This window comes from Cololabis saira, chromosome 23 (assembly GCF_033807715.1).
Source record: "Cololabis saira isolate AMF1-May2022 chromosome 23, fColSai1.1, whole genome shotgun sequence".
NCBI lineage: Eukaryota > Metazoa > Chordata > Actinopteri > Beloniformes > Belonidae > Cololabis > Cololabis saira.
The window spans coordinates 30,674,267-30,814,662 of record NC_084609.1 but is presented as its reverse complement, the minus strand read 5'-3'; the positions used below and the strand labels follow the sequence as shown (position 1 = coordinate 30,814,662).

General features: G+C 42.9%; 1 protein-coding gene and 57 non-coding genes across 58 annotated transcripts; 25 read left to right on the top strand and 33 right to left on the bottom strand.

The window, feature by feature from the left end:
- Positions 1–5,019: 5,019 nt before the first annotated feature.
- Positions 5,020–5,092, bottom strand: trnal-cag (transfer RNA leucine (anticodon CAG)). The gene has a single exon. It is a non-coding gene; the product is annotated as a tRNA-Leu (tRNA).
- A 148-nt stretch (positions 5,093–5,240) lies between these two features.
- trnal-caa (transfer RNA leucine (anticodon CAA)) lies at positions 5,241–5,355 on the bottom strand. The gene is made up of 2 exons: positions 5,318–5,355; positions 5,241–5,286 (listed from the first exon to the last, which is right to left on the bottom strand). It is a non-coding gene; the product is annotated as a tRNA-Leu (tRNA).
- Positions 5,356–5,812: 457 nt separating this feature from the next.
- Positions 5,813–5,895, bottom strand: trnal-cag (transfer RNA leucine (anticodon CAG)). Its single transcript has one exon. It is a non-coding gene; the product is annotated as a tRNA-Leu (tRNA).
- Positions 5,896–6,043: 148 nt separating this feature from the next.
- Positions 6,044–6,158, bottom strand: trnal-caa (transfer RNA leucine (anticodon CAA)). The gene is made up of 2 exons: positions 6,121–6,158; positions 6,044–6,089 (listed from the first exon to the last, which is right to left on the bottom strand). It is a non-coding gene; the product is annotated as a tRNA-Leu (tRNA).
- Positions 6,159–14,351: 8,193 nt separating this feature from the next.
- Positions 14,352–14,434, bottom strand: trnal-cag (transfer RNA leucine (anticodon CAG)). The gene has a single exon. It is a non-coding gene; the product is annotated as a tRNA-Leu (tRNA).
- A 148-nt stretch (positions 14,435–14,582) lies between these two features.
- On the bottom strand, positions 14,583–14,697 carry trnal-caa (transfer RNA leucine (anticodon CAA)). Its single transcript has 2 exons — positions 14,660–14,697; positions 14,583–14,628 (listed from the first exon to the last, which is right to left on the bottom strand). It is a non-coding gene; the product is annotated as a tRNA-Leu (tRNA).
- Positions 14,698–15,024: 327 nt separating this feature from the next.
- On the bottom strand, positions 15,025–15,107 carry trnal-cag (transfer RNA leucine (anticodon CAG)). Its single transcript has one exon. It is a non-coding gene; the product is annotated as a tRNA-Leu (tRNA).
- A 639-nt stretch (positions 15,108–15,746) lies between these two features.
- On the bottom strand, positions 15,747–15,829 carry trnal-cag (transfer RNA leucine (anticodon CAG)). The gene has a single exon. It is a non-coding gene; the product is annotated as a tRNA-Leu (tRNA).
- A 148-nt stretch (positions 15,830–15,977) lies between these two features.
- Positions 15,978–16,092, bottom strand: trnal-caa (transfer RNA leucine (anticodon CAA)). The gene is made up of 2 exons: positions 16,055–16,092; positions 15,978–16,023 (listed from the first exon to the last, which is right to left on the bottom strand). It is a non-coding gene; the product is annotated as a tRNA-Leu (tRNA).
- Positions 16,093–16,424: 332 nt separating this feature from the next.
- Positions 16,425–16,507, bottom strand: trnal-cag (transfer RNA leucine (anticodon CAG)). Its single transcript has one exon. It is a non-coding gene; the product is annotated as a tRNA-Leu (tRNA).
- Positions 16,508–39,481: 22,974 nt separating this feature from the next.
- Positions 39,482–41,179, top strand: LOC133424176 (E3 ubiquitin/ISG15 ligase TRIM25-like). The gene has a single exon (XM_061714623.1). It carries the CDS (start codon positions 39,482–39,484, stop codon positions 41,177–41,179), a length of 1,698 nt encoding a protein of 565 aa, XP_061570607.1.
- Positions 41,180–88,010: 46,831 nt separating this feature from the next.
- trnal-caa (transfer RNA leucine (anticodon CAA)) lies at positions 88,011–88,125 on the top strand. The gene is made up of 2 exons: positions 88,011–88,048; positions 88,080–88,125. It is a non-coding gene; the product is annotated as a tRNA-Leu (tRNA).
- A 148-nt stretch (positions 88,126–88,273) lies between these two features.
- On the top strand, positions 88,274–88,356 carry trnal-cag (transfer RNA leucine (anticodon CAG)). The gene has a single exon. It is a non-coding gene; the product is annotated as a tRNA-Leu (tRNA).
- A 312-nt stretch (positions 88,357–88,668) lies between these two features.
- On the top strand, positions 88,669–88,783 carry trnal-caa (transfer RNA leucine (anticodon CAA)). Its single transcript has 2 exons — positions 88,669–88,706; positions 88,738–88,783. It is a non-coding gene; the product is annotated as a tRNA-Leu (tRNA).
- Positions 88,784–88,931: 148 nt separating this feature from the next.
- On the top strand, positions 88,932–89,014 carry trnal-cag (transfer RNA leucine (anticodon CAG)). The gene has a single exon. It is a non-coding gene; the product is annotated as a tRNA-Leu (tRNA).
- A 378-nt stretch (positions 89,015–89,392) lies between these two features.
- Positions 89,393–89,507, top strand: trnal-caa (transfer RNA leucine (anticodon CAA)). Its single transcript has 2 exons — positions 89,393–89,430; positions 89,462–89,507. It is a non-coding gene; the product is annotated as a tRNA-Leu (tRNA).
- A 148-nt stretch (positions 89,508–89,655) lies between these two features.
- Positions 89,656–89,738, top strand: trnal-cag (transfer RNA leucine (anticodon CAG)). Its single transcript has one exon. It is a non-coding gene; the product is annotated as a tRNA-Leu (tRNA).
- An 863-nt stretch (positions 89,739–90,601) lies between these two features.
- Positions 90,602–90,716, top strand: trnal-caa (transfer RNA leucine (anticodon CAA)). The gene is made up of 2 exons: positions 90,602–90,639; positions 90,682–90,716. It is a non-coding gene; the product is annotated as a tRNA-Leu (tRNA).
- Positions 90,717–90,864: 148 nt separating this feature from the next.
- On the top strand, positions 90,865–90,947 carry trnal-cag (transfer RNA leucine (anticodon CAG)). Its single transcript has one exon. It is a non-coding gene; the product is annotated as a tRNA-Leu (tRNA).
- Positions 90,948–91,450: 503 nt separating this feature from the next.
- Positions 91,451–91,565, top strand: trnal-caa (transfer RNA leucine (anticodon CAA)). The gene is made up of 2 exons: positions 91,451–91,488; positions 91,520–91,565. It is a non-coding gene; the product is annotated as a tRNA-Leu (tRNA).
- Positions 91,566–91,713: 148 nt separating this feature from the next.
- Positions 91,714–91,796, top strand: trnal-cag (transfer RNA leucine (anticodon CAG)). Its single transcript has one exon. It is a non-coding gene; the product is annotated as a tRNA-Leu (tRNA).
- Positions 91,797–92,657: 861 nt separating this feature from the next.
- trnal-caa (transfer RNA leucine (anticodon CAA)) lies at positions 92,658–92,772 on the top strand. Its single transcript has 2 exons — positions 92,658–92,695; positions 92,727–92,772. It is a non-coding gene; the product is annotated as a tRNA-Leu (tRNA).
- Positions 92,773–92,920: 148 nt separating this feature from the next.
- trnal-cag (transfer RNA leucine (anticodon CAG)) lies at positions 92,921–93,003 on the top strand. The gene has a single exon. It is a non-coding gene; the product is annotated as a tRNA-Leu (tRNA).
- Positions 93,004–93,863: 860 nt separating this feature from the next.
- On the top strand, positions 93,864–93,978 carry trnal-caa (transfer RNA leucine (anticodon CAA)). The gene is made up of 2 exons: positions 93,864–93,901; positions 93,933–93,978. It is a non-coding gene; the product is annotated as a tRNA-Leu (tRNA).
- Positions 93,979–94,126: 148 nt separating this feature from the next.
- Positions 94,127–94,209, top strand: trnal-cag (transfer RNA leucine (anticodon CAG)). The gene has a single exon. It is a non-coding gene; the product is annotated as a tRNA-Leu (tRNA).
- Positions 94,210–95,329: 1,120 nt separating this feature from the next.
- On the top strand, positions 95,330–95,444 carry trnal-caa (transfer RNA leucine (anticodon CAA)). The gene is made up of 2 exons: positions 95,330–95,367; positions 95,399–95,444. It is a non-coding gene; the product is annotated as a tRNA-Leu (tRNA).
- Positions 95,445–97,032: 1,588 nt separating this feature from the next.
- On the top strand, positions 97,033–97,115 carry trnal-cag (transfer RNA leucine (anticodon CAG)). The gene has a single exon. It is a non-coding gene; the product is annotated as a tRNA-Leu (tRNA).
- Positions 97,116–97,824: 709 nt separating this feature from the next.
- Positions 97,825–97,939, top strand: trnal-caa (transfer RNA leucine (anticodon CAA)). Its single transcript has 2 exons — positions 97,825–97,862; positions 97,894–97,939. It is a non-coding gene; the product is annotated as a tRNA-Leu (tRNA).
- A 148-nt stretch (positions 97,940–98,087) lies between these two features.
- On the top strand, positions 98,088–98,170 carry trnal-cag (transfer RNA leucine (anticodon CAG)). The gene has a single exon. It is a non-coding gene; the product is annotated as a tRNA-Leu (tRNA).
- Positions 98,171–99,263: 1,093 nt separating this feature from the next.
- trnal-caa (transfer RNA leucine (anticodon CAA)) lies at positions 99,264–99,378 on the top strand. Its single transcript has 2 exons — positions 99,264–99,301; positions 99,333–99,378. It is a non-coding gene; the product is annotated as a tRNA-Leu (tRNA).
- A 148-nt stretch (positions 99,379–99,526) lies between these two features.
- trnal-cag (transfer RNA leucine (anticodon CAG)) lies at positions 99,527–99,609 on the top strand. The gene has a single exon. It is a non-coding gene; the product is annotated as a tRNA-Leu (tRNA).
- Positions 99,610–100,560: 951 nt separating this feature from the next.
- trnal-caa (transfer RNA leucine (anticodon CAA)) lies at positions 100,561–100,675 on the top strand. The gene is made up of 2 exons: positions 100,561–100,598; positions 100,630–100,675. It is a non-coding gene; the product is annotated as a tRNA-Leu (tRNA).
- A 10,351-nt stretch (positions 100,676–111,026) lies between these two features.
- trnal-cag (transfer RNA leucine (anticodon CAG)) lies at positions 111,027–111,109 on the top strand. Its single transcript has one exon. It is a non-coding gene; the product is annotated as a tRNA-Leu (tRNA).
- A 1,730-nt stretch (positions 111,110–112,839) lies between these two features.
- Positions 112,840–112,954, top strand: trnal-caa (transfer RNA leucine (anticodon CAA)). Its single transcript has 2 exons — positions 112,840–112,877; positions 112,909–112,954. It is a non-coding gene; the product is annotated as a tRNA-Leu (tRNA).
- A 148-nt stretch (positions 112,955–113,102) lies between these two features.
- trnal-cag (transfer RNA leucine (anticodon CAG)) lies at positions 113,103–113,185 on the top strand. The gene has a single exon. It is a non-coding gene; the product is annotated as a tRNA-Leu (tRNA).
- A 1,183-nt stretch (positions 113,186–114,368) lies between these two features.
- On the bottom strand, positions 114,369–114,450 carry trnas-gcu (transfer RNA serine (anticodon GCU)). The gene has a single exon. It is a non-coding gene; the product is annotated as a tRNA-Ser (tRNA).
- A 756-nt stretch (positions 114,451–115,206) lies between these two features.
- Positions 115,207–115,288, bottom strand: trnas-gcu (transfer RNA serine (anticodon GCU)). Its single transcript has one exon. It is a non-coding gene; the product is annotated as a tRNA-Ser (tRNA).
- Positions 115,289–116,044: 756 nt separating this feature from the next.
- Positions 116,045–116,126, bottom strand: trnas-gcu (transfer RNA serine (anticodon GCU)). Its single transcript has one exon. It is a non-coding gene; the product is annotated as a tRNA-Ser (tRNA).
- Positions 116,127–116,882: 756 nt separating this feature from the next.
- Positions 116,883–116,964, bottom strand: trnas-gcu (transfer RNA serine (anticodon GCU)). The gene has a single exon. It is a non-coding gene; the product is annotated as a tRNA-Ser (tRNA).
- Positions 116,965–117,720: 756 nt separating this feature from the next.
- trnas-gcu (transfer RNA serine (anticodon GCU)) lies at positions 117,721–117,802 on the bottom strand. Its single transcript has one exon. It is a non-coding gene; the product is annotated as a tRNA-Ser (tRNA).
- A 755-nt stretch (positions 117,803–118,557) lies between these two features.
- Positions 118,558–118,639, bottom strand: trnas-gcu (transfer RNA serine (anticodon GCU)). Its single transcript has one exon. It is a non-coding gene; the product is annotated as a tRNA-Ser (tRNA).
- Positions 118,640–119,627: 988 nt separating this feature from the next.
- On the bottom strand, positions 119,628–119,709 carry trnas-gcu (transfer RNA serine (anticodon GCU)). The gene has a single exon. It is a non-coding gene; the product is annotated as a tRNA-Ser (tRNA).
- A 756-nt stretch (positions 119,710–120,465) lies between these two features.
- On the bottom strand, positions 120,466–120,547 carry trnas-gcu (transfer RNA serine (anticodon GCU)). The gene has a single exon. It is a non-coding gene; the product is annotated as a tRNA-Ser (tRNA).
- Positions 120,548–121,303: 756 nt separating this feature from the next.
- On the bottom strand, positions 121,304–121,385 carry trnas-gcu (transfer RNA serine (anticodon GCU)). Its single transcript has one exon. It is a non-coding gene; the product is annotated as a tRNA-Ser (tRNA).
- A 755-nt stretch (positions 121,386–122,140) lies between these two features.
- trnas-gcu (transfer RNA serine (anticodon GCU)) lies at positions 122,141–122,222 on the bottom strand. The gene has a single exon. It is a non-coding gene; the product is annotated as a tRNA-Ser (tRNA).
- Positions 122,223–123,210: 988 nt separating this feature from the next.
- On the bottom strand, positions 123,211–123,292 carry trnas-gcu (transfer RNA serine (anticodon GCU)). The gene has a single exon. It is a non-coding gene; the product is annotated as a tRNA-Ser (tRNA).
- Positions 123,293–124,048: 756 nt separating this feature from the next.
- trnas-gcu (transfer RNA serine (anticodon GCU)) lies at positions 124,049–124,130 on the bottom strand. The gene has a single exon. It is a non-coding gene; the product is annotated as a tRNA-Ser (tRNA).
- Positions 124,131–124,886: 756 nt separating this feature from the next.
- Positions 124,887–124,968, bottom strand: trnas-gcu (transfer RNA serine (anticodon GCU)). The gene has a single exon. It is a non-coding gene; the product is annotated as a tRNA-Ser (tRNA).
- Positions 124,969–125,723: 755 nt separating this feature from the next.
- Positions 125,724–125,805, bottom strand: trnas-gcu (transfer RNA serine (anticodon GCU)). The gene has a single exon. It is a non-coding gene; the product is annotated as a tRNA-Ser (tRNA).
- A 988-nt stretch (positions 125,806–126,793) lies between these two features.
- On the bottom strand, positions 126,794–126,875 carry trnas-gcu (transfer RNA serine (anticodon GCU)). Its single transcript has one exon. It is a non-coding gene; the product is annotated as a tRNA-Ser (tRNA).
- A 756-nt stretch (positions 126,876–127,631) lies between these two features.
- Positions 127,632–127,713, bottom strand: trnas-gcu (transfer RNA serine (anticodon GCU)). The gene has a single exon. It is a non-coding gene; the product is annotated as a tRNA-Ser (tRNA).
- Positions 127,714–128,469: 756 nt separating this feature from the next.
- trnas-gcu (transfer RNA serine (anticodon GCU)) lies at positions 128,470–128,551 on the bottom strand. The gene has a single exon. It is a non-coding gene; the product is annotated as a tRNA-Ser (tRNA).
- A 988-nt stretch (positions 128,552–129,539) lies between these two features.
- On the bottom strand, positions 129,540–129,621 carry trnas-gcu (transfer RNA serine (anticodon GCU)). Its single transcript has one exon. It is a non-coding gene; the product is annotated as a tRNA-Ser (tRNA).
- A 988-nt stretch (positions 129,622–130,609) lies between these two features.
- trnas-gcu (transfer RNA serine (anticodon GCU)) lies at positions 130,610–130,691 on the bottom strand. The gene has a single exon. It is a non-coding gene; the product is annotated as a tRNA-Ser (tRNA).
- A 756-nt stretch (positions 130,692–131,447) lies between these two features.
- On the bottom strand, positions 131,448–131,529 carry trnas-gcu (transfer RNA serine (anticodon GCU)). Its single transcript has one exon. It is a non-coding gene; the product is annotated as a tRNA-Ser (tRNA).
- Positions 131,530–132,285: 756 nt separating this feature from the next.
- trnas-gcu (transfer RNA serine (anticodon GCU)) lies at positions 132,286–132,367 on the bottom strand. Its single transcript has one exon. It is a non-coding gene; the product is annotated as a tRNA-Ser (tRNA).
- Positions 132,368–133,123: 756 nt separating this feature from the next.
- trnas-gcu (transfer RNA serine (anticodon GCU)) lies at positions 133,124–133,205 on the bottom strand. The gene has a single exon. It is a non-coding gene; the product is annotated as a tRNA-Ser (tRNA).
- Positions 133,206–133,961: 756 nt separating this feature from the next.
- On the bottom strand, positions 133,962–134,043 carry trnas-gcu (transfer RNA serine (anticodon GCU)). Its single transcript has one exon. It is a non-coding gene; the product is annotated as a tRNA-Ser (tRNA).
- Positions 134,044–140,396: the final 6,353 nt, after the last annotated feature.

Below are 140,396 nucleotides of genomic sequence, written 5' to 3'. Positions count from 1 at the left end.
TGTATGTGTGTGTGTGTGTGTGTGTGTGTGTGTGTGTGTGTGTATATGCATGTGACTAAGTGACTATGTGTGTGTGTGTGTGTGTGTGTGTGTGTGTGTGTGTGTGTGTGTGTGTGTGTGTGTGTGTAAGTGTGTGTGTGTGTGTGTGTGTGTGTGTGTGTGTGTGTGTGTGTGTGTGTGTGTGTGTGTGTAATAAACCAAACAAAGCTCCACCTGAAGTGTATCTATAGTGGGGGAGGGGGGGGAGCAACCCCGCCACCCGCGAGACCAGAGGCCGACACAGAAGAGCCCGGAACCCAGGCCACCGGCAACCCCACAGAGGGGAGAAGTAGGAGGGAGGCAACCCACCGCCTGCGAGGCCCCCCCCCCCCGGCGGCGGCCGAGGGGGCCCGCGGGCGGGGCCCCCACGGCGCGGGAAGAAGCAGCCAGGGATCCCGCGGCGGCGGACCGCGACCCAGGCAATCCCCGGCCACCCGGTCCGGGCCGGACACGCGGCCAGGAGGCCCTCACCCTTCAGGCCAACGACCCCCACCCGGCAGGGGGCCAGCCTGCCCGGAGAGACAGAGCCGCCCCGGCCGCCGACGCGGGCAGGCGCACCCGTCCCCCACGAAAGTGGCCCTCCAAGACCAGAGGGGCGCCCCGCCGTAGAGGCAGCGGCGGGGACCGGAGCCGGGCCCGGAGAGAGGGAACCCCCCAACAAGGCGACACCCGTGCAGGCCCGACAACGGAGGGCCCCAGACCACCTGCTGAACACCTGCTTATTGGCTACCAATACAGGTACTGCTTCCTGTTCCAGGGAAAATGGCCTTACACCCAAGATCAGTGTTGTGCAAGTTCATACTTCTCATGAACTAGTTCAAATTCAGTTAATTTCAATATTTTAAGGTGAGAAGTACAGATGAAACGCCCCCCTATCCTAAAACTGTTCACTGTACAATCATGTTTTGTTCTAGTGGCTTTTCAACTTTACTCAGAGGCTGTAAATCTCCAACAATGTAGTCCATTATCAGTTTGTCCATGTTGCAGGTAAATCCTCCCCCTGAAGGAGCAGCAGTGACTGGGGTCGTTTGGGGCTGTTGGGTCTTCTGGGTCTTTCTGGGAACTTTGTTTGATTGTCAAGGACTTGCAAATATTTTCTCACACTGGACGGATGCTTTAACTCCACATGACGTTTACAATGTGAAGTTGACGAGGCAGACGCTCAGACTTGTTTTCTCAGAGCAGGTGGACATAATTTGCACAGAAAGGTTAGATTTTTACCGTCCGACTCTTGTGTAAAATGTGTAAAATTCCTGCAGATAATCATAAGTGGATCGTCATCTGATGCTGCGTCTGCAACGTCTCTCTCTTCACTGGTCATGTAAAGATGCACCGGGCTCGGGCCGCCGTTGCCATGGAGATGGTGCTCGTTGCTATGCTAGTGTGTGCACTGCATTGTGGGTAATGTAGTGTGAAGTCGTCGTCTCGTCGAGTATTTTAACTGGTGAAATGAGAAGGAGAATTATTCGGTAATAATTGGACCTAAACAGTGAAGCTGAAACTTACATAATGTGAACAGTTAAAATTCCAGTTCATGATCTGCAGAATGAACAAGTTCATGTTCAAGTTCTTTATTTGTAAATATATTGCGTTCAGTTCAATGTTCTCACAGAAATGAACGAGTTCAATGAACACGTTCATTGAACTCGTTCATGCACAACACTGTCCGAGATCCTTGCAGGATTAGCAGAATTTGCCAAGGCTAACCAGAGATTATGTCCATCAGATAAAACAGCTCCCAAAAGTACGAGGAGAAAAGAGCTGAAACTGGATGCCTCCTCCAAAATTAGCGATGATGGAGGGAGGTCCCGGGGTCATGTGACTAGCTGACAGTCAAATATTCCCATTGTTGGCGGCCGATGATGAGGATCAGCTGAGGCCTACAGTGATGGAGGGCATCGGCGGGCGGTGGCCTACAACAGTGTCAGTATCATCTGCTCCCATCCCTGCAAATGACACTGAAAAGATGGCTACGTTAGTCGCTGATAAGTGAAGCTACATCCGGACCGTTAGAGACGCAGACCGCGACTGAGCTTCTTATGTTGAGCAACATAAGGGAAACGACCACCAACTTTATCTCTTGGTGAAACGTAACGACACACGTCATCTCCCTCTCTAATGCTGGATTCACACTGAAAGCGTCAAAAATCACCTGTGGAGGCTCAGGACGCATGCATCGCTGCTTGCTATGAAGCTGCGCTGCAGAACTGGAGGAACAAAGTGCATATAGTCTACATATATATATATATATATATATATATATATATATATATATATATATATATATATATATATATATATATATATATATATAGCTGCACATCTTCAGTTTCCTCTTTTACCATGGATCACACTTTGGGAAGCCTTCTTTATATTTCTGCATTATTTCAGCGTAGATAAGAGTGAGTTTGATGCTTAACCAGGTTGGTCCTGGATCAACAGCAACCATCATCGTTGGTCCCGGTGAAGCTGCAGTCTGTCTGTGGTGAACTCTGACACACCGGGTCGGAGCGGATTTAGTCATATTGTTTAAAGTGTGTTTTGTGATTAATAAGCACGGGTTTTAATTATTTTGTGTTGGATCGATGCAGTAAATAAAATAGTTCAGACCATCCAGCTCCTCAACCATCTGTTATTGTTTCACATGAGCAGTTCAGGTAAAAACGGCAGTCAAATCAGCAAAAATGTCAGTTTGCTGGATGAAATATATTAATTCCTTATTAGTTACTGATTAGTTTGTTAGTACAGCTATGTTCATGTGTGCACGTGAATGAGTGTACATTTGTGTGAACATGAAAATACAATCTGCATTGAGGCTTCTTGCTTCAGGAATCCCGGTCTGTGATTGGACGCTGCCTCGGCGTCAACGCTGCTCATTTGCATAAAGTTGAGATTTTTCAACATCAAATGGATGCTCTGGACGCCTCCAACGCCTCCATGGCCTCCGACTCCTCTCGCAGCGCTTTCATAGACAATGAATGGCAACCGGACGCCTATGACGTCGTTGCCATGTTGTGTGCTGCTGACGCCCCCCCCCCCCTCTGGTCATCCCGCTGCTGCTTCCACATGACTGTTGTGTGCTGCTGACGCCCCCCCCCCCACCTCTGGTCATCCCGTTGCTGCTTCCACCTGCCTGCTGTGTGCTGTCGACGTCCCTGACCCCCCAGTCTGGCCCTCGGCAGGAGGGTCCCCCCTTATGAGCCAGGTCCTGCTCAAGGTTTCTTCCCTCCTAAAGGGGAGTTTTTCCTTGTCACTGTTTGGCTTAAGGCTTTTCTCCCACTAAGGGAGTTTTTACCTGCCATTGTTTATATAATAATTGCTCGGGGGTTTATGTTTATGTTTATGTTTATGTTTATGTTTATGTTTATGTTCATGTTCTGGATCTCTGGAAAGCGTCTAGAGACAACATCTGTTGTATTAGACGCTATATAAATAAAATTGAATTGAATTGAATTGAATGACGCCTGTGGCACTTTCAGTGTGAATCCAGCATGAGTCAGTAAGTCTGTGATTGACCTCATGGTCTGTTTCTGACTTTTAAGTGTTTGTTTCAGGTCTTGTGAATATAAAACATGCTTTTATTATTGGGACACAATACAGAAGCTAACCCCTGTACTGTTGCCATGGATGTGAAATAAAGGCCGGCACTGCTGGGAGACCTCCCATGATGCACTGGGCTCTTGCCTCTCTCTTTGCTCCTCTTGCACATATTCATGTCATTACTGTCCTTTGGATAAAAGGCGCTGCTGCTCCTCCACGCTGAGATGATCCAGATGAGATGATTCCACATCTGCTGCCTCAGCGAGTAACGAGCCACCACCCGCCTAAAACCAACATTTCTAGTCGTCTCACGTCCCTGCGGGCTCAGAGATGGGTCTGTGACTACGTTTACATGCAGTCAAAATTCGGGTTAAGGCCAATATTCCGGTTACTGAAACATTGGGAATAATCTGTTTCCATGCGTGAGCAAACAGGGTTATCTTCGCGCAACTTTTCTCTCACCTTCTTATAAATCTCACTATCCCGGTACTTTCTACCGTCTACAAATGCAGAAATGTTCATATCCTTCATTACATTTATGAAGTGATTAGTCTCCTCCTGGTCTTGTGTTTCTCCGTGTTTAGAAGAACTTCCTGGACTCAAAAGACCAGGATTCCTTGTGAACAGAGCATGTGCAGAAAACAAATTCCTGTTCCGTTTGATGGGGATATTCTGTTTGGCGTTTACATGACCCAATATTCGGGTTAGAAAAGGAGTAACCCAGGGCTCATATTCAGGTTTTTAAAAACCAGAATATGAGCAAATTCCGGTTATTCAAAGGGGTTTTTGGTGTTTACATGGCCGTGCGCAACCGGGTTATTGCCAATATTCCGGTTAGAAAAGGGTTATTGATGCATGGAAACGTAGTCTGTGTTTCCAGGTAGTTTTGATATCTCCAGCTAGGATCTCAGATGAGATAAAAGCTTAGAAAATGAGCACCGTGGTGAGGTTGTCTTGTCTTGGGTTTGTTTTGTCCTGTCATTTCCTGTTTTTGATACGTTTTTTTATCCTGATTTTTTCCCCCCTATTATATCCCCCAGTGCTCCTACCTAAGTGACAGCCCTGGGCATTGCTCCCTTTACCAACCCCGGGAGGGCCGGTCTGGGGGTGAAGCTGCTGGTGGTGAAGCTGCTGGTGCCTGGTGGTGGGAGCTGTTTCACCAGGATAGTTTTCCTATTATGAAATAGAGGAAATTTTGGTTTAAAGTTAACAAGTTTAGATGGATGGATGGATAGATAGATAGATAGATAGATAGATAGATAGATAGATAGATAGATAGATAGATAGATGTGGAAGCTGCTGGGGCCTGGTGGTGAAGCTGCTGGTGGTGAAGCTGCTGTGGTCTGGTGGTGAAGCTGCTGTGGTCTGGGGTAGGATTAACTTGTTGTCATAAATTGTTTCTGAATGCCTGTATAAAATGTCAGCAGGTCACATTAACAATGTCAGGAGTGGGATTTGAACCCACGAGACTGCGACCTGAACGCAGCGCCTTCGACCGCTCGGCCATCCTGACAGTTTTTCAGGTATTGTAACAATGTGGAAACGACATTCATTTGCATGAATACAAAATGAAGTTAAACTATACCATTTATAAATTGATGCCCCAACATCCACCAAGAATAATTTTACACTTCATTTGGCTGCATGTGTGTTGAAAGTTTTGTCAGAAGTGGGATTTGAACCCACGCCTCCACAGGGAGACCAGAAACCTCATTGACGATGAAGGAAATAGTCAGTCCTTGAGTCTGGCGCCTTAGACCACTCGGCCATCCCGACGGTGCTTATGGTAGTTCACAAAGTTATCAAGGAAATAAGATGACAATCTTGGATTCTGAAGACAATTTTAAATGTTGTTTCACCAGGATAGTTTTCCTATTATTAAATAGAGGAAATATAGATAGATAGATAGATAGATAGATAGATAGATAGATAGATAGATAGATAGATAGATAGATAGATAGATAGATAGATAGATAGATAGATAGATAGATAGATAGATAGATAGATAGATAGATAGATAGATAGATAGATGTGGATAAGTGTTGGAAGTTGCTGGGGTCTGGTGGTGAAGCTGCTTGTGGTGAAGCTGCTTGTGGTGAAGCTGCTGGTGGGGCCTGGTGGGGAAGCTGCTGTGGTCTGGTGGTGAAGCTGCTGTGGTCTGGGGTAGGATTAACTTGTTTTCATAAATTGTTTCTGAATGCCTGTATAAAATGTCAGCAGGTCACATTAACAATGTCAGGAGTGGGATTTGAACCCACGCCTCCAACGGAGACTGCGACCTGAACGCAGCGCCTTCGACCGCTCGGCCATCCTGACAGTTTTTCAGATATTGTAACAATGTGGAAATGACATTCATTTGCATGAATACAAAATGAAGTTAAATTATACCAATTATAAATTGATGCTCCAACATCCACCAAGAATAATTTTACACTTCATTTGGCTGCCTGTGTGTTGAAAATATTGTCAGAAGTGGGATTTGAACCCACGCCTCCACAGGGAGACCAGAAACCTCATTGAAGATGAAGGAAATAGTCAGTCCTTGAGTCTGGCGCCTTAGACCACTCGGCCATCCTGACGGTGCTTCTAGTAGTTCACAAAGTTATCAAGGAAATAAGATACAATCTTGGTTTCTGAAGACTATTTTAAATGTTGTTTCACCAGGATAGTTTTCCTATTATGAAATAGAGGAAATTTCGGTTTAAAGTAAACAAGTTTAGATGGATGGATGGATGGATGGATGGATGGATAGATGGATAGATGGATAGATAGATAGATAGATAGATTGTGCTGCCCTTAGAGCTGTATCATTGGCAGCCAGCTAAACTCCTCTCCTCCATCAAGACTCTGAAGACAGGCTTTAGTCAACAGGTTTATTGTTGAAAGATAGGTGTGAAACTGTGAACAAATAACACAATTGTGCATTAAAAGTTTGCCTACTATGGTTACATTATATTGTACTAATTTAACATTATCTCACACAATAAATATATTTTAACAATCACTAGGCAAGGACATATATTTTTAACACATCTATCATTATTTATATATTCCACATAATTACTATTTATACTATTATTTATTACAGAGTGTAGCTATGCCATGAAATAAACCAACAAACATATCTCAGTAAATTATACTAAACCATCATGAAATAATATTGTCCACTTGTTCAAAAGATCGTACAAAATACAAATAAGATGACCAAATTCTTACAAAACTGTAGATAAAATACTGCTACACATTTACGTACCAACAATGCACCATAAGGCATAGGATGTTTGCAGATCAGAGCTGGATACAAAGCAGACAACAGGAGCATGGATTCTTCTTCAAAGCATGGTTGTTCAATGCACCTGGCTTCCTTATTAAGAGGCTCATGGGAAGTCACATGACTTTACGATTACTGTGTAGTACAAAAACCACTAGATGGAGCCAAAAAACAGAAATAATCCAATTTGGTTGAACTAAATAATAATGAACAAAAATACTTAAATGACACATTTACAGATCAGTACACTCCCCGCCTGGCGTGATTAAATGCCACTCACAACATGTCAACATTCCCAAAGCTACACCTCTGGTGGAAGGAGGAGGACTATCTCTGCAATGGGCCTAAGATAATGTTTAGTCCCATCTGGTCTTGTGACTTTTATCTCAACCTTTCGGATCTTCCCATCTTTACTCGGAAAGACTTGGGTTACCATTCCGAGAGGCCATTCATTTCTTTGTGCTTGACTGTTCTTGAGGAGAACAACACTCCCCAGCTTGATGTCTGGCTGACTTGTCTGCCACTTACGACGTGCTTGTAGAGTTGGGAGGAACTGCTTTCTCCACCTGTCCCAGAAAGTGTTGGACAAGTGCTGGACCTGTCGCCACTGTTGCTTGAAGAGGTCGTAAACGCCATACTCCCCAGCAGGAGCAGGAAGAATGTCCATCTTCTGTGTAAGAAGAGCAGCTGGAGTGAGTACGAAAGGGTCATTGGGGTCCGTCGACACAGGAACAAGTGGCCTGGCATTGATGATGGCTGCTACTTCTGACATAAATGTCACAAGCACTTCGTGAGTGAGTTTCCTGTTTTTGAGTTGGAGGAACATAGAATCTAGAATTCTCCTGGCCAGACCGATCATTCGTTCCCACGATCCACCAAAGTGGGACGCGTGTGGGGGATTAAAAGTCCACCTGCAACCTTGGTCTGCCAGATATGTCTTCACGTCTGTGTCATCGATGTTTGAAGGTATCTTTAAGGCATGGCAGGCGCCAACAAAGTTGGTACCTCGGTCAGAACGTATGTGTTTTACAGGACCTCGGACAGCAAGAAAGCGCCTCAGCGCGTTGATGAAGCTGGAGGTGTCGAGATGTTCAATTACTTCGATATGAACTGCCCTTACGCTCATACAGGTGAAGATCACCGCCCACCGTTTACTTTCAGTTGAGCGTCCTCTTGTCTGACGTGACACGACACTCCATGGGCCGAACACATCAAGCCCGACACTGGTGAATGGAGGTTCTGCTGATAGACGGTCTGGAGGAAGGTCAGACATTTTCTGGATGGTAAGAGGAGCTCGGAGCCTTCTGCAGATGACACACTGGTGGCTGAAGCACAGTCTCTCCTTTGGATTTGTGCAGAAATCTTGGACCAGTGAACCAGTTGGTCTGCATCAGACGGCTGGCCGCGACAGATCGTGTGGCATGGTCTGCAGGGTTTTGATCTGTGGACACAAAGCTCCACTGGTCTGGATGGGAGGATCTTCTGATGCGCTGGACTCTGTTACTTACATAAACGTAAAAACGTCTGGTCTCATTGCATATGTATCCTAGGACCACCTTGCTGTCCGTGTAGAATGTTGTTGCGTCAATCTGAAGGTCTAACTCTGTTTTGATGAGGTCTGCTAACTCTACTGCCAGCACAGCCGCGCAGAGTTCCAGTCTCGGTATGGTGTGTTCCGGACATGGAGTCAGTTTTGCCTTGGCCATGACAAAGCCTACTTGGTTGCATCCGTCACTGTCAGTAACCTTTAGATAAGCCACTGCAGCAATGGCTTTACATGAAGCATCCGCAAAGACACACAATTCTCTCCGTGCTGCTTGTGAAGATGAAAGTCTTGTGTACTGTCTAGGGATGGAAAGGTGAGACAAATCTTGCAATGACGATCTCCAAGATGTCCAAACTCCTCCATTTCTTGGGGCAATGGAGAGTCCCAGTCACTGTTCTCTGCAGTGAGTTCTCTGAGGATAGATTTTCCTTCTATCGTCACAGGAGCAACAAAGCTTAAAGGGTCATAAAGGCTGTTGGTGGTTGACAAGACACCTCGTCGCGTGAAGGGTTTTACCTCCTCTGAGGCCTTGAAGTGGAAACTGTCCGTTTGTAGGTCCCAGATGAGGCCAAGACTCCGTTGAGCAGGTAGGCTGTTTGCGTCGAAGTTTAGGTCTTTGAAGTCTGATGAATGATCTTCGGGAGGGAAGGCCTCCATGACCTCCCTGTCGTTGGCTGCTATTTTGTGCAACCGTAGATTCGACTTGGCAAGTGTCTCTTGCGTGTTTTTTAATAGAGTGATGGCAGCTTCGGCTGTTGGAAGGGATGTTAGAGCATCGTCTACGTAGAAGTTGCGCATCACAAAGTGTCTGACGTCAGAGTCTGTACATAACTCTCTGTCCAGTACAGACTGATGCAGCCCGTATATAGCCACAGAGGGGGAGGGGCTATTGCCAAAGACATGAACTTTCATCCTATACTCCACGATGTCTTTGGAGGAGTCGTTATCTTGGAACCAGAGAAAGCGTAAGAAGTCTCGATCCTCTTCTCTGACCAGAAACGAGAAGAACATCTGCTCGATGTCTGCAGAAAAGGCGACTGCTTCCTTTCTGTAGCGCATCAGCACACCGAGCAGTGTGTTGTTCAGATCAGGACCCGTCAACAGCACGTCATTGAGGGACACACCGTTGTGGGTTGCGCTGGAGTCGAAGACGATTCTTATTTTCTTTGGCTTCTTGGGGTGGTACACACCAAACGTTGGTAAGTACCACCTCTCCTTTTCCTCACCGATGGGAGGGGCTAGTTCAGCATGACCGTTTTCCAAGATTTTCCCCATGAAGGTATGGAAGTGGTCTTTCATTTCAGGTTTCTTCTCAAAGTTGCGTTTGAGTGACATGAGGCGACTTAAAGCCTGAGACCTGTTGTTTGGGAGCCTCTGACGTGGACTCTTGAACGGTAGAGGTGCTACCCAACTGTTGTTTCCATCTTTCTTCAGACCTTCCCCCATTCTCTGTAGGAAAGAAGCGTCTTGGATCGAAGGAGCAACCTGATTGTCTTCCTTTGTCTGTCTGAACACAGTGCAGCCTATGTGGTCTGGATCACATGTGTGTTTCTCTTCAGGATCAGTAGCTAGGCAATTGGGAACCAGGATGTCGCTGTATTTCTCTTTCACTTGGAACACATTAGGGCATGGTTCAAACAAGGTAGGTCGCTGTTTCTCTCCAATGCTGGTGTAGAATGCATTTACTGTGAAGGGTGTATGAACGTTGCCTAGACAGACGTTGCCTATGACGACCCACCCCAAGTCCAGCTTCTGTGCGTAAGGCAGATGATGTGGGCCATTGACTTGCTTGCGAACCTTGTGGACTCTGATGATGTCGCGTCCTAGCAGAAGTAGAATCGGGGCGTCTGGGTCAAGTTCTGGGATGAGGTGAGCGATCGACCTTAGATGAGCATGGTGAAGAGCAACATTAGGGGTTGGGACCTCAGCTCTATTATTTGGGATCTCATTGCATTCAATAAGAGTTGGTAATGGAATGCTAGTCTTTCCATCCAAAGATTCTACTTTGTATCCATTGGCTCTGCGTCCGATTGTTCGCTTTACTCCAGCACATGTTTTCAAAGAGTAAGGAGCGCTTTGACTTTGATCGTTGAACATGTCGAAGAACTGTGAGCGTGCTAGGGATCTGTTACTTTGCTCATCCAGTATCGCATATACATTCACTGCTTGGGTTCTGTGGCCAGTTGGATATACTCTCACAAGACATATTTTAGAGCAGGAACGCTCAGTTTGCTCTCCGCCACAGACTTCTGTGCATTGGCTTGTGACATCAGGTGTTGGAGGGGGAGGGGTATCCCCATCCTCCCCGCCATGCTCTGGACCAGGATCCCTTCCTTTGGCCCAGGGAGCAGGGCCTGGGTGCAGAGCTGTGTGATGCCTTTCACTTCTACATTCATTGCATGCAGCCTTGAATCTACAGTTCTTTGCGATATGTGAAGATGATGCACAACACCTAAAACACACATTGTTTTCCCTCAAGAAGGCATTGCGCTCTTCAAGCGGTTTCTCTCTGAAGACGCGGCATTTCCATAGAGGGTGTGGCTTTTTATGGATGGGGCAGAGCCTTTCTCCATCATTAGGCTTCTTTGACCATTCTGCGTCTGAGCTGGTGTCAGGATACACCTCGGTTTTCTGCACCGAGACTTCTCGTTGTCTATTTGGCTTCCACACCTTCTTCTCTGCTTTGTCTGCATAACAGGCAAAGTTGAAGCTAGGATCATTCTTTACATTATCCTGCTGGCGAACGAAGTCGACGAAGAAGCTGAATGGTGGAAAAGTAACTCTGTGTGTTCGCTTGTAAGAAGCTCCAACTGAGGCCCATTTGTCCTGCAAGTTGAACGGGAGCTTCTGTACTATAGGGTTGACCCCTCTTGATGTGTCAAGGTAAGAGAGACCCGGAAGTTCTCCGTCATCCTTTGCTGACTGGAGCTCCATTAGCAGGTCGCTGAGTTTTGTCAGCTTGTGATAATCTTTGTTGGATAGTTTTGGGAAGCTGTCGAGTCGTTTGAGCAGAGCGTCTTCTATCGCCTCTGCGGAGCCGTAACGTTGCTCAAGCCTGTCCCATATCCTCTCCAAGCCTACTTCTGGACGATTCATATGTACAGCTCGGATCTGCTCTACATGCTCTGCAGACTCTTTCCCGAGCCACTTCAGGAGAAGATCCATCTCTTCACTTGGTGACAAATCTAGACCTACAGTGGCATTTTGAAAAGAGCGTTTCCAGGCTCGGTAGTTCTGTGGTTTGCCATCAAATTGAAGTAACCCTGTAGCCACAAGCTCACGACGAGCAATGTATTTGACAAAGTCTGTTGTACAAGAATCACCATGGTGTCTTGGCTGTGTGAAATTAGGTGCATGTCTAGACGGAGGATGTCTGATGCCGTGATGTGGCCTGGAGTTTTCTGCGGGAGGTGGGAGACCCCGGGCAGGCAGCGGTAAATAGCTGTAGTCATCAGCGCTTGCCTTGAGTGACCTATTAAACACAGGATCATTTCTATATGTCTGAGGATGTTCGTCATATTGAGGGTCAGGGTATTGGTCTGGATGGAATGAGCCAGCATCTGGGTCTAATTTGTAAGACGGGTTGTTGAAGATATGATCTTGATAGCCTTTTAGCAATTCTCTGTCACATGTCTCATCTTTTTGCGATAATTCTGGGCCCTGGGATTTTGCTTGCTCGATAACATACTGTGCAGTGCGTTGTAAGGTTTCCACATGAGTGGGAATTGGACCCCGTGCCTGGCTCTGTTTGTTGTTATCCAAGTCCATTGCATTTTCTAAGGCTTCTGCCTCTGCAACAGCTGCAGCTGCCTCCTTTTTACACGTAAGTAAGTCCATAGATGCTTCTAGCTTTGCTTTTTCTAGCTTTAGCTCCATTTCTTTTTCAGCAAATGAAAGGCGAGCCTTTGCTGCTGCCGCCTTCGCCTTTGCTTTAGATACAGCAGAGCTAGTAGCACTTGAACAAGATGCAACAGACCGTGTCACTCGTGAAGATTCATTATCAGCCATGGCGTTGTTGTGTGAAGAATGCCTAATCAGATGTAATGGTCGTCCACTGGTGGCGTGTGACGATGTTGCCAGTCCTCTGTCGTCCACTGGTGGCGTGTGACGATGTTGCCAGTCATCTGTTGTACAGCTGAGTAGCGTTATCTTGCCAGTTTGGAGGCTGTTGTTTCACTGTGCTGCCCTTAGAGCTGTATCATTGGCAGCCAGCTAAACTCCTCTCCTCCATCAAGACTCTGAAGACAGGCTTTAGTCAACAGGTTTATTGTTGAAAGATAGGTGTGAAACTGTGAACAAATAACACAATTGTGCATTAAAAGTTTGCCTACTATGGTTACATTATATTGTACTAATTTAACATTATCTCACACAATAAATATATTTTAACAATCACTAGGCAAGGACATATATTTTTAACACATCTATCATTATTTATATATTCCACATAATTACTATTTATACTATTATTTATTACAGAGTGTAGCTATGCCATGAAATAAACCAACAAACATATCTCAGTAAATTATACTAAACCATCATGAAATAATATTGTCCACTTGTTCAAAAGATCGTACAAAATACAAATAAGATGACCAAATTCTTACAAAACTGTAGATAAAATACTGCTACACATTTACGTACCAACAATGCACCATAAGGCATAGGATGTTTGCAGATCAGAGCTGGATACAAAGCAGACAACAGGAGCATGGATTCTTCTTCAAAGCATGGTTGTTCAATGCACCTGGCTTCCTTATTAAGAGGCTCATGGGAAGTCACATGACTTTACGATTACTGTGTAGTACAAAAACCACTAGATGGAGCCAAAAAACAGAAATAATCCAATTTGGTTGAACTAAATAATAATGAACAAAAATACTTAAATGACACATTTACAGATCAGTACATAGATAGATAGATAGATAGATAGATAGATAGATAGATAGATAGATAGATAGATAGATAGATAGATAGATACCGTAGATAGATAGATGTGGATAAGTGTTGGAAGTTGCTGGGGTCTGGTGGTGAAGCTGCTGGTGGTGAAGCTGCTGGTGGTGAAGCCATTGGGGACTGGTGGTGAAGCTGCTGGTGGTGAAGCTATTGGGGACTGGTGGTGAAGCTGCTGGTGGTGAAGCCATTGGGGACTGGTGGTGAAGCTGCTGGTGGTGAAGCTATTGGGGACTGGTTGTGAAGCTGCTGGTGGTGAAGCTATTGGGGTCTGGTGGTGAAGCTGCTGGTGGTGAAGCTGGTGGTGGTGAAGCTATTGGGGTCTGGTGGTGAAGCTGCTTGTGGTGAAGCTGCTGGGGTCTGGTGGTGAAGCTATTGGGGTCTGGTGGTGAAGCTGCTTGTGGTGAAGCTGCTGGTGGTGAAGCTATTGGGGACTGGTTGTGAAGCTGCTGGTGGTGAAGCTGCTGGTGGTGATGCTGCTGGTGGTGAAGCCATTGGGGACTGGTGGTGAAGCTGCTGGTGGTGAAGCCCTTGGGGACTGGTGGTGAAGCTGCTGGTGGTGAAGCTATTGGGGACTGGTTGTGAAGCTGCTGGTGGTGAAGCTATTGGGGTCTGGTGGTGAAGCTGCTGGTGGTGAAGCTGCTGGTGGTGAAGCTATTGGGGTCTGGTGGTGAAGCTGCTTGTGGTGAAGCTGCTGGTGGTGAAGCTATTGGGGACTGGTTGTGAAGCTGCTGGTGGTGAAGCTGCTGGTGGTGATGCTGGTGGGGCCTGGTGGTGGAAGCTTCTGGGGTCTGGTGGTGAAGCTGCTTGTGGTGAAGCTGCTGGGGTCTGGTTGTGAAGCTGCTGGTGGTGAAGCTGCTAGTGGTGAAGCTATTGCGGTCTGGTGGTGAAGCTGCTGGTGGGGCCTGGTGGGGAAGCTGCTGTGGTCTGGGGTAGGATTAACTTGTTTTCATAAATTGTTTCTGAATGCCTGTATAAAATGTCAGCAGGTCACATTAACAATGTCAGGAGTGGGATTTGAACCCACGCCTCCAACGGAGACTGCGACCTGAACGCAGCGCCTTCGACCGCTCGGCCATCCTGACCGTTTTTCAGGTATTCTAACAATGTGGAAACAAAATTCATTTGCATGAATACAAAATGAAGTTAAATTATACAAATTATAAATTGATGCTCCAACATCCACCAAGAATAATTTTACACTTAATTTTGCTGCCTGTGTGTTGAAAATTTTGTTAGAAGTGGGATTTGAACCCACGCCTCCACAGGGAGACCAGAAACCTCATTGAAGATGAAGGAAATAGTCAGTCCTTGAGTCTGGCGCCTTAGACCACTCGGCCATCCTGACGGTGCTTCTGGTAGTTCACAAAGTTATCAAGGAAATAAGATGACAATCTTGGATCTGAAGACAATTTTAAATGTTGTTTCACCAGGATAGTTTTCCAATAATGAAATAGAGGAAATTTTGGTTTAAAGTTAACAAGTTTAGATGGATGGATGGATAGATAGATAGATAGATAGATAGATGTGGATAAGTGGTGGAAGCTGCTTGGGCCTGGTGGTGGGAGCTCCTGGGGTCTGATGGTGGAAGCTGCTGTGGTCTGGGGTAGGATTAACTTGTTTTCATAAATTGTTTCTGAATGCCTGTATAAATGTCAGCAGGTCACATTAACAATGTCAGGAGTGGGATTTGAACCCACGCCTCCAACGGAGACTGCGACCTGAACGCAGCGCCTTCGACCGCTCGGCCATCCTGACAGTTTTTCAGGGATTGTAACAATGTGGAAACGACATTCATTTGCATGAATACAAAATGAAGTTAAATTCTACCAATTATAAATTGATGCTCCAACATCCACCAAGAATAATTTTACACTTCATTTGGCTGCATGTGTGTTGAAAATATTGTCAGAAGTGGGATTTGAACCGACGCATCCACAGGGAGACCAGAAACCTCATTGAAGATGAAGGAAATAGTCAGTCCTTGAGTCTGGCGCCTTAGACCACTCGGCCATCCTGACGGTGCTTCTGGTAGTTCACAAAGTTATCAAGGAAACAAGATGACAATCTTGGTTTCTGAAGACTATTTTAAATGTTGTTTCACCAGGATAGTTTTCCTATTATGAAATAGAGGAAATTTTGGTTTAAAGTTAACAAGTTTAGATGGATGGATGGATGGATGGATGGATGGATTAATGGATGGATGGATGGATAGATAGATAGATAGATAGATAGATAGATAGATAGATAGATAGATGTGGATAGGTGTGGAAGCTATTGGGGTCTGGTGGTGAAGCTGCTGGTTGTGGGAGCTGCTGTGGTCTGGGGTAGGATTAACTTGTTTTCATAAATTGTTTCTGAATGCCTGTATAAAATGTCAGCATGTCACATTAACAATGTCAGGAGTGGGATTTGAACCCACGCCTCCAACGGAGACTGCGACCTGAACGCAGCGCCTTCGACCGCTCGGCCATCCTGACAGTTTTTCAGGTATTTTAACAATGTGGAAACGACATTTATTTGCATGAATACAAAATGAAGTTAAACTATACCATTTATAAATTGATGCTCCAACATCCACCAAGAATAATTTTACACTTCATTTGGCTGCATGTGTGTTGAAAATATTGTCAGAAGTGGGATTTGAACCCACGCCTCCACAGGGAGACCAGAAACCTCATTGAAGATGAAGGAAATAGTCAATCCTTGAGTCTGGCGCCTTAGACCACTCGGCCATCCTGACGGTGCTGATGGTAGTTCACAAAGTTATCAAGGAAATAAGATGACAATCTTGGTTTCTGAAGACCATTTTAATTGTTGTTTCACCAGGATAGTTTTCCAATTATGAAATAGAGGAAATTTTGGTTTAAAGTTAACAAGTTTGTATGGATGGATGGATGGATGGATGGATAGATAGATAGATAGATAGATAGATAGATAGATAGATAGATGTGGATAGGTGTGGAAGCTGCTGGGGTCTGGTGGTGAAGCTGCTGTGGTCTGGGGTAGGATTAACTTGTTGTCATAAATTGTTTCTGAATGCCTGTATAAAATGTCAGCATGTCACATTAACAATGTCAGGAGTGGGATTTGAACCCACGCCTCCAACGGAGACTGCGACCTGAACGCAGCGCCTTCGACCGCTCGGCCATCCTGACAGTTTTTCAGGTATTGTAACAATGTGGAAACAAAATTCATTTGCATGAATACAAAATGAAGTTAAATTCTACAAATTATAAATTGATGCTCCAACATCCACCAAGAATAATTTTACACTTCATTTGGCTGCCTGTGTGTTGAAAATTTTGTCAGAAGTGGGATTTGAACCCACGCCTCCACAGGGAGACCAGAAACCTCATTGATAGATAGATAGATAGATAGATAGATAGATAGAATTGGATAGGTGTTGGAAGCTGCTTGGGTCTGGTTGTGAAGCTGCTGGCGGTGAAGCTTCTGGGGCCCTGCACTGAGCTCAGGTCTCCTTAACCTGAGGAGTGAGCAGGCAGCATCTTTTTACCAGACAGGATGGGGTTTCTCCGGCCGGATGTCTATGGGCTGACCAATGGGGAAGCATCCGCCCACTGTTTGTGTCAAAACGATTCAATCAAAAAAAAAAGACTTTAAAACTTTTTTCACTTCAATTAAAAAAAAAATCATTTCAAATCAAAAAAATATTTTAAATCCAAAGAAAAGTGTTCAAATGCAATTTTTTGGGTCTCAAATATTTTTTTGCATTCAAACACTTTTTTTCTTTGATTGAACTTTTTTTTGGATTGAAGTAATCTTTTTTTGATTGAATAATTACGACACAAATCTACCTCCATAGTTATCTAATATCTCTGCATCTGAGTCCTGCTTTGAACTTTGAACTGCTGCTGAACCTGCTAAAGACATCCAAAACTCCACTGCAAACAAATCCACCAAAGTTATCCCTCTCTCTTCCTCTCAGAGACCGAGCGCTTGTTCTGAGATGTCTTTATTGTGACGTGTCTTCGCACGCCTAATGAACTTCCCTGCTGTGCTGTTTGAGGTGGTATTGATCCTAAAACAGCTGCTGTTCTGCAGAGCTCACCACCCAGTTTGGACAGATTTGCAGATCAAGTGTCTTGGCTTGGGTTTTTGTGGACTGAGTTGTCCCGTCTTAGCTCTCCGTCCGCCGTCTCCTGCTGACAGCTGCTGAGGAGAGGTTAATAGGAGAACCTCAGTGAATCTTTATTCAATTACAGTCAGAGAGCTGTCGGGAAAGGCGGGAGAGTTTCTGGAGATCTGTCAGCTGGTAGAAGTGAGTAATGAGCATGAGGTCAGCAGTCAGCGAGTCACGGCTAAATTCACCGCAGGAACAGAGATGAAACGAGTCCTCAAAGCCACTCGGAGGCATCGGCTCGGCTTCCTCGTGTCGAGTGGAGGCTTGGGAGTATGTTTTGACTTTTATAAAATGACTTGAGAGGACACAGGGATAAGATTTTTGAATCATTTTCTAAATTTATCAGGAAACCAGAGAAAAATAATGCTTGCTTTTTCTGCGTTATTCTGATACAATTTTAATAAGTTTTACTTCTTCTGCCCCTTTTCAGAGATGTTAAACAGGATTTGTGTGTTATATGTATTGTTATGTATGTTATGTTAGGTATGTAGATAGGTGGGCGCATGTGTATAGGTATGTATATCAAATCATATCAATCTTTATTTATATAGCACTTTTCATGCATATACAAAAATGCAACACAAAGTGCTTTAAAATAGCATTTTTCCATTTCCGTAATATTGCAAAGATTAGGAAAATCCTCTTGCAGAGTGATGCAGAAAAACTAGTCCATGCGCTTGTATCTTCTAGACTAGATTACTGTAATGTGTTGTTAGCAGGATGTCCAAGTAATTTGCTGAATAGGCTCCAGCTGATCCAAAATGCAGCAGCACGAGTACTGACAGGAATCAGCAGGAGAGACCACGTCTCTCCAGTGTTAGCTAAAACTTTTCTGTTTAGTAAAGCCTATAGGTGGTGTTAGTAAACCTATAGTTAGTGTTCAGTAAACCTCTAGCTGGTGTTGGTAAATCTCTAGGTAGTGTAAACTCTAGTATGTTAGAGTCAGTAGTCATAGTTGCAGCTATAGAACAAGACTATAATAGTTAGTCTCAAATATAGCTTGGTGGTAGAAATGCTGTTATAGGCCTATGCTGACATGATCCACTGGGCGGTGCCCCTCAACCTTCTTCTCTTCTCCTCTTCCCTTCTTCTCTTCTCCTTTTCCATTTTTATTTATTATAAGTATCTCATAGCCTCATTCTTGTATTTTCTTGTGCTGGCCCCCTTTTTTCTCTTTTGTGTATGTTTGCAGCCCGGAGCTTCAGGAGCTGCGTGCTGACCTGCAGTCCCCCCCTCTGATCATCCCACTGCTGCTTCCACCTGTCTGTGTGGATGTCTGCTGTGTGCTTACTGACATTCTGACCTGCACCCCCCTCCATGCATGGATGGATGGATGGATGGATGGATGGATGGATGGATGGATGTTCTCAAAGGGGGGTGAGTTCTAATCTCTGCAGTAACTCACTCAGGGTTCTGACGCTGCTGCAGCTGGACCTGTTCCACGAGTCAATCCAAAGCTCATCTCTTGACCACATTTAGTCAAAGCAAACTGTCCAAAACACAGTTCACTTACAGTATAACGAAGGAATGACAGATGAGATAAATACCATGTTTAATCAGAAGCACAGCGGTCCAGCTGCCTGTCTGCACATCAGACACACTTCCCTGTTTACTAGGGCTTAGTTCAGCTTCCAGATGTTCCTTTTTCCAGCTTGACACGCGATTATGCATCCAGTTGGTGGTATTTAGTGCTCAGTCTTGCATGCTGTACAAGCTTGTGTAAATAAATGTAAATGTCAAACTGGCCTCTGCTGCCTTGTAATCCTTAATCGCTTCTCAAAGACCCAATTAGTACAGTTTCTTTCCAATCAGTGCTAAACAATCAGAGATTAGTGTTGTCCTCCAACACTTCCAGTTTGGAGTTTAAGAAGACCTGATGTTTCTGCCGATATTAACTGTGGATATGTTTAAAGTCTGAAACACTTCAGAGTTTTCAGTCATTTCCATTTACAGCCAGTGTCGACATACAAAAATTGGAAACTGGTCAGGGGTGTCCAGATTATGTTCACATCACATCCAACTCAGTGTCAGGTTCAGTCGTCTTTTTCTTGAAGCTTCACTATTTGTCCAGATCCGAGACTGTAGAAGACCAGCCAGCGTACTTCGCTAACCGTCTACGGTGCTGCAGTGGAGAGGGTGAGCAACAAGTTCCTGGGTGTGCACATCTGAAGACCTGTCCTGGAGCCACAACACCACATCCCTGGCCAAAACAGCCCAACAGCAGCTGTACTTCCTCCGTAAGAGAAGAGCAGGACCCCCCCCCCCCATCATGCACTCCTTCTACAGAGGCACCATTGATCTACCACTGTGTGGTACGGCGCCTGCACCGTGTCCTGCCGCAAAACTCTGCAGCGCATAGTGAGAGCAGCTAGGAAGATCATTGGTGTCTCTCTCCGCCCCTTTCTGGACATTTGTAACTCCAGCAAATCCATCAGGATTGCAATATTGGCATTGTGTTATCAAACACTTCAACACTTTAGAGCAGCAAAGTGCCCAAACATCTGCCTTTATAAACATCAGCACACCTGCTGATGATCAGTTCAGAATGATGCTTGTTTTGCATTTTCTCAGTTTAGGTTTGCAGTGAGCTGAACCGGCTGACATAAATCCCAGTGACATAAAACCCAGCGGACAGCTGATTGGATAGAGACCTGTCCCAGGACATGAGCCCCCTTCATCCCTGGATCCTCCCAGGAAATCCTGGACCAGTCCCGACAGTCTGTTAGCAGAATGCAAAGTACTACATGACATGTAGCACACACTTTAATTCAAAGCTACTTACAACAGAGGAATACAATCAAGCCACATTATCATCGATCAGGAAGGAGGTGCAGCTGAAACAGCATCTAAATAAGTGCAGCGAAGGGCCACGAAGATGGCATTCAAGTGCTTGGGAAGTTATACGAGGTGTTCTTGGAGTTTTCACAAGGTCCTATAAATACACACATTTATAGTTTCATATTATCTAACTTGACGTAGAGCAAAAGAGGTTCCCTCGTGAGGTTAAAGAGATAAAATATAAGTGAACTGACAGAAAACTGTTATAGAAAAAGAGTGGACCGGGTGCTCATTAGGGTGTGATCACTGTAAAATGGTGCTCTTGGATCGGACCCGGGAGACAATGTGGAAAAATAAAAGCAAGAGATCCAGGCACTCGAGACGAGGTAGATTAAAAAGATAAAAAGACTTTATTAAAAGACAGCTGCCAACATGTTTCGGCCTATCTGGCCTTCATCAGGGCAAAAGCAATACAGAGAAAGGAACCTGTATAAATAACCACAGGTGTGTTAATGAGCACAGGTGAAAGTAATCACTCATCATGGCCAAAACACAAGTGAACCATATAGCAACATTTTAAGGTGGTATGGGGAGTTAAACTCATCACAACAAATAATCATTGGAATAAAACTTCCATATAGCACAAAAAAAGCGCTGCACGTATGAGCAAAAATGTCTAGAACCTGTGTGCAGAAAGGTCTGAAAAAGAAAAAAGAAACACTACACAATATGAAACCAAAATCAAAAGGAAAGAACATAACACAAGCCGACAAGGGACGGCATATAAGAAAACTTTTTTTGGTCCAGACTGTAAATGTGTTTATTTCTGCTGTAAAGTCGGACATTTAAGATGAAGGTCAATGGATCCAGATCCTAATGGTCAGTAGAGGAACTACAGTTCTGGATCCAGATCCTGGACCTGCAGTTCTTTGTAACTCAACACTGAGCTTGACTCAAAAAGTAGATTTTACGTTTGGTGGGTGAAGTGATGCGTCTTTGTCATGTGAACCGATTAACTTAAAGATTTGAACTGAGTTTAGTCTGCAGATGGTAACGATGACAGAACAATGACAGATTGGTGATTGAGTTGATGAAACTGAAGAATGGTTGAAGGAGTCTGAATCTAAGATACTTTTAATCCAGATTTATTAGAGACTGGGAGCTCCGCGGATGACTAGAAAGCAGCACCTTCAGCTGCATGGTCAGCTGATGACACATCCCAAAATTTGTGACGATCAGAAGTCTCAGAAGAGTTTGTCTTACTTTGACGTTTTTGAACTGGGAAAATCGATGGGAATGGGTGACTTTATTTAATTTAAAAGAATCAAGAAGAAACATTTCTGTTCTCTCCAAATATTTGAGTCAAGATATAAATGTTCTTGTTACAGTGCCACCCGGAGGCTGTCCAGGGCCATTAAAGCTTTCAGAGCTCTTTCGAGGGGTCCTGAAACCATGCACCTGCTGAGCTGTGGTCTGTGTCGATGTCTGCGGTCATCTCAACAGCAAACACGGTTTAGTTCTCTGAAGCTGGATCCTTTGCTGGTGTCCCGGTCATCAAGCTTCAGCTATGGCCGTGGCTCCATCAGCTGCTGGACATTTGCGAACAGCATAAAATGCTCATTACCGCCACCTGGTAGCCGGCTGTTATTTGTTCAGTCGGTGGTTCTTGTCTTCTTGTTCACGGTGCTGCGGAGTGGACGGCCCTGTTAGAGGTTCCTGTCTGGCAGTGCTTCTGTCAAAGTTGGGTAAGTGTCACCTTTGAAGCATTGAGATGAGCAGATGGGAGTAGAACTGTACAAGCAGGAGGAAATCTGATTAGTTGATGAATACGCATCAGAAATGCCCATCCTCGAAGGATGTGTAGTGTAAAGAGCCAAAACCCACTGAATAAGTTTTCAGTTTCTTTTCCCCAGGTTCTCCAGAAAGCCCTTTTGATCCGTTAGAGCAGCCTCCCCCTTTTAGTTTCATCCTTCATTTCAACCAAAACCTCTGTACATCAAACAGATTTCAATATGAAAAGCTGCTGGATGTCTTTGGTTCTCCAAAGTCGTCTCGCTGGAAGTCAGGGGTTTCAGCTGGACATTAACCCAAACCTCCCCAAACCTCCCCATAACCTCCCAAAACCTCCCCAAACCTCCACAAACTTCCACAAACCTCCCCAAACCTCCCCAAACCTCCACAAACCTCCCCAAACCTCCCCATAACCTCCCAAAACCTCCCCAAACCTCCACAAACTTCCACAAACCTCCCCAAACCTCCCCAAACCTCCACAAACCTCCCCAAACCTCCACAAACCTCCACAAACCTCCACAAACCTTGGCAAACCTCCCCAAACCTCCACAAACCTCCCCAAACCTCCACAAACCTCTACAAACTTCCACAAACGTCAAATGTTTGTTTTTGCTTTGACAGCTTGTGTATGACTTATTTCATTTGTTTCTATTTACTTAAGTTTATGCTTTGTACAAAACCTGTGTTTCTGACCACATTTATGCAGGAATGTGGACTCTTTAAAAGAATGATGTTAACACCCCTCCACACACGAGCAGCGTCTCTTAATGAGGCTTGAACTGCAGAGGGAGGACGACGACTCAAACCAGAGCTCCAGGTAAAACCTGTCTCATCCAAAACCAGCCTTGGTGTGACCGCTGGGAAAGTATGAGCTCATTAGTAATCAATACAGCTGGTCCAGCACCCTCCGGGTGTCCCGCCGGATTGATTATCCTGCTCGGCTACTGGTTTCCAATTACTGTGGTGGTTCTAGATTGTGTTTGCTGCATAAAGAACACGCAGAGATTCTCAATGAGGAGTAACGCTGTGATAATCTAGCTGCTGGTTTCTGTTTCTCCACGCTTGGTCTTCAGCTCAACCTGCGCTGCTCGGTCCCGCTCAAAAGGTTCAGCTTGTTTGTATCATTTGTAAATGGAATACAATCAATTTCTGTGAAAGGTTTGATAACGCTGAAGCAGATACACAGCTTGTTTGGTGTTGCACTCTCTGATTGATGTCTGTAAAGGTGGTTGATCATAATTTAGGCTAAATATACTTGGCTGACACATTGTCTCACCTCCACGACAGTCCAGGATCGTACCCTCTTCCTCATCAGTCACGTCTTTGTAAAGTGTCCAGAATGTGGTTTACTTTGCCTTGTTGATAAATTCATGGACGTCCTGGAAAAGATGTGGCCCTGAAGACAGCAGATGTTGCGTCAATACTGCCGTCACAGAAGTGGAAACGAACGTTGGACTCTGATATCCATCCATCAATCCATCCATTCTCCACTGCTTATCCGGAACCGGGTTGGGGGCAGCAGCCTCAACAGAGATGCCCAGACTTCCTTTACCCCAGACACTTCCTCCAGCTCTTCCCAGGGGAGTCGGAGACGTTCCCAGGCCAGCCGAGAGACATATGGCACTTTTCCACTAGTGGCTACTAAGTCCGACTCACCTTGCCCTCGTTTATTTTCAATACCCAGATCAGAAGTAGGAGGGTTAAAACTGGACTCGACTCTCAACGCAAATGCACTCTACAGGAAAGGTCGGAGCAGACTATTGGCGCTTTTCCACTAGCACCTACTCGGCTCTACTCATCTCAGCTCAGCTCGACTCAACTTGGTCTGGTTTCTTTTCCATAACGATCCAGCACCTGGATCAGAAGTAGGAGGTTGGAGTGAAGCTGCTGTGACGTATTTGATTGTGTATCTAAACGAAGAAGACAACAACACTAAAGATGTAGAACCTGGAGGAGATGATAAATGTGCTGCTGGGCCTGTGACTCAGTGTCCGATATCAAGTTAAAAAATGAGAGTGAGAGAAGCTTCAAGCGGCAACGGTTTTTTTTTTGTTTGTTTGTCTCGGCGCTGCTGAAAAGTCAGCTGGAGCCGTGAGCAGCTATGAAGAGACAGAGCTCCTGGTAGATCTGGTTGTTCCTTATCCCCCGTCTAGATCCCTTTTTAATTCTCTCCTCAGCACCAGGTTTATGAACATCTGACCCTCAGAGTTGGATCATGAAACAGACTTTTGCTGCCGTTGCTGGTTGAATAAAATGAACAAGAATCCGTCAGAGTCTCTTTCTCTGATTTCCTCCTCCTGATTCAGACGTCTGACTCCAACCCCCCGACCAATCGGTGGCCTGTAGTGTGATGATGTCAGATACAGCCGACTCAGCAGCTTAGAACCTCGGCAGAGTAGGTACAGAAAAGTGTCTACTCGGCACGTTAGACCCCTAGTGGAAAAGCGCTATACCCAGGCGAGTCGAGTCGGGCTGAGTAGGTACTAGTGGAAAAGTGCCAATTGTCTCTCCAGAGTCTCCTGGGTCTTCCCCGGGGTCTCCTCCCGGTGGGACATGCCTGGAACACCTCCCTAGGGAGGATCCAGGAGGATCAGATACAGATGCCCAAGCCACCTCAGCTGACTCCTCTCAATGTGAAGGAGCAGCGGCTCTGATTTTAAATTTTTATTACAACTTCATTCATAACATGGAAAATCATAACAATGTCCTTGCAGGAAACAGCACAGTTCAGATTTTCTTAAAGGGATTGTGACATGAAAAACACATTTTTCTTGATTTTTTGTGTTTTGTTGGGTGTCTTGACATCAATTACACCCAAAAAACAACGAATTTTTAACATTCAGTGTATTGTGTGCTTTCTGGGATTTTCCGCATAACTATGCAAAAACGGCGCATGTGGTTTGGTGGCGGATCGTTACGTAACGATCCGCTAAATCACCGCCCCCTCCACCCAGCTCCCTGCCTCCTCTCCTCTCCAGCGCGCCATAAAGGCTGATTTATGGTTCCGCGTAACACCGACGCAGAGCCTACGGCGTAGGGTTACGCGGCGACGCGCACCATACGCTGAACCCTACGGCGTAGGCTCTGCGTCGATTTAACGCGGAACCATAAATCAGGCTTAACACAGAGCTGTTTAGAGCCTCTTTTGTTCTAATCACCGGAGGAAAACTGCTAAGAAGACCCGCGGCCACTGACTGGACTTAAGATAAGGGGACAGTGCTGCTTGCATGCCTTTATTTTTATGATTGTTTGCTGTGGTTCGCCCTCCTGCTTTTCCGTGCATGCTTCGCCTGTCGCTCCTTCTCCGACGCCGCTGGGATGGTATAGCTGGAGGAGGAGGAGGTTTGGAGGAGGAGCGGAGCAATGATTGACAGGAAAGGGGGGAAAGGAAGCATTTTTCACGGCGCAAAAAAACACTAATAAAAAGCCAGGAAAAGAGTACTAGATTGAAGTTTTTCTTGTTACACTCTTTTAGACACATTTGAGGGATGTTGGCCAAGACTTTTAATAGTGTTAAAAGCATGTTAAAAATGATGTCACAATACCTTTAAGTAGTCCTGTTAATACAAAGCCAATTAAAAAAAAGCAGTTATTGCTTCACCAAGTAAACCAACAGGTTGCGTCATAACTGATACAACTTCAGTCCACCACAGAGTCTGGATTCTGGTCTGGTTGATGATGACAGTCTGTATCAGGAGTAGGCAGTCCAGGTCCTCAACGGCTGTAGTCCTGCATGGTTTATGTTCCCTGCACCAACACACCTGATTCAGACTATTGGTCATCATCAACTGCAGTGTTGTGCATGAATAAGTTCAAATGAACAAGTTCATTTAACACGTTCATTTCTGTGAGAACGTTGAACTGAATGCAGCATATTTGCAAATAAAGAACTTGAACGTGAACTTGTTCATTCTGCAGATCATGAACTGGAACTTGAACTGTTCAAATGATGTGAGTTTCAGCTTCACTGTTTAGGTCCAATTATTACGGAATAATCCTCCTTCTCGTTTCACCATTTAAAATACTTGACGAGACGACGACTTCACACTACATTACCCACAATGCAGTGCACACACTAGCATAACAACAGACACCATCTCCATGGCAACGGCGGCCCGAGCCCGATGCAGACTTTACATGACCAGTGAAGAGAGAGACGTAACAGACGCAGACGCAGTGAGCCGTCAGATGATGCCTCCGTTTATCATCATCTGCGGAAAATCATGCAAATCATGTCCACCTGCGCTGAGAAAACAAGTCAGAGAGTCTGCCTCGTCAACTTCAAATTGTAAACGTCATGTGGAGTTAAAGCATCCGTCCAGTGTGAGAAAATATCTGCAAGTCCTTAACAATCAAAAAAAGTGATCAGGAAAGAGCAAGAAGACCCAACAGCCCCAAACAACCCCAGTCACTGCTGCTCCTTCAGGGGGAGGATTTACCTGCAACAGGGAGACAAACTGATAATGGACAAGATTGTTGGAGATTTACAGCCTCTGAGTAAAGTTGAAAAGCCACTAGAACAATACATGATAGTATAGTGAAAAGTTTTAGGATAGGGTGGTGTTTCATTCGTACTTCTCACCTAAAAATATTGAAATGAAATTAATTTGAACTAGTTAAAAGTGAAAATGGTGAACTATGAATGTGAACTGTTCATTTTTAATTATGTGAACTGAACTTTGAATTAGTTCATGAGAAGTATGAACTTGCACAACACTGATCAACCGTCTGCACGAGTCTTCTAGTGACGCTGTCATTGTATCAGGGTGCTGAGGCAGGGTAGCATCTAAAACATGCAGGACACAGGACTCGAGGACCAGGGTTGCCCATCCCTGGTCTGTGATCCTTGTACTCTGGTCCTGGAGTACATGGACCACAGAGACCGTGTGTTAGCACAAATACTGATAAACTGATTTTTGTATCAGTTAACACTAGATAATGTAGTAAAGTTTTAAGTGTCAGAGGTGAGTGTATCTCTGTATTGTAGGGTTGACAAAGGTTTCCTGGCAACCCTTGTCCATGTGGTTGTATCAGCTCTTGATGATTTATGGTTCTTGATTCTGAGGGATCAGAGAGCTCATCCAGTTCAGTGCTTTCATCCTGTTTCTAGCACTAAACAGCCTTTGGATCTCCTGTAATCCTAAAATACCAAACTGAAACAGTGACATATCAAGGGTCCAAGATGTACACATCAAATTAAATTGAGCCACATACAATGTTCAACATAAATGTAACCTGATGATTCATTCTACCAGAGTTGTCCTTGGATTAACTGACGTGGGGAGTCACCTGACAGGATGAGCAGCTGAAGCCTTTTCTAGCTGGTACAACCTCTGGTGCATCATTTGATTTAATTCAATTAAGTTCAGTTCCAGTAACTAATGAATTTAGTTTCAGCAAAATTGATAGCTGTTATTATACCTTATTTTACAGACCATTAGGCATTATAAGATACAATATCAATGAAAGGGTCACTTTTCATACATGAGGCACATGAAAAAACATATAAAGCCAAACAAAACAGTCAGGTAAGTCAAACTTTATTCAACTCATTCACAATAACTCATAATATTATTCAGTTGTAACTAATGCAGAAAAATACACCCACATTTTAAATCATTCGTCCTTCCACAAATCTGCAAATAAAAAGTGGAGGAGGTAAGCGTAACTACATACTGTTCTCTGATTGGTTCATCGATGGCAGCGATAGCAGACACCTGAAGTTAGTGTGAGGTTGGAACAACGTTGTATTCCAACATTTGATTATAACTGGATTATGATATAGATTTGAAAAATGGGTTCACACTAAAAACATAACGTTGGCTTGACGTCTAATAAGTAAGGTAACATGGACTAGACGTTGGATGATTGCTGGCCAGCACAACATAATTAGTTATCAAACTTTGTCTGACGTTACAACCCGTATCCAACCAAGGACCAACTTTAATGTGTCAGCCGAACGGTCCAACCATCAGTCAAGCGGAACGGCTTTGTCAGTAAGCACAACATAATTCATACAAAAAAAACTTGTCTAAAACCAAGTTTTAGACACCAAGTCCAGTCTACACATAGAAGAGAGGTATTAATTAAATTTCCCCAGCTATATCACTACAGTGAAAGGTTTGTTTCGGTGATTGCTGGAGGTCAGTGACCTCCATTACCATCCGACAGTCTACTGTCATCACTCTCCATTGGCTGCTGAGAAAGACTCAGGCAGAGACAGATAGAGAGAGAGAGAGGGGTACTCTCTGAGAGAGAATAGAGCTGCTGCACTCTCTACAGTTATCATCCATCATCCAGCAACACGCCAAGGTTGAATGTTAGATGAGGACATTTCCATTCAAAGCTCTGTGGCCTGCATAGCTCTCTGGAAACACTCCCGCTGACCTTTGACTGATGGCTGGTGCTCGACTTCCTCACTGAGTTCAAGTCAGCAAACACAAGCAGGCTGCGACTGAGCTAAAATTGGATTATATTCTTATACAAGTCATCTGGAACCTGTTTATACAGTTACCAAACAAGGTTGAAATGATTTGAATTATCAAGATGTGGAAGCTACACAGATTAAATGAGAAAAAATATCTGGTTCTGTCACATCACAGGGAGCTGGTGTACTACCAACCCAGGTCCAACTCAGGTGAGGGAACTGGTGCATTACCAACCCAGGTCCAACTCAGGTGAGGGAACTGGTGCATTACCAACCCAGGTCCAACTCAGGTGAGGGAACTGGTGCATTACCAACCCAGGTCCAGCTCAAGTCAGGGAACTGGTGCACTACCAACCCAGGTCCAGCTCAGGTGAGGGAGCTGGTGCTCTACCAACCCAGGTCCAACTCAAGTCAGGGAACTGGTGTACTACCAACCCAGGTCCAGCTCAGGTGAGGGAACTGGTGCATTACCAACCCAGGTCCAGCTCAAGTCAGGGAACTGGTGCATTACCAACCCAGGTCCAACTCAAGTCAGGGAACTGGTCCACTACCAACCCAGTTCCCTGACTCAAGTCAGGGAACTGGTGCATTACCAACCCAGGTCCAGCTCAGGTGAGGGAACTGGTGCACTACCAACCCAGGTCCAACTCAAGTCAGGGAACTGGTGTACTACCAACCCAGGTCCAGCTCAGGTGAGGGAACTGGTGCATTACCAACCCAGGTCCAGCTCAAGTCAGGGAACTGGTGTACTACCAACCCAGGTCCAGCTCAGGTGAGGGAGCTGGTGCACTACCAACCCAGGTCCAACTCAAGTCAGGGAGCTGGTGCACTACCAACCCAGGTCCAACTCAAGTCAGGGAACTGGTGTACTACCAACCCAGGTCCAGCTCAAGTCTGGGAGCTGGTGCACTACCAACCCAGTTCCCTGACTCAAGTCAGGGAGCTGGTGCACTACCAAACCAGGTCCAGCTCAAGTCAGGGAACTGGTGCACTACCAACCCAGGTCCAGCTCAAGTCTGGGAGCTGGTGCACTACCAACCCAGTTCCCTGACTCAAGTCAGGGAGCTGGTGTACTACCAACCCAGGTCCAGCTCAAGTCAGGGAACTGGTGCACTACCAACCCAGGTCCAGCTCAGGTGAGGGAACTGGTACATTACCAACCCAGGTCCAGCTCAAGTCAGGGAACTGGTGTACTACCAACCCAGGTCCAGCTCAGGTGAGGGAACTGGTGCATTACCAACCCAGGTCCAGCTCAAGTCAGGGAACTGGTGCACTACCAACCCAGGTCCAGCTCAAGTCAGGGAACTGGTGCACTACCAACCCAGGTCCAGCTCAAGTCAGGGAGCTGGGGCACTACCAACCCAGTTCCAACTCAAGTCAGGGAACTGGTGTACTACCAACCTAGGTCCAACTCAAGTCAGGGAACTGGTGTACTACCAACCCAGGTCCAGCTCAAGTCAGGGAGCTGGTGTACTACCAACCCAGGTCCAGCTCAAGTCAGGGAACTGGTGTACTACCAACCCAGGTCCAGCTCAAGTCAGGGAACTGGTGTACTACCAACCCAGGTCCAGCTCAGGTGAGGGAACTGGTGCATTACCAACCCAGGTCCAGCTCAAGTCAGGGAACTGGTGCATTACCAACCCAGGTCCAACTCAAGTCAGGGAACTGGTCCACTACCAACCCAGTTCCCTGACTCAAGTCAGGGAACTGGTGCATTACCAACCCAGGTCCAGCTCAGGTGAGGGAACTGGTGCACTACCAACCCAGGTCCAACTCAAGTCAGGGAACTGGTGTACTACCAACCCAGGTCCAGCTCAGGTGAGGGAACTGGTGCATTACCAACCCAGGTCCAGCTCAAGTCAGGGAACTGGTGTACTACCAACCCAGGTCCAGCTCAGGTGAGGGAGCTGGTGCACTACCAACCCAGGTCCAACTCAAGTCAGGGAGCTGGTGCACTACCAACCCAGGTCCAACTCAAGTCAGGGAACTGGTGTACTACCAACCCAGGTCCAGCTCAAGTCTGGGAGCTGGTGCACTACCAACCCAGTTCCCTGACTCAAGTCAGGGAGCTGGTGCACTACCAAACCAGGTCCAGCTCAAGTCAGGGAACTGGTGCACTACCAACCCAGGTCCAGCTCAAGTCTGGGAGCTGGTGCACTACCAACCCAGTTCCCTGACTCAAGTCAGGGAGCTGGTGTACTACCAACCCAGGTCCAGCTCAAGTCAGGGAACTGGTGCACTACCAACCCAGGTCCAGCTCAGGTGAGGGAACTGGTGCATTACCAACCCAGGTCCAGCTCAAGTCAGGGAACTGGTGTACTACCAACCCAGGTCCAGCTCAGGTGAGGGAACTGGTGCATTACCAACCCAGGTCCAGCTCAAGTCAGGGAACTGGTGTACTACCAACCCAGGTCCAGCTCAAGTCAGGGGACTGGTGCACTACCAACCCAGGTCCAGCTCAAGTCAGGGAGCTGGGGCACTACCAACCCAGTTCCAACTCAAGTCAGGGAACTGGTGTACTACCAACCTAGGTCCAACTCAAGTCAGGGAACTGGTGTACTACCAACCCAGGTCCAGCTCAAGTCAGGGAGCTGGTGTACTACCAACCCAGGTCCAGCTCAAGTCAGGGAACTGGTGTACTACCAACCCAGGTCCAGCTCAAGTCAGGGAACTGGTGTACTACCAACCCAGGTCCAGCTCAAGTCAGGGAACTGGTGCACTACCAACCCAGGTCCAGCTCAGGTGAGGGAGCTGGTGCACTACCAACCCAGGTCCAACTCAAGTCAGGGAACTGGTGTACTACCAACCCAGGTCCAGCTCAAGTCAGGGAGCTGGTGCACTACCAACCCAGGTCCAACTCAAGTCAGGGCTTTTATACGACTGAGAAAGTTGGAGACTTGAACGGAATGACATGAGGAAGCTGGATGACTACAACGCATGTTCTAGCCGAAGATGATCTCCAACCAGGAGCTAAACAGGCGTGGTAGAGGAGATCAAATGACTTGGGCATGTGTCGCGGCTGACGGCGATTGAACTATGATTTTAACGTTTTTATTGGAAACATTGTGGACAGTGAACTGTGGTCGTTTCCGAATTCGGACACTACCGCACTTCATGCTACATACTGCAAAGTATGCACTGAATACTGCCTACTAAATGAAGGATTCAGTACGCTGCTCCAGCAGACCGTTCACACAGCAGTGTGCTACAGTGTATCCCAGAATGCATCTCGCACCAAAACGTCAGCGAAAGATGAGATTTAGAAGCTGTTGTAATTCCAGCTGTAGCGCTGTTAATATGCCACTTTATTACGTTTTAACATCTTTTCAGGCGTAAAAGTAACCGTTTAGTTTAGTAGCAAGTTTCTCCAAATAACGCCTGTTAAGAAATTTGATCCAATGTTACGGGGATCAAAAGAGCCGCCGGTCCGGCCGCATCAGCAGCAGCTGTTACCATGGTACAGTGTTGCCAACTTAGCGACTTTGTCGCTAGATTTAGATTTTTTTTCTGGTGTTATTGGAGACTTATCTGGTGGGCAGAGCAGAGCAGAGAGGAGACCCTCACCACTCCACGTCCAGACTGCAAATGAAATGCACTTGCGCAAAGCCGCCGCTGGCTTGCAGAGCGGGATGTAAATGTAAACGTTTCTTTTTTCTTTTGGGTCACTTTGCCGGTCCCGAGCCCGGATAAAGGAGGAGGGTTGGTTGTAGAGCTAGCAATTTCACCCTACATAACAATCTTTTGATTAAATTTGCTGTTATAACATTTAACAATACAGGACAAAACTGATGTGTGTAATGTGGATCTAGACAAAGCATTGAAATCATTAAATGTTGTTAATGTTGAAATTATTTTTGTACATTTGTAGTTCTAAACATATTTAGGGTGTTTTTTACTCACTTTTGTCTCTCCCACAACGTTATTCCTCTCTCCTACAGCGTCCATTACAGTTATGTGCAAATTGCCAATTATGCAAATTAGGCGATGACGTCATTTAGCGACTTCTAGCGACTTTTGGGACAGCCAATAGCTACTTTCCTTACTGAGGAGTTGGCAACACTGCCATGGTAACAGCAGCAGCTCACGGCCGGAGAACAGACGCGATCGCCGGGTCAAACTACGGCGTCGTCCCGGGGAGAAACTGCAGCCCTGTGGAGAATTGTCGCCGGCTGAAATAAATAATTTAGGAAAATAAATGTTGGTTTAATAGATGAAATCTAACAGTCGTTGCTCTCACGTTAGTTTGTCTGAATATAAAGTGAACCTTCATGTTTTTACATACAGAACAGAGCTGAATAGCTTATAGCTCAACGGGTTGAGTTAGCGACTTACAAACAGCGAACGTGGGTTCGATTCCAGTTGGGCCATATTTAGCAAATTTCCCCGATGTGGGACTAATAAAGGATTATTTTATCTTAAATGTTGAAATAGCAGTAAAACCACATTCATTGATGAAATGACATAAGGGATGGAAATGGATTTTAATAAATGTATTGAAATGAACATATCAGTCTATTGAATTTCATTTTATTTTATTACAAAAAGTTCTTCTCCTCTCTGTCGAGTCGCTCTCTCTGCATCTATTTATTTCAGCTGATATATAACGTTGTCATAACACTTAGTTCACTTTTATTTACGTAGCAAGCACGCTAAGATAACTAACAAAAACCTAACATACTATCCTTTTCCCTCTCCGCGGTGCAATTAGTCCTTTCTGCCTTCACATCACATCACTGTCCGATTGCAGCTGTTTTCTCAATAAAGCTTTGAGGAAAAAAAGAAAAAAGCGTTGCCCGGCCGAGGCCGCATTGCATTCTGGGATAAAGTAAGCGAGGTAGCTGGTCTGAAGCATGCTGAGGATTTTTTTCCAAATCAGTACAACATCCGGGTATTTTTCGCACACTGCAGATTTCCTTCTGTTCACATACAGAATACTACTTACTACACTTTGGCCAAATCAGTGTATACTTGTAGTACAGTATGCGAATTCGGAAACGGCCTGTGACTTGGCTGCCAATTGCGCAGGGGTGGGTGTGTCTTCCCTTGTTGTGCTCTCTTCACAGGTGAGGCGAATCCTGCAATCAAGGCTCTCAGGTGGAGACAGCGGTGATAAAAAGGGGAAACAGATGCGGCACGGGGGAACGATGCACGGCAGAGAGGCCAAGGTGCTGGAGGCTGAACGCAGACGGAGATTCCTGCTCGCCTTCCCGGACGTAGAGGACCCCCCGCTTGATCACCTCATCTGTTTGGGAACATTGCTCTCTATTTTCCCACATAGAGGGACGGTCTACCATAGAGCTTGAGAACGTGTGAGTAGAACTTCTCATGATCCAGTCCACTGATCGCACTCTTTTCCTGCCTCACAGCCTGGTTTGACTGGCCGACGCTGCTTCTCTCCTGACGGCGAGAGTCTGCCGGACCCCGCCCCCTCACCTGTCGGGCTGATCCCACGGCTGTTTTCCTGGTGCAGTACGCCAGAGCTCCCCCAGCGCACGCAGCCTTTGAGGCAGATGCATAGATACTGTAGGCCCTGGGCGGGCCAGTACAGAATGAGTGAGACTGTTGCCTTATTGTATGGCCACTGGTTTTTACCACTGACTTTTATTACTGAGTTTTATTAATAGTCCTTTTTTTTTACTATATTGCCTCGGCTGAGCATTTTAATTCATATCCTTATTTTTAGGGGCCACTGGCTGTCATCATTGTCTTCTGGGGGATATGTAATTTGATTGTAGGGACCCGCTTAAAATGGTGTTGCATGTGTTGGTTTTGTGAACTTATTTAAATTACATTTGTTGAGGTTTTAATTTTTGCTGTGATCCTTATTTGGTTTGGAACTTATTTTCTTGCAGTGCAGTAGTATATCTACCTCGACCTCGGTCTAATTCAGGTGGCCAAACTATTTAATTGGAGCCCCCCCCCTCCCGTTCTTAATTTACCAGTATTATTGGTTGCAGACCTTAAGCCCCGGATTTATTTTATTCCAGTGAGCCAAAATCTACGACTTGTTTATTTACCATTGGTACAATAAAGTGTTGTAGCTTTTCACCTGCCTCTGTGGTCTATTGGGGATTGAAAAGAACCTACCTATTGTGACACATGTTCTTAGGACGAACCGGCAGTGCTGAAGCTCCCTGAAGGTAGGCAAAGAGAACAGGGGCGTCAATTGGGTATGGCAAGGTATGGCAGCCGCCACACCTTTGCTTCAAGGGTTAAATGTTTGTTTTTTTAAATACATTTATGGAATAACTACAAATTGCAAATAAGAACAACATGATCGATTTCACTAGTTATTATACACTGCAAAAACTCAAAATCCTAACAAGAATATTTGTCTTATTTCTAGTTAAAATGTCTCATTTTTAGTCTAATTTTTTTTTTAATCTCATTACATTTAAGACAAGACTCAAAAACAACCATTTTCACCTGTTTCAAGTAGATTTTTACTTGAAATAAGTAGAAAAATCTGCCAATGGAGCAAGATTGTTTTGCTTGTAATGAGAAGATAAATCTTGTCCCACTGGCAGATTTTTCTACTTATTTCAAGTGAAAATTTACTTGAAACAGGTGAAAATGGTCAAATAAGTTATTTTTCTGGTAATGACTCTTGTTTTAAGTGTAATGAGATTTTTTGACTAAAAATGAGACATTTTAACTAGAAATAAAACCAATATTCCTGGTAAGATTTTGAGTTTTTGCAGTGAGCGAGACTGAATTTTTAAAAAGTTCCAATTTTCTTGACCACACAGATAAGCTACATAGCAGACTTCTGTGATGAGTATTTGCTGGACGTGTTGATTGATACTCTAGTTAAGTTCTGTGACTCGTAACCTTGCCATACCTTAGCTTCCACTGAATTGACGCCACTGAAAGAGAAGCCTGGGAGGCCAGAAGCTACCTGGATAATTATCCCTTACTAATAATGTGAGCTGCATCTCACACCAGGAGAGCCTCAACACCTTGCACAAGACCAGCGACGGGGAAAACGGTTTGTTATATCCTTATACACATGTGTAGCTGTATCTCTTATAAGTACTTTAAAACCCCTTTCATGTGGTTTTTTTAGTTTCTCAAAGCCTCACTTCTGCCCTATTGGAGAGGGAAGCTAGATGTCGCTATACTGTCTCCCAGAACAATGCGCCATCTTCTGGCATGAGGGTGTAACTACAACTGAAATAGAGTCATCCCCAAAAATCTTTTTTTTTCTCTCTCAGAAAGCAAAAAACAAATTTAATGTGATTACACACACACACACACACACACACACACACACACACACACACACACACACACACACACACACACACATACAAACACGTGTACCTTGCTATCAGTGGACCTGCCATTGCACTTCAACCAACAGTGGACCTCTGTTTCTGGTCATTTAAAAAAAAAAAAAAATATATATATTTTTTAAAGAAATTGCCAAGAGGGGACTTCAATCCTTGAGCGATGTCTACTTATCAAAGAGTGGACCTCCATATACTGCAGAGGAACTGTCTGTACTCATTCTGTCACCTAATGACTGACTGCAAAGACTTTATTTGATTCTTTCAAAAATGGATAATTTCACTTTAATGTTATCAACATTTAAAGCAGCACAACGTAACTTTCAGGTTTTGTTGAGTTTGGCATCTTTTGGACAAAAGCGGTAGTGCTTTACCAGAAAGAACACTACGTTTCCCATGAGCACCAGCGCGTACTGCCGGAAAACTCCTGTCCCGTCGCTTGCAGTTGTGTTGATAGCGAATGAAGATGGGACAGACTTTCAAAACTACTTTTCTGTTTCACCAAGTGAACAGATGGAACGCAAAAAAAGATGTTAAACTGCTGTAAAGGAACTGGAATTTACCGGGATACCTTAAACAAGGAAGCCAGGGAGCGGTATATGGAGAAAATGATTATTAATTGGGTCCATATGAAATCCCCTATCAAAGAATGGAGCTCCTCGTCGGAGCTCCACTCTTTAGTAAGGATTTACTGCCGCAGTTCTCCACAACCCACGTCTCCGGCTACCTTGTTTAGGAGTGTTTGGCAGCTGCTTTGGTAAATGTTTGACTCGCCATGTGTTTCAATAAATTAGTATAATAGTACAACATAGAGTACGTGTTTTGTATCACTCTTACTTCTCTTTTCTTTTTCTTTTTTTTGACTGCTATATTATACGGAAGAGGCTCCGAGGCGTGAGCAATATTTTTGTTTTCCTCGTGAGATTATTTTTTTCCTCTGCAGCTAAAAATAATGGTAAATTTTTCCTCAACAAACTAGTTTTATCTGAAGATTGGGGTTAATCGCACCGCAGAGAGCTGGCCAGAAACTGCGTTTAGCTGGAGAAGTGGGAATAAAACCCGTATGAATGATCCGACCCCGGTCTGTGTGTTGTGTTTGTTTGTGGTTTAATAAACCCGTGTTTTGATCCGACCCATCTGTGTGTTTGTTTGTGGTTTAATAAACCCGTGTTTTGATCCGACCCGTCTGTGTGAGGGTTTGTTTGTGATACTGTGTGGAAGGTTGTTTGGTCATTACAGCCGCTATCCTAGCGAGCCGACGACTCTTTCACTCTTTTACTCTGTTATATCAGATACTCGGTCTCCGTGGTTCTGCCTCCAAGCAGGAAAGCGGTGAAAAGTTAAACCATTAGCGATGTTTTCCCCGCGTCTGTTACGTGGAGCTGCTGCAGCCACAACACAGCAACGGAGGAGCTTTGCGCTCCACGCCCCGCCCATTTTCGTCTCGACTACGAATCGGGAAGGAGGGGGATGTGACGTAAAGCAGTCAAAGCCGTAAAAATGTGTAGTTTTTTAGTGTGGCAGGGTTCCTACCATGCTCCTCAAAGTTACATAGTGCCAGTGAAGGCGATACAGACCCCTCAGACCATGACAGAGGTGTCATTAAACCTGTTGGAAGTTGATGTACCATTACAATGACTCTGGAAATATTACATTAAGGTGGAAGAATTACATAGTGCTGGTTTAAGCTTTAATTATATAAAATATAGTTATTTTAAGTTATATTTTAAAGATTGATTACACCTGTGCACTAATTTTAATTTTCTCTTAGGGGAATTCACATTCTTCTGTATTGTTGTTTTGTATTTGCTGTTAATTTAATTGGAGTCAAGAGACATTTCCCAATCTGACAGGTTTTTAATCATGTGTCAACAATTTGTGATTTTTGGACATCTTCAGGACATTTATTTTAAAGTCATTCATGAATATGGCGAGGTCAGATAACATATACTTGTTCTTTTTTCAATAAGTATAATTTGCTGTTTTTGACACTCCCCCATAATGTGAATGGCTGGAGAGCCAAACAGTAGAGGGGCTATCATGTCTTCAGTTTTAAGTATTATATAATCTACAAGGGGAAGAAAAATAGAAAAACCAGGATAAAATTGTTATTCAAATGGTTAGCAGTACGATTCTTTCTTTTCAGTTTCAATAAATCACCTGCCACAGACCTTAAAAAAAACTAAAATTGTTCAGTCCCAAAATACTCTGACCAGTTCTAACAAGCACTGGAGGGGCTTGATTAATTGTAGTAGTTTGTTGACTTACATTATAGAAAAAAGGTCCCCACTTTAACTGTATAAAACGACCTGAGTCCACTGTTCACTGGTACATATTGACACAAGTTCCCTCTTAGATAGTATGAAGTGACAATCACACTCCAGCATGGATTAATTTAAAAAAGAAATAAGCAAAATGGATAATTCTTTAGAGAATACACTAAATACAGTCTAATCTACAGTATTATTCTTTTTAGTAAAGTGACACCAGCAATGTTGTCATTGCAGCTTTTTGAAATGTGGGGTGTATTGTGAAGACACAATGACAACCTATCATGATATATGTAAGTTAAGCAAACAAACCAAACAATTCAGGACATAGACTATTATTGATACTAACATTAAGGTATTGCCAAGGAACAGCAATTAAACATGGTATGCATTAAGTTCTCAGCAGGTATTGCTGACCTAATATCGTCTGATTCACAGTATTTAGTGTGAACAGGATTAAGAATTAATAAACTATTTCTGTTCAGAAGAGGGCACAAGATATTACTTAACTTCATTTGAAGATGATTAGCAGTATAGCAACCTGATTTAATAACTGATTTGTTTTACAGTGTGGTTGTTTCCTGATGATGATTTTTTATGTTTTGGTATATGACTATACACAATACATCTAAGCATGTAAGATTCAACATTCAAGAGTATTTGCAAACACAGAAGGAAACAAAATACAATTTCCCACCAGCTACTTACAGTGCTATAAAAAGACAAGCAATGTGACTTTATTACATCCACATAGCTTTTTAGGAAGTGTTACACATTTTAATGGTCCTTCAATTCATGATCTGAACATACAAAATCTTCTCAGACAGGGATATACAGTACCTGTGTTTCAGTCAGTTTGAATTGGATAATACAACTTGGCTTAAAGGCCAAACGACCATCGTCAGCCACAGAAAGCCCCCACTGCTGACCAAACACTGACACAGTCACATTTTGACTGGCACAGATTCACACCCCTCCCCCACTATCAGTGTGGAAGTAGCATAGGTGGATTTATTCACGTAAGAACATTAGACACTAGACACTTTAACCTATCTATGTTATCGTTGTTGAGAAACTGCTACTGGAAACAGTCTGGAAACCTGGAACGTGACAGTAGTTTTTAAAGTTTTCTGATCTAAAAAGGGTTAAAGAAAGTTTATGTCTCTTAGAGAACTTCCCTTCCTGAAATCTGATCCCGATGAACCTCCCTCTTCTTCCTGCTCTCAAACCAGCTGATCCAGTATGACCAGTGTTTGCTGGTTCCCTCCCCTGCAGATATGCAGCTATAAGACGGGTCTGAACAACACAAGCTGAACACTAAGAGCTGACAGCCTTCGTTCTCTGCACAGACACGTGATTTGTAGATCAGAGCTCAGACGAGTTTCATGTTTGAGGAAGTGAAACTGTCTCAGTCTCAGTTATCGAGAGGAGAAATGGCGCAGAAAGGAGATCACCAGGAAGCCTTTTCTTGTTCCATCTGTTTGGAGGTTTTAAAGGATCCAGTGACTATTCCCTGTGGACACAGTTACTGTATGAACTGTATTAAAACCTACTGGGATGAAGAGGAGAAGAATCTCCCCAGCTGTCCTCAGTGTAGACAGACGTTCACCCCGAGACCTGAGCTGGTGAAAAGCACCATGTTTGCTGCTTTATTGGAGCAGCTGAAGAAGATTGGACTCCAAGCTGCTCCTGCTGATCACTGCTATGCAGTACCTGAAGATGTGGCGTGTGATGTCTGCTCTGAGAGAAAACTGAAAGCTGTCAAGTCCTGTTTGGTCTGTCTGGCCTCTTACTGCCAGAAACACCTTCAACCTCACTGTGATGCGGCTCCATTAAAGAAACACCAGCTGGTGGATCCCTCCAAGAACCTGCAGGACAACATCTGCCCCCGTCACGCTGAGGTGAGGAAGATGTTCTGTCGTACTGATCAGAAGTGTATCTGTTATCTCTGCTCTGTGGAGGAACATAAAGGCCACGACATAGTCTCAGCTGCAGCAGAAAGGACCGAGAGGCAGAGAGAGATGGAGGTGAGTCAACAACAAATCCAGCAGCAGATCCAGGACAGAGAGAAAGATGTGAAGCTGCTTCAGCAGGAGGTGGATGCCATCAATCAGTCTGCTGATAAAACAGTGGAGGACAGTGAGGAGATGTTCACTGAACTGATCTCTCTCCTCCAGAAGAAAAGCTCTGAGGTGAAGCAGCATATCAGATCCCAGCAGGAAACTGAAGTAAGGAGAGTCAGAGAGTTGGAGGAGAAGTTGCAGCAGGAGATCACTGACCTGAAGAGGAGATACGCTGAGATGAAGCAGCTCTCAGACACCGAGGACCACAACCAGTTTCTGCACAGCTGCCTCTCACTGTCACCACTCAATGAGTCCACACACTCCTCCGGCATCAGCATCCATCCTTTCAGGTACTTTGAGGATGTGACTGCAGCTGTGTCAGAGGTCAGAGGTCGACTACAGTACATCCTGAGAGACATATGGACAAACGTCTCACTGGCCGTCACTGATGTGGATGTTTTACTGTCACAACCAAAACCAGAACCACAACCAGAACCAGAACCACAACCAGAACCAGAGAGCAGAGCTGGATTCTTGAAGTATTCATGTGAAATAACTCTGGATCCAAACACAGTAAACGAACGGCTGTTTCTGTCAGAGGAGAACAGAAAGGTAACGGTTATGGACGAAGATCAGTCTTATTCTGATCATCCAGACAGATTCACTTATGTTCATCAGGTCCTGAGTAGAGAGAGTCTGACTGGACGTCGTTACTGGGAGGTGAAGATGACAGTAGATGGAGTTTGTGTAGCAGTTTCATACAAGAATATCAGCAGATCAGGGGAGGAAAGTGGATTTGGATGTAATGACAAATCTTGGTCACTAGATTGTGAACCAGACGGTTATAGATTCTGGTACAACGACATCCACACCCTCATCTCAGGTCCTTGGACCTCCAGAATAGGAATTTACCTGGATCACAGAGCAGGTGTTCTGTCCTTCTACAGTGTCTCTGGAACCATGACCCTCCTCCATAGAGTCCAGACCACCTTCACTCAGCCGCTCCACGCTGGAGTTTGGGTTAACTACCCTCCGGGAAACTCAGCTGAGTTCTGTAAACTCAAATAGACTTATTTACTCTTCATGTCTTTATTGATTTTCTTTTCTTCTCAGAGACGATCATCTCAAACTCTGATGGATGGATGTTTTTTGTTCTATAAGTTGATGTTTTGTTGTTATTTCCTCTTTTGGAGGTGGAAGTTGTTCTTTTGTAGTTTCACCTGGGAAATATGAATAGTATTAACATTTTGTATTTCATTATAAAAACCTAGAAATAAGCCTGTGTTGTAATTGTTAACTGTTAGTTTTGATGTGTTTTTTATGTTGTATTTCTCTTTTCTTCCACTTCTTTAATATTATTTGCTATTTTGTTTTGCACCAATCACCACAACAAATTCCTTTAGTGTGTTAAACTACTTGGAAATTAACTTATTTCTGATTCTGATTGTGATAGTGATTGTGATTAACTCCACCAGACCTTCTTCATCTCTGATATTATGTCTGCATTCAGACTTGTTTCCTCATTCATTAGCGAACCAAATGTTCTTGTTTTCTAAAGATAAAACTATTTTCCAGACATGAGAACAAAGTAAATGATTCCAGAATTGTTAGTGAGCAGCAGCAACGCAGCAAACAGTTCAGTAAAGCCTGTAGTTGGTGTAACTGGTGTGTTGGGGCTGGTAGTCATAGCTGCAGCTGCCGGACCAGACTAGATCTGCAGATCACATGTTGTTGATGTCCAAATCTGTTAAGGATGTTCCATGTTTAACAATCTGGATATTTAGTGAGAAATAAAACTTCTGATGTAAAAAAAACATTGAGATCTTCTTTTTGGTTGTTTTGTAGATAAGTCTTGCAGGAGAGTTATGAGATATGAGGAGTTACGGAGAATTACAAGAATTCCTCTTATTCAAAACACACATTTCAAGGCCGACCCCCGGCAGCACCACTGTCAGGTCCAAACCGACACCCTCAGCAACTTGGCCAAGTCTGCTGGATATTAACAAGAGACATCAGTTCAGGTTAAATACTGGCGAGGAGAGAAGTCAGATGAAGTGCAGTCCCAATCCTCCAAACGTCTCCTCTTTTTATTACTTTGGGAACATCCTGGTTACACGAGCACGAGCAGCATAAGGTGGGGGTTAAGGCTGCTCATGCACAGGGGCAAATTATTAGCTCACAATAGTAGAAGAATACTAGCAGTCAGTTAATATCTCCGATTCTGTATCTGGCATTAAATTGCCACGGGGACGAATGGTGGAAATTAGCCTCTGGCTACAACCATGCGTATTTACACTCGTGTTTATTAATATGTACAGTCCCTGTTCAAATAAAGTAATTGAATTGAATTGAATTGAATCTCCAGCCAAGGTGCAGTCAGGCCTCGCCCTCCGTTGGCATCCGACCGTTGCCTTCCTGCTTGAAAGAACACGTTCACACACTAATGGTTGGTAAGAGGATGTGCGCTACCCCCACATTCCTCTGCGGTGGTGTGAAACTGCTGCTTCTGTTTCTCTGCAGCTTCCGTTGACACATACAAAACAACAAGCACAAGATTCATATTCAAAGTTATGGCATAGTCATGACAAATGATAACATTTATCTACATTTATATACAGAATGATTCCAACAACCGTGTTTACCACAAACGCGGTTTTGATGTCCTTTTGCATAAAGGTGTCATTCAAATGGGATTTATGAAAAAAGACTGCAGACGGACGTTACTGCTGTTTCACTCACAGCTGTGCACGTACCACCACATGCACATGCTACGCTAGCCCTGGAAGAGCCGTCTCCACCAGACTGAGCAGGAGAAGGACACTTTAACCACCAGACAGACCATAATGCCACCAAGATGGATCACTGGATCCTGATTGGGTAACGCATTGCATCACTTCCTGTTGTTTGCAGTTGTTGCACGGCGTTGCAGGCTCTGATTTCTCCAGACTTTTTTGACTTTGGGGAAGAGGAAGCCATGTTAAGAGGCTAACAGAGGCTAACAGACAGAAAATGTACCGGTGATTGGAGACAATGAAAGTTACGGAAGAGAAAAATGTGCGAGTGTTGAATTAAAGACAGAAGTTTGCCAGATATAGTATCAGGGCCGGACTGGGAAACGTTTTCAGGCCAGGAGTCAGTCATGTAACCAGGCCACCTTGGCCTTGACCACACGCACACAATAGTATGTTTTTGACTGATTTAAAACAAAATGCACTCCAATAATATCCACTAAAACACTCACCCTAATGTTTACAAGAATGTGCATGGAAGAAAGCACAACAAATGACTCTTCAACTAGCTAACCACCTAGGGCCAAACCTAACAATTAATCTACAGAGGGACAGCCTTATTACACATGGCAGCACAGACAAACACACACACACACACACACATACTTGTTTTCATGGTTGATGGGGACCAAGTTTGCGATCATCACTTTTGGGGACCACCCTTTCTAGAGGTTCTACAAGTGTGAAAAAAATTAGGTAAAGTAGCCATTGGTTGTTGAGCCTAAACACACCTTTAAATCTTTGAAAAGTTGATGTTTTGTTTTTGATGTGTTGTATTCATGATATATGGGGACTTCCTGTCAAACGAGTTAACCTGTTTACTGGGGACAACATTTGCATACATTTGCATATATTTGCATACTTCACACAGATTTATATTTGACTAGTGGGGACCTTATATTATATTTAAATGGCAAATAATAGTAAATTCTCCAACATGTTGCACTTGGGATGAGATGAAACCCTATTACAAAATTGGAGTTAAACCCCAACACATAATGTCGAGTTTCACATCTACTGTAGCAGCACCTAGAATCATGCAGGATCCTGATACCATGATTACTTTGCTACTACTCAGTCAGCACATAATACCACCCCACCCAACTTTTTTAAAAGGTAACAAGGTCAAAGTGAAATTTTGAAGAGAAGACCATTAACAGAACATATAACAAAAAAAAGCTCCCACAATGCTATTTAGAGTGCATTGTCCTTTTTAATGCTGTGATTCTATTGTACACATAGAATTTCAAATTCTGACAGTTTCGGTTACAGAGACTTTCAGCTTCAGCTCTTAAACATTTCTCACAATCTGCCTTTGTTGGTACTGTAGCAGACCGAATGAACTTAATCATTTGTCTATCTACTGCCCTGATTTCTGCTGACTGCCAGGGTCTTGGTTTCTGTGGCTCTCTACCTGTAAGTAGGGAGACAAAAATAAAGGTTTTAGTAACAGTATAAGGGAGAAGCTACAGTTCCAAGTCCTGCATCAGCACAAGTGAAATTATGAGGCTGATCAAAGGCATCTGTTCTCAGTGATTTGATCACAGTTTTCAGCACTCAGTCCATCGGTTTACAGCTGCCATAAACCTACAAAGTCACAACTGGTGATCAGATGTCATTCTAGGCCAGAGGGAAGACCCTCAAAAGTGCTTTGGTTTTTGAAATAATGTACTTTATTTGAAAGACCTCATAATTTCCTACTGTCCTACCAGAGAACTCTGCTCCCAGAATGCTGGTCTGTTAGTGGATTCAGTGGTTCAGAGGAAAACAAATCACCAAATTGTACTGTAATATTTCAGACTAATAAGTCAACCTGTGTTTGCTTTCACACATCTTCAATACAACAGGCTTAATGGGGACATCTTTACACATCATGTTATCATCCTTTATGGGGACAAAGCATGTCTGGATCATATTTAACACTAATAGTAACATAAAAAGTGCACTGTGGGGACATCGTAAGTGTGCCAGATTACAGTGATCATTGGGCCAATGGAAAATATCCAGACAGGTTCACATCCATCTTAAACATCCCCTTATCTTCTGCTTCATTGAGGCATTAGACTTAACTGTTAGTAGACCTGATTGACAATACATTACGCCTACAATTAGCTTATTTGCTTTATTTAGTTGATAAAACCAAACGTAAACAGGCTGTAAAAGTAAACATCAAGTGATGAAGGTGAATGCACCTGGTGTGTCCTGTGGACATGAAGCTTCTTCCATCTGTTTCTCAGACATGACAGCAAGATGGGAGCTCTTTGCAGGATGAGTATCCGTGGCACACAATGTCATCTGCAATGATTTTTTAGGTAAAGACAATGTCAGGATGAAGATAGATCAAGTAGATAAAAATACATGTTTAAGGATCTTTAAACTTTAGTACATGCCAAAACACCAGACTTCACAGGAAAGAAAACACCAAATTGTAATATTTCAGACTAATGAGTAAACCTGTGTTTGCTTTAACACATCTTCAATACAACAAGCTTCATGGGGACTTTAATACACACCATGTTATCATCCGTCACGGGGACTAAGCATCTCTGGATGTTATTTAACACTAATAGTATCATAAGTACATTGTGGGGACATCGTAAATGTGTTGGATTACACTGATATTTAGGCCAAAAGAAAATGCCCAGACAGGTTCAGATCCATCTTAAAAGTGCTTTTATCTTTTGCCTCATTGAGGCATTAGATTTAACTGTTAGTAGATCTGATCGACAATAGATTACCCTCACAATGACCCCATTTGCTTTATTTAGTGCGCCTGTGGTCTGGAGGTAGAGCAGTCGTCCACCAATAGGAAGATCAGTGGTTTGATTCTTGGCTTCTCCATGTCGATGTGTCCTTGGGCAAGACACTTAACCCAAAATTACTCCCAAAGGCTGTGCCATTGGTGTGTGAATGTGAATGTATAACTCTAAAATGTACGTTGCTTTGGATAAAAGCGTCTGCTAAATGACATTGTGACATTGTAGCATTAGATTTAACTGTTAGTAGATCTGATCGACAATAAATTAACTGCACAATGACCCCATTTGCTTTATTTAGTTACTTAAAACTAACTTAGGAGAGGCTGTTGCAGTAAACAACAAGTGATAAAGGTGAATGTACCTGTTGAGGACTGTCCTGTGGACACGAAGCTGCTTCCATCTGTTTCTCAGACACGGCAAGAGGATGGGACGTCTTTATAGGATGAATATCCAGGGCACACAATGTCATCTGCAATGATATATAAAGAAAACAATGGAAAAATTAAGACCTTAATGTGCCCACCATATAAAACTCAAGTAGATAAAAATACATGTTCAAGGATCTTTAAACTTTAATACATGCCAAACACCAGACTTCACAGGAAAGAAAACACCAAATTGTAATATTTCAGACTAATGAGTAAACCTGTGTTTGCTTTAACACATCTTCAATACAACAAGCTTCATGGGGACTTTAATACACACCATGTTATCATCCTTCACGGGGACTAAGCATCTCTGGATGTTATTTAACACTAATAGTATCATAAGTACATTGTGGGGACATCGTAAATGTGTTGGATTACACTGATATTTAGGCCAAAAGAAAATGCCCAGACAGGTTCAGATCCATCTTAAAAGTGCTTTTATCTTTTGCCTCATTGAGGCATTAGATTTAACTGTTAGTAGATCTGATCGACAATAGATTACCCTCACAATGACCCCATTTGCTTTATTTAGTGCGACTGTGGTCTGGAGGTAGAGCAGTCGTCCACCAATAGGAAGATCAGTGGTTTGATTCTTGGCTTCTCCATGTCGATGTGTCCTTGGGCAAGACACTTAACCCAAAATTACTCCCAAAGGCTGTGCCATTGGTGTGTGAATGTGAATGTATAACTCTAAAATGTACGTCGCTTTGGACTAAAGCGTCTGCTTAATGACACTGTAACATTGTAGCATTAGATTTAACTGTTAGTAGATCTGATCGACAATAAATTAACTGCACAATGACCCCATTTGCTTTATTTAGTTACTTAAAACTAACTTAGGAGAGGCTGTTGCAGTAAACAACAAGTGATAAAGGTGAATGTACCTGTTGAGGACTGTCCTGTGGACACGAAGCTGCTTCCATCTGTTTCTCAGACACGGCAAGAGGATGGGACGTCTTTATAGGATGAATATCCAGGGCACACAATGTCATCTGCAATGATATATAAAGAAAACAATGGAAAAATTAAGACCTTAATGTGCCCACCATATAAAACTCAAGTAGATAAAAATACATGTTCAAGGATCTTTAAACTTTAATACATGCCAAACACCAGACTTCACAGGAAAGAAAACACCAAATTGTAATATTTCAGACTAATGAGTAAACCTGTGTTTGCTTTAACACATCTTCAATACAACAAGCTTCATGGGGACTTTAATACACACCATGTTATCATCCTTCACGGGGACTAAGCATCTCTGGATGTTATTTAACACTAATAGTATCATAAGTACATTGTGGGGACATCGTAAATGTGTTGGATTACACTGATATTTAGGCCAAAAGAAAATGCCCAGACAGGTTCAGATCCATCTTAAAAGTGCTTTTATCTTTTGCCTCATTGAGGCATTAGATTTAACTGTTAGTAGATCTGATCGACAATAGATTACCCTCACAATGACCCCATTTGCTTTATTTAGTGCGACTGTGGTCTGGAGGTAGAGCAGTCGTCCACCAATAGGAAGATCAGTGGTTTGATTCTTGGCTTCTCCATGTCGATGTGTCCTTGGGCAAGACACTTAACCCAAAATTACTCCCAAAGGCTGTGCCATTGGTGTGTGAATGTGAATGTATAACTCTAAAATGTACGTTGCTTTGGATAAAAGCGTCTGCTAAATGACATTGTGACATAGCATTAGATTTAACTGTTAGTAGATCTGATCGACAATAAATTAACTGCACAATGAGCCCATTTGCTTTATTCAGTTACTTAAACCTAAGAGAGGCTGTTGCAGTAAACAACAAGTGATAAAGGTGAATGTACCTGTTGAGGACTGTCCTATGGACACGAAGCTGCTTCCATCTGTTTCTCAGACACGGCAAGAGGATGGGACGTCTTTATAGGATGAATATCCAGGGCACACAATGTCATCTGCAATGATATATAAAGAAAACAATGGAAAAATTAAGACCTTAATGTGCCCACCATATAAAACTCAAGTAGATAAAAATACATGTTCAAGGATCTTTAAACTTTAGTACATGCCAAAACACCAGACTTCAGAGGAAAGAAAACAGAAAGAAAATTGTAATATTTCAGACTAATGAGTAAACCTGTGTTTGCTTTAACACATCTTCAATACAACAAGCTTCATGGGGACTTTAATACACACCATGTTATCATCCGTCACGGGGACTAAGCATCTCTGGATGTTATTTAACACTAATAGTATCATAAGTACATTGTGGGGACATCGTAAATGTGTTGGATTACACTGATATTTAGGCCAAAAGAAAATGCCCAGACAGGTTCAGATCCATCTTAAAAGTGCTTTTATCTTTTGCCTCATTGAGGCATTAGATTTAACTGTTAGTAGATCTGATCGACAACAGATTACCCTCACAATGACCCCATTTGCTGTATTTAGTGTGACTGTGGTCTGGAGGTAGAGCAGTCGTCCACCAATAGGAAGATCAGTGGTTTGATTCTTGGCTTCTCCATGTCGATGTGTCCTTGGGCAAGACACTTAACTCAAAATTACTCCCAAAGGCTGTGCCATTGGTGTGTGAATGTGAATGTATAACTCTAAAATGTACGTCGCTTTGGACTAAAGCGTCTGCTTAATGACATTGTGACATTGTAGCATTAGATTTAACTGTTAGTAGATCTGATCGACAATAAATTAACTGCACAATGACCCCATTTGCTTTATTTAGTTACTTAAAACTAACTTAGGAGAGGCTGTTGCAGTAAACAACAAGTGATAAAGGTGAATGTACCTGTTGAGGACTGTCCTGTGGACACGAAGCTGCTTCCATCTGTTTCTCAGACACGGCAAGAGGATGGGACGTCTTTATAGGATGAATATCCAGGGCACACAATGTCATCTGCAATGATATATAAAGAAAACAATGGAAAAATTAAGACCTTAATGTGCCCACCATATAAAACTCAAGTAGATAAAAATACATGTTCAAGGATCTTTAAACCTTAGTACATGCCAAAACACCAGACTTCACAGGAAAGAAAACACCAAATTGTAATATTTCAGACTAATGAGTAAACCTGTGTTTGCTTTAACACATCTTCAATACAACAAGCTTCATGGGGACTTTAATACACACCATGTTATCATCCGTCACGGGGACTAAGCATCTCTGGATGTTATTTAACACTAATAGTATCATAAGTACATTGTGGGGACATCGTAAATGTGTTGGATTACACTGATATTTAGGCCAAAAGAAAATGCCCAGACAGGTTCAGATCCATCTTAAAAGTGCTTTTATCTTTTGCCTCATTGAGGCATTAGATTTAACTGTTAGTAGATCTGATCGACAATAGATTACCCTCACAATGACCCCATTTGCTTTATTTAGTGTGCCTGTGGTCTGGAGGTAGAGCAGTCGTCCACCAATAGGAAGATCAGTGGTTTGATTCTTGGCTTCTCCATGTCGATGTGTCCTTGGGCAAGACACTTAACCCAAAATTACTCCCAAAGGCTGTGCCATTGGTGTGTGAATGTGAATGTATAACTCTAAAATGTACGTCGCTTTGGATAAAAGCGTCTGCTAAATGACATTGTGACATTGTAGCATTAGATTTAACTGTTAGTAGATCTGATCGACAATAAATTAACTGCACAATGAGCCCATTTGCTTTATTCAGTTACTTAAACCTAAGAGAGGCTGTTGCAGTAAACAACAAGTGATAAAGGTGAATGTACCTGTTGAGGACTGTCCTGTGGACACGAAGCTGCTTCCATCTGTTTCTCAGACACAGCAAGAGGATGGGACGTCTTTATAGGATGAATATCCAGGGCACACAATGTCATCTGCAATGATATATAAAGAAAACAATGGAAAAATTAAGACCTTAATGTGCCCACCATATAAAACTCAAGTAGATAAAAATACATGTTCAAGGATCTTTAAACTTTAGTACATGCCAAAACACCAGACTTCAGAGGAAAGAAAACAGAAAGAAAATTGTAATATTTCAGACTAATGAGTAAACCTGTGTTTGCTTTAACACATCTTCAATACAACAAGCTTCATGGGGACTTTAATACACACCATGTTATCATCCTTCACGGGGACTAAGCATCTCTGGATGTTATTTAACACTAATAGTATCATAAGTACATTGTGGGGACATCGTAAATGTGTTGGATTACACTGATATTTAGGCCAAAAGAAAATGCCCAGACAGGTTCAGATCCATCTTAAAAGAGCTTTTATCTTTTGCCTCATTGAGGCATTAGATTTAACTGTTAGTAGATCTGATCGACAATAGATTACCCTCACAATGACCCCATTTGCTTTATTTAGTGCGACTGTGGTCTGGAGGTAGAGCAGTCGTCCACCAATAGGAAGATCAGTGGTTTGATTCTTGGCTTCTCCATGTCGATGTGTCCTTGGGCAAGACACTTAACCCAAAATTACTCCCAAAGGCTGTGCCATTGGTGTGTGAATGTGAATGTATAACTCTAAAATGTACGTCGCTTTGGACTAAAGCGTCTGCTTAATGACACTGTAACATTGTAGCATTAGATTTAACTGTTAGTAGATCTGATCGACAATAAATTAACTGCACAATGACCCCATTTGCTTTATTTAGTTACTTAAAACTAACTTAGGAGAGGCTGTTGCAGTAAACAACAAGTGATAAAGGTGAATGTACCTGTTGAGGACTGTCCTGTGGACACGAAGCTGCTTCCATCTGTTTCTCAGACACGGCAAGAGGATGGGACGTCTTTATAGGATGAATATCCAGGGCACACAATGTCATCTGCAATGATGTATAAAGAAAACAATGGAAAAATTAAGACCTTAATGTGCCCACCATATAAAACTCAAGTAGATAAAAATACATGTTCATGGATCTTTAAACTTTAGTACATGCCAAAACACCAGACTTCACAGGAAAGAAAACACCAAATTGTAATATTTCAGACTAATGAGTAAACCTGTGTTTGCTTTAACACATCTTCAATACAACAAGCTTCATGGGGACTTTAATACACACCATGTTATCATCCTTCACGTGGACTAAGCATCTCTGGATGTTATTTAAAACTAATAGTATCATAAGTACATTGTGGGGACATCGTAAATGTGTTGGATTACACTGATATTTAGGCCAAAAGAAAATGCCCAGACAGGTTCAGATCCATCTTAAAAGTGCTTTTATCTTTTGCCTCATTGAGGCATTAGATTTAACTGTTAGTAGATCTGATCAACAATAGATTACCCTCACAATGACCCCATTTGCTTTATTTAGTGCGACTGTGGTCTGGAGGTAGAGCAGTCGTCCACCAATAGGAAGATCAGTGGTTTGATTCTTGGCTTCTCCATGTCGATGTGTCCTTGGGCAAGACACTTAACCCAAAATTACTCCCAAAGGCTGTGCCATTGGTGTGTGAATGTGAATGTATAACTCTAAAATGTACGTCGCTTTGGATAAAAGCGTCTGCTAAATGACATTGTGACATTGTAGCATTAGATTTAACTGTTAGTAGATCTGATCGACAATAAATTAACTGCACAATGAGCCCATTTGCTTTATTTAGTTACTTAAACCTAAGAGAGGCTGTTGCAGTAAACAACAAGTGATAAAGGTGAATGTACCTGTTGAGGACTGTCCTGTGGACACGAAGCTGCTTCCATCTGTTTCTCAGACACGGCAAGTAATTACACCTATTAGTAATACGTAATTATTTACAAATACCCATGCAAAACAGAAACATCATAAAAAATGACACAGTAATGCTTAGATGAATTATCTTTTTAACTGTACAGTTCTCTTTTTTTCTCAAGGTAAGTATTTTCATAAATTTTTCACACATTTAATCAACATGAATTATTTCTAAGCCTTTACCATGAATTATGGTATTTTTTTATCCGTTTACCAGATGAAATAAAATGAATTTCAACACTCTTTTTAACCATTGCACACGTTATGTATGAAATGAGCTGAAAATAACAAAATGCACCTTTAACACACATTAAAATAATACATTCAAGACTTCAGAGTATCTGCCTTGTTATGAATTAACTTCTTTAGCAGGCTTTAACACACACCTCATAACAGTGCATCTCAGAATAAAACAGAAAATACACACACAGAGCAGCAAAATAAATAGCTAATAATCCGAGCAAAATAATAGCTTTAGCTCTTAACACAGACAGTGAAAAGTAGCCGTAAGTCACGTTCATGTTTTTTACAAGTTCTCCGCCATTTCATGGACTGATAAACCATGTAGCTACTGCTGTTAGCATTCGCTAGCTAGCGCGAGCTAGCTCACTCAGGTAACTCACCAGTCTCTGCCGAAAACAACTGACAGGTCTTCAAACACTGCTCCGCTCCCGGTAGGTATAGTTTCCAGAGTTCTTCTGTGCTCCGAAGTGAGTTAACAACCGCTATTTGTTTAATAGATTGTGACTTTCTTCTCTATTCTCTATTTCTCATCTGCTCGTTGACTCTGCTGTTCTGCCCGCATTTCTCTCGCTCTAACTCTCGCGAGAATAGGTGGAACTCTCGCGAGAATAGGGTGGAATTACTTTCACTCACAAATAAGACTGAGTGTGTGCTAAATAAATATAATTACAGAATAATAACCAAATGAAAGTTAATAAATAAAATAAACATTTTCAAAGAAACAATAATATTACCAGTCCCAATTTTCTACTGGGTTTCATATATATATATATATATATATATATATATATATATATATATATATATATATATATATATATATATATATATATATATATATATATATATAATCCATGTATTATCCTATTTATTGTGTAGCAGCATTTAAATATGTAATCATTCTTCTTACACAGCATTGACATTGTATATTGAGTATAAAAATTAGGAGATAGTATGAGAAAGTATTATGAATTCAATTGACAACCGTTTTATTGCAGGCTGAAGCAACATGCTATATTTCACACTCAACACTAGAGACTTTAGTTTCTAGGGTCTTTATTATTATAAAGCGGTCTGTCTGTAGAGGCCTTTAGCGTACTTCTTCTCAAGAGCCTTCTTAACTCTTAATACAGTATGTAGTGATATGGAATAGGTGTTGTCTTTTCATGGTTTTGAAGGATGCATGTCAGGCTTCTGCATCACCCTGAAGGGATTTATTTCTCTATAGTGACCGGCCCACTCTATGTTATTCCTTACATGTTTATCACATAATACCAAAGCTGTTTAAAAATGTTTCATGTGCAGCATTTAGGTCTTCTATATACACTCAATTCCATTTGACCCTTATGAGATAGTATCATAGTTTATTTACTTCCTAAGTATTATTAAATAATACCACATTTGACCCTGGTGTTCTGTTCACCAAAGTCACAAGAATATTTCTCATCCTTTCCATTTCACCTACACATTCCAGTAAATCCTCAACTACATAAAGGACCACAGGCCTCTCACTTATAGTACATTTCTTCATTTCACCATATATCAGACAATTAGTATATATATATATATATATATATATATATATATATATATATATATATATATATATATATATATATATATATATATATACATATTTAATACATGTTAGTGTTAATTAGTGTATATTAGTGTTAATAACACTATGAATGCTTTTAACATTCTTTATGGGGACCAGGAAGGGGGCGGAACTTACCATATATGGAAGAATGTGTGTGAATCAACTGGCTGCAATACTTCATGGGGGCCGATAGGGGGCGATAGTGAGAAATCTGTGTGTGTGTTTCCCGACTGAAAAACATGACTTATGGGCCGAAGCTTAAAACTTCACAGGCACCTTCAGAATGGCTCCAGCATTCATTTAAGAGGCATTGTCTCGCGGGGACCTGCATTTTGGTCCCCATGAGGTTGGAGGTCCCCATGGCGTGACTGTGTAAACAGATCAATGTCCCCATAAAGATAGGAATACCAACACACACACACACACACACACACACACACACACACACACACACACACACACACACACACACACACACACACACACACACACACACTGACGCACACACACGCATATGCCCTGACTCCCACACAAACATGTAGATAATCTGAGGTTAATGTTTAGTTAGTTGTTGCTTATGTGTAGATTAGCCATCAGAATTTATCCTAAGTGTTGTTTTATCATCTTTTAACACTTGTGTAAATACATTCTGAATCATTTGAATGAGAGAAGTTGTTTGTGTTTATTTTATACATATTTGTCACAGCTGCTGGTTGCGAAGGTTTGTGCTCGGACTCCTCCCTACACTGTTATTCTGTAACGCCACCCCAGGCAACAGGCTGGCACGTAGGGAATAACAGCTGCTCTGAGACTGATTTTGCTGTTCAGTTATTATTTTCCTGATAAGTCAGGTGGTGCCCTGTTTTGATTGATTCATTTTGATAATTCAATTTGATAAATAATTTACTTTATTAATTATTGATAACTATTGTAAGACAATTATTAATAACTCTTCAATAACTGAGCCAGCACCCCCACAACAGAGCACTACTAGTCCCTTTTTTCAGTTCTGGAGGCGGCGGTTTTGGAGTACATCTCCAAAGTTAGTGACATCTAACTTGTGGATGTTTGGAGAGAATAAATTTAAAGAGGACCTATTATGAAAAACAGGTTTTTTCTTGCTTTAACATATATAAAGTGGTCTCCCCTCAGCCTGACAACTCAGAGAAGGAGAAAAGCAACCAAATTCTGCAGTGTCTGTACAGCCGCCCGGATGAGCCGTCCAGTGTCATGTGTATCTACGAGCCAATAAGATTCTGCTCCCTTTCGTTACGTAACGAAAATACGATTTACATAGGTTGGCCTCTGTATCGCGTCATTCAGGCAGCCAATCAGCACAGAGCCTCATTATCATAGCCCCGCCCACTCAGAATCCTGCATAGATAATGAGGTTAGAGACTGGGATGATAAAGACATGGTTCAGAGGCTGAATTTCTAATTTATTTAGCAAAGAAAAATCAAAAGCTTGTTTTTAAGACATTCAAGGCCTGTTTAAAATACAGGTATTAGATGCCATAATAGGTCCCCTTTAAGTTGACCATAGTTAGCATCACAGGTTAGGCAAGGCAAGTTTATTTGTATAGCACAATTCAACACAAGGTAATTCAAAGTGCTTTACATCAACATTAAAAGCGGCAAGACACAATTAATCAGTAAATAACAAATAAAATGAAATAAAATGATAAGAAAAGAGGTAAAATAATAAAAAGCACAAGTTGTTAAAAACTAAGGGCAGTAGAGTACAGCAGGTACACGTCACATTCTTACGATGGCAAGAATTACGTTTCAAAACGTACAAAGACCGGGTCAAATACAGTATTACAAAGGTAATCTGTAACAATTCGTACGGTGAATTAAACCAATTTGACAATTTTATGCCGCAATGCCTGTTTCCAGGTCTTATTTCACACAACTGGAGAAAATTACGTTTCTATACGGTCAAAACGTACAAAGACCGGGTCAAATACAGTATTACAAAAGTAATATGTGCAGATTCGTGCGGTGAATCAGACCAATTTGACAATTCTACGTCACAATGCCTGCATTCAGGGCTTATCCATAACTTTGCGTGGTTTTCAAAAATCACAAGTATTTAATCTAAGAGTGCCCTTAAATAACAAATAAAAAGTGTTGGGTTCTTGCAGAGGATTTGATGTTTGATTTATGATCACCAACACAGTTTGAGTCATTTTTATTTAAAAACTCTGGATCAACAAAACATCTCAGCGAGCTAATCAGGACTCTGCGGGTTTCAGAGCAGAGAGCAGCAGCTCATCCATGCTGCAGTGGAGCGGTGTCAGTTGCTGATCGATTACTGATCATCCTGATGGATGACCCCTCAGCTGAGGGGTCTGAGTTCCTGTCAGCACCTGAGCAGCATCCCTGCAGGACAGCTGCTGTTCTCCGTTACTAATAACACCGTCATCTCACTCTGGTCTTTAGACTCTTTCCCCTGCGGCTGACCCAGCAGATACACCTGGAGGAAAGTTCAAGGGTGGTCAGTTTAAGACAAAAATCCCTGCACTGGTGTTTCCTAACTTCCTAATGAGGCCTGCTTTTGACATTCCTGCTCTACATGACATAACTTATTATCTTGGTAAGTACCAGTTGCATTTTAATATATTTGGTATTAAGATAAACACATAAGAGTCCAGCAGAAGTGTAAACTTAAGTACTTTATATTTGTTATCGGATCAGACTAAAGGAAGATGAACACAGTAGAAATATGACCACAGCTTCCACTTTTAGATATCGTGTCTGTCTGGATTTATGTAGTTTGAACGTGAACGTTCTAGAAAGTCCTCTCTGGAACATCTCACCATTATCAGGATCCATCGGTGCGTCCTGAATGCCATACTAAACAGTATATACTCAAAAAGTATACTTAAGTTTGGCATTCTTTTGAGTAATATCAGTAGTATGCATTAATTCGGATGTACTATTCAGAGCCATACGGCACTTTCTGCCATTGGGAGGGGGAGTTGTTACCATGGTAACAACTCCTGTCACAGCAGCAGTAGCACCGCTCCGCTCTTTCCCGTTTATCCTGGCCCAAACAAGATGACATTATATAATATTATTATATACCAATATTATAATATTAATATTATACAATAATATTATTATACTTAATATTATACTTATAACATATATACGTATCTGTGCAACACTTAGCAACCAAACACTTCTGCATTGCATTGTGGGAAGTTTCTGTTTGAATATTGTCCATCAATCCATACTAATACATTTCTCCAGAATGAGTATGGATAGTACATACTATTGAGTACTCACTAATGTTTTGGACGCACTGAAAAACCTCACATAGCCTACTGTTTTTGCTACTCATTAGGGTGGAAGTGTGGAATTTCGGATGCAGCCCATCTCTTCTTCAGGGTCACCAGGGTCTACTGGAGTCGATCCCAGCTCTCAGGGCCACAAATTTAGATAAAGCACCATCATCGCCACACTCACTCCACTGATCTTCACTAACTGACCTCTCAGTAAGCCCTGCCCCCCTTAGTTACTGTTGCTAACCACAATCTATCAGAGTGGTTTATAGTTTTACGATGGTGACTGCCTGTGTGAAACCTCGTCTCGAGATGTTTTAGATTAGTTTAAGACACTAAGGACTACCTTTCATTCAAATTAAGTTTAATATCTCCTGGAGGGAAACGTAGACGATCCAATGGATCTGACTGGTAAGGAAGAGGGGGCATGGACTGAAAAGCATGATCTCCTCTGGTCTCATACTGGGATCTTGGGACTGATAATAGCCTACGTTTTTATTCTGATGACCTGAGTGAGTGAGCTGGGGTATAAAACAGTTAAAAGATCACAAATATACTGTATTTTGGGGCTTGGCCATGAAAAGCTATAAAGTCAGTACAAGAATTTTAAAATCAATTTGTTGCTTTACTGGCAGCCAATATAAAGAAGATAAAATCGGGGTGAGTTGGTTCAAACAAGAGCTCTAGGTAAAAGCCTGGCTGCAGTATTCTGGACAATTTGAAATAAAAGCATATAAAATCTCCAAGTCGGCAAGCGAAAGAATACTCCTAAGTTAAGAAATGTTCCTTAGATGATAAAAGCAATTTTTTGACACAGCCCTTGAAGAGATGAATCAGACCACACCCTCAGGTTTATGATGCTCGATTGGACAGAGGAGCCCGGGGCCCCCAGGTGTCACTGGATCAGTGGATCATCAGGGGCAAAGATCAGGGATTCTGTTTGAGAAGCATTTAGCTGATCATATTTGATTATATTTTAACTTCTATTTCTATCTGATTGTATCTATTGTTCTTAAAATTTTAAATCATGCTTTTTATTTATACTATGTGATGTTTTAATGTCTCTGTAAAGCAGTTTGAATTACATTGTTGCTGAATTGTGATACATTAATGAACTTGCCTTGCCTAGTTTAATCTGGAAAGTCATAACTGAAGATGTACTTTAACTACCTAACACTAAAGTATACTGTAAATTTACTACCCAACACTATATTAAGGTTACAAAAAATGATCGAAACTACTAGAAACATTAATCAATGAAAGAATCGGCAATAAAACATGACTACATTCAAATATACTTATTCTTTGATTTATGATTTAATTGTGATGCTATGAATACATAACATAAAGATGATGATAGATAATTAAAGAAAAAGGTTTGAAGGACACTTCAGGTCATAAATTGACTCTTAGCAATAAAAGCTTTTAATAATTAATTCATGAGAATCATCCATCCATCCATTTTCCGCCGCTTATCCGGAACCGGGTCGCAGGGGCAGCAGTCTCAACAGAGATGCCCAGACTTCCTTCACCCCAGACTCTTCCTCCAGCTCTTCAGGGGAGTCCGAGACGTTCCCAGGCCAGCCGAGAGACATAGTCTCTCCAGCGTGTCCTGGGTCTTCCCCGGGGTCTCCTCCCGGTGGGACATGCCTGGAACACCTCCCTAGGGAGGAGGGACAGGCCTGGAACACCTCCCTAGGGAGGAGGGACATGTCTGAACACCTCCCTAGGGAGGAGGGACATACCTGGAACACCTCCCTAGGGAGGAGGGACATGCCTGGAACACCTTCCTAGGGAGGAGGGACATACCTGGAACACCTCCCTAGGGAGGAGGGACTTGCCTGGAACACCTCTCTAGGGAGAAGGGACATGTCTGAACACCTCCCTAGGGAGGAGGGACATACCTGGAACACCTCCCTAGGGAGGAGGGACATTCCTGGAACACCTTCCTAGGGAGGAGGGACATACCTGGAACACCTCCCTAGGGAGGAGGGACTTGCCTGGAACACCTCTCTAGGGAGAAGGGACATGCCTGGAACACCTTCCTAGGGAGGCGTCCAGGAGGATCCGGTACAGATGCCCAAGCCACCTCAGTTGACTCCTCTCAATGTGAAGGAGCAGCAGCTCGACTCCGAGCTCCTCCCGGGTGACCGAACTCCTCACCCTCACCATGCTGAAGGTCCCGGTCTGATGAAGCCAACAGGACAACATCATCTACAAAAAGCAGAGGTGAAATCCTGTGGTTCCCAAACCGGATCCCCTCTGGCCCCTGGCTGTGCCTAGAAATCCTGTCCATAAAAATTATGAACAGGACCGGTGACAAAGGGCAGCCCTGCCGGAGTCCAACATGCACCGGGAACAAGTCTGATCTACTGCCGGCAATGCGAACCAAACTCCTGCTCCGATCATACAGAGACCGGACAGCCCTTAGTAGAGGGCCCCGGACTCCATACTCACTGACCCCCCACAGAATGGCACGAGGGACACGGTCAAATGCCTTCTCCAGATCCACAAAACACATGTAGACTGGTTGGGCAAATTCCCATGAACCCTCAAGCACCCTGCGGAGGGTATAGAGCTGGTCCAGTGTTCCACGACCGGGACGAAAACCGCATTGTTCCTCCTGAATCCGAGGTTCAACTATCGGCCGTATTCTCCTCTCCAGTACCCTGGTGTAGACCTTCCCGGGGAGGCTGAGCAGTGTGATCCCCTTATAGTTGGAACACATTCTCCGGTCCCCCTTTTTAAACAGAGGGACCACCACCCCGGTTTGCCACTCCAGCGGTACTGTCCCCTTCCTCCATGCAATGTCGCAGAGGCGTGTCAACCAAGATAACCCTACGACATCCAGAGACTTGAAGTACTCAGATGACATGAGAATCATGTTGGAATGAAATAGGAAGCACTTTAACGATCATTCTGATGATGACATCATGTCTTATTTTGCTTTTAAGAATGATAGGAGACATAAATCAACGTGGATGAATAAAATCACAACGTCCAGTACATCTGTGCGGCTTGGAGTCTGATCTCTTTTTAGTTAATTTGTTCATTTCCTTTTGATTGGTATTGTAGAGGTCCATAGGGGGGGATGCTCCGCCTTGTAGGGGTGGTTGCTAGGTTACCATGAGTGGATGAGAGGGTTTGAAGAAGAGATGGAGGTCTGACTGTTCTGGCGTCACATTTAAACATCTGGAGTTGTGTTGAAACATCTGGAGCTGTGTTAAACTTCAACTATCTAAAACACAAGACAGACCTGAACACATGTCTGATGTTGTCATGTTGGAGTACATCTGACGTCTGGATGATCAAATCGGGGCCTGATGGACCTGAACTTCATCTGTGTTGATCTGTGAGGGCATTGATGGATGGACTGTCCAGCAAGTTTTGATCTGGAGAAACTGAAGGACAGATTCTTCTCAGAGACTGAAACTGTTGATGTGTTTGTGTTCACCAGACTGACGATGTGCTGTTGCAGGGGAGGCAGCAGTGGGGGTCCTGTGGGGGTCATGAAGACCTGCACCAGCTACACATGGATTTGTATTGGATTGTAAAGAGCAGCCAAGATCACCTGAACTGTCAAAGGTTACCCGACCTGTCCAAAAACACCTGACCTCTCCAAAATCAACTGACATTTCCAAGATCACCTGACCTGTCGCTGGAATGTGGAGTTAAGACCTGAAAAATCCCTCGAGACTGAATTCAGAGAACCATAGTCTTCATGACTGGTGGAGAACCACTGTTTTAGGTTCTAAAAGGAACTATCTATGTTTATGAACACTGACCTAAAGTTAATTCAAGTTCTTTAAAATTAATGAAATTACATTAATTAACTTTGATTCAAGTTAAATGGAATTTAAATGCTGCCTTTCACTTGTAACGAGCTGGCCCCAGCGCATTCCCCCGAGACCCTACATGATTTCAGTCCCTGTTGCTTCTTGATAGGGAGTAGGACCACTACATGTCTAATACCCTTATCCAGGGTGTCCAGTGAATCTCTGATAGGCAGATGTAACCCTATGGTAAAATCACATAAAAAGGAAATCATTGTTTATTTACTTACTATGTGTAAATGTAAAAATATAAATAAGTTTAAGTTCAATTTACCTGTGGGGATCCAATCAGCAAGCAGGGGGGCGAAGCGGCCGGGAGGAGAACCGAGATGGGGAAACGAAGGAAAAGAAAGAAAATAAAGAAAACCGAGATGGGGAAAAGAAAGAAAAGAAAGAAAGACGGAAAGACTGTGGTTACATGATACGTTGGTTGGAGTGGAAGAAGAGGTGAACGGACAGTGAGCCTGCGCCCTCCAAGGCAGCGTCTGACCTACGTCTAAAGAGGAACAAAGTGCGGTTGGAAGTTGGTGCAGCTCGCGCCAATTAAGGGACGGCCATCACCGTGAGCAGCGAACAGCCACTCCACGAGGTGAAACCGTCACCCAGCTGTACAAGTCAACCTGTCTCACGGGCCCTGGGTGAGTGTTGGTCGCATACACCACCGGGGACCGAGGACCTGTCTATGGCCGGCAGTGCCGCAGCACTCCATTAGGGTAATCTGCTCACAGGGTTGAAGTGCACTGAACCCGTGTTTTATTTCTGTTTTTGTGTGTGATATACGAACAAATTATTGGTTGGGTTTGTTTTATTTATTTAATTGTGAAATAAATGTGTGAAAACGGAAGCATCTGATAGCGTTTATCAACATCCATATCACCTATTATTTTAGGTATCAAAAAAGTGTGTGTTTAAAGAGGTTAGTGAACCTGGGGAGCGCCTTTAGAACTAAGGACGGTTAAAGGAGCGCTACACAAGCAGAAAGTCTTCAGATGTCGCATCACTGACTACATGAGTGTGTATGGCCCTGGATGCCATACAGCAGAACACAAAGCCCCAAACTTTGAATGTGACCCTTTTCCTTAGTTCATCTCTTACCTTGTGAGGCCCAAACTGGTCTGAAGTTGTGAATTCAAACAGTTTGGCTGGGCTTGTTCATTTAGGGGGAGGGTTACTGATAGTCTGCTGGCATTTCTTTGCTGAGGCTTTTCTGCAAATAACACAGCTATCCACTGCTTTCTTTGCAAGTCTTCGCCCCTTTATCAGCCAAGCCTAGAGAAGTGTCCCTGCTACACCACCCTGGCTAGCTTGATGGGTATCCCAAGCTATTAGTGTGGATAACCATGCTTCATATAGTAAAACTGGCACAGCGATTTTATCATCACATATGTGGATCCTTCCTCCACACACAAGAGTCCAGAGTATGGTTCTCTGTACACGACTAGTCTATTTCATACCTGTCAAGTCTCCTGTTTTGGCTGGGAAACTACCGTATTTTACCCCTCTTTCAGACCGTACTCCGTATTTGTATTTTCCCGTAAATTTACCATTTTATAATATAATAATTTTTAAAAAGCGTTCCTGTGTCTCTCCAAACGAAGTTGTCACTGGCCTCGCGAGAACTTCCCCTTGCTGTAGCCTGGGTGGCAGTTCTCGGGAGGTTAGTGGCAACAACGAGAACAAACTCGGAAAAACAAATCAGAGATGGATGGATGTAACCAGAGAGACGGCATTTCTGCCAAAAAAAGCAAAGACTCCGTGTAAATATCTCTAAAAATGGGATACCGAAGTTACTTTCCTACAGAGGAGCAGGATGGGATAGAGTTACACGTTCTGAAAGATGTGTTACTGCGATTTTAGTGTCTCTGACGGGGGAAGGACCTTTGTCCGTCAGCGAGGCCGGAGGCACAGAAACATGCGTCTGTGAGAGACATGAGTGAAAATGTAAATTTTTCAGATGAAGACAATCAATGTGTATATAAACTGAAAATATTTTAAATAAATAAATGTGCTTTAATTCACTCTATTATAGGAATTACACACATAGGAATGTCCACAGCACTACCACTAACAAAACTGGCTTCTCTGATTTCCAACTCTGGACTTTTAGACTAAGCATGAGGTTTTTGAACGTATTTTGAACGTATAATCGAATTTAGGTTTACAATTTATTTGAAGACTGGAGTTATAGATTGGCTACTCCTCTGCCTCGGCCCGTGCTTCGAGGAATATGATAATTAAAGTAGCCGGGCGGAGTCGATTCATTCAAACTGACATACTCTTCCTCCTGTAACCATGTTTCTGTTAAACAGAAAGTATCACTCCTGGTCTCGTTACAGTAATTAGATCGTTTATTAAAAGAGACTTGGAGCTTAAAGATCGTATATTTAGTAGTCTGCATCTAATTTTTTGGTCTTTAATTGGTACCAACTGTGTAATAGTTTTAATTTCTACAAGGTTATTTTGTTTTAACGCCTCTATCACGCCATACCTGGTAAACTTTTGGAGGGCGGGGAATCAACACCAATTCTATTTTGCTAGGCACCTTGTTAGAATCACCCACATAAAATATAAGATCTAGATCTATAAAATATAGGAATGTATTCCTATATTTTTATTGGCAGGCGGTAGTCCTTGAGAAGCAGCAGAGAAGTGTAAGACTGCAGCTCTACATCCTGGCCTGGAACCTGCATTGTCAAGGGGAGCGTTTAATAATATTGGCCAAATTTCTAGAAATAAGAGCTGCCCCATCCCGGGTGGGATGAATGCCGTCTCTTCTAATCAGACCAGGCTTTCCCCAAAACATTGTTAGGATTTTATGAAATAGTTTTTCTACAAAATTCTACACTGGTGGTTTTTTTTTCTATTTGCAGAGTCACCTCCTTTTCAGGAGTAGTTCAGCTGTTTTCTCTAGTTGCAGAGTCAGCCCCTGTTTTATGGCTAGACTGTTTCCTCTATTTGCAGGGTTTATGACTAGGCTCTTAAGATAGTTCAGATATTTACTCTTCGTTAAGTGAAGACAATGGAGAGAAACAGATATTTTAACACTGATGGGTCTTATCCGTCATCTGGGTTGACATCCTAAGTAGGAAGCAATAAATAGGGACGCTGAAGGTCTGATATGTTTGACAGATGAGGTTCACGTACAAAGAACACCCCCCTTTTTAGTATAAATAGGACTCGGTCGATGACCACCGTGTACATTTTCTCTCCTACCTATTATATGTGGTTTGAGAGAAGTGAACCTCCGGCCGGAAAACATTGTGCATGGTATAATAAAGGCTTGTAATAACTTTGATTCTGTTCACTGGTTTTCTTATGGTGCACCAGACAAACTGCCCTTACTTTTTAACAACTTATGCTTTTTATTATTTTACCTCTTTTCTTATCATTTTATTTCATTTTATTTTAGGCTTGTGTTGAAAAAAATCGATTTTCCGATTCTAAATCAATTCATATGTCTAAAGATCAATTTTTTTTTTCATCATTACATTACAACTTTTGGTATTTTTTTGTTTATGCCCAAAAAAGGAATGTTTTGTTGGACATGAGCATAACTAGTGCCATGTTTTTGCCTTTAAATATGATTAAAGGTATGAAAACATTAAAGTTTTCAGTTTTAATGCATACATTGTCTATATTTCATTACTATATATATAGTCTTGGGCTTACATTTGCATAAAATGCTAATAAACCAAATTCTAAAAAATTAAAAACTGAAATAGACCGAAAATGGAAAAAATTAAAATGGAATGTGGGAAAAAATAAAACCGATTTCATCCATCTCTGTTTCCTCCCTGGATCTGTTTGGTAATTCTGACCCACGATGTTTCTGAAAGCAGTTCTATCAGCATTCTGGGAGCTGATTGGTCCTTACAGCATCATTAGCTGCAATACTTGCTGTTGAATCTCAGTATATTACTAGTATTAATATGTTGCATAACTACACAGTCATATAATTCATGCAACAGCTGAAAAAACATTTTTAATAACACTAACCCAAATCAATATCGGAATCGAATCGGATCGAATCAAATCCTGATAATCGATTCGGAATCTTAAGAATCGGAATCGAATCGATTCTTGAGATTTGAATCGATCCCCAGCCCTATTTTATTTATGTTTTAATTGTGTCTTGCCGCTTTTAATGTTGATGTAAAAGCACTTTGCATTACCTTGTGTTGAATTGTGCTGTACAGATAAACTTGCCTTGCCTTGAACTGAACCAGGGTGTCCAGACGAGGACAGTTTGAGCCACTCTTGTAGCCCATCACAGCTAACATCTGCTATCACAGCTGGACTTAGTTGGGCAATGATTCCTCTTCATGTAAATTAGCATCGCCCTGATATCGTTTAATTTACTTTGCACCATTTATTTAATTGCATGAGGTTTTTATTTGGGAGTGGCGGCTCTGGGAGGAGGAGATGCGAGTGAGAAACCATCTTCAGCATCATTTGGACATGGCTGAGCAGAGAGAGAAGGTCACATCTTCTCCAAGATGCACTTCCATATACCATTGCTTCTATTTTTACTGCAGAGGAACCAAACAATTATGAGTGCAATTACACACACTGAATGCTTCATTAAAGGCATCCTGCTGTCAGAATAAAATACCTGCGAGGCAAAGCCTCTTCTCGGAAGTCAGGGAAATGAGTGGTAATGAGAGGTGCAGGACCCTCAACACGCTGATATATTCAGTTGCATTTGCCCCTCGACTATGTGTGGAAATAAAACAAATCCTGCCAGTGAAACAGGAGCACATTAAATCTGACGACGTCATTACTGCTGAAAGTGAGAGAAAACAGGTTTCTTTGGAAAAACAAGACTTCAGTGTTGTATAATCTGGATTACAGTGGTAATTGTCAGCTTTATTAGGGTTTGAGCACACCCACTTTGAATTGAAATTTTATTAACATGAAACGGTTGTGAAAACAAAATACAATAAATAAAAACATGCATCCATCATAATTGACATGCTCGAAAACAAAATTTTGGGATATAAGCCAATAATGTGTAGAGTATTGATAAATTCAGTCATCTTATGTTTATTTGGATTTACAGTTTTTCACAATTGTTTAAACACATTTCCTGATAGACTACCTCACTTTCTCAAACGCTAAACACAAATTACACACAAAATCCTACACTTCTCTTGCAAAAGCACACTCTACCTTCAAAACAGTGTCAACTATTCACTAAATAGTATTTCCTTCTCAAATGCCAAACACATACATCATTTGAGCAGACATTTCTAAGCACCCACTGAACACTGATGTGCAGAATGGAAGACACTATATGAATGTTCAGCAGAATCATGCATTTGTATGTTCAGTGTTACACCTTCAGCTGTTGGATGGAATATATCATATAGTATTCTTAAGTATAGGCTACTCAAATAGAAAACACACAATTCTTTACTGTAACAAATATTTTATTTGGACTCATGTGCATTCCACTGGACATCACAGAAAGCTGTGGATGAAAACTTGACAGAAAATAGAAACAAAACCGAAGTATTAGGCTGCATCCTGCCTTTCATCCCTGGCTGGCCACAGGACCTCATCCACATCGCAGGCAATGTTCTCCCTGGCCAAGCAGCGGGGGAACAATCTCCTACAACGCTGCATGAAGCCTTGACAGGCCTCAGCAGTGACGTCGCCACGTCCTCCATGGCCTGCAGCAGTGGGATCCGTGTCTGAAGGTTTCTTTACCTTCCATCTCCAGGCAGAGAAAAACTCCTCAATTGTTTTGAGGAAGGAAGAGTATGGATGGAGATATAGGACATCAACTTCTGGATGGATCCTGAACCACTCACGGACCAGAGCAGCCCGGTGGAAACTGACATTGTCCCAGATAACGGACCTGACCAGCTCTGTCCTCCATCTGGTCTGGCAGGACAATGATATTGTAGAGCTGGTCCAGGAATGCTAGAAGAAGTGCAGTGTTGTAGGGGCCAAGGGTGGCATGGTGATGGAGGACGCCGTGGTGATTGATGGCAGCACACATTGTTATGTTCCCTCCACGTTGGCCAGGGACCTCTGTGATGGCACGCTGGCCGATGATATTCCTCCCTCGGCGCCTTCTTTTTACAAGGTGGAACCCTGCTTCATCAATGAATATGAATTCAGGCACGTCTGCTGCTGAATCTAGGTCAAGAAATCTCTGAAACAGACAACATGACAATTACAGTATACACCAAGAGTGGTCAATAGAGTATAGGCCATTATGGTAAGAAAAGACAACATTGGATTACTATAATATAGTACAGTAATGTGTCAGTGCTGATAGGACACAGTTGTGGAATGTATAGGACTTACTTGCACATAGTCATAGCAAATCTCCTTGATTCTGTCAGTGTTCCTTTCAAAAAGGAACCCGTTACACTTGTTTGACTCTGATGGAATTGCGCTGCAGAACCCGGTCCAATGTGGATAGACTCACAGTTGTTATATTTTGGAACAGTTGTTGGTCTGCGATTATTGCGTCGTGGATTTGTCTGAGAGTTATTGCGTTGTTGGCCAGCACCATGTTGACTATTGCAGTCTCTTGCTCATCAGTGAACAGTCTTCCTCTCCCACCACCATGTGGTAATCTTTCAGTTCTGCAAAAGATATAAGCAGACAGAAATACAGCAAGGTCCTTGCAACACTCATTGAATACTGTATTACAGTAATATGCCCTTTTATCTGTATAAATAAAGGATAAATAAAAAAAATAAAAATGCCGTACTTACCTATTTTCATTCCTGAATGTCCGGATTATTGAGGCAACTGAGAAGCGACTCAGGTTTGGTTGGACCCTCATGCCAGCCTCCCTCATGGGCAAACCATGGTTGACCACATGGTCAATGACAGTGGCCCTAATCTCATCAGAGATGATGGTTCTTCTCCCTCGTCCTCCTTGTCCTCTTCCTCTTCTTCCTCTTCCTCCTCCTCCTCCTCCTCCTCCTCCTCTCAATCCTCGTCCTCTTCCTACTCTTCCTACTCTTCCTACTCGTCCTCCTCCTCCTCGTCCTCCTCCTCCTCCTTGTCCTCTCCCTCGTCCTCTTCCTACTCCTCCTCCTCCTCGTCCTCTCCCTCCTCCTTGTCCTCTCCCTCGTCCTCGTCCTCTTCCTCCTGCTCCTGCTCCTGCTCCTCTCACTCCTCTGACTTGCTGCTCACCTCTCTCAATAGTGCCACCATCCATTGTTCTCCAAACAATCCAGGAGCTCACCTGTGACCCTTTTATGGGAAATTGCTGATTGCATATTGCACAACAGCCTTTGGGGTTTAGAAATGTGATTGACTGTGTGTTCTGTGTGAACAGCAAGAGAGGGAATTCAGGAAGAGTGTGCAGGATATTGGGAATTGTGTGTAGAGTTGTGAGAAATGTGTGGTATGGAATGGGAATTTGAGTCTAGAGCAGTAAATGTGCTTGGAGTTCAGCAGGATTGGTTCAGCCACCTGAAACATGAGTTTCAGGTTGTGCACATTGTGTCTGATGATCAATAAATGTGTTTAAACAGTTGTGGAAAAACTGTAATAAATGAATGAAGTGATCCTCCACCCAGTAGTGTTCTATATATACAGCCCACAACGATTTTGTGGCAGGGTGGAGTAGCTGCAGCCACTCAGGCTGACGGGACACAGGTGTGTCCCATCAGCCTCTCCACCCTGCCAGCCTTGATAAGGAGGACTGGGAGACTGCAGCTGGGTCAGACTGAGAAGCTGCTGCAGAGAAGCAGAAACTGCTGGTCGTGGTGCTTGCGCACGTGTGGTGGTGGTGTGGTGAGTGAAATAAAAGGGTTCTGCACAAAACTCCGTGTCCTCCTCTATCCTGTCGGTCGGGCCCCCGTAGCACTCGCACTGCTACAGATTTCTTTCTGGTTTGTTCTACTTATCTCTATTGTTATACATTCAAGCATGTTATCACAGTTGACATATTTTCTACCCCCTTATAATTATAATTCATGTCCACATACATAGCTACACCGCCACCCTTTCTGTTTCTCCTATTCATACACAACAGCTCATATCCTTCAAGTCCAAAATCCATGCCCATTTCATTCTTAATCCATGTTTCTGATATTAAAATTATATTAAACGGCTGTGTGAATTGATTTACTGTTATAATGTTTATCTGTATAATAGTGGCAGTCGTTGATGTTCAAGAAAAAGTTGTTTTCTGGATCAATATCATTTTCAATGTCCTGTGGTTTGTATGCAGTGTATTTAAAAGGGGTGTGGGTGTGGCATGCATCAATCCACACCCTTTTATTTCTGCAAAAAAAACCCAATCTGACCCTTTGTCCATGTGAACGGTAGAGGAACAGGAAGAGGAACCTGATAAATGATCAAAACAGTCCGGCTGAAACTGCATAGGAACAGCTGCAGGTCCACTTCTAACCCTAACCCCAGCTCCGCTTCGGGTGGAGCAGTATGTCACTGAAGAAGCTCTCCAGTGTTAAAGAGTCCTGCAGGGGGTGGGAGTCCCTCTCCATCATTGATGACAGCTTAGCCATCTTCCTGCTCTCTCCCACCACCTCCACTGGGTCAAGGGGGCATCCCAGGACAGAACTGTGCTTCTCAGTTTATCAAGTCTTTTCCTGTCAGCCGTCCAGATGATGCTCCACCAGCAGACCATGTCATAAAAGATGGCTGATGCCACCACAGTGTTGTAGAGGGTCACCAGGAGTTCCTCCTGCACTCCAAAAGACCTCAGTCTCCTGAGCAGATATGGCGCTTTTCCACTAGTACCTACTCAGCTCGACTCGACTCGCCTCGCCTCGTTTTTGCGCTTTTCCACTAGGGGTCGAGGCGTGTCGAGTAGATACTTTTCTGTAACTACTCTGCCGAGGTTCTAAGCTGCTGAGTCGGCTGTATCTGACATCATCACAGTAGAGGCCACCGATTGGTCGGGGGGGTTGGAGTCAGACGTCTGAGTCAGGATGTGGAAATCAGCGAAATCGGCTTTTTGTTGATTTTATTCAACCTAACAAAACTGAAGTAGTTGTTTTTGGACATAAAGAAGAGTCAGCAAACAGCTTCAGGTATTACAGCTACAAACCACTGATAAAGCCCAAAATCTGGTGTAGTCATGGACTCCGACCTGAACTTGTGACGAGGTGGAGGAACTGAACCTAAAAGCAGCCAGATAAGGGAACGATTAACAGGGTTTATTGTAATAAATGCAGGGACGAAAGAAATCTGGAGTCCAGAGATAAACCAAATGTTGAGAGAGAGTGCTGATCTGTGGCTGGTGTGAGGCACGGAGGGAGACACTGGAGAAAACAAGCAAACAAGAGGATTATAAATCAAGGTAGTTTTACAGTCTTTCTTTCAAAAATCATTTTTTCCAATGGAGATATAGCCATGTGGCCAGGGATAACCAGGACTTCAGTCTTGAGGCTGAATTCTGGTTCTGCGTTAAACCTACTCCGTAGAGTACGGGCTACGCGGGAGTCTCTCCGTACCCTACACCGTAGCCTGACCTGCACCTCCCAAAAAATGGAACTACGCGTTGAGGCGACGCAGACCCAACACAGACCGAGAGGGCTGTGATTGGTTTGCTTGGTAGCAACGCATTTCCGGTTCCGGTTGGTGAAGCAGTAGTGAACTTTCAGCGCTCTTTTCTTCATGTGTGTGTGATTTCTGTTTTTTGGGTTGTTTTGTTTTTTTGCGCAATAGTTGTCCTTATCTCTTTGATTCATTGTGACCGGAAAAGCCAGAAGCTAAAAAAGTATCAACTAGCGCTCTGGGGGTGGGGGGGGGGTATTGCACCGCGGCGAAATTAAGTGACAGTCCAAAGTCCAAAGGGTTCACGATGGCGTCACGGCAACGGCGTAGGCTCTGCGTTGGTATAACGCAGAACCATAAAACAGGCTTTAGACAGGTGAAGTTGATGGTGGTTGAAGTATAGTTGATTGTATCGCGAGAAGTGGGTTACGTGGTGTAAGAGGTAAGCAGGAAAGCGGGAGGAACTGGGAATGTAAGGAAATGGAGTAAGACAGTAAAACAGGTTGAAATACCTATGGCTTCTTTATTGGACAACACAACAGTGATCCGTCATCCATGCAGAGAGGTCAGACAGGAAGGCTGAGATCCGTGCAGTGATTGAGTCTGGTGGGGATGAAGGTAGAGTTGTGAATCAACTACATAGCAGTGATGTGCAAAGCAGCGTGAATGAGTAATCTGACACAATCTGAGACAGAACCAAGAATCCTGGCCATTGATCTTGAGGGCATAGATAGCAGTATGCTGTAGTTAAGTGTATTGAAGGCTCTGTTTATTCATGACAGTGAATGGATGGGTTGTAATCTTATGTCAACACTGAATCTGTGCTCTGAGCTCCAAGGAGGGCATCTGGACTAAACTAGATAACAGAGGCAGTCTGTCACACTTATAGTCTGATCATTAGATGACCTTGCTGGAGTCTGTGGAAATGTCCATAGCGAAGTGAGAATCCAGCAGCTGCTGGTTGTAGAGGACAAACCAAACAGAGACAGATGAGGATGGTCACTGTCGGCGCCACCTCATTACTCTGATGGCTCTCAGGTGGTTCCAGTGTCACATCCATGCTGGATAATCAGATAATGTATCATTCACCTTGAAATCAGTGATCATCCCCATTCATCATCACGCTGATGGAGACGAAGCAAATGCCACCATTTTGCTGTCCACTGGGAGCCCCAGCAGTACCGACGGTTCTTGTTTCTACACCAGGGGTGGCGCACCGCTACTCAAAGATGCCTCAGAGATTTGCCAGTGACATTAGTTAAAACGCAATAAGACCACTAATCAGTACTGGAGTTGAGGGTGGATGAGGGGGGGTGAGGGGGGATGGCATCCCCCCCTGAAATAAAAACGGTCCAAATCATCCCCCTGTAAAACTGCCCTCCCTCCTTTCCATCCCTTATGTCATTTCATCAATGAATGTGGTTTTACTGTGTACGCCTATCACAGCTAATCCCTCTTTTCCTCCTTCATACATGGATGGCGGTTTTAATATGTGGAGGGAATCCGGAGTACGCACAATTAACGAATTGTACTCAAACGACACTTTCATGACGTTCAAACAACTTCAGGACAAATATGGCTTACCGAGCAGTCATTTTTACAGATATCTGCAAATCCGGGACTATGTTCGCTCTCACACTCCACAATTTCAAACTGCCAAACCAGATATTCTGGATGAGTGTCTGAGTGAGCATCGTGGACCACAACTGAAAATTTCAGATATTTATGCTTCATTGGAGGAAATAACTGTCCCTTCCACTACGCACATCAAAAGTGATTGGGAGGGGGAATTTGGCTCCGCTATTGAGGATCATGTGTGGCATCGGGCTTTAGAGATGATAAAGGGCACCTCCATCAACGCTCGTCATTGCTTAATCCAGTACAAAATTGTACACAGACTCCATTACTCCAGAGAAAAACTTAACAAAATATACCCAGAAACTTCACCTATATGTGAAAAATGCAGTGTAGAGAAAGGAACATTAATGCACAGTTTTGCAACATGCCCAAAGCTTCAAACTTTTTGGACCAATGTATTTGATTACCTTTCCAATGTACTGATAACAAAAATAACTCCGAACCCATTTCTTATTATTTTTGGAATTCCTCATCAGATGGGAAATATAGATCCCGCAAAACTCAGGCTTATATCATACTCTTTGATAACGGCAAAAAAACGTATCCTGCAATTCTGGAAAGGTAAAGATATTCCCTCATTGAAGTTATGGATTACTGAACTGACAGATACACTCCACCTGGAAAAAATAAGATACACTGTTAATGACAAACTACCAGAGTTTGAAAGGATTTGGCATCCTTTAATCTCTTTTCTTAAAGGAAATTGACCTGTGCAGTCTGTGGGTGGATATGGGTGGGTATTTTGTGTGCCTTGGCTGTTGTTTTTTTTGCTTTCCCTTTATTTTTTCATGTTTTGTTTCCTCAGGAGTTACTATCACAGCTCGGTTCGGAGATTTGTAGATTTTCTTTTTCCTTTACACACAATCGAGCCCAACTGTGCTTTGCTCCCCTTTTCTTTTTTTTTTTTTAACGATTATTTTTATTTCATCTACTGCTATCTATTCTTTTTTTGTGTAAAAAAAACAGCAAAAAATGATTATATGTCTAAAAATGTTACAAGTGAAAATTATTTGTTCAATAAAAATATTTGAAACAACGAATGTGGTTTTACTGCTATTTCAACATTTAGAGTCATCACCAGAAAAATAACTCCAGAAAAATAACACCAGAAAAATAACACCAGAAAAATAACTTATTTGACAATTTCCACCCGTTTCAAGTAGATTAGAATGAGCTTGACTTGACTTCTGAACTGTGAATAAAGACTGAAGAGATTTTTTTTTATTTGAACAGTTATAAGGTTTGCTGTGTTGTTAACAAGGGGACCAGTGGAAGAGTTTGGTGGTGAAGTACAGCAGCTGTTTGAAGGCAGCTAACCAGGACTAACCAGGACTAACTGGGACTAATCGGGACTAACCAGGGCTAACCACAGGACACCAGCTGAGCTACATCATCCACTTCCACCTCTGGCAGCAGCTGGATCATCCGGTAAAGCTGACATTGGTTCTGTCGTTTAAGGACCTGGGGCCGGATTCACAAAACATTCTTAAGAAAAAAAATCTTCTTAAGTGTCATTTTTTTCTTAAGTTCAGTCTTAAGAAGAAAAAAGAGAAGAAGCCATATTCTCCAAAAAAGTATTTTCTCAACTTTCTTCTTAAGTTTCTTCTTAAGAAAAAAACTTAAGAATAAATGGTATTCTTGAAATAAAAGTTCTCAAATTTGTTCTTGACTTTTTTCTTAACTTTAAGACAACCTTGACCTGTCTTAAAATTTCTTCTGTGAAAAGGTAAGACTCTAATATCACCTTTTTCAACACATTAATCTCATCCACCATAACCTCAAGCTCCTGCCTCGAAAAGTTCCTGCATCTCTTTTTCTCCTTCTCCATGTTTAGTGAGTGACTGACGGTTAAGACCAAACTACCTGTAAAAATGTTGTTTGTTGGCGCGTACAATGCAATGACATATTTTAAGAAGTTCTTAAGTAGGAAAAATAAGAAATTCATAAGAAATGACAGTTCTTAAGACGGTTCTTAAGAAAATATTGAGGAATTGCACTTAAGAACTTTCTTATGAACTTCTTAATTTTAGATCTTAAGACATTTCTTAAGATCGTTCTTTAGAACATATTGGTGAATCTGGCCCCAGATTCACTAACTTGTTTAATTGTTTAACTAGGATCCCCATTAGCTACAGCATGACTGCAGCTATTCTTCATGGGGTCCGCCAACATTTTTAAATAATACAGTACTAAACATAACATAATAAAAGCAAACCAAATACATTTCCACTAGATAAAGAGTATCAATATCAAATTAAAAATACTCACTGTACTAAAAACACTGCACAGTTAAGAGTTCAGTTTTTTTTTTTTTTTTTTTTTTTTTTTTTTTTTTTTTTTTTGTTGCTTGCTTTAGCCGCCCTGTCTCGATTTTATTTTGATTTCATAGGTGATTTCCTGGTCTGTAATAGTTTATTTCATTTTATGTGTGTCCGGGTGGGTAGGGTGGGGGTGGGGGGATTGATGTAACATTCTGTTTGAGTGAAAATAAAATAAAAATTTGATCAAAAAAAAAAAGAGTTCATCTGAGGTCGTCAAAAAGTCTGAAAAGCAATCCACAATTTCATTTCATTTGTAGTCTAGAACTTCACAACTGATCTAATACAGAAGAAAGAAAGAAAAAGAGCTAACGTGACGTTGCTGTCAGACATCTTCACATTTCACAAAGACAGACTTTAAACTTTTACAAAAGCTGAAAGTCACAGGAGCTGACTCTTCTCCGGTTTAAACCCTGGAGGCTTCTCGGAGAATGTTCCTCCTAATCCAGTGTTTTCAAAGCTATCCATGTGGAACGGTTATTGTTGGGTATGAGAAAGAAATCAATAGCGCTCTGCTTGGTTTTTACATAAAATACAACCTGAAGCATCAAAACCAAGCGAAGGCATAAAACCATCAGCTCATTGTTCTAATGAACTGACTTCATGTGAACTGAACCCTTTGTCTTTGTTTTCGTCTCAGGGACATAACTTACTGGAATACAAATTAAAATTTCCAAGTGAGTGCTTTCTTTTTCCCTCCTTGCTTTTTTTCCTTTGTCACTGAAGATCACTCATCCTTTTGTGTTTTCTTGGGTTTGAACTCTTCAGTCGGTCTCTCCGGCACGGCCACGATGCGCGCTCTCTCACTCTGCATCTTCTGCTTTTTCTATGTAGTAATTCCTCAAGCACTAAAGCTAAAACATTCAGTTCTTTTGTACTTTGGAGTCAAGCTTGTCTCTGGAGCTCAGGAAGCCACTTCTGGTTTGTGTTCACATCCTCGATGCAGAACAATAACTGCGGTTCTTCTGCCTCCAAGATTGAGTCCCCTGACCTCCAGAATACTTTGAAGCAGAAACAGCTGCCTGTATTGGCACTTTTACACTAGTAAAGTTTCAATACCTTAGTTCTTTTCAATACCCAGATCAGAAGTAGGAGGTTGGAGTGAAGCTGCTGTGACGTATTTGATTGTGTGACCTAAACGAAGAAGACAACAACACTAAAGATGTAGAACCTGGAGGAGATGATATACAGGACTGTCTCAGAAAATTAAAATATTGTGATAAAGTTCTTTATTTTCTGTAATGCAATTAAAAAAAACAAAAATGTCATACATTCTGGATTCATTACAAATCAACTGAAATATTGCAAGCCTTTTATTACTTAAATATTGCTGATTATGGCTTACAGTTTAAAATTGAGATTCCCAGAATATTCACATTTTTTGAGATAGGATATTTGAGTTTTCTTAAACTGTAAACCATAATCAGCAATATTAAAATGATAAAAGGCTTGCAATATTTCAGTTGATTTGTAATGAATCCAGAATGTATGACATTTTTGTAATACAGAAAATAAAGGACTTTATCACAATATTCTAATTTTCTGAGACAGTCCTGTATGTGCTGCTGGATCTGTGGCTTGTGTTCAATATGAAGTTAAAAAATGAGAGTGATAGAAGCTTCAAGCGACTATGCTTTTTTTGTGTGTTTGTTAGTTTGTCTCGGTGCTGCTGAAAAGTCAGCTGGAGCCGTGAGCAGCTATGAAGAGACAGAGCTCCTGGTAGATCTGGTCGTTCCTTATCTCCGTCTAGATCCCTTTTTAATTCTCTCCTCAGCACCAGGTTTATGAACATCTGACCCTCAGAGTTGGATCATGAAACAGACTTTTGCTGCCGTTGCTGGTTGAATAAAATGAACAAGAATCCGTCAGAGTCTCTTTCTCTGATTTCCTCCTCCTGACTCAAACGTCTGACTCCAACCCCCCGACCAATCGGTGGCCTGTAGTGTGATGATGTCAGATACAGCCCACTCAGCAGCTTAGAACCTCAGCAGAATAGATACAGAAAAGTATCTACTAGGCACGTTAGACAACTGGTGGGAAAGAACCAAACCGAGGTGAGTAGGTACTAGTGTAAAGGTGCCATATGTCATCAGGTAAAATTAAACTAAACCATTGATTCATGCATAATTAGCAGTGGTCTTTTGATTGACAGCTCACTGTGGTACCAGCCTGCTTTTGTGAAATGAAGATGTTTGAACAAAGTTGAAAGACCTTCCAATGGAGGGTTCCAGTTTGGAAGATGAGAGTAAGTATGCTGAAGTCCACGCCTTTGACTGCTGCCCCAAACACCTGCAAGCAGGAGGTAGGATCTGCTCCGTCCCTGTACGAAAGATCATTATTATAGTCTTTCAACCTCGGGTTTGGGATTTACTGTTAACATGTTCTTGTGCTCCTCCGGCCTTCTCTCCCTCCTTATTTTTAATCTTGTCATGTGACTTTGGTTCAACAATGCTCAGTATAGCATGAAATTACCGGTGCAGATCATACAAACAAACAGTAATTAGTTTTTAATTGAAAGAGGGATTCCTCGGCCTCAGGGCTGCAGCGCAGCTAACTGAGTTGTTCATCCCTGACTCTGAAGGAACTGTCCGTTAACACGGTCGCCATCACCGATCCCTGCCGTTGCAGCCTCAAGAGAGGGCTGGATGGTTTCTGAAGGTGACTGATAAGGGAAACAATCTCTGGATTGTTATGAACGTCTGGTAGATTTTCTGTCAGGAAAAAAACATACTGTATCTACGGACAGAGTCGTCCCCGATGACTTATTACATATACCGGTTCTTTTCTATTGGAGCAGCTTTAGGGTTGATTCCAGTAGATGTTCACTCTAGAGTTCTTTCAGCACACATCTGCAGCATCATGGATTTGATTTCCATTCAGAGGTTTTATTTTCTTTAAAAGTCTAAATGAATGATGGAAAGTTGTCGGTTTGTTCAAAGTGTTGTCCTGAGCAGAGGATTCTCAGAGGGTTTCAGGTCTATTTGAAGTTTTTCAGTCAGGGTTCAGAATGCATCATAGCACAGAGACAGCACTGGTTCGAGGCATGAATGACCTTCTTATTAGCTCAGATAAGGGATTAGTGTCCATACTGGTTCTACTGGACCTCAGATAAGGGATTAGTGTCCATACTGGTTCTACTGGACCTCAGATAAGGGATTAGTGTCCATACTGGTTCTACTGGACCTCAGTGCTGCTTTTGACACTGTAGATAAGCATTTTACTGCATAGGTGATCTATATGGAAACAGTGTTAATAACAAAGTTATTAAGTTAGACATATCAAGAGGATTCTGAAGGACCCATCACACTTTGAACGTCTACCTTCAGGCAGAATAAGAAGTTCCTATCCTTGAGCCATCACCATGGCTTTTAAACATTTTTCATCCCTGATTTTTTACCATTTTATTCCCCAGTTCTCCTACTTAAGTATCAATCCTGGGCATTGCTCTCCCTCTGCCAACCCCGAGAGGGCCGTTCACTGAGTTCAAGTCTCCTTAACCTGAGGAGTGAGCAAGCTGCTTCTTTTCACCCAACAGGGTGGGGTTTCTCTGGCCAGATGTAGTGTGGAAGGGTCACGTTATTCCGGCCCGATCCCCAACCCCCCATCTGGAGCCCCGGCTGGCATGAGGGGGCATGTAAAGCCCAGGACTGCTGCATGTTTTTGTGAGGGTAGCTCCCGTTAGCTACCCAAGGGAACACGGGGAGAACATGCAAATTCCACACAGAGGTTCTGAAGTCATGTTCTAGCTGTACTACCAGCTGCGCCACCGTGCCCCGCCATGGAGACTTTTGCTAACTTTCAAGTGCACTCCATCATCACAGTACAGTTTCCCGTTTACATGCTGATTCACATTCAACGCAGACCAGCACAACAAACTATACAAGAACGGTGGACAACAATGATGGCTGTGAGATACTTATAATTAATGACTGAGAAAGGAAAGAGAAGGAGGGGTGATGGGCACCGCTCAGTGTCATGTTGATCGTGTTGGTGTCCCACTGCAGCATACTGTAGGCCTATAACGAAGTTATGTTTGAGAAGAACTGTATTAGTCTTGTCCTATGATTGCAGCTATGACTACTGGCCCTAAACACACTAGAGTTTACACTAACTTTACTAAAGCTTTACTAAACAGAAATGTTTTAAGTTTGGTTTTAAAGGTGAGGGCAGTGTCAGCCTCCTTAACCCAGATTGGAAGTTGGTTCCATAGTAATGGTGCCTGGTAGCTGAAGACCCATCTTCCAAATCTACATTTGGATCCTCTAGGATCTATGACTAAACCTGCACTCTGAGAACGGAGAGCTCTGTTAGGAATAGGGGGGTAACAATATATCATGCCACGAAATTTTGCGATACAAAAATGTCCCGAAGCGTGTCGTGGAGGTGACAAACTGTATTGCGATATTGGGCTATTAATATTAATCTATTGTGTTGACCAGTAACACGCATCCGACCACGCGTGAAGGCCGCGCCTCGACCCGCGGACCAAAATCTTCCTCCGCTCAGAAGAAACTAGTCCCGTTTTGCGGTCCCGTTTTGAGCTCTGAACTTTTACTTATGTAAGGCTGGTGTAGAGTTAAGCCTTACCTTATTAAATTAAACCTTTTTGGGGTGGTGAGTAGGATAAACACGGGGACAACTTCTGCTGAGTTCCAGTGTACTTTAATGTCCCTCAACAGTGTAGGATTTTAGAACATCAACACAGCACCTAGTGCCGTACTGTGGCGTATCACTCCGCCCAATCTAAAACAGACTAATCACTACAGATAAACTGACTAGTGTCATTATAGTCCCTGATTTACATCAGAATATAAAGAATATATTTATAAAATAATGAACCCTGAATTACCAAAATAACCTTCTTAACAAAAATAAATCTCCTCTTACACTTATAAGGTGAGCATGAATCAATCTTTTTTATGATGTAAAATTGTATGTATTTATTTACTTTTATTTATTTATTTAATTTTAGTTGTTAAATTTCTGGAAAAGAAAAAAGTAAAATCATACATGAGAGAAACTATTCAGTTTGTGGTAAAATATTTGTACTTGTATGAAGATGCATAATGCAAACCTGACATTTACTTTTAGTTCAGTTTGTGGAAAATGGTTGGCCTGGCTTTCTCTTTAAAACTTAAACAGTTATAAAGCATTACAAACTGTAACAATAGGGCAAACACACAGCATTGTTTTGTATTTTGTGTCTTTCAAATAAAAGACCATTTTTTCCAGTCATATGTTCCTCATTCAAGGTTGTTAAAAAAAATACTGCTATAATATCGTATCGTAATCGTGACCTCAGTATCGTGTATCGTACCATATCGTGAGATTAGTGTATCGTTACACCTCTAGTTAGGAACATAAGGCACTATCAGGTCTTGGAGATGGAAAAACGTCTGTCTTACAAACCTGATTAATATACGGTTTAAACGACAAATCCTTATAGAAAATAACATCAAGTTTTCTCAAAGTAGCACAAAACCATCTAATCCCTTCCTAAAATGCTTGGGACCAAAAATAATAACCTCTGTTTTATCGGAATTTAGAAGCAAAAGATTTGTGGCCATCCAGTCCTTGATGTCCACGGTTCTGTTTCAGCTAGCTTCCTAACCAATGAATGAGCAGCTAACCAGGCCTTAATAGAGACAGACCATTCTGATTGGATAACAGGTTTTCAGGACATGAACTTGACAGTAAACTTAATTTTAGATCATAGATGAGAGACTATCTGTCAAATATATTGTATTAAATTAAATGAGATAGGAATAAAAAAAAAGATTTTTTATTGAATACTTTAGGCTTCTCTGAAGGCGTAGAAGGTCCTGAAGGTTCCCCGCTGCGTTCCTGTAATGACCACTATGACCTTGTAAAACCTTGTTCCACGGAAAACTTGATATGAATTGCTCTGGTCATTACATATTCAGCAGATCGGTGAAGAAACTGCAAAGTTACTGCAACTCATCTCTGCAGGGCAGATCACTGGGGAGAAAGAAAATGCTTGATGGATGATGCAGCTGTAACAGTGAATGTCTGCAGGGACGCAGCTTTCATTATTCATTCCTATGTTGAAGAAATATCAGATATGTTGTCTGTGCTCCTGCTGCTGCCTGAGGCGTTTCCAGAGCCCCCAGTCCTGCCGTCTGTCACCTGAGAGGTGGAAGTACGACCACGGTAAATAGAAAAGCTGCAGCAGCAGTCCCAGGAGGCCCTCTGGAAACGGACTGAGGGGCCACTTGTCACAGCAGGTCAGGCTGCAGAACAGATCCGTGGAAGCTTCTCCACAAACACCAAACCTGCTCTATAAAACGTAGGCGCCTGTGTTATATATAAACTGCTCGCAGGTGTTTTTCTGTTCTATTAGCTGCATTCCCGGACCAGAGAGCTGCAGTCCTCTCAGGATATGGCCCTGAATCCACAGACTGCAGCGGAGCGGGTGATTTATTCCACCTGTCAGGGCGGCAGATGCTCCAGAGGGACGATTCCTGCTTTCGGATCCTCTTGTGGTGAAAACAGTCCCAAGTCCTGAAGGCTCAATGACAATTAGATCCTGGCCAATCAGAGCTGAGTCCTGACAGGGATGAGAGGGGATGTGTGGGTCTGATTCCAGCTCAGCGTGTTTCGGTACACCCGTCCAAACATGTCGGTTCCAGCAGGACTTGATTGAATCACGAGATGATTTCAAGACTCCAGTTGAAACCTGAAGACTTAGCAGCCAAATGAAGCCGGGAGCAGTGTATCGAGTAGAGACAGACTTTAAAAGTATAGAAACGAAATTCTCGTCAGTTGTGTGAAATAAGACCTGGAAACAGGCATTGTGGCATAGAATTGTCAAATTGATTTAATTCACCGTACAAATTGTTACAGATTACTTTTGTAATACTGTATTTGACCCGGTCTTTGTACGTTTTGACCGTATAGAAACGTAATTCTTGCTATTTTAAGAATGAGATGTACAGTGGGGAGAACAAGTATTTGATACACTGCCAATTTTGCAGGTTTTCCCACTTGAAAAGCACGTAGCAAAAAGCATGCACTAAAATGCAAATTAATTACTTAAAAATCATACAATGTGATTTTCTGGATTTTTTTTTTAGATTCCATCACTCACAGTTGAAGAGTACCTATGATAAAAATTACAGACTTCTACATGCTTTTCAAGTGGGAAAACCTGCAAAATCGGCAGTGTATCAAATACTTGTTCTCCCCACTGTACCTGCTGGACTCTACTGCCTTTACTTTTTAACAACTTGTGCTTTTTATTATTTTACCTCTTTTCTTATCATTTTATTTCATTTTATTTGTTGTTTCCTGTTTAATTGTGTCTTGCCGCTTTTAATGTTGATGTAAAGCACTTTGAATTACCTTGTGTGGAATTGTGCTATACAAATAAACTTCATAAACCTCATACACCCTACGTTTACTAACACGTTTTGGTTCTGTTAAAGCCTCTACAGCAGGTCCATCCTGTTAAGCCCAGTTTGGGTGCTGCCAATATGAAAAAAATCCTGTCTTTAGTTCTTGAGATCATTAACCTGGTTGTTTGACGTCCACCCAGAGACATACTGAGGTCATTTTAGTGGTCAGAGGTCATGCTGGAGTATGGACACTAGGTCTGGTTGATGTACAATGATTAGTTTGGGACGTTTGTGGAAGTTATAATAATAATCCTTATAAAAACTGCTGGGACCTCTTAAAATAAAATTTTGCCAAGAACGAAATGTCTGAATGTTAAGACAAAAATGGACCAGTTGAGTTGAGGGTACTGATGGGGAAACCGCAGGCTGATGACCAATGATGAGGATGCTCAGAGGTGACGGCAGAGTTGAAGTTTAGTTTAGAGGTTCTGTATTGGTGCTTTTACACTAGTAGCTACTCAGCCCGACTCGACTCACCTCGCCCTCGTTTCTTTTCAATACCCAGATCAGAAGTAGGAGGTTGGAGAAGCTGCTGTGACGTATTTGATTGTGTGATCTAAACGGAGAAGACAACAACACTAAAGATGTAGAACCTGGAGGAGATGATAGATGTGCTGCTGGGTCTGTGTTTGATATCAAGTTATAAAATGAGAGTGAGAGAAGCTTCAAGGCGACGCTTTTTTTTTGTTAGTTTGTCTCTGCGCTGCTGAAAAGTCAGCTGGAGCCGTGAGCAGCTATGAAGAGACAGATCTCCTGTTAGATCTGGTCATTCCTTATTGCCCGTCTAGATCCCTTTTTAATTCTCTCCTCAGCACCAGGTTTATGAACATCTGACCCTCAGAGTTGGATCATGAAACAGACTTTTGCTGCCATTGCTGGAAGAATAAAATGAACAAGAAGCCGCGAGTCGCTCTTTCTCTGATTTCCTCCTCCTGACTCAGACGTCTGACTCCAACCCCCCGACCAATCGGTGGCCTGTAGTGTGATGATGTCAGATACAGCCGACTCAGCAGCTTAGAACCTCGGCAGAGTAGATACAGAAAATTATCTACTCGGAACGTTAGACCCCTAGTGGAAAAGAACCAAACCGAGGCGAGGCGAGTCAAGTCGGGCTGAGTAGGTACTAGTGGAAAAGCGACATATGTGTTGAAAGATGGAATATGATACAACAGAGCTATTAGTTAATCACCATAAGCCTCTAGAAGGAGAAAGGCTGAGTATTTTAAGGTCTCCGCTCTTCACGTGAATCTTAGCTGTGTTCATGTGAACCGAACTTTAACGACTGATTTTCTTAATGACAAGAAACATTCCTGCTGACTGGCTGGGTCTCGATCTGTCAGATCTGTAACTGTTTGGATGAACCTTGTAAGTCGTCACTCACTCATCTTGGATGTGAGAATTACCAGCTTCATTTTTGTGTAAGTAAACTAAATGAACCCCAGAACTGGTCTGAAAAATGTTCTGGATTGATTTCTAACCCCCTTCTGAAGGTAGTACATAGGAGTGTTGGAGCCCTGCAGGAACGACGTTAACGATATTAGTAACAAATACCCTCTGTGAGGAGCTGTTATGGTCATGTTGCACGTATTGATTAGGAGGGAGAGTGAGCATCATCTGCTGCATCCTGTTGCTCATTCTTCACCTGTTTCCTGCAAAGCTGATAGCAATGCATGTTTAAAGTATAAAGTATAAATCCAGGGTATTATGGCTAAACTTCCTCTCCCCTCGTCTTGTTGTCCTGTTGTTGTTGTTGTTGTTGTTGTTGAGCCTGCACCTCATAATTGGTCTTCTTTTAATCCGGTAACCCAAGCTGGTAACCAGAATGAAGCCCTCTTTTTATCTATCTGATGCTCTTCCCTGTAAACTCTTTTTAAAAGTGTTTGATGCCATTGGCCCCATGGTTACTAAGCTGGTAAATACCGCCCTGTCCTCTGGTATTCTTCCCAGCTCCTTTAAACATGCCTTTGTGGAACCACTTCCTAACGATCTGAGTAGTTTTAGGCCCATATCAAAGCTCCCATTCCTGTCCAAAGTCTTACAGAAAGTGGTTTTCTTAACAATTAACAGAAACTGCCCTGGTCAAGGCATCTAGTGGCATTATGATGTCTGCAGAATCTGGGAAATGCACTGTTCTGATCCTGTTGGATCTTTCCTTGGCATTTGACACTGTCGATCATGAAATCTTGTTAACAAGACTGAGGGATTTGGCAGCCCTTGGGAAGTATAATCCAGAATCACGGCATAAACTTTCATTGCTATGCTGATGATACGCAGCTCTATTTGTCTATGAAGCCGGATGAAACAGAACAGTTAGTTAAAGGAGCATGAGGCTCCTTTTAAGAAATGAGACTCTCTAGCGCCACCCTTCACCACGACGGCCGTTGGGGGTACTGCAGCCAACAGCGAAGCCGGCACGGGAGAACGGGGAGAACCTGCATGCAGCGTCATGTGACGTCACATCTGCAGGACAGCGCGGGAAATTCGGCCTCCGAATTGCAGCACATTTTGCAGCACACAGCCGGTTCAAGGCAACGGACAGATATGCTAGAGGGCTCATTCTTTTTGGTTTGGAACGCTTCATCTGACATTATTACTAGAAAACTTAAAACGTATACGAATTTTTTTCATAAATCCTGCCTCAATCCTGCCTCAAGCTCCTTTAAACTTCAGGCATGTCTTAGGGACATCAAGGACTGGATGTCCAGAAATTTCTTGCTTCTAAATTCAGATAAAACAGAGGTTATCATTCTTGGTCCAGAGCATCTTAGGAAGGGATTAGATGGTGTTGCGATGGCTTCCAGTGCAACTGTGAGAAACCTTGGTGTTGTTTTCGATAATATTACAAAGATTAGGAAAGTCCTCTCGCAGAGTGATGCAGAAAACGTAGAAAACCTTTCTGTTTAGTGAAGCCTATAGTTAGAGTTCATTAAACCTCTAGCTGGTGTTGGTAAATCTCTAGGTAGTGTAAACTCTAGTGTGTTAGAGTCAGTAGTCATAGCTGCAGCTATAGAACAAAACTATAATAGTTAGTCTCAAATATAGGTTTGTGCTAGATATGCTGTGTTGAGGCCAAAATTAATCTTGGTTAGTCTAATTATACTTTATTTACCTAATCCTTTATTTGAAAGAAGGTGTATGAATTGGTTTGTGGGGGCATGGTGTTGTTTGTGTTGTATATATTATGGACAGATAAGTTCAGAAGGAATCATTTTTTGTTTGCTTGTTGCCTTGCCTTTCTTGTGTCAGAGCGTCTGCAGTGATTTAATTAGTGATTATTGACACCTGCAGATGAAGGGAAGAGTGTGAGAGTGGGAAGCGGGACAATTTTTTGACCGCAAAGGGCAGATTGCAGAAATTAAATTAAGATGCTTTTTTTTGTCTTTTGATGGATACTTTTTGCAACAGTATAATCTGCGGAATTATTATTAAATTGCATCATTTGGAGGTGACGCTGGATCCGCGTCTGTCCTTTGTTTTTGACTGTGTTGACCCGCTCAGTAGCGGCTCACAAAGGTTTGGATAGAGAAGCCGCAACATGCTGCTATAGGCCTATGCTACAGGGGAGGGAAGGGGAGTTTTTCCTTGCCACTGTTTGGCTTAAAGCTTTTCTCCCACTAGGGGAGATTTTACCTGCCATTGTTTATGTAATAATTGTTCAGGGATTTATGTTCATGTTCTGGAAAGTGCCTAGAGACAACATTTGTTGTATTAGACGCTATACAAATAAAATTTGATTGAATGGAATTGAATCATCTTCAGCAAGTGCAAAACTCTGCAGCGAGGCTGCTGACCTGCTCAAATAGAAGGGCTCACATCACCCCAATTGTAAAAACTCTTCACTGGCTCCCCGTCCCTTTTCGTTTTAACTTTAACATTTTGGTGCTGACTTTTAGAGCTCTGCATGTTCAGCCCCCTCCTACTTCCAGGACCTACTAGGCCCCTACACTCCATCTCAGAGGCTGAGGTCATGTGACCAGAACCTACTCATGGTCCCACGTACCTGCTTTAAGACGCAAGGAGATTGCTCCTTTCAGGCTGTTGCACCGAAGCTCTGGAACAATCTGACCGCCGTCTCTATGCTCTCTGGACTCCATCAATGCTTTTAAGAACCCACATGTTTCTCCAAGATTTTAAACATTAGTAGTGAGAGTGTTGTTTTATGACCATCATGTTGATTTTATGTACTTTCATTCTAGAAGCTTTTATCGGTATTGTCTTGTTTTTATCGTATTTCTACTTTTATTGTAGTGTTTTGTGTTATGATTGATGTTGTTTTATTGTTTGTGAAACACCTTGTGACATTCCGTTGTCTGTGAAGGGTGCTATATAAATAAAATTTACGTCCTTACTTACTTCCTCCTCCTCCTCTTCCTCCTCCTCCTTCTCAATCAGCTATTCACACAATCAGGGCTTTGACCGAGTAGCACTGAGCTCCCAGAATGGAAATTAACCTGCAGATGAAGTGCTCATGTGGTGGAAGGCCAGTTTGTGAGACAGTGGGGGAGTGTTGGAGGAGGAGGCGAGATCTCAGGCCTATAAAGTGTCTAGACAACAAGGAGGCAGTCCTCAACTCTCTGGGGTCTCATCACTTTTCCTGTGTGTTACCATGCTTGAGTTTCTAGTTACTCCACGTTAATCATCAGTTGGAGCGATAACAGCTGGAGGTCGCAGCATCAGCACACTTTCCTCCACTCAGCATCCATACTAATGCAGCGCCAGAACTCAGCAGGGACATTCGGATTCTGGATGCTCCTCGTCCCTGACGAAACACAGAGAGTCTGCAAACTTTTCAGAACTGAACCTCAATGAAACTATGGGTGCTTACACACCTGTCCCGCTTGGAGCAGTTGTTCCGAAAATGGGAGCGTTTCCCCGTAAAGATCGGTTGGTTTGGTATATGTGAACACAGCAATCGCGCTCGGATGCAGGACAAAACAAGTGAGCCGAGATGCCTAGGAGAGGTGGTCTCGCCTCGCTTCCATTCCAGACGTGGAGCGGCTCATTTGCAGTGAGAACATCCACACAGCACACAGAAACACACATAAACAAACTAGCCACACTCGCTTACGATGCTCCATAGTTGTTGTTTATCCCGGAGTAGGAAGAGGAAACTCCTTCTGCGTTCATTTCTGACCAATGAGAGAACAGTTGGTTCGTGCACGGCATCTGTTAACAGCTTTGAACCGCTACAAACGGTTGCCTTGTGAACACAAACGCCACAAACGAAAAACGAAACAACTGTATCTATTTAGCCCCTGAATCGGGAACAAAACAAACGGGCCACAGGTCTGAAAGCACCCTAACTGAACTAGAACAAACAAAACTGCTGGTTTCTTAGGTGACATGGAGGCAGGTGTAGAAGTTGGACCAGGTCCAGGACCTGTTATTGATCCAAAGGCAACAAAATGGACCCTTGATTTCAGTTGTTGGTGCTGAGCTGCAGTTTGGGGTTTTTTGTCCACTGCGACATCTGACCAAACAAAAGACGCCGTTCCAGAGGTCTGCTGGGTTGTTCAGATGCAGGTTTGTGGACCTCAGTCCTGCTTCCATGTTGTTTTCAGACAGAAAAGGTTTTCTCCTGGAAACTCTTCCTGACACAACGTGCTGGTCCAGTCCTGTTCTGATTGTTTCATCATGGATGTCCCTGCAATGTTCACCAACCTTCCCACAGTAGTCACACATTTTTCTTTTATTTTCTACCTTTTCCCAGTTCCAGAGTGTTGATGTGTCAGCCACTGTCAAGAAAGGAGGAGTTTCGAGAATTTGTAACTCCTTAACTGAAAAAAAGGCCTGAGAAGGTTGATATAGCATGAGGTACATCCTGTAATCCGTTGTAGATGAACTACATCATCAGGGATGCAGAAGATAACAGAGGAACCATGTTCATCCTAAAGCTTTTTTCTTCACTACCTCTAAATAAGTTAGTGGATCGGGGAGAAGAAACAGAAGTAGGAGAAACAGGTGTATCTATCTATCTATCTATCTATCTATCTATCTATCTATCTATCTATCTATCTATCTATCTATCTATCTATCTATCTATCTATCTATCTATCTATCTATCTATCTATCTATCTATCTATCTATCTATCTATCTATCTATCTATCTATCTATCTATCTATCTATCTATCTATCTATCTATCTATCCATCCATCCATCCATCCATCCATCCATCCATCCATCCATCCATCCATCCATCCATCCATCCATCCATCCATCCATCCATCCATCCATCCATCCTTCCATCCATCCATCTAAACTTGTTAACTTTAAACAGAAATTTCCTCTATTTCATAATAGGAAAACTATCCTGGTGAAACAACATTTAAAATTGTCTTCAGAAACCAAGATTGTCATCTTATTTCCTTGATAACTTTGTGAACTACCAGAAGCACCGTCAGGATGGCCGAGTGGTCTAAGGCGCCAGACTCAAGGACTGACTATTTCCTTCATCTTCAATGAGGTTTCTGGTCTCCCTGTGGAGGCGTGGGTTCAAATCCCACTTCTGACAATATTTTCAACACACATGCAGCCAAATGAAGTGTAAAATTATTCTTGGTGGATGTTGGAGCATCAATTTATAAATGGTATAGTTTAACTTCATTTGGTATTCATGCAAATAAATGTCGTTTCCACATTGTTGAAATACCTGAAAAACTGTCAGGATGGCCGAGCGGTCGAAGGCGCTGCGTTCAGGTCGCAGTCTCTGTTGGAGGCGTGGGTTCAAATCCCACTCCTGACATTGTTAATGTGACCTACTGACATTTTATACAGGCATTCAGAAACAATTTATGAAAACAAGTTAATCCTACCCAAGACCACAGCAGCTTCACCATCAGACCCCAGCGACTTCCACACCTATCAACATCTATCTATCTATCTATCTATCCATCCATCCATCCATCCATCCATCTAAACTTGTTAACTTTAAACCAAAATTTCCTCTATTTCATAATAGGAAAACTATCCTGGTGAAACAACATTTAAAATTGTCTTCAGAAACCAAGATTGTCATCTTATTTCCTTGATAACTTTGTGAACTACCAGAAGCACCGTCAGGATGGCCGAGTGGTCTAAGGCGCCAGACTCAAGGACTGACTATTTCCTTCATCTTCAATGAGGTTTCTGGTCTCCCTGTGGAGGCGTGGGTTCAAATCCCACTTCTGACAATATTTTCAACACACATGCAGCCAAATGAAGTGTAAAATTATTCTTGGTGGATGTTGGAGCATCAATTTATAAATGGTATAGTTTAACTTCATTTTGTATTCATGCAAATGAATGTCATTTCCACATTGTTACAATACTTGAAAAACTGTCAGGATGGCCGAGCGGTCGAAGGCGCTGCGTTCAGGTCGCAGTCTCCGTTGGAGGCGTGGGTTCAAATCCCACTCCTGACATTGTTAATGTGACCTACTGACATTTTATACAGGCATTCAGAAACAATTTATGAAAACAAGTTAATCCTACCCCAGACCACAGCAGCTTCACCACCAGACCCCAGCAGCTTCCACCATCAGCGACTTCCACTACCAGACCCCTGCAGCTTCCAACATCTATCTATCTATCTATCTATCTATCTATCTATCTATCTATCCATCCATCTATCCATCCATCCATCCATCCATCCATCCATCTAAACTTGTTAACTTTAAACCAAAATTTCCTCTATTTCATAATAGGAAAACTATCCTGGTGAAACAACATTTAAAATTGTCTTCAGAAACCAAGATTGTCATCTTATTTCCTTGATAACTTTGTGAACTACCAGAAGCACCGTCAGGATGGCCGAGTGGTCTAAGGCGCCAGACTCAAGGACTGACTATTTCCTTCATCTTCAATGAGGTTTCTGGTCTCCCTGTGGAGGCGTGGGTTCAAATCCCACTTCTGACAATATTTTCAACACACATGCAGCCAAATGAAGTGTAAAATTATTCTTGGTAGATGTTGGAGCATCAATTTATAAATGGTATAGTTTAACTTCATTTTGTATTCATGCAAATAAATGTCATTTCCACATTGTTGAAATACCTGAAAAACTGTCAGGATGGCCGAGCGGTCGAAGGCGCTGCGTTCAGGTCGCAGTCTCCGTTGGAGGCGTGGGTTCAAATCCCACTCCTGACATTGTTAATGTGACATGCTGACATTTTATACAGGCATTCAGAAACAATTTATGAAAACAAGTTAATCCTACGCCAGACCACAGCAGCTCCACCACCAGACCCCAGCAGCTTCACCACCAGACCCCAGCAGCTTCCAACACCAGACCCCAGCAGCTTCCACCATCAGACCACAGCAGCTTCACCACAAGACCCCAATGGCTTCACCACAAGCAGTTTCACCACCAGACCCCAATAGCTTCACCACAAGCAGCTTCACCACCAGACCCCAGCAGCTTCCACCAACAGACCCAAGCAGCTTCCACCACCAGGCCCAAGCGACTTCCACTACAAGACCCCAGCAGCTTCCAACACCTGGCCACATAAGCTTCACCACCAGACCCAAGCAGCTAGCAACACCTGGCCACATAAGCTTCACCACCAGACCCAAGCGACTTCCACTACCAGACCCCAGCAGCTTCCAACACCTGGCCACATAAGCTTCACCACCAGACCCAAGCGACTTCCACTACAAGACCCCTGCAGCTTCCAACACCTATCCACATCTATCTATCTATCTATCTATCTATCTATCTATCTATCTATCTATCTATCTATCTATCTATCTATCTATCTATCTATCTATCTATCTATCTATCTATCTATCTATCTATCTATCTATCTATCTATCTATCTATCTATCCATCCATCCATCCATCCATCCATCCATCCATCCTTCCATCCATCTAAACTTGTTAACTTTAAACCAAAATTTCCTCTATTTCATAATAGGAAAACTATCCTGGTGAAACAACATTTAAAATTGTCTTCAGAAACCAAGATTGTCATCTTATTTCCTTGATAACTTTGTGAACTACCAGAAGCACCGTCAGGATGGCCGAGTGGTCTAAGGCGCCAGACTCAAGGACTGACTATTTCCTTCATCTTCAATGAGGTTTCTGGTCGCCCTGTGGAGGCGTGGGTTCAAATCCCACTTCTGACAATATTTTCAACACACATGCAGCCAAATGAAGTGTAAAATTATTCTTGGTGGATGTTGGAGCATCAATTTATAAATGGTATAGTTTAACTTCATTTTGTATTCATGCAAATAAATGTCATTTCCACATTGTTGAAATACCTGAAAAACTGTCAGGATGGCCGAGCGGTCGAAGGCGCTGCGTTCAGGTCGCAGTCTCCGTTGGAGGCGTGGGTTCAAATCCCACTCCTGACATTGTTAATGTGACCTACTGACATTTTATACAAGCATTCAGAAACAATTTATGAAAACAAGTTGATCCTACCCCAGACCACAGCAGCTCCACTACCAGACCCCAGCAGCTCCCACCACCAGGCCCCAGCAGCTTCCACCATCAGACCACAGCAGCTTCCACCACCAGACCCAAGCGACTTCCACTACAAGACCCCTGCAGCTTCCAACACCTATCTATCTATCTATCTATCTATCTATCTATCTATCTATCTATCTATCTATCCATCCATCCATCCATCCATCCATCCATCCATCCATCCATCCATCCATCCATCCATCCTTCCATCCATCCATCCATCCATCCATCCTTCCATCCATCCATCTAAACTTGTTAACTTTAAACCAAAATTTCCTCTATTTCATAATAGGAAAACTATCCTGGTGAAACAACATTTAAAATTGTCTTCAGAAACCAAGATTGTCATCTTATTTCCTTGATAACTTTGTGAACTACCAGAAGCACCGTCAGGATGGCCGAGTGGTCTAAGGCGCCAGACTCAAGGACTGACTATTTCCTTCATCTTCAATGAGGTTTCTGGTCTCCCTGTGGAGGCGTGGGTTCAAATCCAACTTCTGACAATATTTTCAACACACATGCAGCCAAATGAAGTGTAAAATTATTCTTGGTGGATGTTGGAGCATCAATTTATAAATGGTATAGTTTAACTTCATTTGGTATTCATGCAAATAAATGTCGTTTCCACATTGTTGAAATACCTGAAAAACTGTCAGGATGGCCGAGCGGTCGAAGGCGCTGCGTTCAGGTCGCAGTCTCCGTTGGAGGCGTGGGTTCAAATCCCACTCCTGACATTGTTAATGTGACCTGTTGACATTTTATACAGGCATTCAGAAACAATTTATGAAAAAAAGGTAATCGTACCCCAGACCACAGGAGCTCCACCACCAGGCCCAAGCAGCTTCCACCATCAGACCCCAGCAGCTTCCACCATCAGACCACAGCAGCTTCACCACAAGACCCCAATGGCTTCACCACAAGCAGTTTCACCACCAGACCCCAATAGCTTCACCACAAGCAGCTTCACCACCAGACCCCAGCAGCTTCCAACACCAGGCCCCAGCAGCTTCCACCAACAGACCCAAGCAGCTTCCACCACCAGGCCCAAGCGACTTCCACTACAAGACCCCAGCAGCTTCCAACACCTGGCCACATAAGCTTCACCACCAGACCCAAGCAGCTAGCAACACCTGGCCACATAAGCTTCACCACCAGACCCAAGCGACTTCCACTACCAGACCCTAGCAGCTTCCAACACCTGGCCACATAAGCTTCACCACCAGGCCCAAGCAACTTCCAACACTTATCCACATCTATCTATCTATCTATCTATCTATCTATCTATCTATCTATCTATCTATCTATCTATCTATCTATCTATCTATCTATCTATCTATCTATCTATCTATCTATCTATCTATCTATCTATCTATCTATCTATCTATCTATCTATCTATCTATCTATCTATCTATCTATCTATCCATCCATCCATCCATCCTTCCATCCATCCATCTAAACTTGTTAACTTTAAACCAAAATTTCCTCTATTTCATAATAGGAAAACTATCCTGGTGAAACAACATTTAAAATTGTCTTCAGAAACCAAGATTGTCATCTTATTTCCTTGATAACTTTGTGAATTACCAGAAGCACCGTCAGGATGGCCGAGTGGTCTAAGGCGCCAGACTCAAGGACTGACTATTTCCTTCATCTTCAATGAGGTTTCTGGTCTCCCTGTGGAGGCGTGGGTTCAAATCCCACTTCTGACAATATTTTCAACACACATGCAGCCAAATGAAGTGTAAAATTATTCTTGGTGGATGTTGGAGCATCAATTTATAAATGGTATAGTTTAACTTCATTTTGTATTCATGCAAATAAATGTCATTTCCACATTGTTGAAATACCTGAAAAACTGTCAGGATGGCCGAGCGGTCGAAGGCGCTGCGTTCAGGTCGCAGTCTCCGTTGGAGGCGTGGGTTCAAATCCCACTCCTGACATTGTTAATGTGACCTACTGACATTTTATACAGGCATTCAGAAACAATTTATGAAAACAAGTTAATCCTACGCCAGACCACAGCAGCTCCACCACCAGACCCCAGCAGCTTCACCACCAGACCCCAGCAGCTTCCAACACCAGACCCCAGCAGCTTCCACCATCAGACCACAGCAGCTTCACCACAAGACCCCAATGGCTTCACCACAAGCAGTTTCACCACCAGACCCCAATAGCTTCACCACAAGCAGCTTCACCACCAGACCCCAGCAGCTTCCAACACCAGGCCCCAGCAGCTTCCACCAACAGACCCAAGCAGCTTCCACCACCAGGCCCAAGCGACTTCCACTACAAGACCCCAGCAGCTAGCAACACCTGGCCACATAAGCTTCACCACCAGACCCAAGCGACTTCCACTACAAGACCCCAGCAGCTTCCAACACCTGGCCACATAAGCTTCACCACCAGGCCCAAGCAACTTCCACTACCAGGCCCCAGCAACTTCCACCACCAGACCCCTGCAGCTTCCAACACCTATCCACATCTATCTATCTATCTATCTATCTATCTATCTATCTATCTATCTATCTATCTATCTATCTATCTATCTATCTATCTATCTATCTATCTATCTATCTATCTATCTATCTATCTATCTATCTATCTATCTATCTATCTATCTATCCATCCATCCATCCATCCATCCTTCCATCCATCCATCTAAACTTGTTAACTTTAAACCAAAATGTCCTCTATTTCATAATAGGAAAACTATCCTGGTGAAACAACATTTAAAATTGTCTTCAGAAACCAAGATTGTCATCTTATTTCCTTGATAACTTTGTGAACTACCAGAAGCACCGTCAGGATGGCCGAGTGGTCTAAGGCGCCAGACTCAAGGACTGACTATTTCCTTCATCTTCAATGAGGTTTCTGGTCTCCCTGTGGAGGCGTGGGTTCAAATCCAACTTCTGACAATATTTTCAACACACATGCAGCCAAATGAAGTGTATAATTATTCTTGGTGGATGTTGGAGCATCAATTTATAAATGGTATAGTTTAACTTCATTTTGTATTCATGCAAATAAATGTCGTTTCCACATTGTTGAAATACCTGAAAAACTGTCAGGATGGCCGAGCGGTCGAAGGTGCTGCGTTCAGGTCGCAGTCTCCGTTGGAGGCGTGGGTTCAAATCCCACTCCTGACATTGTTAATGTGACCTACTGACATTTTATACAGGCATTCAGAAACAATTTATGAAAACAAGTTAATCCTACCCCAGACCACAGCAGCTCCACCACCAGACCCCAGCAGCTCCCACCACCAGGCCCAAGCAGCTTCCACCATCAGACCCCAGCAGCTTCCACCATCAGACCACAGCAGCTTCACCACAAGACCCCAATGGCTTCACCACAAGCAGTTTCACCACCAGACCCCAATAGCTTCACCACAAGCAGCTTCCAACACCAGGCCCCAGCAGCTTCCACCAACAGACCCAAGCAGCTTCCACCACCAGGCCCAAGCGACTTCCACTACAAGACCCCAGCAGCTTCCAACACCTGGCCACATAAGCTTCACCACCAGACCCAAGCAGCTAGCAACACCTGGCCACATAAGCTTCACCACCAGACTCAAGCGACTTCCACTACCAGACCCAAGCAGCTTCCAACACCTGGCCACATAAGCTTCACCACCAGACCCAAGCAGCTTCCACCACCAGGCCCAAGCGACTTCCACTACAAGACCCCAGCAGCTTCCAACACCTGGCCACATAAGCTTCACCACCAGACCCAAGCAGCTAGCAACACCTGGCCACATAAGCTTCACCACCAGACCCAAGCGACTTCCACTACCAGACCCCAGCAGCTTCCAACACCTGGCCACATAAGCTTCACCACCAGACCCAAGCAGCTTCCACCACCAGGCCCAAGCGACTTCCACTACAAGACCCCAGCAGCTTCCAACACCTATCCACATCTATCTATCTATCTATCTATCTATCTATCTATCTATCTATCTATCTATCTATCTATCTATCTATCTATCTATCTATCTATCTATCTATCTATCTATCTATCTATCTATCTATCTATCTATCTATCTATCTATCTATCTATCTATCTATCTATCTATCTATCTATCTATCTATCTATGTATCCATCCTTCCATCCTTCCATCCATCCATCTAAACTTGTTAACTTTAAACCAAAATTTCCTCTATTTCATAATAGGAAAACTATCCTGGTGAAACAACATTTAAAATTGTCTTCAGAAACCAAGATTGTCATCTTATTTCCTTGATAACTTTGTGAAGTACCAGAAGCACCGTCAGGATGGCCGAGTGGTCTAAGGCGCCAGACTCAAGGACTGACTATTTCCTTCATCTTCAATGAGGTTTCTGGTCTCCCTGTGGAGGCGTGGGTTCAAATCCCACTTCTGACAATATTTTCAACACACATGCAGCCAAATGAAGTGTAAAATTATTCTTGGTGGATGTTGGAGCATCAATTTATAAATGGTATAGTTTACAGTTTTTCTCAGTCGCTTTGGTGCTATTCTCAGATCACTCTTAACATTTGCACAACACTTAGTGCATTTCTCAGAACAATTATCACAAACTGCAAAACCTAGTGGATGACCTGCAAAAGCGCGTCACTTGCTCAAAATGGATTGTCTATCCCTCAAAAGCAAGTACTCATGTCAATGAAACTGTCAGTGTCGTCAAAATGAGAAGTCCTGTCACCATCGTTTATGAGCATGATAGTCAAATGGCTTTGTCATGTTTTCATTAGGACACTATATTCGCTAAGAGTTTTCTAATGTAAAAAAAAAGGTCAGGACTTGGTGACACTACCTGAAAATGCTCAAGGCAGAACTATACACTACTTGTACAGCCATTTGAAAACTACAGTAAAGTTACACATTGCTGTAGTTTGGGGAGTAACTGAGTACAAGACACTGAATATGTATGTTTCACATTTTTACTGTATGCTCTTTGCAATTCTACAGCATTGTGCAAAAGAAAAATACACTACAGTCACTAATTTACTGTAGAACAAACATAAGAAACACCTTTTTGGTAAAGCTGTGCACAAATGTGAACAATACACTATAGCAGTACATATTCTAACTGAACATAGGTACAGTAAATCATTCTGGCACATCCAGACGTTCCTGTCTGTCTGGCCACATATTTTCATCTACATCACAACGGATATCATCCCTTGCAATGCAACGAGGAAAGTATCTTCTGGAGTGGCGAATCCACCCTCTGCATGAATCTGCTGTGATGTCGTCACATGCTGCATCCATGGCTGCTAGCAGGGCCATTTGTGTATGTGGACGCCGGTCATAAACCTTCCACCTCCAAGCAGAAAAAAACTCCTCAATCGGATTAAGGAATGGGGAGTAGGGAGGGAGATACTCGACCAGCATCTTGTCATCATGTGCAGCAAACCACTGCCTGACCAGAGGTGAAAGGTGAAAACGGACATTATCCCATACAACGACATAATTGCTCTGTTGGCCTCAACCCCTCTCATTCTCGGGGATTATATCCCTGTAAAGAGAGTCTAAAAAAGTGAGCAGGTGTTGTGTATTATATGGACCAAAGGTATTACAGTAAATTAGCTTGACACAATTTGATAACTTGTTCAACAATTTTGTATGTAATGACTAAAGCAATGAAATGAGGACTATTAGTTTTTTAGGAAATGACTATTCAGCGTCCATAAGTATAGTTCATTTTGACTGACATGACATAAACAAATGATAATGTTGTAAAACAGCAGAGAATTGTATGAGAGCGACTGATACATGTCCAAAAGCATTTGCAATTTGTTCAGAGGAAGGAGAAACTGCTACTATGATGTGGACAAAGGACTACATGTTGTGGAGGTTGAACTAATAGTTATGAGAACTTTCATTCTGATCTGAGAATAGCACCAAAGCGACTGAGAAAAACTGTAACTTCATTTTGTATTCATGCAAATAAATGTCGTTTCCACATTGTTGAAATACCTGAAAAACTGTCAGGATGGCCGAGCGGTCGAAGGCGCTGCGTTCAGGTCGCAGTCTCCGTTGGAGGCGTGGGTTCAAATCCCACTCCTGACATTGTTAATGTGACCTACTGACATTTTATACAGGCATTCAGAAACAATTTATGAAAACAAGTTAATCCTACCCCAGACCCCAGCAGCTCCACCACCAGACCCCAGCAGCTCCCACCACCAGGCCCAAGCAGCTTCCACCATCAGACCCCAGCAGCTTCCACCATCAGACCACAGCAGCTTCACCACAAGACCCCAATGGCTTCACCACAAGCAGTTTCACCACCAGACCCCAATAGCTTCACCACAAGCAGCTTCACCACCAGACCCCAGCAGCTTCCAACACCAAGCCCCAGCAGCTTCCACCAACAGACCCAAGCAGCTTCCACCACCAGGCCCAAGCAACTTCCACTACCAGGCCCCAGCAACTTCCACCACCAGACCCCTGCAGCTTCCAACACCTATCCACATCTATCTATCTATCTATCTATCTATCTATCTATCTATCTATCTATCTATCTATCTATCTATCTATCTATCTATCTATCTATCTATCTATCTATCTATCTATCTATCTATCTATCTATCTATCTATCTATCTATCTATCTATCCATCCTTCCATCCATCCATCTAAACTTGTTAACTTTAAACCAAAATTTCCTCTATTTCATAATAGGAAAACTATCCTGGTGAAACAACATTTAAAATTGTCTTCAGAAACCAAGATTGTCATCTTATTTCCTTGATAACTTTGTGAAGTACCAGAAGCACCGTCAGGATGGCCGAGTGGTCTAAGGCGCCAGACTCAAGGACTGACTATTTCCTTCATCTTCAATGAGGTTTCTGGTCTCCCTGTGGAGGCGTGGGTTCAAATCCCACTTCTGACAATATTTTCAACACACATGCAGCCAAATGAAGTGTAAAATTATTCTTGGTGGATGTTGGAGCATCAATTTATAAATGGTATAGTTTAACTCCATTTTGTATTCATGCAAATAAATGTCGTTTCCACATTGTTGAAATACCTGAAAAACTGTCAGGATGGCCGAGCGGTCGAAGGCGCTGCGTTCAGGTCGCAGTCTCCGTTGGAGGCGTGGGTTCAAATCCCACTCCTGACATTGTTAATGTGACCTACTGACATTTTATACAGGCATTCAGAAACAATTTATGAAAACAAGTTAATCCTACCCCAGACCACAGCAGCTCCACCACCAGACCCCAGCAGCTCCCACCACCAGGCCCAAGCAGCTCCCACCATCAGACCACAGCAGCTTCACCACAAGACCCCAATGGCTTCACCACAAGCAGTTTCACCACCAGACCCCAATAGCTTCACCACAAGCAGCTTCACCACCAGACCCCAGCAGCTTCACCACCAGACCCCAGCAGCTTCCAACACCAGGCCCCAGCAGCTTCCACCAACAGACCCAAGCAGCTTCCACCACCAGGCCCAAGCGACTTCCACTACAAGACCCCAGCAGCTTCCAACACCTGGCCACATAAGCTTCACCACCAGACCCAAGCAGCTAGCAACACCTGGCCACATAAGCTTCACCACCAGACCCAAGCGACTTCCACTACCAGACCCCAGCAGCTTCCAACACCTGGCCACATAAGCTTCACCACCAGACCCAAGCAGCTTCCACCACCAGGCCCAAGCGACTTCCACTACAAGACCCCAGCAGCTTCCAACACCTGGCCACATAAGCTTCACCACCAGACCCAAGCAGCTAGCAACACCTGGCCACATAAGCTTCACCACCAGACCCAAGCGACTTCCACTACCAGACCCCAGCAGCTTCCAACACCTGGCCACATAAGCTTCACCACCAGGCCCAAGCAACTTCCACTACCAGGCCCCAGCAACTTCCACAACCAGACCCCTGCAGCTTCCAACACCTATCCACATCTATCTATCTATCTATCTATCTATCTATCTATCTATCTATCTATCTATCTATCTATCTATCTATCTATCTATCTATCTATCTATCTATCTATCTATCTATCTATCTATCTATCTATCTATCTATCTATCTATCTATCCATCCATCCTTCCATCCATCCATCTAAACTTGTTAACTTTAAACCAAAATTTCCTCTATTTCATAATAGGAAAACTATCCTGGTGAAACAACATTTAAAATTGTCTTCAGAAACCAAGATTGTCATCTTATTTCCTTGATAACTTTGTGAAGTACCAGAAGCACCGTCAGGATGGCCGAGTGGTCTAAGGCGCCAGACTCAAGGACTGACTATTTCCTTCATCTTCAATGAGGTTTCTGGTCTCCCTGTGGAGACGTGGGTTCAAATCCCACTTCTGACAATATTTTCAACACACATGCAGCCAAATGAAGTGTAAAATTATTCTTGGTGGATGTTGGAGCATCAATTTATAAATGGTATAGTTTAACTTCATTTTGTATTCATGCAAATAAATGTCGTTTCCACATTGTTGAAATACCTGAAAAACTGTCAGGATGGCCGAGCGGTCGAAGGCGCTGCGTTCAGGTCGCAGTCTCCGTTGGAGGCGTGGGTTCAAATCCCACTCCTGACATTGTTAATGTGACCTACTGACATTTTATACAGGCATTCAGAAACAATTTATGAAAACAAGTTAATCCTACCCCAGACCACAGCAGCTCCACCACCAGACCCCAGCAGCTCCCACCACCAGGCCCAAGCAGCTCCCACCATCAGACCCCAGCAGCTTCCACCATCAGACCACAGCAGCTTCACCACAAGACCCCAATGGCTTCAACACAAGCAGTTTCACCACCAGACCCCAATAGCTTCACCACAAGCAGCTTCACCACCAGACCCCAGCAGCTTCACCACCAGACCCCAGCAGCTTCCAACACCAGGCCCCAGCAGCTTCCACCAACAGACCCAAGCAGCTTCACCACCAGACCCCAGCAGCTTCACCACCAGACCCCAGCAGCTTCCACCAACAGACCCAAGCAGCTTCCACCACCAGGCCCAAGCGACTTCCACTACAAGACCCCAGCAGCTTCCAACACCTGGCCACATAAGCTTCACCACCAGACCCCAGCAGCTTCCAACACCTGGCCACATAAGCTTCACCACCAGACCCAAGCAACTTCCACTACCAGGCCCCAGCAACTTCCACCACCAGACCCCTGCAGCTTCCAACACCTATCCACATCTATCTATCTATCTATCTATCTATCTATCTATCTATCTATCTATCTATCTATCTATCTATCTATCTATCTATCTATCTATCTATCTATCTATCTATCTATCTATCTATCTATCTATCTATCTATCTATCTATCTATCTATCTATCTATCTATCTATCTATCTATCTATCCATCCATCCATCCATCCATCCATCCATCCATATAAACTTGTTAACTTTAAACCAAAATTTCCTCTATTTCATAATAGGAAAACTATCCTGGTGAAACAACATTTAAAATTGTCTTCGGAAACCAAGATTGTCATCTTATTTCCTTGATAACTTTGTGAACTACCAGAAGCACCGTCAGGATGGCCGAGTGGTCTAAGGCGCCAGACTCAAGGACTGACTATTTGCTTCATCTTGAATGAGGTTTCTGGTCTCCCTGTGGAGGCGTGGGTTCAAATCCCACTTCTGACAATATTTTCAACACACATGCAGCCAAATGAAGTGTAAAATTATTCTTGGTGGATGTTGGAGCATCAATTTATAAATGGTATAGTTTAACTTCATTTTGTATTCATGCAAATAAATGTCGTTTCCACATTGTTGAAATACCTGAAAAACTGTCAGGATGGCCGAGCGGTCGAAGGCGCTGCGTTCAGGCTGGGGAACAATCGGCCAGGTGAAATGGGGGAAGAAGGGGAGAAGGGGGGAGAAGGGGGGAGAAGAAAAGAAAGGGAGAAAGAGAAAGAGGAGGAAAAAAGAGAGAAAAAAGAAAAAAGCACGGCTTTTCCAAGCACATCCTTCTGATAAATACCACTGTTCATTGTCTTTGCATGTTTTTGAAAATACAGGTCGGGATTCGAACCCGTGCATGTGTGAAAGGCTGTGGATTTCAAGAACACGTGACCCCACAGGCTGAAAATGACGTCTCCACAACAACTTGTCCATCCAGGGGGCGCTGAGAATACTTTTTATGCAACTGTTGAATGGAATTGAATCAACAAATGCAATGGATCTAAATGAATCCAAATAGCCAATTTTATCATTTATTGTATTATGTTTTATATGGATCTGTGTCTGCAATAAAGTTGTTAATTAATTATCAATTGCTGATAACATATAATTAAAGAGCTTTGTGTTTAGTTACCTTTTCATGTACCAAGTTGATTGAATGAAATAAACACAATTAAGCAATGTCACATAAGAAGGTGGTGATATAGGGCCAACATAGTAAGTATGGTAATGGAGGGATATATAGTGTTATTATATTCATCCATTAGCCTACAATAATGTCTACATTTAATTTATTAACAATATCATTACACATGTTACATTTGCACATAAACAAAAGACCAACAAGCACATTTGTAGAACGTTTTTTAATTTTTCAGAAGTTGCACACAAAACTGCAATATACAACAATATACATAATAAATAGTAATAATGTAATAGAATAGAAAAGAATAGAATAGAATAGTAGACTTTATTGATCTCCCAGAGGAGAAATTCAGTTGTGCAGCAGCCAAAAACACACACACACTTTATACAAAAGATTTAAAATAGAAATAACCATAAATGGTTAAATAATAAAAAAGAGCAATATAAAAAGTAGAAATAAAAAGTAGAAAAAGACTATCTACAAGAGAGAAAAAAAGTAGTAAACACCAAATAAACTATAATATAATAATATTTACAAAATATATACAAAAATATATATACAAAAATATACATTTACAAAGGCTTAGGCTGCTTGGAAAATTTGGTTTTCATTTCTTCCTTCCATTGCTCCTTTGTTTGGGGTTCAGTGAGTGGGCAATAGACCCTGCCGCGCCACTGGCTGTGCCCTGTTTCTTGATTTCTAAACTGTCCACACTTTTTGCAGGTATTTGCCTCAACAGTCCTTTGGTATGGGCGTTTTTTGTAAGAGGGTGCTGTGGCAGGTGGTGGAGTTGTCAGGACCATGGGTTGTGGGGTCGTGCCTGGTGGAGCTGTGAGCACAAACCGATAAACTGAGGGAGTTTGGGGAGGAGGAATGGGAGGGGCTGAGAAAGCAGGGCCTGGGCGGCCTGGAGGAGCTGCAAACAGCTGCCTTGTTGCATGGCCTTTAGGCTGGATGGCCCGTGTTGCCTGCTGCCTTGTTTTTGCCTGGCCTACTGTGCTCTCTGGTAGGTGGTACTGATGCTCCTGATGGGCTGGGAGGGGTTCTGCCCGCAGCTGTCTTGCAGCAAGAAGAGGCTCTTCAGCAACAGATATGGCTGGTGGGACCGTGGTGCCTTGTAGCAGCACAGACAGCTCCTGTCCCTTACTCCTGCTGTGGAACCAGCTGATTAGAGTACTCTGGTTCACCTCTACAAGCTGGATCTGAGTGTCATGCATCACCCTAGCATTGCCCACCACGCGCTGTCGGATATGCCTGTACGCCTGCAAAACTTGTGACCAAGATGACTCAGCTTCAGGCCTTTTCTTCTTCTTCTTTGGGGAAGGGAAGAGAGTGCAGAGCCTGATGAAGATGCACTCCACCAGACGACAACAATTTGGCCACTGAGCAGGCGCACTAGACGCACCAAGGAAGCAGCGTGTGGTGCTCTCCACTCCTGGTGTCGCTGAGGGCTTTTTTGGCGTCCTGAAACGTCCACTCAAGAGTCGCTCCTGATGCCTCGCTGCATACACCACCCGGGACTTGTCTCTGCTGTCCAGACTTTCCCACAGGTGTATGATGGTGTCTGCCTGCTTGTTGGTCAGACAGAGAGAGGTCTCATTCCGCAGCTCTACCAGGTACTCTGCCAGCCTGTCAACGTGCTGGTATCCTGGCACATTGTGGTCATCAACGGCCTGCAGAAATAGTTACAAAATATAGATTAATATTAAACATTACACAGAAAATATCAGTGAAATAACATAAAACTTTTAAGGAATTCAATTAATGATGATCCCTGACATTGAGGTTATTTTAATAAAATAAATTCTGTATGCAAAGTCATACAGAATGCATGACTGTGTCATAAAAGCATCACTTACCATATCCTCATCCTCAGACAGACGAACATGCTGAGGGTTGCTGGATGCCAAGCTGGAGCTAGTTGCCTGGGTGGATGTGGCAGGAGCTTGATGTGCCAGGGGTGTGCCAGGTACTGTTGGTGGTGCCAGGGGTGTGCCAGGTACTGTTGGTGGTGCCAGGGGTGTGCCAGGTACTGTTGGTGGTGCCAGGGGTGTGCCAGGTACTGTTGGTGGTGCCAGGGGTGTGCCAGGTACTGCCAGAGGTGTGCCAGGTACTGCCAGGGGGAGGCTGGGTGCTGGTGTTGGTGGTGCCAGGGAGAGCGACGTGGGTCCAGGGCTGCCTGGTGACAAGGAGCTGCTGCGCCCGCGAGTAGCAGGAGAAACTGGATCCTCTCTCAACTCCAAGTCTGGCACTGTGGGGTCCTCTGCCATGTCTGCAACGCCCTCATCTTCCTCCAGTGCCTCCACATCATGTTCCTCAACTAACTGGCCAGTCTCCATTGAGTCAGGGTTCATATCCTGCAGAGCCTTGCCAGTCTGCCGGAACAGATACTGAACCCCTATGAGCTCACCTGAAAGTAGAAATACGATGAGTTGGGCACAATAAAGGGAAATTCCTTAAGCAGTTCAATGAAATAAAATTCCCCGGCAAGACAGATGCAGTATTTGAGTATTTCATAGTAATATTAATGTCATGCATGTCAAATGTAATATAATGACTGCACAATGGACACAGTTCAAGTAATAAGTTCACAATAAATACTGAAAACTCTTCATTAAATTAACATTAAATGTTTTACAGCATTCTTACCAGTGTAAGGGGCGGGAGGAGTAAACTCCTGTACCACCTTTCTGCCAAACAGCCGTTGGTAGTTTCTGTTGACACAGTGCACCAGGTCACTGGAGTAGCACCTCAGCGCAGATGGCTCTTTGGAGAGTGCAGCAACACGACGGTCCTGGTTCCATCTGTGAAGCCCTTCCAGCAGGTAAGCCTGAAAATTCAGGCTGTTGGCACTGGTCCCTGAATGTACATGGAAATATCATAAATGAAACATCCTCGATTACGATGTGGGACACTTTTAAGCTACGAAAAATATAACACTTGTCAGACACAAACCTGGAATGAAGCGAGCTAAATGCAGATGGAACGACTCCAAGGATGTGGAGCCTCTCGCACACCTGTACACTGGGAGCCGCACACCTCCTTTTGATAGCTCGCCTGTCTTGGTGTAGAGCTGTACACCGGTTGGGTCCTGGATGCACTTGACGTGTTTTTTTTGAACTCGCCAAATGTGCTCCATTCGCTCCGAGTCAAACAACGGTACGCCCGTAGAGTCGTTGCCTTGTTGACTCGAGAGCGATTGCAACAGCTCCTCCAACAGCTGTACTGTGGTTTCCTCTCCCCTTGTCCTCCGCCGGCAGTGAAGTGCCAACTCGTTCTTGTGGATATGCCTAGACCAACAGACAGAATAAATAAGTATAAGACACAGTACCATTGCGATAAAACCAGTGTTTGTGTATATGTAATATACCTGTCCACATTGTCAGTAGGGATGTCTTGTGATTGAAGCTGCTGTTTCTTGGCCAGCCGCAGCAGTGCCAAATCAGTTGCATCCCACTCAAAAATGCATGCAGAGAGGCGTTGCATGAAGAGTGGGTACAACTGATGGGCATCGGTGCTGCATCCGATGGCCATTCGCCGCATAAAATGCCAGATGTCAAGTCTGACGATGAGCCTCGCCCAACCACTGAACCTCGCCTTCAGTTTTGTGGAGTCAGCCTTCGCAGCACAGCACCCACAGTCCACATACAGCACAAGAGGAGGATCCACACCAGCCTGCTGGTACCTACACATGGAATGTTGCTTTAAGCAAAATCTGGTATACCAATCATTAAGGTTTTTTATCAACTAAATAATAACTTAAATTAACATACCTCTTTACCAGACCATTAGCCATCTGGTCCAATCCGGCTCCTTCCTGAGCAGTGAGAACACTGATGAGAATCTCACCAAACTCATTGCCCACAGACGACATCCAGAGAGCAGTTCCCTTGGCAGTACCAGCTAACTTCTTGGTGATCTGAAACACACAAAATGTATGCACCTTTAATAAGGACAAACTGTATTTTCATACAATAATTGAGACCATAGGAATTAATATTATAATAGTGTTAAAGCAGGAGTAAGTGATATGTGGTATTACTTGTATCAGCCTAATCATTAACAGTTAATTTTAGTAACCTGGTTTAAAGAACCTAAAATTAGTTTAACCTTTTTTGTGGAGTCAAACTTCAGGATGGTTCCATAGGTTGACGTTATATGGGCCTGAATGTCCGTCAGTCTGGTCAGGATGTCTTGGGTGTAAACGGACAAGAGCCACTTGCAGCTGGGCACCACACCAGGCTCCGGAGGTTCTGGAAACAGGTGTGGCACCAGTGCAGGCATCTGGAGGAAGGCCGTGCATTCCGTGGTGTACCTCGCCACTCGCTGCAACCATTCCTCTGAGTGGCTCTCCTTTAGTTGTTTGAGGACCCGTGTGGGGCTGTTCCCTAAGCCCCTCTCCCGCAGAAGCCGGATCACTCGAACGTCACAAGCGAATCTTGGTAAAAAAAATATAGGTAAAAATGTAACACGTCATTTTTCACAGCATTTTTCACAGCATAAGAGGAGAAACAGACACTACTTACTTTTGGGTCAGGATAACCCTGAACTCAAGCCTGTGAGCCAAATTGAGCTGTTGAAGTAAGGTCTGGCTCCAGGAGACATAGGTGGTCTTGCATCGGGAGCAGCCCAGATCCTCTCCCACAATGAAGTACACCCGGTCGATGTCCAGGACCTGACGTGCCCTCTTGTGCAGGCCCGCACCTGATACATAAACAGACAGAAAGACAAACAGAAACACAAGTACGAGCCCGTACACACACACACACACACACACACACACACACACACACACACACACACACACACACACACACACACACACACACACACACACACACACACACACACACACACAGACAGACAATTATTTGTCTTTTCAGAAGTTTTAGGTGTTCACAGCACATCAGAGAAACACATTACAAAAACAGTAATTTCACAGTAACAAAAAAAAGCTTTACCTTTGAGCTGTCTCTGCCCACACGCTGGGTTGGTGCAGACGAACTTCACCTTCCAGAGCCTGTATGGCATCCACAGCAGAAGATCGTGCGTGAAGTAGCGGGCAGGAGTCGGAGGCTGGTGGGAGATGTTGGCCGGTGGTGGGGGATGATACCACAGCTGCAGGTTGTCCTTCAGGTCTGTGGTACCTGGTCGACACAGTGCTGCCAACAGCCACTTCCTGTCTTCCGGCGGGATGTTTTCTGCCCACAGACGCGGAAGTGACACAGGAGGATCCATAGCCACTACAGGCACTGGAGCAGCTGTGGCCTGTTCTACTGTAAAAGCCTGGGTAGAAGAAGCTGGAGCTTGTTGCATCCTCTCACGAGCAACAAGACTCTGCCCTGGTGGTTCCTGGCTTGAAGGTGAGGCTCGCACTGTGGGGTCAGGGGTGATGGACTGCTGGTGCACCACAGGCCCCTGGTGTTTAGCCTATAGGTAGATACAACACTTGGCAGTTAGTGGAGATAATCCATCTATTTGAGTGCCTAATTCATGTGACCGTGTTTTTAGTGACAGGGGTAACATTGGGGAAAGATTGGGTGGAGAAGATGCACTGTCTTTCAAGCATTATGGTTACAAAGCTCACATCAGTCTATGTGACATCCAAGCAGCAAATTAGACAATACAATTTCTTACCGGGCTTGATTTTCTGGCCAGACTTATATTTGGCTTGGCAGCGGAGCAATGAGCACCACCAAATCTTGGCTTGGCAAACTGTAAGTTAAAGCAAAGGGCCATGGTATGATTAGTTCCTAATGTCAGGGAGTGAAGAGTGAAATATGTATTGTCAATACTTGTATAATTAATTACCATTGACAAACTCAGTGGTGGCCTACGTATTGCTGAGCCATCACCAGCCATCTGCGGCAGGGTGGAGACAGAGGCTGCGGTAACTGCAGTGTGCAGGGCCGTGGAGCCAGACGCTGCTGCTGCTACCGCTGTCTGCTGCTGTGCAGTTGTGTTAGAGCTTAGAACTGCTGTGTGAAGCTCAGAAGAGCCTTGACTGGCACTGGCAGCTCCAGCCTGTTGCACTGCAGTGTGAGAGCCTTGACCAACTGCAGCCATACTCTGTTGTCCCTAACAATAAAACATCAATTAATGTGTGTACTGGGATGAACCAACAAACAAACAAAATGCACAGGCACAAGTTGTGAGAGGATTAGGTTAAATGCCATGTTCATTATTACTGTAGCTACTTGGCTATTGTTTCTCATTATGTACATTGGCATACTGCATGTGCTGCCCCCTTGCCCCCAAAGTAGTTTTTCCTGTTTAGAACCACATTTTCTATGACCCTGCACTGTGACCACCCCCCCCAAAAACACACAATCACACACACACACAATCACACACACACACACACACACACACACACACACACACACACACACACACACACACACACACACACACACACACACAATCACACACACACACACACACACACACACACACACACACACACACACACACACACACACACACACACACACACACACACACACACACACACACACACACACACACACACACAGTTTTCAATTTCACACAGTTTTCAATTTAAATTACCTGGTAGGAGTGAAATCCACAGAAGCATTGCAGAGACTTGGGTTGGAATAAAGTTTTTTGTCTCGGTCGAGTCAATGGGCATTTGTCTATCTGTGAATATAAATTATATGTTGAGGTTTGAAGTGGTTAAGTCAATGTCTTTACAGTCATCACACACATTATTAGCTTTTTAAAATGTAACTGTATGAGCAGTGTAGTGGCTATTTGTCCTCCAGGTGAATTATAACAAAATAAATAAATAAATCAAAATATTCAACTCAAAGTATCAAACTATAATAATCAAACGGCCACTGAGACACCTAGGGAGTGGATTTACGCAGGATACAGAAAGTCCATTGTCCAGGCAAAAATCAAGTTTCCAATGGTTTATTTTCCTGGCAAACAAACGAGCAAAGATCTCTGACGCCTCTCTTGCCCTGGTAAAAAACCATCTGCCCTCCCAGGTGCCTGGCTCACCTGTGTCTGCCAACCCATATATATAATCTCACCTGGTGCGCTCCAGCTACCCAGTACTTTCAAAATAAAACATGGTTAAGTAACAAAATAAACTTAATCAATACTAAATATCATTAACAAATTAAAAGTGTATTCCCAAAACTAGACCACAAAAACTAACTAAATAATAAATGAATTAAATAACTACAAAGTGACAAATAGCTCCTACAAGCAGTAAATAATAGACATACCTTCTGATAAAGATCATGCCACTTCTTCTGCCTTGGTGCTGGCCGGTTTCCTGCATTTCCTGGCCATGTCCCAGTAGAAGCAAAACTTCTCAAACGGGACATCCATTCACTGTCAGCCATACCTTTATGGGACTTTGAAGCCATGTCTGTGAAAAATGATTGTTTTAACATGAAAAGCATGAGCAAAAGAATGCTCATCTCAAAAAGGTTACAGGGTACTAGGGGGGCGTGGCGCTGGTCATTCATGCAGAGTAATGTAAATAAACCGCAAAACAAAAGCAACATTGATCGCATAAAATATTGGAAACAAACCATAATAATAAATAATCAATAACAAAAAGAACCCATACTCTGTCTAGTATATAAGACTAACCCACAAATTCAAAGAAAACAAATCCCTGTTCCGTTTTATCGAGAAATCCGAATCCGAATATGAGCAAATTCGGGTTATTCAAAGGGTTTATTGGTGTCTACATACCGTGCAAATTCTTGATTGCCAATTTTATTTGCCAATATTTGGATTTTAAAAGGATTAGGCTATTGATCGCATGTAAACACATATAACAACGTAATGTAATGTAATGACAACTTGTAAAAACTTTATTTTAGCCAATTCCAAACGAAAATCCCACCATATAACCTACCTGTGCTCTTTATCCAGCGATCGATGAGATAATAAAATTTTCCGAAGAAAAATACGCTTTCGGGGTCTGGCTCGGTTAATTACGGGTGTATAACGCTCGACGCCGTCGCCATTTCCACTCTGTTCTTCAACCCTGATTGGTCAAATGTTCCCGGGGGAGAAGCATTTTGATTGGTCAGAATTATCAACATTTTTTCAACTTTCCAGCCATCTCATTGGTCATTGATCAACATTGTGTCAACATTCCAGCCGTTTCATTGGTCATTGGTCAACATTATATCAACATTCCAGCCTTCTCATTGGTCAATTATCAACATTCTAGCCGGCCGATCCGAAGGCTCCTGGCGTTCAGGTCGCAGTCTCCGTTGGAGGCGTGGGTTCAAATCCCACTCCTGACATTGTTAATGTGACCTACTGACATTTTATACAGGCATTCAGAAACAATTTATGAAAACAAGTTAATCCTACCCCAGACCACAGCAGCTCCACCACCAGACCCCAGCAGCTCCCACCATCAGACCCCAGCAGCTTCCACCATCAGACCACAGCAGCTTCACCACAAGACCCCAATGGCTTCAACACAAGCAGTTTCACCACCAGACCCCAATAGCTTCACCACAAGCAGCTTCACCACCAGACCCCAGCAGCTTCCAACACCAGGCCCCAGCAGCTTCCACCAACAGACCCAAGCAGCTTCCACCACCAGGCCCAAGCGACTTCCACTACAAGACCCCAGCAGCTTCCAACACCTGGCCACATAAGCTTCACCACCAGACCCAAGCAGCTAGCAACACCTGGCCACATAAGCTTCACCACCAGACCCAAGCGACTTCCACTACCAGACCCCAGCAGCTTCCAACACCTGGCCACATAAGCTTCACCACCAGACCCAAGCAGCTTCCACCACCAGGCCCAAGCGACTTCCACTACAAGACCCCAGCAGCTTCCAACACCTGGCCACATAAGCTTCACCACCAGACCCAAGCAGCTAGCAACACCTGGCCACATAAGCTTCACCACCAGACCCAAGCGACTTCCACTACCAGACCCCAGCAGCTCCCACCACCAGGCCCAAGCAGCTTCCACCATCAGACCCCAGCAGCTTCCACCATCAGACCACAGCAGCTTCACCACAAGACCCCAATGGCTTCACCACAAGCAGTTTCACCACCAGACCCCAATAGCTTCACCACAAGCAGCTTCACCACCAGACCCCAGCAGCTTCCAACACCAGGCCCCAGCAGCTTCCACCACCAGACCCCAGCAGCTTCCAACACCAGACCCCAGCAGCTTCCAACACCAGACCCCAGCAGCTTCCAACACCAGGCCCCAGCAGCTTCCACCAACAGACCCAAGCAGCTTCCACCACCAGGCCCAAGCGACTTCCACTACAAGACCCCAGCAGCTTCCAACACCTGGCCACATAAGCTTCACCACCAGACCCAAGCAGCTAGCAACACCTGGCCACATAAGCTTCACCACCAGACCCAAGCGACTTCCACTACCAGACCCCAGCAGCTTCCAACACCTGGCCACATAAGCTTCACCACCAGGCCCAAGCAACTTCCACTACCAGGCCCCAGCAACTTCCACCACCAGACCCCTGCAGCTTCCAACACCTATCCACAACACACATGCAGCCAAATGAAGTGTAAAATTATTCTTGGTGGATGTTGGAGCATCAATTTATAAATGGTATAGTTTAACTTCATTTTGTATACATGCAAATAAATGTCATTTCCACATTGTTGAAATACCTGAAAAACTGTCAGGATGGCCGAGCGGTCGAAGGAGCTGCGTTCAGGTCGCAGTCTCCGTTGGAGGCGTGGGTTCAAATACCACTCCTGACATTGTTAATGTGACCTACTGACATTTTATACAGGCATTCAGAAACAATTTATGAAAACAAGTTAATCCTACCCCAGACCACAGCAGCTCCACCACCAGACCCCAGCAGCTCCCACCACCAGGCCCAAGCAGCTCCCACCATCAGACCCCAGCAGCTTCCACCATCAGACCACAGCAGCTTCACCACAAGACCCCAATGGCTTCACCACAAGCAGTTTCACCACCAGACCCCAATAGCTTCACCACAAGCAGCTTCACCACCAGACCCCAATAGCTTCACCACAAGCAGCTTCACCACCAGACCCCAGCAGCTTCCACCACCAGGCCCAAGCGACTTCCACTACAAGACCCCAGCAGCTTCCAACACCTGGCCAAATAAGCTTCACCACCAGACCCAAGCAGCTAGCAACACCTGGCCACATAAGCTTCACCACCAGACCCAAGCGACTTCCACTACCAGACCCAAGCAGCTAGCAACACCTGGCCACATAAGCTTCACCACCAGACCCCAGCAGCTTCACCACCAGACCCCAGCAGCTCCCACCACCAGGCCCCAGCAGCTTCCACCATCAGACCACAGCAGCTTCCACCATCAGACCACAGCAGCTTCACCACAAGACTGCTCCATCCAGAGCTACACTTCCTCTTGTCAGCTCCGCTCAGCCAGTGAAAGACGTCTGGTGCTTCCACCAAAACGTGGTGTGAAATCAGTAGCCAGACTCTTCTCCTCCATTGTTCCCTGATGGTGGAATGACCAGGGTCTTTACCTACTTTTAAGAGCAAGCTAAAGATTCAGCTCCTTAAAGGAGCATGAGGCTCCTTTTAAGAAATGAGACTCATTAGCGCCACCCTTCGCCACGACGGCCGTCGGGGGTACTGCAGCCAACAGCGAAGCCGGCACGGGAGAACGGGGAGAACGTGCATGCAGCGTCATGTGACGTCACATCCGCAGGACAGCGTGGGAAATTCGGACTCCGAATTGCAGCACATTTTGCAGCACACAGCCTGTTCAAGGCAACGGAGAGATACGTTAGAGGGCTCATTCTTTTTGGTTTGGAATGCTTCATCTGACATTATTACTAGAAAACTTAAAACGTATACGAATTTTTTTTCATAATCCTGCCTCAATCCTGCCTCAAGCTCCTTTAAGGAGAATATCTGCATCTAGTAAACTCCTCTGCTCATCAGAATTAGTCAATCTGTCAAGCTCTTTGCAGGACTCAGCACTGAGTAAGCTGCATGCAGCTTACTCAGTGCAAGTGAGCACTGTGCAAGCTTGTACTGAGCGTAGACTAATTATCTACGCTCAGTACAAGCCGCTGCTTGTGGCTTCACCACAAGCAGCTTCACCACCAGACCCCAATAGCTTCACCACAAGCAGCTTCACCACCAGACCCTGCAGCTTCCAACACCTATCCACATCGATCTATCTATGTATCTATCTATGTATCTATCTATGTATCTATCTATCTATCTATCTATCTATCTATCTATCTATCTATCTATCTATCTATCTATCTATCTATCTATCTATCTATCTATCTATCTATCCATCCATCCATCCATCCATCCATCCTTCCATCCATCCATCTAAACTTGTTAACTTTAAACCAAAATTTCCTCTATTTCATAATAGGAAAACTATCCTGGTGAAACAACATTTAAAATTGTCTTCAGAAACCAAGATTGTCATCTTATTTCCTTGATAACTTTGTGAACTACCAGAAGCACCGTCAGGATGGCCGAGTGGTCTAAGGCGCCAGACTCAAGGACTGACTATTTCCTTTATCTTCAATGAGGTTTCTGGTCTCCCTGTGGAGGCGTGGGTTCAAATCCCATTTCTGACAACATTTTCAACACACATGCAGCCAAATGAAGTGTAAAATTATTCTTGGTGGATGTTGGAGCATCAATTTATAATTGGTATAATTTAACTTCATTTTGTATTCATGCAAATAAATGTCGTTTCCACATTGTTAAAATACCTGAAAAACTGTCAGGATGGCCGAGCGGTCGAAGGCGCTGCGTTCAGGTCGCAGTCTCCGTTGGAGGCGTGGGTTCAAATCCCACTCCTGACATTGTTAATGGGACCTGTTGACATTTTATACAGACATTCAGAAACAATTTATGAAAACAAGTTAATCCTACCCCAGACCACAGCAGCTTCACCACCAGGCCCCAGCAGCTCCCACCACCAGGCCCCAGCAGCTTCTACCATCAGACCACAGCAGCTTCCACCATCAGACCACAGCAGCTTCACCACAAGACCCCAATGGCTGCACCACAAGCAGCTTCACCACCAGACCCCATCAGCTTCCAACACCAGACCCAAGCAGCTTCCACCCCCAGACCCAAGCAGCTTCCAACACCTGGCCACATATGCTTCACCACCAGACCCAAGCAGCTTCCACCACCAGGCCCCACCAGCATCACCACCAGCAGCTTCACAACCAGACCCCAGCAGCTTCCAACACCTGGCCACATAAGCTTCACCACCAGACCAAAGCAGCTTCCACCACCAGGCCCAAGCGACTTCCAATACCAGGCCCCTGCAGCTTCATTGTCATCTTATTTCCTTGATAACTTTGTGAATTACCAGAAGCACCGTCAGGATGGCCGAGTGGTCTAAGGCGCCAGACTTAAGGACTGACTATTTCCTTCATCTTCAATGAGGTTTCTGGTCTCCCTGTGGAGGCGTGGGTTCAACAACATTTTCAACACACAGGCAGCCAAATGAAGTGTAAAATTATTCTTGGTGGATGTTGGAGCATCAATTTATAATATAACACACCACCAACTAGACATCAATGTGTGCTGTCTACACCTGTTTATATGTTGGTCTCTGTAGTCCAACAACTAACATCCATATTTACATAGAACTGTTAGTTCTCCTGTTAATGGTTCATTAATACTAATATATCTGCACTTGTTTTACCTTTGACCACATATCGGTGTCTCACATTTCCTTCTTCTGTCTCACTCTAGCCACCTGTTTTTCAGCAGGTAGGTTTTCTCTCTGAAAGGGGGGATGTTCCTTGCCAGTGTTTATTTGACAGTTGTTTGGTGGCCATGCGATTGGTCTCTGGAAAGCACCTAGCTCGTATTGTATTGATGCTTTACTATATAAACAAAATGTAGCTTACAGGTAATGCTACTGAGCATCTTAGGTTATTTAAAGCAAAGACAGCATCCGGCCATGTTTGGATACCACCACCGCATATTAACTCCAAGGAACACCTCAAAGCACAGGAGAAGCAAGCACGACGAGGATGGGATTTGAACCCATGCGTGCAGAGCACAATGGATTAGCAATCCATCGCCTTAACCACTCGGCCACCTCGTCAGGTGCTCGTTAACATAGTCCCTAATCAATTACTGCTAATTCAATTAGTGCCTACTCAACTCGTCATCATTCAGCTACTCCTTATCAAATAGCCCTCATTCATCTCACCCTTATTTAACTTGTCCTTGCTCATCTAAAACTCATTCAACAAGTCCATACTCAACTAGCCCTCATTCAACTCTTCTTTATTCAATTAGTCTTTACTCAACTAGTCCCAATTCAACGATTACTTATTTAACTAGCCATTATTCAACTAGTCCTCATTAAACTAGTCATCGATGATGCAGTTCAACTAGACATCAATGTGTGCTGTCTACACCTGTTTATATATTGGTCTCTGTAGTCCAACAACTAACATCCATATTTACATAGAACTGTTAGTTCTCCTGTTAATGGTTCATTAATACTAATATATCTGCACTTGTTTTACCTTTGACCACATATCGGTGTCTCACATTTCCTTCTTCTGTCTCACTCTAGCCACCTGTTTTTCAGCAGGTAGGTTTTCTCTCTGAAAGGGGGGATGTTCCTTGCCAGTGTTTATTTGACAGTTGTTTGGTGGCCATGCGATTGGTCTCTGGAAAGCACCTAGCTCGTATTGTATTGATGCTTTACTATATAAACAAAATGTAGCTTACAGGTAATGCTACTGAGCATCTTAGGTTATTTAAAGCAAAGACAGCATCCGGCCATGTTTGGATACCACCACCGCATAGTAACCCCAAGGAACACCTCAAAGCACAGGAGAAGCAAGGACGACGAGGATGGGATTTGAACCCATGCGTGCAGAGCACAATGGATTAGCAATCCATCGCCTTAACCACTCAGCCACCTCGTCAGGTGCTCGTTAACATAGTCCCTAATCAATTACTGCTAATTCAATTAGTGCCTACTCAACTCGTCATCATTCAGCTACTCCTTATCAAATAGCCCTCATTCATCTCACCCTTATTTAACTCGTCCTTGCTCATCTAAAACTCATTCAACAAGTCCATACTCAACTAGCCCTCATTCAACTCTTCTTTATTCAATTAGTCCTTACTCAACTAGTCCCAATTCAACGATTACTTATTTAACTAGCCATTATTAAACTAGTCCTCATTAAACTAGTCATCGATGATGCAGTTCAACTAGACATCAATGTGTGCTGTCTACACCTGTTTATATATTGGTCTCTGTAGTCCAACAACTAACATCCATATTTACATAGAACTGTTAGTTCTCCTGTTAATGGTTCATTAATACTAATATATCTGCACTTGTTTTACCTTTGACCACATATCGGTGTCTCACATTTCCTTCTTCTGTCTCACTCTAGCCACCTGTTTTTCAGCAGGTAGGTTTTCTCTCTGAAAGGGGGGATGTTCCTTGCCAGTGTTTATTTGACAGTTGTTTGGTGGCCATGCGATTGGTCTCTGGAAAGCACCTAGCTCGTATTGTATTGGTGCTTTACTATATAAACAAAATGTAGCTTACAGGTAATGCTACTGAGCATCTTAGGTTATTTAAAGCAAAGACAGCATCCGGCCATGTTTGGATACCACCACCGCATAGTAACTCCAAGGAACACCTCAAAGCACAGGAGAAGCAAGCACGACGAGGATGGGATTTGAACCCATGCGTGCAGAGCACAATGGATTAGCAATCCATCGCCTTAACCACTCGGCCACCTCGTCAGCTGCTCGTTAACATAGTCCCTAATCAATTACTGCTAATTCAATTAGTGCCTACTCAACTCGTCATTATTCAGCTACTCCTTATCAAATAGCCCTCATTCATCTCACCCTTATTTAACTTGTCCTTGCTCATCTAAAACTCATTCAACAAGTCCATACTCAACTAGCCCTCATTCAACTCTTCTTTATTCAATTAGTCCTTACTAAACTAGTCCCAATTCAATGATTACTTATTTAACTAGCCATTATTCAACTAGTCCTCATTAAACTAGTCATCGATGATGCAGTTCAACTAGACATCAATGTGTGCTGTCTACACCTGTTTATATATTGGTCTCTGTAGTCCAACAACTAACATCCATATTTACATAGAACTGTTAGTTCTCCTGTTAATGGTTCATTAATACTAATATATCTGCACTAGTTTTACCTTTGATCACATATCGGTGTCTCACATTTCCTTCTTCTGTCTCACTCTAGCCACCTGTTTTTCAGCAGGTAGGTTTTCTCTCTGAAAGGGGGGATGTTCCTTGCCAGTGTTTATTTGACAGTTGTTTGGTGGCCATGCGATTGGTTTCTGGAAAGCACCTAGCTCGTATTGTATTGATGCTTTACTATATAAACAAAATGTAGCTTACAGGTAATGCTACTGAGCATCTTAGGTTATGTGAAGCAAAGACAGCATCCGGCCATGTTTGGATACCACCACCGCATAGTAACTCCAAGGAACACCTCAAAGCACAGGAGAAGCAAGCACGACGAGGATGGGATTTGAACCCATGCGTGCAGAGCACAATGGATTAGCAATCCATCGCCTTAACCACTCGGCCACCTCGTCAGGTGCTCGTTAACATAGTCCCTAATCAATTACTGCTAATTCAATTAGTGCCTACTCAACTAGTCACCATTCAGCTACTCCTTATCAAATAGCCCTCATTCATCTCACCCTTATTTAACTCGTCCTTGCTCATCTAAAACTAATTCAACAAGTCCATACTCAACTAGCCCTCATTCAACTCTTCTTGATTCAATTAGTCCTTACTCAACTAGTCCCAATTCAACGATTACTTATTTAACTAGCCATTATTCAACTAGTCCTCATTAAACTAGTCATCGATGATGCAGTTCAACTAGACATCAATGTGTGCTGTCTACACCTGTTTATATATTGGTCTCTGTAGTCCAACAACTAACATCCATATTTACATAGAACTGTTAGTTCTCCTGTTAATGGTTCATTAATACTAATATATCTGCACTAGTTTTACCTTTGACCACATATCGGTGTCTCACATTTCCTTCTTCTGTCTCACTCTAGCCACCTGTTTTTCAGCAGGTAGGTTTTCTCTCTGAAAGGGGGGATGTTCCTTGCCAGTGTTTATTTGACAGTTGTTTGGTGGCCATGCGATTGGTCTCTGGAAAGCACCTAGCTCGTATTGTATTGATGCTTTACTATATAAACAAAATGTAGCTTACAGGTAATGCTACTGAGCATCTTAGGTTATTTAAAGCAAAGACCGCATCCGGCCATGTTTGGATACCACCACCGCATAGTAACTCCAAGGAACACCTCAAAGCACAGGAGAAGCAAGCACGACGAGGATGGGATTTGAACCCATGCGTGCAGAGCACAATGGATTAGCAATCCATCGCCTTAACCACTCCGCCACCTCGTCAGGTGCTCGTTAACATAGTCCCTAATCAATTACTGCTAATTCAATTAGTGCCTACTCAACTAGTCACCATTCAGCTACTCCTTATCAAATAGCCCTCATTCATCTCACCCTTATTTAACTCGTCCTTGCTCATCTAAAACTAATTCAACAAGTCCATACTCAACTAGCCCTCATTCAACTCTTCTTTATTCAATTAGTCCTTACTCAACTAGTCCCAATTCAACGATTACTTATTTAACTAGCCATTATTCAACTAGTCCTCATTAAACTAGTCATCGATGATGCAGTTCAACTAGACACCAATGTGTGCTGTCTACACCTGTTTATATATTGGTCTCTGTAGTCCAACAACTAACATCCATATTTACATAGAACTGTTAGTTCTCCTGTTAATGGTTCATTAATACTAATATATCTGCACTTGTTTTACCTTTGACCACATATCGGTGTCTCACATTTCCTTCTTCTGTCTCACTCTAGCCACCTGTTTTTCAGCAGGTATGTTTTCTCTCTGAAAGGGGGATGTTCCTTGCCAGTGTTTATTTGACAGTTGTTTGGTGGCCATGCGATTGGTCTCTGGAAAGCACCTAGCTCGTATTGTATTGATGCTTTACTATATAAACAAAATGTAGCTTACAGGTAATGCTACTGAGCATCTTAGGTTATTTAAAGCAAAGACCGCATCCGGCCATGTTTGGATACCACCACCGCATAGTAACTCCAAGGAACACCTCAAAGCACAGGAGAAGCAAGCACGACGAGGATGGGATTTTAACCCATGCTTGCAGAGCACAATGGATTAGCAATCCATCGCCTTAACCACTCGGCCACCTCGTCAGGTGCTCGTTAACATAGTCCCTAATCAATTACTGCTAATTCAATTAGTGCCTACTCAACTAGTCATCATTCAGCTACTCCTTATCAAATAGCCCTCATTCATCTCACCCTTATTTAACTCGTCCTTGCTCATCTAAAACTAATTCAACAAGTCCATACTCAACTAGCCCTCATTCAACTCTTCTTTATTCAATTAGTCCTTACTCAACTAGTCCCAATTCAACGATTACTTATTTAACTAGCCATTATTCAACTAGTCCTCATTAAACTAGTCATCGATGATGCAGTTCAACTAGACACCAATGTGTGCTGTCTACACCTGTTTATATATTGGTCTCTGTAGTCCAACAACTAACATCCATATTTACATAGAACTGTTAGTTCTCCTGTTAATGGTTCATTAATACTAATATATCTGCACTTGTTTTACCTTTGACCACATATCGGTGTCTCACATTTCCTTCTTCTGTCTCACTCTAGCCACCTGTTTTTCAGCAGGTGGGTTTTCTCTCTGAAAGGGGGGTTGTTCCTTGCCAGTGTTTATGTGACAGTTGTTTGGTGGCCATGCGATTGGTCTCTGGAAAGCACCTAGCTCGTATTGTATTGATGCTTTACTATATAAACAAAATGTAGCTTACAGGTAATGCTACTGAGCATCTTAGGTTATGTCAGTGCTTCTCAATCCTGGTCCTCGTGGGCCCCTGTCCTGCATGTTTTAGATGTTTCCCTGCACCAACACATCTGATTCTAATTAAAGGTCCTCATTAGCTTGTCACCAAGGTCTGCACAGCTCTGTTGATGACACAGGTACTTTTATCACGGTGTGCTGAAGCAGGGTAGCATCTAAAACATGCAGGACAGGGGCCCACGAGGACCAGGATTGAGAAACACTGGGTTATGTGAAGCAAAAACAGCATCTGGCCATGTTTGGATACCACCACCGCATAGTAACTCCAAGGAACACCCCAAAGCACAGGAGAAGCAAGCACGACGAGGATGGGATTTGAACCCATGCGTGCAGAGCACAATGGATTAGCAATCCATCGCCTTAACCCCTCGGCCACCTCGTCAGCTGCTCGTTAACATAGTCCCTAATCAATTACTGCTAATTCAATTAGTGCCTACTCAACTCGTCATCATTCAGCTACTCCTTATCAAATAGCCCTCATTTAACTCACCCTTATTTAACTCGTCCTTGCTCATCTAAAACTCATTCAACAAGTCCATACTCAACTAGCCCTCATTCAACTCTTGTTTATTCAATTAGTCCTTACTCAACTAGTCCCAATTCCACGATTACTTATTTAACTAGCCATTATTCAACTAGTCCTCATTAAACTAGTCATCGATGATGCAGTTCAACTAGACATCAATGTGTGCTGTCTACACCTGTTTATATATTGGTCTCTGTAGTCCAACAACTAACATCCATATGTACATAGAACTGTTAGTTCTCCTGTTAATGGTTCATTAATACTAATATATCTGCACTTGTTTTATCTTTGACCGCATGTCGGTGTCTCACATTTCCTTCTTCTGTCTCACTCTAGCCACCTGTTTTTCAGCAAGTAGGTTTTCTCTCTGAAAGGGGGGATGTTCCTTGCCAGTGTTTATTTGACAGTTGTGTGGTGGCCATGCGATTGGTCTCTGGAAAGCACCTAGCTCGTATTGTATTGATGCTTTACTATATAAACAAAATGTAGCTTACAGGTAATGCTACTGAGCATCTTAGGTTATGTGAAGCAAAGACAGCATCTGGCCATGTTTGGATACCACCACCGCATAGTAACTCCAAGGAACACCTCAAAGCACAGGAGAAGCAAGCACGACGAGGATGGGATTTGAACCCATGCGTGCAGAGCACAATGGATTAGCAATCCATCGCCTTAACCACTCGGCCACCTCGTCAGGTGCTCGTTAACATAGTCCCTAATGAATTACTGCTAATTCAATTAGTGCCTACTCAACTCGTCATCATTCAGCTACTCCTTATCAAATAGCCCTCATTCGTCTCCCCCTTATTTAACTCGTCCTTGCTCATCTAAAACTCATTCAACAAGTCCATACTCAACTAGCCCTCATTCAACTCTTCTTTATTCAATTAGTCCTTACTCAACTAGTCCCAATTCAACGATTACTTATTTAACTAGCCATTATTCAACTAGTCCTCATTAAACTAGTCATCGATGATGCAGTTCAACTAGACATCAATGTGTGCTGTCTACACCTGTTTATATATTGGTCTCTGTAGTCCAACAACTAACATCCATATTTACATAGAACTGTTAGTTCTCCTGTTAATGGTTCATTAATACTAATATATCTGCACTAGTTTTACCTTTGACCACATATCGGTGTCTCACATTTCCTTCTTCTGTCTCACTCTAGCCACCTGTTTTTCAGCAGGTAGGTTTTCTCTCTGAAAGGGGGGATGTTCCTTGCCAGTGTTTATTTGACAGTTGTTTGGTGGCCATGCGATTGGTTTCTGGAAAGCACCTAGCTCGTATTGTATTGATGCTTTACTATATAAACAAAATGTAGCTTACAGGAAATGCTACTGAGCATCTTAGGTTATGTGAAGCAAAGACAGCATCCGGCCATGTTTGGATACCACCACCGCATAGTAACTCCAAGGAACACCTCAAAGCACAGGAGAAGCAAGCACGACGAGGATGGGATTTGAACCCATGCGTGCAGAGCACAATGGATTAGCAATCCATCGCCTTAACCACTCGGCCACCTCGTCAGGTGCTCGTTAACATAGTCCCTAATCAATTACTGCTAATTCAATTAGTGCCTACTCAACTAGTCACCATTCAGCTACTCCTTATCAAATAGCCCTCATTCATCTCACCCTTATTTAACTCGTCCTTGCTCATCTAAAACTAATTCAACAAGTCCATACTCAACTAGCCCTCATTCAACTCTTCTTTATTCAATTAGTCCTTACTCAACTAGTCCCAATTCAACGATTACTTATTTAACTAGCCATTATTCAACTAGTCCTCATTAAACTAGTCATCGATGATGCAGTTCAACTAGACACCAATGTGTGCTGTCTACACCTGTTTATATATTGGTCTCTGTAGTCCAACAACTAACATCCATATTTACATAGAACTGTTAGTTCTCCTGTTAATGGTTCATTAATACTAATATATCTGCACTTGTTTTACCTTTGACCACATATCGGTGTCTCACATTTCCTTCTTCTGTCTCACTCTAGCCACCTGTTGTTCAGCAGGTATGTTTTCTCTCTGAAAGGGGGATGTTCCTTGCCAGTGTTTATTTGACAGTTGTTTGGTGGCCATGCGATTGGTCTCTGGAAAGCACCTAGCTCGTATTGTATTGATGCTTTACTATATAAACAAAATGTAGCTTACAGGTAATGCTACTGAGCATCTTAGGTTATTTAAAGCAAAGACCGCATCCGGCCATGTTTGGATACCACCACCGCATAGTAACTCCAAGGAACACCTCAAAGCACAGGAGAAGCAAGCACGACGAGGATGGGATTTTAACCCATGCGTGCAGAGCACAATGGATTAGCAATCCATCGCCTTGACCACTCGGCCACCTCGTCAGGTGCTCGTTAACATAGTCCCTAATCAATTACTGCTAATTCAATTAGTGCCTACTCAACTAGTCATCATTCAGCTACTCCTTATCAAATAGCCCTCATTCATCTCACCCTTATTTAACTCGTCCTTGCTCATCTAAAACTAATTCAACAAGTCCATACTCAACTAGCCCTCATTCAACTCTTCTTTATTCAATTAGTCCTTACTCAACTAGTCCCAATTCAACGATTACTTATTTAACTAGCCATTATTCAACTAGTCCTCATTAAACTAGTCATCGATGATGCAGTTCAACTAGACACCAATGTGTGCTGTCTACACCTGTTTATAAATTGGTCTCTGTAGTCCAACAACTAACATCCATATTTACATAGAACTGTTAGTTCTCCTGTTAATGGTTCATTAATACTAATATATCTGCACTTGTTTTACCTTTGACCACATATCGGTGTCTCACATTTCCTTCTTCTGTCTCACTCTAGCCACCTGTTTTTCAGCAGGTGGGTTTTCTCTCTGAAAGGGGGGTTGTTCCTTGCCAGTGTTTATTTGACAGTTGTTTGGTGGCCATGCGATTGGTCTCTGGAAAGCACCTAGCTCGTATTGTATTGATGCTTTACTATATAAACAAAATGTAGCTTACAGGTAATGCTACTGAGCATCTTAGGTTATGTCAGTGCTTCTCAATCCTGGTCCTCGTGGGCCCCTGTCCTGCATGTTTTAGATGTTTCCCTGCACCAACACATCTGATTCTAATTAAAGGTCCTCATTAGCTTGTCACCAAGGTCTGCACAGCTCTGTTGATGACACAGGTACTTTTATCACGGTGTGCTGAAGCAGGGTAGCATCTAAAACATGCAGGACAGGGGCCCACGAGGACCAGGATTGAGAAACACTGGGTTATGTGAAGCAAAAACAGCATCCGGCCATGTTTGGATACCAGCACCGCATAGTAACTCCAAGGAACACCTCAAAGCACAGGAGAAGCAAGCACGACGAGGATGGGATTTGAACCCATGCGTGCAGAGCACAATGGATTAGCAAACCATCGCCTTAACCCCTCGGCCACCTCGTCAGCTGCTCGTTAACATAGTCCCTAATCAATTACTGCTAATTCAATTAGTGCCTACTCAACTCGTCATCATTCAGCTACTCCTTATCAAATAGCCCTCATTTAACTCACCCTTATTTAACTCGTCCTTGCTCATCTAAAACTCATTCAACAAGTCCATACTCAACTAGCCCTCATTCAACTCTTGTTTATTCAATTAGTCCTTACTCAACTAGTCCCAATTCCACGATTACTTATTTAACTAGCCATTATTCAACTAGTCCTCATTAAACTAGTCATCGATGATGCAGTTCAACTAGACATCAATGTGTGCTGTCTACACCTGTTTATATATTGGTCTCTGTAGTCCAACAACTAACATCCATATGTACATAGAACTGTTAGTTCTCCTGTTAATGGTTCATTAATACTAATATATCTGCACTTGTTTTATCTTTGACCGCATGTCGGTGTCTCACATTTCCTTCTTCTGTCTCACTCTAGCCACCTGTTTTTCAGCAAGTAGGTTTTCTCTCTGAAAGGGGGGATGTTCCTTGCCAGTGTTTATTTGACAGTTGTGTGGTGGCCATGCGATTGGTCTCTGGAAAGCACCTAGCTCGTATTGTATTGATGCTTTACTATATAAACAAAATGTAGCTTACAGGTAATGCTACTGAGCATCTTAGGTTATGTGAAGCAAAGACAGCATCCGGCCATGTTTGGATACCACCACCGCATAGTAACTCCAAGGAACACCTCAAAGCACAGGAGAAGCAAGCACGACGAGGATGGGATTTGAACCCATGCGTGCAGAGCACAATGGATTAGCAATCCATCGCCTTAACCACTCGGCCACCTCGTCAGGTGCTCGTTAACATAGTCCCTAATGAATTACTGCTAATTCAATTAGTGCCTACTCAACTCGTCATCATTCAGCTACTCCTTATCAAATAGCCCTCATTCGTCTCCCCCTTATTTAACTCGTCCTTGCTCATCTAAAACTCATTCAACAAGTCCATACTCAACTAGCCCTCATTCAACTCTTGTTTATTCAATTAGTCCTTACTCAACTAGTCCCAATTCCACGATTACTTATTTAACTAGCCATTATTCAACTAGTCCTCATTAAACTAGTCATCGATGATGCAGTTCAACTAGACATCAATGTGTGCTGTCTACACCTGTTTATATATTGGTCTCTGTAGTCCAACAACTAACATCCATATTTACATAGAACTGTTAGTTCTCCTGTTAATGGTTCATTAATACTAATATATCTGCACTAGTTTTACCTTTGACCACATATCGGTGTCTCACATTTCCTTCTTCTGTCTCACTCTAGCCACCTGTTTTTCAGCAGGTAGGTTTTCTCTCTGAAAGGGGGGATGTTCCTTGCCAGTGTTTATTTGACAGTTGTTTGGTGGCCATGCGATTGGTTTCTGGAAAGCACCTAGCTCGTATTGTATTGATGCTTTACTATATAAACAAAATGTAGCTTACAGGTAATGCTACTGAGCATCTTAGGTTATGTGAAGCAAAGACAGCATCCGGCCATGTTTGGATACCACCACCGCATAGTAACTCCAAGGAACACCTCAAAGCACAGGAGAAGCAAGCACGACGAGTATGGGATTTGAACCCATGCGTGCAGAGCACAATGGATTAGCAATCCATCGCCTTAACCACTCGGCCACCTCGTCAGGTGCTCGTTAACATAGTCCCTAATCAATTACTGCTAATTCAATTAGTGCCTACTCAACTAGTCACCATTCAGCTACTCCTTATCAAATAGCCCTCATTCATCTCACCCTTATTTAACTCGTCCTTGCTCATCTAAAACTAATTCAACAAGTCCATACTCAACTAGCCCTCATTCAACTCTTCTTTATTCAATTAGTCCTTACTCAACTAGTCCCAATTCAACGATTACTTATTTAACTAGCCATTATTCAACTAGTCCTCATTAAACTAGTCATCGATGATGCAGTTCAACTAGACACCAATGTGTGCTGTCTACACCTGTTTATATATTGGTCTCTGTAGTCCAACAACTAACATCCATATTTACATAGAACTGTTAGTTCTCCTGTTAATGGTTCATTAATACTAATATATCTGCACTTGTTTTACCTTTGACCACATATCGGTGTCTCACATTTCCTTCTTCTGTCTCACTCTAGCCACCTGTTGTTCAGCAGGTATGTTTTCTCTCTGAAAGGGGGATGTTCCTTGCCAGTGTTTATTTGACAGTTGTTTGGTGGCCATGCGATTGGTCTCTGGAAAGCACCTAGCTCGTATTGTATTGATGCTTTACTATATAAACAAAATGTAGCTTACAGGTAATGCTACTGAGCATCTTAGGTTATTTAAAGCAAAGACCGCATCCGGCCATGTTTGGATACCACCACCGCATAGTAACTCCAAGGAACACCTCAAAGCACAGGAGAAGCAAGCACGACGAGGATGGGATTTTAACCCATGCGTGCAGAGCACAATGGATTAGCAATCCATCGCCTTGACCACTCGGCCACCTCGTCAGGTGCTCGTTAACATAGTCCCTAATCAATTACTGCTAATTCAATTAGTGCCTACTCAACTAGTCATCATTCAGCTACTCCTTATCAAATAGCCCTCATTCATCTCACCCTTATTTAACTCGTCCTTGCTCATCTAAAACTAATTCAACAAGTCCATACTCAACTAGCCCTCATTCAACTCTTCTTTATTCAATTAGTCCTTACTCAACTAGTCCCAATTCAACGATTACTTATTTAACTAGCCATTATTCAACTAGTCCTCATTAAACTAGTCATCGATGATGCAGTTCAACTAGACACCAATGTGTGCTGTCTACACCTGTTTATATATTGGTCTCTGTAGTCCAACAACTAACATCCATATTTACATAGAACTGTTAGTTCTCCTGTTAATGGTTCATTAATACTAATATATCTGCACTTGTTTTACCTTTGACCACATATCGGTGTCTCACATTTCCTTCTTCTGTCTCACTCTAGCCACCTGTTTTTCAGCAGGTGGGTTTTCTCTCTGAAAGGGGGGTTGTTCCTTGCCAGTGTTTATTTGACAGTTGTTTGGTGGCCATGCGATTGGTCTCTGGAAAGCACCTAGCTCGTATTGTATTGATGCTTTACTATATAAACAAAATGTAGCTTACAGGTAATGCTACTGAGCATCTTAGGTTATGTCAGTGCTTCTCAATCCTGGTCCTCGTGGGCCCCTGTCCTGCATGTTTTAGATGTTTCCCTGCACCAACACATCTGATTCTAATTAAAGGTCCTCATTAGCTTGTCACCAAGGTCTGCACAGCTCTGTTGATGACACAGGTACTTTTATCACGGTGTGCTGAAGCAGGGTAGCATCTAAAACATGCAGGACAGGGGCCCACGAGGACCAGGATTGAGAAACACTGGGTTATGTGAAGCAAAAACAGCATCCGGCCATGTTTGGATACCACCACCGCATAGTAACTCCAAGGAACACCTCAAAGCACAGGAGAAGCAAGCACGACGAGGATGGGATTTGAACCCATGCGTGCAGAGCACAATGGATTAGCAAACCATCGCCTTAACCCCTCGGCCACCTCGTCAGCTGCTCGTTAACATAGTCCCTAATCAATTACTGCTAATTCAATTAGTGCCTACTCAACTCGTCATCATTCAGCTACTCCTTATCAAATAGCCCTCATTTAACTCACCCTTATTTAACTCGTCCTTGCTCATCTAAAACTCATTCAACAAGTCCATACTCAACTAGCCCTCATTCAACTCTTGTTTATTCAATTAGTCCTTACTCAACTAGTCCCAATTCCACGATTACTTATTTAACTAGCCATTATTCAACTAGTCCTCATTAAACTAGTCATCGATGATGCAGTTCAACTAGACATCAATGTGTGCTGTCTACACCTGTTTATATATTGGTCTCTGTAGTCCAACAACTAACATCCATATGTACATAGAACTGTTAGTTCTCCTGTTAATGGTTCATTAATACTAATATATCTGCACTTGTTTTATCTTTGACCGCATATCGGTGTCTCACATTTCCTTCTTCTGTCTCACTCTAGCCACCTGTTTTTCAGCAGGTGGGTTTTCTCTCTGAAAGGGGGGATGTTCCTTGCCAGTGTTTATTTGACAGTTGTTTGGTGGCCATGCGATTGGTCTCTGGAAAGCACCTAGCTCGTATTGTATTGATGCTTTACTATATACACAAAATGTAGCTTACAGGTAATGCTACTGAGCATCTTAGGTTATTTAAAGCAAAGACAGCATCCGGCCATGTTTGGATACCACCACCGCATAGTAACTCCAAGGAACACCTCAAAGCACAGGAGAAGCAAGCACGACGAGGATGGGATTTGAACCCATGCGTGCAAAGCACAATGGATTAGCAATCCATCGCCTTAACCACTCGGCCACCTCGTCAGGTGCTCGTTAACATAGTCCCTAATCAATTACTGCTAATTCAATTAGTGCCTACTCAACTCGTCATTATTCAGCTACTCCTTATCAAATAGCCCTCATTCATCTCACCCTTATTTAACTTGTCCTTGCTCATCTAAAACTCATTCAACAAGTCCATACTCAACTAGCCCTCATTCAATTCTTCTTTATTCAATTAGTCCTTACTAAACTAGTCCCAATTCAATGATTACTTATTTAACTAGCCATTATTCAACTAGTCCTCAGTAAACTAGTCATCGATGATGCAGTTCAGCTAGACATCAATGTGTGCTGTATACACCTGTTTATATATTGGTCTCTGTAGTCCAACAACTAACATCCATATTTACATAGAACTGTTAGTTCTCCTGTTAATGGTTCATTAATACTAATATATCTGCACTTGTTTTACCTTTGATCACATATCGGTGTCTCACATTTCCTTCTTCTGTCTCACTCTAGCCACCTGTTTTTCAGCAAGTAGGTTTTCTCTCTGAAAGGGGGGATGTTCCTTGCCAGTGTTTATTTGACAGTTGTTTGGTGGCCATGCGTTTGGTCTCTGGAAAGCACCTAGCTCGTATTGTATTGATGCTTTACTATATAAACAAAATGTAGCTTACAGGTAATGCTACTGAGCATCTTAGGTTATTTAAAGCAAAGACAGCATCCGGCCATGTTTGGATACCACCACCGCATAGTAACTCCAAGGAACACCTCAAAGCACAGGAGAAGCAAGCACGACGAGGATGGGATTTGAACCCATGCGTGCAGAGCACAATGGGTTAGCAATCCATCGCCTTAACCACTCGGCCACCTCGTCAGGTGCTCGTTAACATAGTCCCTAATCAATTACTGCTAATTCAATTAGTGCCTACTCAACTCGTCATTATTCAGCTACTCCTTATCAAATAGCCCTCATTCATCTCACCCTTTTTTAACTTGTCCTTGCTCATCTAAAACTCATTCAACAAGTCCATACTCAACTAGCCCTCATTCAACTCTTCTTTATTCAATTAGTCCTTACTCAACTAGTCCCAATTCCACGATTACTTATTTAACTAGCCATTATTCAACTAGTCCTCATTAAACTAGTCATCGATGATGCAGTTCAACTATACATCAATGTGTGCTGTCTACACCTGTTTATATATTGGTCTCTGTAGTCCAACAACTAACATCCATATGTACATAGAACTGTTAGTTCTCCTGTTAATGGTTCATTAATACTAATATATCTGCACTTGTTTTACCTTTGACCACATATCGGTGTCTCACATTTCCTTCTTCTGTCTCACTCTAGCCACCTGTTTTTCAGCAGGTAGGTTTTCTCTCTGAAAGGGGGGATGTTCCTTGCCAGTGTTTATTTGACAGTTGTTTGGTGGCCATGCGATTGGTCTCTGGAAAGCACCTAGCTCGTATTGTATTGATGCTTTACTATATAAACAAAATGTAGCTTACAGGTAATGCTACTGAGCATCTTAGGTTATGTCAGTGCTTCTCAATCCTGGTCCTCGTGGGCCCCTGTCCTGCATGTTTTAGATGTTTCCCTGCACCAACACATCTGATTCTAATTAAAGGTCCTCATTAGCTTGTCACCAAGGTCTGCACAGCTCTGTTGATGACACAGGTACTTTTATCACGGTGTGCTGAAGCAGGGTAGCATCTAAAACATGCAGGACAGGGGCCCACGAGGACCAGGATTGAGAAACACTGGGTTATGTGAAGCAAAGACAGCATCCGGCCATGTTTGGATACCACCACCGCATAGTAACTCCAAGGAACACCTCAAAGCACAGGAGAAGCAAGCACGACGAGGATGGGATTTTAACCCATGCGTGCAGAGCACAATGGATTAGCAATCCATCGCCTTGACCACTCGGCCACCTCGTCAGGTGCTCGTTAACATAGTCCCTAATCAATTACTGCTAATTCAATTAGTGCCTACTCAACTAGTCATCATTCAGCTACTCCTTATCAAATAGCCCTCATTCATCTCACCCTTATTTAACTCGTCCTTGCTCATCTAAAACTAATTCAACAAGTCCATACTCAACTAGCCCTCATTCAACTCTTCTTTATTCAATTAGTCCTTACTCAACTAGTCCCAATTCAACGATTACTAATTTAACTAGCCATTATTCAACTAGTCCTCATTAAACTAGTCATCGATGATGCAGTTCAACTAGACACCAATGTGTGCTGTCTACACCTGTTTATATATTGGTCTCTGTAGTCCAACAACTAACATCCATATTTACATAGAACTGTTAGTTCTCCTGTTAATGGTTCATTAATACTAATATATCTGCACTTGTTTTACCTTTGACCACATATCGGTGTCTCACATTTCCTTCTTCTGTCTCACTCTAGCCACCTGTTTTTCAGCAGGTGGGTTTTCTCTCTGAAAGGGGGGTTGTTCCTTGCCAGTGTTTATTTGACAGTTGTTTGGTGGCCATGCGATTGGTCTCTGGAAAGCACCTAGCTCGTATTGTATTGATGCTTTACTATATAAACAAAATGTAGCTTACAGGTAATGCTACTGAGCATCTTAGGTTATGTCAGTGCTTCTCAATCCTGGTCCTCGTGGGCCCCTGTCCTGCATGTTTTAGATGTTTCCCTGCACCAACACATCTGATTCTAATTAAAGGTCCTCATTAGCTTGTCACCAAGGTCTGCACAGCTCTGTTGATGACACAGGTACTTTTATCACGGTGTGCTGAAGCAGGGTAGCATCTAAAACATGCAGGACAGGGGCCCACGAGGACCAGGATTGAGAAACACTGGGTTATGTGAAGCAAAAACAGCATCCGGCCATGTTTGGATACCACCACCGCATAGTAACTCCAAGGAACACCTCAAAGCACAGGAGAAGCAAGCACGACGAGGATGGGATTTGAACCCATGCGTGCAGAGCACAATGGATTAGCAAACCATCGCCTTAACCCCTCGGCCACCTCGTCAGCTGCTCGTTAACATAGTCCCTAATCAATTACTGCTAATTCAATTAGTGCCTACTCAACTCGTCATCATTCAGCTACTCCTTATCAAATAGCCCTCATTTAACTCACCCTTATTTAACTCGTCCTTGCTCATCTAAAACTCATTCAACAAGTCCATACTCAACTAGCCCTCATTCAACTCTTGTTTATTCAATTAGTCCTTACTCAACTAGTCCCAATTCCACGATTACTTATTTAACTAGCCATTATTCAACTAGTCCTCATTAAACTAGTCATCGATGATGCAGTTCAACTAGACATCAATGTGTGCTGTCTACACCTGTTTATATATTGGTCTCTGTAGTCCAACAACTAACATCCATATGTACATAGAACTGTTAGTTCTCCTGTTAATGGTTCATTAATACTAATATATCTGCACTTGTTTTATCTTTGACCGCATATCGGTGTCTCACATTTCCTTCTTCTGTCTCACTCTAGCCACCTGTTTTTCAGCAGGTGGGTTTTCTCTCTGAAAGGGGGGATGTTCCTTGCCAGTGTTTATTTGACAGTTGTTTGGTGGCCATGCGATTGGTCTCTGGAAAGCACCTAGCTCGTATTGTATTGATGCTTTACTATATACACAAAATGTAGCTTACAGGTAATGCTACTGAGCATCTTAGGTTATTTAAAGCAAAGACAGCATCCGGCCATGTTTGGATACCACCACCGCATAGTAACTCCAAGGAACACCTCAAAGCACAGGAGAAGCAAGCACGACGAGGATGGGATTTGAACCCATGCGTGCAAAGCACAATGGATTAGCAATCCATCGCCTTAACCACTCGGCCACCTCGTCAGGTGCTCGTTAACATAGTCCCTAATCAATTACTGCTAATTCAATTAGTGCCTACTCAACTCGTCATTATTCAGCTACTCCTTATCAAATAGCCCTCATTCATCTCACCCTTATTTAACTTGTCCTTGCTCATCTAAAACTCATTCAACAAGTCCATACTCAACTAGCCCTCATTCAATTCTTCTTTATTCAATTAGTCCTTACTAAACTAGTCCCAATTCAATGATTACTTATTTAACTAGCCATTATTCAACTAGTCCTCAGTAAACTAGTCATCGATGATGCAGTTCAGCTAGACATCAATGTGTGCTGTATACACCTGTTTATATATTGGTCTCTGTAGTCCAACAACTAACATCCATATTTACATAGAACTGTTAGTTCTCCTGTTAATGGTTCATTAATACTAATATATCTGCACTTGTTTTACCTTTGATCACATATCGGTGTCTCACATTTCCTTCTTCTGTCTCACTCTAGCCACCTGTTTTTCAGCAAGTAGGTTTTCTCTCTGAAAGGGGGGATGTTCCTTGCCAGTGTTTATTTGACAGTTGTTTGGTGGCCATGCGTTTGGTCTCTGGAAAGCACCTAGCTCGTATTGTATTGATGCTTTACTATATAAACAAAATGTAGCTTACAGGTAATGCTACTGAGCATCTTAGGTTATTTAAAGCAAAGACAGCATCCGGCCATGTTTGGATACCACCACCGCATAGTAACTCCAAGGAACACCTCAAAGCACAGGAGAAGCAAGCACGACGAGGATGGGATTTGAACCCATGCGTGCAGAGCACAATGGGTTAGCAATCCATCGCCTTAACCACTCGGCCACCTCGTCAGGTGCTCGTTAACATAGTCCCTAATCAATTACTGCTAATTCAATTAGTGCCTACTCAACTCGTCATTATTCAGCTACTCCTTATCAAATAGCCCTCATTCATCTCACCCTTTTTTAACTTGTCCTTGCTCATCTAAAACTCATTCAACAAGTCCATACTCAACTAGCCCTCATTCAACTCTTCTTTATTCAATTAGTCCTTACTCAACTAGTCCCAATTCCACGATTACTTATTTAACTAGCCATTATTCAACTAGTCCTCATTAAACTAGTCATCGATGATGCAGTTCAACTATACATCAATGTGTGCTGTCTACACCTGTTTATATATTGGTCTCTGTAGTCCAACAACTAACATCCATATGTACATAGAACTGTTAGTTCTCCTGTTAATGGTTCATTAATACTAATATATCTGCACTTGTTTTACCTTTGACCACATATCGGTGTCTCACATTTCCTTCTTCTGTCTCACTCTAGCCACCTGTTTTTCAGCAGGTAGGTTTTCTCTCTGAAAGGGGGGATGTTCCTTGCCAGTGTTTATTTGACAGTTGTTTGGTGGCCATGCGATTGGTCTCTGGAAAGCACCTAGCTCGTATTGTATTGATGCTTTACTATATAAACAAAATGTAGCTTACAGGTAATGCTACTGAGCATCTTAGGTTATTTAAAGCAAAGACAGCATCCGGCCATGTTGGGATACCACCACCGCATAGTAACTCCAAGGAACACCTCAAAGCACAGGAGAAGCAAGCACGACGAGGATGGGATTTGAACCCATGCGTGCAGAGCACAATGGATTAGCAATCCATCGCCTTAACCACTCGGCCACCTCGTCAGGTGCTCATTAACATAGTCCCTAATCAATTACTGCTAATTCAATTATTGCCTACTCAACTCATCATCATTCAGCTACTCCTTATCACATAGCCCTCATTCATCTCACCTTTATTTAACTTGTCCTTGCTCATCTAAAACTCATTCAACAAGTCCATACTCAACTAGCCCTCATTCAACTCTTCTTTATTCAATTAGTCCTTACTCAACTAGTCCCAATTCAACGATTACTTATTTAACTAGCCATTATTCAACTAGTCCTCATTAAACTAGTCATCGATGATGCAGTTCAACTAGACATCAATGTGTGCTGTCTACACCTGTTTATATATTGGTCTCTGTAGTCCAACAACTAACATCCATATTTACATAGAACTGTTAGTTCTCCTGTTAATGGTTCATTAATACTAATATATCTGCACTTGTTTTACCTTTGACCACATATCGGTGTCTCACATTTCCTTCTTCTGTCTCACTCTAGCCACCTGTTTTTCAGCAGGTAGGTTTTCTCTCTGAAAGGGGGGATGTTCCTTGCCAGTGTTTATTTGACAGTTGTTTGGTGGCCATGCGATATGTCTCTGGAAAGCACCTAGCTCGTATTGTATTGATGCTTTACTATATAAACAAAATGTAGCTTACAGGTAATGCTACTGAGCATCTTAGGTTATTTAAAGCAAAGACAGCATCCGGCCATGCTGGGATACCACCACCGCATAGTAACTCCAAGGAACACCTCAAAGCACAGGAGAAGCAAGCACGACGAGGATGGGATTTGAACCCATGCGTGCAGAGCACAATGGATTAGCAATCCATCGCCTTAACCACTCGGCCACCTCGTCAGGTGCTCGTTAACATAGTCCCTAATCAATTACTGCTAATTCAATTAGTGCCTACTCAACTCGTCATCATTCAGCTACTCCTTATCAAATAGCCCTCATTCATCTCACCCTTATTTAACTCGTCCTTGCTCATCTAAAACTCATTCAACTAGTCCATACTCAACTAGCCCTCATTCAACTCTTCTTTATTCAATTAGTCCTTACTCAACTAGTCCCAATTCAACGATTACTTATTTAACTAGCCATTATTCAACTAGTCCTCATTAAACTAGTCATCGATGATGCAGTTCAACTAGACATCAATGTGTGCTGTCTACACCTGTTTATATATTGGTCTCTGTAGTCCAACAACTAACAGTCATATTTACATAGAACTGTTAGTTCTCCTGTTAATGGTTCATTAATACTAATATATCTGCACTTGTTTTACCTATGACAACATATCGGTGTCTCACATTTCCCTCTTCTTCATCCTTTCTGTTCTGTCTCCCTACCACCACCGCATAGTAACTCCAAGGAACACCTCAAAGCACAGGAGAAGCAAGCACGACGAGGATGGGATTTGAACCCATGCGTGCAGAGCACAATGGATTAGCAATCCATCGGCCACCTCGTCAGGTGCTTGTTAACCTAGTCCCTAATCAATTACTGCTAATTCAATTAGTGCCTACTCAACTCGTCATCATTCAACTACTCCTTATCAAATAGCCCTCATTCATCTCAGCCTTATTTAACTCAGCACAGGAGAAGCGAGCACGACGAGCTTGTAGTCAGGGTGCAGCTCCTGAAGCTCTGGCCTGCAAACATACACAGAAGACAAATACTGGGCCAGCACAAGAAACTACAAGAACGATGGACAAAAATGATGGCTATGAGATACTTATAATAAATAAAAAAATGGAAAAGCAGAAGAGAAGAAGGAAAGAGGAGAAGAGAAGATGGGTGAGGGGCACTGCCCAATGGATCATCTCGGTGCCCCCCTTTAGCATAGGGCTATAGCAGCGTATCTACCACAAAGCTGGTTTGAGACTTCAATTTCAATTTATTTATTTGGTAGGGACAGTGTACATCAATCAACATTTTCTTTAAAGGGAAATTAAAAAAAAATGTAGATGCACCCAGATTGCAGCCATAGGCTGATTTACATTGGTAGTCCCCCTGCCAGATGCAATCAGCAAAAATCATACAAACAACAATATTAATAATCACAAAAAAAGAAAACAATATAGCACACATAACATGGCATATGCATTCACAATAAAAGTTAATGACGATAAAAACCGTGCTGGGGATATGAATGATTTGAGAACTAATGTGCTGTAGTGCTATTCTGCTGTGGTACATGATAAATACTAATAAATAGTTAAATAGTTGAGTATTAAAGTGCTGCCAGTACATGAGTATGGTACATGCAAAAATAAAATAAGTGAAAGTAAGAAAGAAAAAAACTGGGGGGGGGGGTTCTGTACGGGGTGTGTAGATGAAGTTTGAGATTGCAGCAATGCAGAGTCCGGTACTTAGTTATTGTTGTATTTGTGACTAGTTGTGGTTGTCAGTTATAATGTGAGGTAGTTAATAGTGATGATAGGCAAAAATTAATCCAGAAGAAAATTATTAAAAAAAAAAAAAAAAAAAAAAAAAAAAAAGGACCATACATTGCATATCAACAGTGGTTACACGTTTGGTTACTTATTAACCATTTTTTAAGTTAGTTTTGAATGTCCCATATGTGTTACAGTCTCGGATCACAGAGGGCGTAGTATTCCATATGTGACTACCTGCAACCGAGAGTACAGCCTGCCCACATGATGTGCGCCTGAACGGGATTATACAGTCCCCTCTTGTGGTGGCCCTGGTCGTATAGACTAACTATTATAGTCTTGTTCTATAGCTGCAGCTATGACTACTGACTCTAACACACTAGAGTTTACACCAACTAGAGGTTTACTAACACTAACTAGAGGTTTACTAACACTAATTTCAGGTTTACTAAACACTAACTAGAGGTTTACTAACACCAACTAGAGGTTTACTAGACACTAACTAGAGGTTTACTAACACTAACTAGAGATGTACTAAACACTAACTAGAGGCTTTACTGAACAGAAAGGTTTGAAGTTTAGTTCTAAAGGTGGAGGTGGTGTCAGCCTCCTTAACCCAAACAGGAAGTTGGTTCCATAGTAATGGTTCCTGATACCAGAACAGCCGTCCTCCAAATCTACATTTGGATCCTCTAGGAACTATGAGTAAACCTGCACTCTGAGAACGGAGAGCTCTGTTAGGAACATAAGGCACTATCAGGTCTTGCAAATATTGCGGAGCTAAGCCGTTTTGGGTTTTATACGCAAGTAATACAATTTTAAATTGGATTCTGAATTTTAAGGGGAGCCAATGCAGTGCCATAATAGGTCTCCTTTAAGTTTCAGACAGCGGTTACTTTTATTCCATCAGATGATGCTAGGTTACAGCTTGAGGTCACATGGCCCTCGTCATGGTGTCGTGGAGGTGTCTTTCATGCTGCATGTCTGCCACATGGTGCCCAGTGTCTCTGACTGTCAAGCTGAACAAGAACCAAGACCAGATCTGTTGGACAACATTTAAAGAATTATGATTGAAAGAATGCAGCTTCTGATACAATTGGTTTATACACATTATCGTTCTTATTTTGTGATTCATCCTCTCCTTTCCTAGACTAAAGCCAGTCTTTATTTCTGATCTTTGTTACTGGTTTTGGTACTCAACTGACCCTGTGTGAGTGTGACCGTGTATATTTGTTATTATTGAGTATGGGTATTGTGTTATGTTTGTTTTGGGAGCATTTTAGATTTACTGTTCATTAGTTCATAGCGCAGCATGTAATCCACAAAGGTTTGCTCGTAGCACAATGAAGGTTCATCATCTCACGTGTGACCAGTAAGAGCTCGCTCTCGCGCCGTTTGAAATGTTGCTTTTTCGTTCACTTGGATTTTACTCTAAAAAAAAATGGCCCGAAGTTGAAAACACTGCAAATTTACACATTTATCAAATAATGAGGGCCAGAAAAAACAGAGCGAGGTGTGGAGGCCCTTAAAGGATTATTTCTGCTTCCAAACCTGCCTGGCCTCTGAAAAGTTCTATTAGTTATGAGCCCAAAGGCATCGGCTGAATATGTAAATAAATCCAGGCAGGTGAACACTGAGAAGAATTTCTCCAAAATGTCTATTTTAATGTCTTCCCAACACCCTTTGCACATACATTCCTCTCTTCCTCTCAATAATGATGGATTGCATTCATTCAGGAAAACATAATACAGGGTTACAAAATATAATCCATAATCCATAATTTGACCTCCTCCAAAACAGGAATTAAATTCGTAGTAATTCCTGGCTGAGAGTGAGGGGAAGATGCTGTTTTAAAGATATCTTGTTGTCTGTTTTCGTCTCTCTGTCTGTTCTCTCTTTTCCGCACATTTTGATGTATAACACACCTGGGTGCACGTTACGGTTCGGGCGAAGCCACGCTGAAAGCCCTGTCTCCAAAGGTTTTTAAACGGGTACGAGTCTGACAGAAGACCTCAGGTTCCTGGATGGAGTGTATTGGTGGAGGAGGTCGGACAAGTATTGAGGGGCCAGTGAATGGAGGGATCTGTAGGTGACAAGGAGAATTTTGTACCGTATTTGAAACTTAACCGGGAGCCAATGGGGGTGGATGAGGGTGGGGGTGATGTGCTGCCAGGGCTTGGTGTGGGTGAGAACCCTGACAGCTGAGTTCTGCATACTGGAGCCTGTCCAGGGTTTTACTGGGAACCCCGGACAGGACTCCATTACATTGACTGCGTTTCCATGCATCAATAACCCTTTTAAAACCTGAATATTGGCAATAACCCGAATTTGCACAGCCACGTAAACACCAATAACCCCTTTGAATAACCCGAATTTGCTCATATTTGGGTTTTTAAAAACCCAAATATGACCCCTGGGTTACTCCGTTTAAAACCCGAATATTGGGTCATGTAAACACCAAACGGAATATCCCCATCAAACAGAACATGAATTTGTTTTCTGCGCATGTTCTGTTCACAAGGAATCCTGGTCTTTTGAGTCCAGGAAGTTCTTATAAACACGGAGAAACCAAGACCAGGAGGAGACTAATCACTTCATAAATGTAATGAAGGATATGAACATTTCTGCATTTGTAGACGGTAGAAAGTACCGGGATAGCCAGATTTACAAAAAGGTGAGCGAAAAGTTGCGCGAAGCAGCATTTGTTTTGAATTTGGATACAGAAAGAAGAAGCAGAAATGACGGGAATTGCATCATGATGTTCTCCGTGCGTCGCTGGTTTGATCCAGATATCCCAAATGATTAATTACCATGTAAACGGAATATTCTGAATGTTTCAGTAACCGGAATATTAGCAATAACCTGAATTTTGACTGCATGTAAACGTAGTCAATAGTCCAGTCGGGAGGTGGTGAACGTGGATGAGACGGAGACGGGACAGGAGATGTTCCTGAGGTGATAAACAGCTTTTTTAGTGATGGATTTGACATGGGAATGGCGTTGACTACTGTAATTCCTCAAATTCACCTCAAACTGCCTCTGCTGTAATCTCATATTGATTTAGCATCTGCTTGACAAAGAGGACACAGATTTTTTTTTTATATATTTTTTTTATACATGCGATATAATATATTCATTATAAATTCACGTATTAAAGGCTAACATTTAAGGAATGTGTTGCACGTCTGAAATGTAAAATTGAAGTATATTAACAAATTCAATAAGGTTCAAGAGAAGTTCATGAATTATCTTGGGCTTGTGCTTGTCCCATTTAAATTAGTCAATTTAGGAAAAAAAACATTTCTTATTATTAAAAATGTTAATAGAATGTAACCTCTAGATTTGTGTTTTCATTAACCTTAAGGGGTTTATATTTCACACTGTAAGTCTGTTGAAACTGAATTAACATATTGATGACTTTTTAATGCAGCAAATTTATATTCAGTGGAGGGATGTTTGCCAAGTTCTCTGGCTTTATTTTTAATATTTGTCTGATATCCAAAATTGATTAAATGATTAGAAATGATTAGTCCAAATGACCAACCCTAAACTTTGGGTATCAGTCCATACTGAGTAAAGCACAGCAGTTACTTGCAGACTGTGACTTTTATAGGAACCTGGAAGTAAAATCATGCTGCACAGACATTTGTCTCCCACTGCATTAATCCCCCTTCATGCTGAGGCATTCCATTGAGAAAACTGGTGGTTATCTGGATGTGGGTTAACTGTCCCGCATGTTAATGTTGGCTGTGTGCTTGTCTTGCCTGTTAATTTGTACCGTAGCCTGGAAAAACTGTGATCACTGTGATCTCTTAACGGTCTCAGGCCTTCTTATCTGTCTGATCTAGTTTTACCCTATAAAGCCCAGTGGACCCTGAGGTCGTCCGGCACAGACCTTTTAATCATTCCCAAAGTTAGAACCATAACCCACGGTGAGGCATCATTTCACTACTACGACCCACGTCTGTGGAACAGCCTGCTGGAGAATCTCAGGGACCAGAGACTGTTGATGCTTTTACAATCAGGCTCAAGACTCACCTTTTTAAATTGGCTTTTAGCTGATTCCTTTTAGTCTTTCTTGTATCCCATTGTTTTAACTAGCTGTTTTTGTTGTTTTAACCCAGGTTTTATGGTTTTAAGGTTTTAAGTTGTTCTTATGTTTGTTTTAGCAGGTCTTGCTTTCTAGACCTACTTTTAGGATTTTTTGTTATACTTTTAAACTCTTTTAGTGTGTATTTTAACCTCATAGCCTGTCTTATCCTGCTTTCTTGTAGCTTTTAGCTCCAGTGTTTCCTCGTGGGGAGCCTCCATGCTGGGAGTGACTCCTCCCATCTGGTCTTGGCATGTGGTCCTGGCCTGGATGGTTGTGGAGCTCTGCACCACGGCTTTACCGCTGTGGTGTGGACTCCTCTATCCGTCCGGGGGGATGGTCTCTGTAGCGCCCCCCCCCCTTGTGGTTGTGCGTTATGAGACCTCCTGGCGTGGATGATACCTGATACCATTTCCTCACCTGGATCCTCAGTGCTCAGCCATTTACATGTGTGAACCGCAGTGTGGTTTTGTGTGTGTGTCACTCAGTGACATTATTAAGTTTTATGTTTTATGTAAAGCGCTTTGCATTACATTTTTTATTTGTACAAAAACCACTATACAAATAAAGTTTGATTTGATTTGAAAAAAACTTGACCTAATGCATTATTTTAAGGTAGTTTCGAAATATAAAAGCGTTTTGATCATATTTCTAGCGAGAAATATACATTGAAATTTCATAATATTGGTTCAGTTGCTGTATATGATCTTTGGTTTGTCTCG

Bases quoted from the DNA above. Each gene is read 5' to 3' on its own strand.
- LOC133424176 (XM_061714623.1), top strand. From the start codon at position 39,482: ATGGCGCAGAAAGGAGATCACCAGGAAGCCTTTTCTTGTTCCATCTGT.